General features: G+C 52.8%; 5 protein-coding genes, 1 long non-coding RNA gene and 1 pseudogene across 9 annotated transcripts in view; 4 read left to right on the forward strand and 3 right to left on the reverse strand.

Moving 5' to 3' along the window:
- Positions 1-5,350: 5,350 nt before the first annotated feature.
- On the forward strand, positions 5,351-6,412 carry LOC308609704 (S-geranylgeranyl-glutathione receptor P2RY8-like; the record flags this gene model as incomplete). The annotated part of the gene is made up of 1 exon (XM_081223423.1): positions 5,351-6,412. The coding sequence occupies one exon, from the start codon at positions 5,351-5,353 to the stop codon at positions 6,410-6,412; it is 1,062 nt and encodes a 353-aa protein (XP_081079549.1).
- A 6,079-nt stretch (positions 6,413-12,491) lies between these two features.
- On the forward strand, positions 12,492-39,068 carry LOC308609737 (putative bifunctional dTTP/UTP pyrophosphatase/methyltransferase protein; annotated as a pseudogene). Its single transcript has 15 exons — positions 12,492-12,637; positions 14,158-14,289; positions 15,405-15,452; positions 17,437-17,501; positions 18,242-18,303; positions 19,964-20,072; positions 21,931-22,318; positions 22,826-22,971; positions 24,504-24,584; positions 25,058-25,220; positions 28,283-28,470; positions 29,575-29,692; positions 30,486-30,629; positions 33,859-33,981; positions 37,868-39,068. The product of its transcript is annotated as a putative bifunctional dTTP/UTP pyrophosphatase/methyltransferase protein (transcript).
- A 632-nt stretch (positions 39,069-39,700) lies between these two features.
- On the reverse strand, positions 39,701-42,911 carry LOC308609738. The gene is made up of 3 exons (XR_014014338.1): positions 41,583-42,911; positions 40,997-41,256; positions 39,701-39,957 (listed from the first exon to the last, which is right to left on the reverse strand). It is a non-coding gene; the product is annotated as an uncharacterized lncRNA (long non-coding RNA).
- A 123-nt stretch (positions 42,912-43,034) lies between these two features.
- On the forward strand, positions 43,035-46,020 carry LOC308609736 (ADP/ATP translocase 3). Its single transcript, XM_081223446.1, has 4 exons — positions 43,035-43,271; positions 43,866-44,352; positions 44,905-45,045; positions 45,470-46,020. Exons 1-4 carry the CDS (start codon positions 43,161-43,163, stop codon positions 45,625-45,627), a joined length of 897 nt encoding a protein of 298 aa, XP_081079572.1. The 5' UTR covers positions 43,035-43,160; the 3' UTR covers positions 45,628-46,020.
- A 1,356-nt stretch (positions 46,021-47,376) lies between these two features.
- LOC308609697 (interleukin-3 receptor subunit alpha-like) lies at positions 47,377-77,032 on the reverse strand. Of its 3 annotated transcripts, XM_081223408.1 has the most exons (13): positions 76,445-77,032; positions 71,915-72,031; positions 69,296-69,394; positions 61,009-61,151; positions 58,172-58,286; positions 56,733-56,865; positions 56,467-56,645; positions 54,232-54,350; positions 51,785-51,811; positions 49,965-50,085; positions 49,232-49,328; positions 48,212-48,293; positions 47,377-47,935 (listed from the first exon to the last, which is right to left on the reverse strand). In XM_081223408.1, exons 3-13 carry the CDS (start codon positions 69,357-69,359, stop codon positions 47,861-47,863), a joined length of 1,155 nt encoding a protein of 384 aa, XP_081079534.1. In that variant the 5' UTR covers positions 69,360-69,394; positions 71,915-72,031; positions 76,445-77,032; the 3' UTR covers positions 47,377-47,860. The 3 variants fall into 3 exon arrangements, with proteins under 3 accessions (XP_081079534.1, XP_081079533.1, XP_081079535.1); XM_081223407.1 differs by lacking the exon at positions 76,445-77,032 and having other exon boundaries at positions 71,915-72,201; XM_081223409.1 differs by lacking the exons at positions 71,915-72,031; positions 76,445-77,032 and having other exon boundaries at positions 58,172-58,305; positions 61,009-61,136; positions 69,296-69,321.
- Positions 77,033-95,141: 18,109 nt separating this feature from the next.
- LOC308609691 (granulocyte-macrophage colony-stimulating factor receptor subunit alpha-like) lies at positions 95,142-114,652 on the reverse strand (the record flags this gene model as incomplete). Its single annotated transcript, XM_081223402.1, has 12 exons — positions 95,142-96,420; positions 97,145-97,226; positions 99,032-99,128; positions 100,753-100,888; positions 101,587-101,616; positions 102,121-102,254; positions 104,497-104,669; positions 104,762-104,891; positions 108,165-108,288; positions 109,275-109,417; positions 109,869-109,976; positions 114,616-114,652. 12 exons carry the CDS (start codon positions 114,650-114,652, stop codon positions 96,325-96,327), a joined length of 1,290 nt encoding a protein of 429 aa, XP_081079528.1. The 3' UTR covers positions 95,142-96,324.
- Positions 114,653-134,601: 19,949 nt separating this feature from the next.
- LOC308609719 (cytokine receptor-like factor 2) overlaps positions 134,602-141,202 on the forward strand; it is a gene marked incomplete at its 5' end in the record, with an annotated part of 14,022 nt that continues 7,421 nt past the window's right edge. Inside the window, 2 exons of the mRNA XM_081223429.1 lie at positions 134,602-134,683; positions 140,401-140,534. Coding sequence (XP_081079555.1) covers positions 134,602-134,683; positions 140,401-140,534 — 216 coding nt within the window. The remainder of the gene's footprint in view (positions 134,684-140,400; positions 140,535-141,202) is intronic.

The following is a 141,202-nucleotide window of genomic DNA, read 5'->3' on the forward strand; positions in this document are numbered from 1 at the left end:
ATGGATGGATGGATGGATGGATGGATGGGTGGGTGGATGGATGGATGGATGGATGAGTGGATGGATGGATGTATGGCTACACAGTATGGGTCCATCCACACAGTGGAGTATGACTCAGCCATGAAAAGGAGTGAAGCTCTGACACAGGCTACAGTGTGGATGGACCTTGAACACATCATGCTCAGTGAGGGAAGCCTGACCCAGAAGGACACACAGTATGTGATTCCATTGATCGGAAACGTCCGGAACACGCAAACCCACAGACACAGAAGGCAGATTAAGGGCTGGGGAAGGGAGATAGGGAGTGACTCTTAATGGGGACGGGGTCTCCTTTCGGGATAATGAACACTTGCTAGAAACAGATAGAGGCGATGGTCCCAAAACCTTGTGAATGTGCTCCGTGCCACCGAATGGTCCACTTTAAACATGGTCACTCGTACGACACGTGAAGTCAAACTTAATTTGTAAACATGTAACCATGTGGGCTGGGGCAGGGGAATGTGGGGTGACAGCCGTGGTGTGCAAGGTTTCTTTTCGAGACGATGAAAATGTTCTGGGATCATGTGATGGGGGTGGGTGCATGTCTGCAAATCTATGAAAAACTGCTGCAGTGTGCATTTTAAAAAAATTTGTTTTATTTGCTTATTTTTGGCTGCATTGGGTGTTTGTTGCTCTGCGCAGGCTTTCTCTAGTTGCGGCGAGCAGGGGCTACTCTTTGTTGCAGTGCGCGGGCTTCTCATTGCAGTGACTTCTCTTGTTGCGGAGCACAGGCTCTAGGCGCAAGGGCTCAGTAGCTGTGGCACGCGGGCTCTACAGAGCAGGCTCGGTAGTTGTGGCGCATGGGCTTAGTTGCCCCGCAGCATGTGGGATCTTCCCGGACCAGGGCTCGAACCCATGTTCCCTGCGTTGGTAGGCGGATTCTTAACCACTGCACCACCAGGCAAGTCCTGAAGTGTCCACTGTAAATGGGGGAACTTGATGATATATAACTTACAGCTCAATAAGACTATTAAGAAAAAAGAGACCAAGATGGGGGGTGGGGGACCTGGAGTGGGGGATGCACAGGAGCCCTGGACCCCTGAGACGCAACTGAGTCTGTGTCTCAGAACTGCGCGTGGTTTCCTACAGAGAACAAGCCAGAACTTCCCGCCTGCCGCCTCCAGGCTGCCAGCTTCGGGCAGCCCTGTGTCCAGTGCCTTTTGCAAGAGCCACCTCTGCTCGCCCAGCGCCTGGGGAGCGTCTGGCGGCCACCAGCGGCTGTTTGTTGCTCGTTTCACAAAATTTCCATCCTGCCACCGCCCAGACCTCCTCCAGGTCCAAACCACAAACGCTGTGGGTTTCAGAGAAGCCGGCATCTGTTAAAGGTGATTTCTTTAGTAATCAGCCGTGATCTCTGCAGCTGGCAGCAGGCTGGGGCTCCGGAGCCCCAAGGGGGCTGCCTGCCCTCCCCTGAGACGGTACAGGTGAAAGCACTGGGGGGCCCACGGTGGGGGGAAGGCAGCAGCTCCAGGGCTGCAGAGGGTGGCCGGAGCCTCCCGACACCCACATGGGTTTTCTGCAACCCATGCAGGGCAGCCGCGTGTTATGCAAATTCACACACTTTTGAAGCTCCCACCTGGAGGTTAGGACCGATCAAAACCCCGGGGGGTCGGTGGCATTCATAACCGTTGGAGCAGAAATGGAAAAAGGCCCCCCAAATGCCACCCCGCCCTCGGAATTCCACTCGAGGGGGATGGGTTCTCTCTCTGAAGCTCTGTGCATCGTTGATCTTCTCAGACCACCACCCCCATCCCTCCGGGGACACACAGCAGCCTCCCTGGTCACCCCTCGTCCTCTGTAGATTATCGGTATCTCTCCCTTCCATGGGTCCCGCTGCAGCATCCACGGGGACCCCGAGAAGTACGGTTCCCTTTTCCTCCTGAAGCCGAGGATGGATGGAGGTGGGTGGCTGTGATGAGGGGCCATCTCCCAACCCCCCCAATGACCGTAGGACGGCACCTGGCCGTGAGCCAGCAGAGCAGAAAGCTTCCCACTCAAAGCGAAACTCGGGCCATTTTTAAGTGGGTTTGCGGAAGTTCGCTGTGCACACACTCACCACAGATGGCACGTCTCCTGCAGAGGAAGAAAGACAGGGCAGGAAGGCTTGAAAGGGGAGTCGCAATCAGATCAGAGTCGAAGGCTGGGTCCTGGCCTCGCCGGTGGCTCAAGGACCACGTTTCCCGCTAACAGACACCCAGGGATGGACGCCGCTGTGACCATGTCGGGACAAGTCAAACTGCAGTGGGGATGGGAGCCGCGGGTGTCTTAGGGTCCTGATGCCCGGCTGAGCCCCACGCCCTGATTTCAGGAGCCCTGGCATCGTACACACTCGCGGTCAAATGCAGAAGGGACAGCCTCGGCCAACGGCAAAATAGCAACGCGGTCATCCCCAGCGGGATCTCGAGAAGAGAAGTAAGAGGTACGGTGAGAAACACAGACCTCGAAACCCCAAGCCGATGGCAGAGTTTCCTCTCGTGGGGTGTACGCTGGGCTCCAGGGAAAGACCCCCAGGCTGGCTACGACCTGGCCAACTTTTATATGTACGTGCTGTTTGCACAAGCTTGCAGCTCCGGTTTCCGAGTCCCAAACCCTCGGGGGCAAAGGGCTTCCCCAGGTGAATGCAGCCAGAAGGAAACTCTGGATTCAAGTGGAGGGAGTCAAAACCCAGGTGAATCCATCAGTGAGACCTAAGAGCCAGAGGCAGGGTCCTGTGAGGTGCGGTGCAGGGAATACACACCTGTGACCATCGCCATGTCACCACAACAGCTCACATGGTGCTCAGGTGCCTGCAGCCACGGGCTGAGGCCATCAGTATAATGTCTGTCTGGGTCAGGTCGGGCAGCTATCACAGGCTATTGCAGACGCGGCCGCTTAAACAACAGGCATTTATTCCTCCCAGTCCTGGAGGCTGGATGTCTGGGATCAAGGTGCCAGCAGGGTCACATTCTGGTGAGGACCCTCTTCCTGGCTTGCAGACGACCCCTTACAGGAACGTGGCATCCTGGGAAGATCCTCAGCTCAGCAGCACACCTAACGGTCCCTTATAGCATCCTTAAGCCATGTCCTTGACCCCCACCAGCTGTTCCCACCCTGTGGACGCCAGGTCAGGTGGCCCAACTTGGGTGCCATCTTTGAAAGTGAGAAAATACACACGCCGTGCTTCTCTTTCTTTCTTTTGTGTTTGTTTGTTTGTTTTGTTGGGGTATTTTTGTTGCTGTTTCTCCTACTTTAAGTGTTAAAGCTCTTTTGTCCAGCATTCAAAGAAAGAGAAATCCGGTATCATCCAGGTCGATACGGCAGCAAAGCTGTCACCCAGACTTTGAAAACCAACAGAAGTGAACTGTGAGCTGCTTTTGGTTTGCATTTACATAAGAAATTAGAAAGAAAGTGAAACGGGGATCCACTGTGCCCAGAAGGCGGGGTGTAGGCAGCCCCAGGGATCCCTTGTCCCCGCAGGCCCGGGCCCTCCCTCTCTGCGGGTCTGAGGGGCCGGCAGTCAGGAGTGGGGTGTGCGGACAGCTGGGCAGACTTCTCTGTCACGGGGGCGGGGGTCGGGGCTAGAGACCCAGGCACCAGCTGACCCTGCTGTCTGGACTCAGAATTCCTTCTTCTCCGGGAAACCTCAGCGTCTGCTCTTAAGACCGTGACCTGATGGGCAGTTTCCCCCACGCCTGTAATACATATTCCGATTGCACCCTCCTTTGCCCACAAATAGCCCGTCCAGTGCTTGGGAAAAGCTCTGGGAGCTCACTGAGGGGGTCAAGACAAGAACAAAGATGTCACACACACGCCCATCAGCCGTTCCGTCTTCCCCATGGTTTGCAGCAGGATGGGCTGCCAGCCCCGCGAGGTACCTGGGCCTCTCCGTAGGCTCCTGTATTGCTGTGCACTTCCCAGAGGGCAAGGAGGCAGCTGGGGTTCCAAAACCACATCCTGCGGGGACGGCGGGGACGGCAGAGACGGCGGGGATGGCGGGGACGTGGCACCTGGAAGCAGGTGCTTGCAAGACAAACACTGCTCCCTTCAACCGTGGTCCCCGGCTCCCTCGGCTGGGAGCAGCCTGGGGGAGGCTCCTCTGTTGGATCATTGGGGGAGGACCAGAGGATGCTCTGTGTGGTCTGGGGGGGAACCCCCAGGACCCCCCATCAGGGCCGGAGCCAGGCAGGGGATCCACTCCCCTTTGCAGTTTGGGAACATGTCACCAGCACACCTCCAAGCCTCTTTTCTATCTTCATGTCCTGCTGGTGCTACTGGTGATGTCACAATAAGAGGATTATTGTGACATCACCGGGGAGGGAGGGAGGGAGGGAGGGAAGACATGGGGATGATGTCTCAGGGGCCCCGACATCCCTCCCCCCCACCCCAAAGGAGCAGCCACAATGGGTTCTCTGGGATTGGGGTCCCGAATGTGGAAGGGAGTGAAGCTGCAGTGTTGGGGTGATGAGCTGTTATGGGCCAAAGGCAGGAGGCCAGGCACAGGGTGACAGTTACTATCCTGCTGGGACCACGACGCCAGCAGCACAGCACACCCGTGTGGTCGGGGAGGGCAGCCTGCGATACCCAGCACAGCCCTGGGTTGCGGGGACCCTGACTTCACTGTGTGCCAGCGAAGAAATCGGGGCTCAGAGCATCCGAGGGAAGCTACTTTGCAGGTTGGAAACAGTCATTCCCTTGGTAACTTTGTAACCTTGTACGTTGGCCTCACAGCCCTGCATCCTCATGGCCTCAGCATTGAAGCCTCCGCGCCGTGCCTCACAGCACGCTCCCCATGCTGCCAAGTCACAGGAAGGAAGGAAGTTGCCGGGGGAGGGGCAGGAGTGCAGTGACCCAGGTGCAGCCAGGCTGTGGGCAGTTACAGGAAGAGTCCTGTGTCCTCTGGCCCCAGCAGACTTGATCCCACACCTGTTGCCTGCAGGGACAGGACACGGGGTCTCCATGTCCTGGTGTGGGGTCTCTTCCCCGCCCCCGCACCCGGTGCAGGATGGAGGGGCAGGTTCGTGACCCCAGTGCTGGGTCAGGAGCCGGGCAGCCGGTGGTGGGTGTTTTCAAATGGTTCCTTGTAGCTTGTGTGGGCGATGCAGCCCTTGAGGACTTAGCATCTATTCGGTCTGGGATACAGGTGCAGGGCGGGAAGAGGGACCAGAAGGGAGGGAGCCAGCACAGGGGGAACTGGGAGCTGCCCGCCCGCCCCTCGGGAGCTGGGGACCCTCCCGTCTCTCTGTCCCTGTGCGGGCAGACCCCGTCGTCTGCCCCTCTCACCCCTGGTGCCCCTCTTCTCTTCCAGGTCGGCCCCCACACCCCCAGCTCCAGGATGGACATGAACCTGACGCGTCCGGACAACGCCACCCTCCTGATGCTGCGGGACCCGGCCATCGCGGTGGTCCTGCCGGTGGTGTACTCGCTGGTGGCGCTGATCAGTATCCCCGGCAACTTGTTCTCCCTGTGGGTGCTGTGCCGCCACATCGGACCCAAGACGCCCTCGGTCATCTTCATGATCAACCTGAGCGTCACGGACCTGATGCTGGCCTGCGTGTTGCCCTTCCAGATCTACTACCACTGCAACGGCAACCACTGGGTGTTCGGCGAGCTGCTGTGCAACGTGGTGACCGTGGCCTTCTACGCGAACATGTACTCCTCCATCCTCACCATGACCTGCATCAGCGTGGACCGCTTCCTGGGCGTCGTGTACCCGCTGGCGTCCGCGCGCTGGCGCTGCCGTCGCTACGCCGTGGCCGCCTGCGCCGGCACGTGGCTCCTGCTTCTGGCCGCCCTGTCGCCGCTGGCCCGCACAGACCTCACCTACGCCGTGGAGGTGCTGGGCATCGTCACCTGCTTCGACGTCCTCAAGTCCACCATGCTGCCCAGCGTGGCCATGTGGGCTGTGTTCCTCTTCACCCTGTTCCTCGTGCTCTTCCTTGTTCCCTTTGTGGTCACCGTGGCCTGCTACACGGCCACCATCCTCACGCTGCTGCGCTCGGCCGACAGCCACGGGGAGGCCCGGAGGACGCGCGCCGTGTGCCTGGCGGCCGTGGTGCTCCTGGCCTTCGTCACCTGCTTCGCGCCCAACAACTTCGTGCTGCTGGTCCACGTGGTCAGTCGGCTCTTCTTCGGCCGCAGCTACTACCACGTGTACAAGCTCACGCTCTGCCTCAGCTGCCTCAACAACTGCCTGGACCCCTTCGTCTACTACTTCGCGTCCCGCGAGTTCCAGCTCCACATGCGGCACTACTTGGGCTACAGGCCCCTGCCCACCGGCAGCCCCGAGGGGCACCTCGAGAGCCTCGGCTCCGGACGCACGCTGTCCGTGCGCTCCGTGGAGGGGCTGGACGCCGCCGGCCGGCCCAGCGTCAAGCGCCAGGAGAGCGTGTTCTGAGCCGGGCGCCCCTCGGGGGCTGGGGCGGGGCAGCCGGAGAGGGCGGCGGGGTCCCTCCCCCGCCCTGCGGGCAATCCACCCGCGGTCCCTCCGGGCACTGGGATTTGGCCACGTGCCCGTGGACAGGCCACCTCGGGCCCCGTGCTCTGGGGGCCCATGGGTCCCTGCCACATCACCTGCTCCCCCTGACATCACCTGGTGCCCCCCGCCCCCCAGAGCCAAGCAAACACGGGGGCTTCCCGGAGGGGATCAGGTTCTCCTTAAATATCCCCAAGCCACAGCCCTCAGACCGGAATGTCGTCCGTCCCGGAGGTGTGGACCGAGGGTCTCTGGGCGGATGACAGGTTTCTGAGCGTCTGCAGCTACAACTGCATCTCCCTGACCCGCCTCGGGGTACAGCTTGCCTCGGGCCCCCCCCCCCCGCCCGCCACCGGCCCGTTCTCTGGCTCCGCCTCCGAGCTGAGAACCCCGGGCCACGGCAAGTCGTCCTGGGGTCTGGAGAGGCTCCTGGCCTGACCCATGGGATCCTTTGAGGACCAGGGGAGAGCACTGACCACACGAGCCCGTAGCAGGTCTGCTCAGCACCTGGGACACACCTGTGCCAGCCCCACTACCTGGGCTGCTTTGGGAAGATAAGGGGCCCAGTCCCTGGAGTGCCCAGGATGCTAAACCAGCAGGTTCCCGGGAGGCCGGGATATGCCTGAAAGAACAAACGTTTGGGTGCTTTGCACATCACAAGGAGATGCATCACAAGGGACTGAGCTCAGGGCTCTCTTGGGAAAGGAAAACAGCCCTGCAGCCTATAAGGTGAGACCTTGGAGGGGCTGGCAGGCGGGGGCTCAGGGACCTCCAGGGTGGGTTGGCTGTGGGGCAGGTGACGTCCCCTCCGTGGGTCAGAGTTGCAGATGGGGGTTGTGAGCTGATGTTCTGGAAGCACCTGGTCACATTGGAAGAGAAGCAGACATACGTACACTGGGGTGAACGGTGTCTCCCCGAAGTCCACGTCCACTGGGAACCGCAAAGTGTGACCTATGGGATCAGGGTGGCCGTACATCCAACAACAGGGTCCTTCTAAGAGACAGAAGAGGAGAGACCCAGACACACAGGAGAAGCCCCAGGAAGACAGAGGCAGAGACGGGAGGGAGGCGGCCCCAAGCCCAGGGACGCCTGGAGCCCCCAGAAGCTGGACAAGGCTGGAAGGACCCTCCCCTGGAGCCTCTGGAGGGAGCGTGGCCCTGGGCCACCTTGACCTCAGACGTCTGGTCTCCAGGGCTGGGGGAGGATGCAGGTCTGTCCGGGGTTTTAGCCTCCAGTTTATGGGAATTTGTTATGGCTGCCCCAGGAGACACACGCTCTCCGGAATTCTGAGACTGAGCCTCTGGCACCTGCTTGGGTGACTGCAGGAGGGCCCGGTGCCTGGTGCGGGCTCCCAGGGTGGGACCTGCTTTGTGGAATCCAGTCCCTCGGCTTGGAGGTGCGGCTTGGAGGTGCGGCCTGGAGGGCCCCTTCACCCTCCTCCGCCCCAGGCCACGCAGCTGGGGCATCTCCACAGAGGACAGTGTCCGAGCCAGTGTCTGTGTTTACAGGGAGCTGAGAGCCACCCTCGGGAGCCTCAGAGGGACAGACGGACATGCCCCTGAGGAAGGACTTGAGCCCGTGGGCGGAAGGGACGAGAAAAGGGCAAGTGTCAGGGACCTGGATGGTCCGTGGATGGCGTGCCGTCCCCCGACTCTTCCCGACTGTCCCAAAGCCGAACCCTAGAAAGCCAGGTCGAGGGAGCAACAGTCTGGGGGTGGAAACCCTGAGCCGGAGAGACAGTGCCGCCCACGTCTGGGCATGGGCCTCCAGTGTCTGATGCTACAAAGCTGTGAAAAACCTCAAACCACCCTCACAGGACGTTCTGCTGCTGCTTTGTGCTTAAGCATCACAGCTTGAATTCAGAGGAAGCCAGTCTAGGTAGTAATACCCTCCCCCAGTGGATGTCACGTCCCTCCAGCCTTTGGGTCACAGAGGGCTCTGCCAGCCCTTATTTGGCTGGCGGCCACTCAGCCATCCAGGGCTGTCGACGCCCCCGTGACTTCTGCATTCTAGGGGCCCCCAATTCCACCGCAGTTCAGGAGGTCCGACAGGGTCTTTCGAATTGCTGGGAATTTCCATCCAGAACTTCAGGTGACCGTCAGCCTGTCCGAGAGGCCCGTCAGATCACCTGAAATCCCAGGGCGGGATCTGCCCCTCTTTCAGCCTTTTAATAATGTTGTGTGTGTGTGTGTGTGTGTGTGTGTGTACGTGTGTGTTCTCCCCACACACTCGTTCAATCTGTTGCCCTCTTAAGCCTCCTGTAAAAGGATAACACATTTGCATGTACATAGACATGAGAAAAAAACAAGATGTGATTCTGTGATTCAGCTCTTGGGAGGGTGTGGGAAAAGGAACGCAGGGACCCACATCCCTGACTTCTCCCTGTGTGCTGGGCGGACAGGTTTCTCCCTCTGACTCCTGAGACCCCTGCCTGACCAAGACCCTCCCATCTCACGGCCCAGACGTCCCATTACCCTCCCACCAGGCTCCCTGGAGTTTCAAGGACGGCAGAATCATGCTGTTCTGGGCTCCTGGCATGAACCGGGCCAGAGAACACGAACGGGGCACAGGTGGAATCCAGGATTGGTTGGGTGGGATGATGGGGCTTTGGCTTATGTTAAAAGAGATCCTAAAATGCTGAAGGTGTGAATGAAAATAGTCCTGGGCGGACTGCTACGACGGTTGATGCTTGCCTTAAAATATGAGAGCAAATACAGGCATGCACATACATATGTGCGTGCATACCCATATATGCACACTTCACACACATGTGTACACGTGCATGCGCCCACGTGTTTGTGTGTGCACACGCGTGTGTGCATTTGTGCCTGTGTATTTGCGGACTGGATGAACGAAAACTACCAGAATGCCGATGGCTCGTAATGCTTGAGCCTGGGTGAAGGGAACACAGGGTTTCATTATATCATTCTCTTTACTTGAGCCTGTTTTAAAATATCCATGCTGAAAACAGGTGGTTTGTTGGAAACTCTCGCACGAAGACAATTGATTTATTTTTTCTTCCAGCGTCTGATTTGTCTTTGGAAACCTATACGATCCTGTAATGCCAATGAGATTCCTTAGTGCTGTTAAAATACCTCTAGGGTAGGAGTGGATGTAAATAAACGTGCAGGGCGGGGTCCTAAGGGGGGATGAGATGTGTAGGATTACTGCTGTGAGACTCACAGATAAAGGCCACAACGGTGGCCCGGAGCTGGTGAGTTAGCCAGCAGGGAGTCGAACCCAGCACCTGCCCCAGAGTCCCGTCCCACACCCGTGGGGACCCAGCTTTGGCTGGTAACTCCTGCTGGACGTCCCTGGCTACATCCCTAATTTACAGTGTGTCCTGTGCCAACCACCGTTCCTTTCTTGCCTTCCTCGTCACCTTGTTGAGTTTGTCTGTCACCAAGACTTTCCTACAGCGTAAGTCAAAGCCATCAAGACATCCGTCAGCCTGCTCCCTTCCTTGTCCACAATCCTGAGAAAGATGGAAGCTGGAACATCTAAGGAAAATGAAAGGATCGCAGACTGGATCCCAGAAGAGCACTGGGAAAACGGGCGAGATTCCAACACCGATCCCTCCTTCGAAATGGACCGATGTCGGTTCTTTGTTATGGTGGGAATGTCGGGTGTTAAGATAATGGGGAAGGGTGGGGAAGGTGGCTGAGGAGCCTCTGTACTATGCTGACAACTGCCCTGTACACCTAGAACTTCCTCAGAATAAACCGTCTATTTTTGTAAGCAAGATGTTCGGCTTGTGCATTGAACTGAACAGGAGTCTTCGGGGTTGGTTCTGGAGACTCGGGGGGAATTGACCCCATCGGACAGTGATCCTTCATTAAATGGTTTTCCAGTTTGCCTTTGCAATACCTTCTCTGATGTCTTCATCCAGATAAAACTCAGTGACACCAGCATCGACAGAGGAGAACCAGTAAGGGGGCCTCAAGCTCGGCTGGAGGGTGGGCAGTTTGACACCTTTTCTGCTGTGCAATTTGAAAACAGGTATTTATGCCTCCGTCCTGACCTTTCCAGCTAAATATTCATTGTCACTCTCTGAGGGAAGATGATTCAGTGATAAAGATGCTTCCTGACTGGTTGAACTTTTACATTTCCTTGAAATGCCTAGAATTAGAAAGAAGAAGAAGAAAAAGAAGAATTATTTCTAACTCTAGACATTTGAGGGAAACGTAAAGTTCAACCAATCAGGAAATGACTCCCCCAAGATGGGTAAAGTTTGGGGCAGGGTGAGTCCACATGGAGAATCAGAACTCACTGTGGAGGGCCTTGCTGGTGGGTGGTCAGCCCTCTGATGGGGTTAGGGTGGGGACCTGGGGGGCTTGGTGCACAGGGACCTGGTTTGCACGACCATCCGATGCCTCGTGCGGGATCACCCAGCACAGAAGGTTAAGGGGAAAAAAATAGGACATTACGATGCCATCAAAACATACATTAGGGGCTTCCCTGGTGGCGCAGTGGTTGAGAATCTGCCTGCCAATGCAGGGGACGCGGGTTGGAGCCCCGGTCTGGGAAGATCCCACATGCCGCGGAGCAACTACGCCCGTAAGCCACAACTACTGAGCCTGCGCGTCTGGAGCCTGTGCTCCACAACAAGAGAGGCCGCGATAGAGAGAGGCCGGCGCACCGCGATGAAGAGTGGCCCCCGCTTGCCGCAACTAGAGAAAGCCCTCACACGGAAATGAAGACCCCACACAGCCAAATAAATAAATAAATAAATAAATAAAATTAAAAAAAATATACATTAGGATGTCACGTTGATATATACCACATACCATGATATACCATATATATATATACAGACACATGTACATCTACATACACATAGGTATGTATTAGTTTATATATATGTGCTATGTATTAGTCAGGGGTCATTTTGGTTGTCACCGTGACGGCGAGGGGTCTCCTGGCACCTGGTGGGTGGAGACCAGGGATGCTGCTCCACAGCCCACAGTGCATAGGACGCCCCGTATCAGAGCCCCCAATGTCAGTAGTGGGAGGCTGAGATCTCTGACTAGAATGACTCTATCTGTCATCTATCTATTAATTATCTGTGTATCTATCTATGTATCCATCCATCCATCCACCCATCCATCCGTCATATCTATTTGTCTCTATATTAATAAATAATCTACCTCTATCATTTATCCATCTAGCATTTATCTAACATCTATTTATCTATCTACGATCTATGTATCTGTAGCCATCCGTCCATCTAACTGCCCATCCATCCATTGTATCTATCAATCATCTATTCACCTAATCTATCTATCTATCTATCTATCTATCTATCTATCTATCTATCTACCTATCTATCTATCTATGTATCATCTATCTATCTATAGCCCTGGCACACAACGAGGGGCGATTCGGTCCCCCAGTGGATAGGACATGCGCAGACGGTCGGTTGTCCACAACTTGGAGGGCAGCTACTGCCATCTAGTGGACAGAAACCAGAGATGCTGCTAAATACCCTGCAATCGCCCAGGGCAGCCCCACAAAAATGACCTGCCCCCAAACAGCACTAGCGCTGAGGCTGAGAAGTGCCGCACGCCCACTGCGCCCCGTCGACCCCCATATCCGCCCCCCACCGCGCTCCGGGGACCCCTCATCTCCGTCCCCCACAGCACCCGCGGGGACGCCTCCACCGATTCACACGGACACTCCTTTTTTTTCCCCATCGCCCGCTCAGTGCTCCCAAGGTGCCCCTTGGTCTCCGGGTTCTGGGGACCTGGAGACCGCTCTCGCCCCAGGCCCTCAGCCGGCGTCCAGCTCGCGTCGCCGGCTGCCGGGCGGGGGCGGGGCGAGCGTACGGGCGGGGCTTCGTGGGTGGGGCGGGGCTTCGTTCGGGGCAGCACGGAAGCGATCCGGAGCCGCTTCCTCCGAGGAGGGTCGGGCCCTGGGCGGGGCTTCATGGGGTGGGGTGAGGCCTGGGCGGAGCTCCAGTGGCCGGGGCGGGGCTTGGTTGGGGCGGAGCCGGGGCGGAGCCTGGGCCGCGGTGGCAGGCGCGGAGTCGAGCTTGGGTCGGGTCGCGGCGGCACCATGGTGCTGTGCCCGGTGATCGGGAAGCTGCAGCACAAGCGCGTGGTGTTGGCCAGCGCCTCCCCGCGCCGCCAGGAGATCCTCAGCAACGCGGTGAGCGGCCTGGGCCCGGCCTGGGCCGGGGTCTGCAGGGCCGGGGTCTGGGGCGGGCCTAGTGACCTGGGCCCAGTCACTAGGGGCCTAGTGACCCGGGGGCTAGTGACCAGGACTTAGCTGGGGGCGGGGTGGTGTCTGCAGGGCCGGGGCCTAGTAACCGGGAGTGTCCAGTGTTGGGGGGGGCAGGGTCTGGTGGCTGGAGATGAGTGACCGAGGGTCCTAGTGACCTGGGCTTAGTTGGGGGCGGGGGCACGGGGGTCGGTCGGTCTGCAGGGCCGGGGCCTAGTGACTGGGGCGGCCTAGTGGGGGTGGGGGTGTGCAGGCCGGGGCTTCCTGATGGGGCCTAATGACAGGGTCTAAGGTCCAGGGTCTGCAGGGCTGGGGCCTAGTGACTGGGGGTCTGGGGTCTCTGCAAGGCTGGGGCCTTGAGGGAACAGGGGGCAGGACCCTAGTGACCGTGGTCCAGGCCTGTGGGCCCGGGGGAAGGAGGAGTCTACCTGATCTGGGGGCCAGCGTCTTCCAGCCAGGGCCTGGAGACCTGGTGCCCTGCCGGCCGGGGTCTGTGGGCCTGAGCCGAGTCTGTCCAGGAGCCGAGAGAGGCTCCAGCGGGGGCTTGGTCTCGATGGGGAGGCCCTGCCTGGGTGGGGGGAGTGGGCTGGGGTAGGGGTAGGTGCCGAGTAAGGGGTGCTGCCTGTACCTCCCGGGGGAGGTCGGGCGGGTGCTGTGCTGTGTGGCGTGGGAGGGTAGGGGAGAGGGGAGTGGAGGCGGCCCTGGCTGGACATGGGCGGGGAGAGGAGCCGTAGGTGCAGAGTGAGGGGTGCCGTCCGTACCTCCAGCGGGACGGCTGGGGTAGTACAGAGCCCGAGGGGGGCTCACAGTGTGGTCCCGGGGGACCTGGGGGTGCGGGAGGTCCGTGATGGAGGGGAGAGCGCTGGGATGCAGAGAAAGTAAGAGCCAGCTGGGTGCTCCGCGGGGTTCCCCGTGGGGATGGGAGTTTTACCCTCTGTGGGCAAGACCCGCAATCCCGTCCCCATCCCACTCTGGGTGTCGCTGTGTCCATGACCTGCCTTCCACAGGGGCTGCCTGGTCACACGTGTTAGGGGACCAAGTTAAAGCAGCCGTATTCACCCTCGCGCAGCCCTCGTTAGTGGCATTTTTGTGGCAGTTCCTGCAGGCGGTGTCACTTCAGTAGTTTGACCCCTGTGGAGGCAAAGCCTTTGGGACTCTCTGGGAGCCCTTTGACCCCTCGCGGCTGCAGGCCCCAGCATCCCAATCAATACAGCCCTGCTGGCCTCTGCGTGTGCAGAGGTCTTCCCGCCAACGCCCCCCGGGGCCTCTGCAAGTCCCGCGCCCCCTGCGGCCGGGGCTTGGCGCTTGGTCAGCATCCAGTGCCTAGACCAGATAGTCAGGGGAGGCGGGCTGCGCGGGGAAAGGCCAGTTCCTGCAGAGCCTGCACATCCGTCAGCATCCTCAGGTTCCTCCCATAAACCCTCCTGACCCCTTCTGTCCTGTTTCAGGGCCTCAGGTTCGAGGTGGTCCCTTCCAGGTTCAAGGAGAAGCTGCATAAGGCCTCATTCTCTACCCCGTACGCATACGCCGTGGAAACGGCCAAGCAGAAGGCCCTGGAGGTGGCCGGCAGGATGCACCAGGCGAGCGCTTCTGCTTCGGCTTCTCCCTGGGTCTCCTGCTAGGAGGGCGTCTTCAGGTTTTAAACATACGGGTTATAAATAAGTGCCATTTGCAGCATGCAGTTAGTCTAGCGTCTGTATAGCTGAGGGTCCCTGCGTTGTACACTGCTGTGATTCATGTGATACTATCATTTATAGACCGTAGCTTATCCCTTCCTTTGCTACGACGTAACGTACTATTGCAATTCATATCATAGGACCATTTACGTAAAGAATCGATCTACCTGATCTATTACTAGGTGTTACCACGTCATATGCTATTGTCACTAATATAATAGCATCGTTTATGATATAGAATTAATGTGGTTTATCTGTTACTGTTACTATATAATATATTATGTTTACTATAACAGCATCATTTATGATACAGAAATAACCTAGCTTATCTACTACTGTTACTATATAATATACTATGGTATTTAATATAACAACGTCATTTATGATATAGAAACAATACAGCCTCTGCATTCCTATGAGTGTTACTATGTAATATATCATTGCAATTAACATAACAGTATGGCTGACGATATAGAATTAACTATAGAATTAATGTACCTTATCTATTATTAGGTCTTATTATATAATATACTCTTGTAATTAATGTAACGGTATCATTTATGATATGGAATTAATGTAGCTTATCTATTGCTGTGTGTTACTATATAATATACTAATTAATATAATAGTGTCATTTATGATATAGAATTAAAGTAGCTTACCTGTTACTATGTGTTATAATAATACCTAATCGCAGTTAACATATATGACCCATATATTCAAGTTAATGCTGTAAGAAGTATTGGTATAAATCAATGAACATGGAGGGACTGATTTCCGGCCGTGGAAAGGTTAGAATTTAAGTGCAGCCAGAGCAGAAGGTTGTGTGCAGGTTTCCAATGAGTGTCTTGGAGTCATGTCTTCCTTGCTTGCTGTGTCGAGGACGCTGAAATCTTGCTTTCCAAAGTGAGGCTGGATTCGCAAGTGAGCAGCGATGCTGTGTCATGTGCGTCATGGCATGAAAACGTGTAAGATATGCAGAGTCGTCCTTTCTAAAGCTGAGTCTGGATTTCTTGCAGAAGGACCTGCGGGCCCCTGATGTTGTCATCGGAGCAGACACCATCGTGGTGAGTCTGCTTTCTGGCTCTCCGTGTGGCGGGCGTGTCCTTGGTAACCGAAATCCAGGCCTCGGCAAGGCTGGTTCTTTCTGGAAGACCTAAGGAGGAATCCGTCCCAGGCCTCTCTCTCCTCTCTCTCTCTCTCTCTCTCTCTCTCTCTCTCTCTCTCTCTCTCTCGGCATGTGGCCGCATCTCTCCCATCTCCGCCTCCATCTTCACATGCCTTCTCCTCTGTGTCCCAGTTTCCTTCTTCTTATAAGGACACCAGTCATCATGGATGAGGGCCCACCTACTGCAGTATGACCTCATCTTAAGTTTTCTTACATTTGTAAAGACCCTATTACCAAATAATGCCCTGTTCACAGAGCCGGGCATCAGGACCTCGGCATATGTTTTGGAGGGAAACGGTTCTCGCTAAGATAGGGCTTTTGGCCACTGCGGGTTGGACTTTTTGGTGGGAGGTCACAGTGATCGGTACGGCAGCTCTGCCATGCTGGTGACAACCGTCTGTCTGAGACCCTCGCTGGCCTGATGGCAGGCATCTCCCAGGGATGCTGGGCCTCATGGCTAGGGTACCATCATGGTCTCCAGGCGAGGGACCACCTGTTTGAAAGAGTCTGGAGTTCCTGTGTAGAACAGGGAACTATATTCAATATCTTGTAATAACCTGTAATGGAAAAGGATCTGAAATATATATATATATATATATATATATATATACATATATATATATGTATATGTATAACTGAACCACTTTGCTGTATACCTGAAACTTACACAATATTGTAAATCAACTGTACCTCAATTAAAAGAAAAAAAAAAAGAATCCAGGGTTGGAAAATGCCAGATGGGGTGATCCCAGGGTCTGCCTTGCCCTCACGTGGCATTTGTTTCTGTGCAGCCCAGGTGGATGGGACCTACCTGTGTGCAGGTGAGAATCAGACATCATTTCTGGTTCATGGTTAAGGCTACATGGAAGTAAAAAGTGAACGGTGCAGGTTCTTCAAAATGTTAATCGAAGAATTACTCTATGACCCAGCAGTTGTGTTGTGGGCTGACTTGTGTCCCCCAGCCCGATTCCTATGTTGAAGTTCTAGTGCCCAGGGCCTCACAACATGACTGTATTTGGACACGGGGTCTTTAAAGAGGGGATGAAGGTAAAATGAGGTCATTAGGGTGGGTCCTGATCCCATAGGAATCGGGTCCTTATAAGAAGAGGAGATTAGACACAGACACACACAGAGGGACGACCACGGGAGGACACAGGGAGGAGACGGCCGTCTATACGCCCAGGAGAGAGGCCTCGGGAGGGACCTGGATCTCAGACTCCAGCCTCCAGGACTGGGAGACATAATGTCTGCTGTTTAAGCCGCCCCGTCTGTACTGCTCTCGGGCAGCCCCAGCTAAGACATCTACTCTTAGATATAGGCCCCAAAGAATTGAAAATAGGTGTTCAGACAAAAATGTGTACGTGAATATTCATAGCATTATTCGCAACAGTCAAAAGGTGTGAACAACCCAGATATCCCCCCCTGTGATGGACGGATGGGGTCCATGCACACAGTGGAATATGGCTCCACCATGAAAAGGAGTGAAGTTCTGACACAGGCTACCACGTGGATGGACCTTGAACACAGGATGCTCAGTGAGAGAAGCAGACCCAGAAGGACACACAGTGTGTGATTCCATTTGCAGGGAATGTCCAGAACAGGCAAATCCACAGAGACAGAGAGCGGGTTAGGGGCGTCAGTGGCTGGGGAGCTCATGGGGATCGAGTATTCCAGATGATGAAAAAGTTCTGGGACTCAACAGTGGTCCTCGTCCAACCCTGGAAATGTACCACACAGTTTAGTTCAAAATGGTGAAATTCACGGTATACAAATCTCTCCTGCTTAAAAAAAAAAAAATGTGAATCTAAAAAGTGGACAGCGCAGCTTGCACAGACCAGCCCAGGGAGCAGAAAATGACGCTCTCCCTCCCGTTTCCCTTGCAGGCGGTGGGAGCGATGATCCTGGAGAAGCCTGTGGACAAGCAGGACGCCTACCACATGTTGTCAAGGTGGGTGGGTCTTGGCCGTCCTACGGGGAAGCATCGGATGGAGCCTGGGCCCGGTGGAGGGGCCGCGCTTCCTTGGGGTGGGGTGTGGGTGTCCGTGCATCACCTCCCCCATCTCCCACCGGCAGCCCCTCCAGGTTCAGGTCCGAGGATGGGCCGGTGCCCTCGAACTTACGCTGTGCTGGCTTTGCCCTAATGGGCTCATCCGGGAGCCCCCGTGTCTGCCCCTCCTCTCCTTCCTCATCCCGACTCCCCCTGACTTGTCTCCCCAGGAGCCCAGTGCCCCTGAGCTCCCGCCATGGGAGGCAGACCCTGTCCCTCTCAGCGTCCCAGAACCCTGGCCCTGGGCAGGCGGTGGGGGCCACACCATCACCCACCTTCAGGGTCTCTTCCTGGCTCAGCCCCCCTGTGTGTCCGCGCCCAAGAGAGCGGAGGGACCTGAGAAAGAGCCGCTGAGAGCTGCCAGGACCCGGGTCCTCCTGGCGTGGCCGGCGACTCCTGTCGGGGCCCAGGTGCTCCGTCCTTGCATCCCGTGAGACGGCCCCCCCATCCCCCAGGCCCCGCTCCGAGGGCACCGAGCGCCCTCTCGCCTGGACCTGCGCGGTCGCTGCGGGAAGGTTTCCCCGGAGGCCGCGTGGCCGGGGCCGGCGGGTGGACCCGGGGCTCGCGCCCGGTGGTGGCAGGGATGGCACTGTCTCGGACACCCCACACGGTCGCCCGCTGGGCCCCGTCGTGTCTTGCAGGCTGAACGGGAAGGAGCACAGTGTGTTCACGGGCGTGGCCATCGTCCACTGCTGCAGCAAAGGTACCACGGCCACCTCCGTCCCCGTCCCCACCCCCGGAGTCGGGCGTCGTGAGGGGAGCCGGGGGTCTTCGGGGACCCGGGTCCGCAGGGCGGCTCTGTCTTTGCTCCACGTGACCCTGCCTTCCCGTCCTTCCTGGGAAAGTCAGGGTCCCACATGGAAATCCTGGGGTTCACCCTGAGCACCCGATGGAGACCATGCTGGGGGGCGGGGGCCGTCATAAAAGCCCATCCAACGCGACCGGCCCAGATGCTTTCTTTGAGGTTTTTGGTCTGGAAGGTGTGTTTTCTGTGTGTGTGTGTGTGTGTGTGTGTTGGCCGAGCCATGTGGCTTGTGGGATCTTAGTTCCCCGACCGGAAATGAAACCCGTACCCCCTGCAGTGGAAGCGCAGAGCCCTAACCACTGGACTGCCAGGGAAGTCCCAAAGTGCCTTTTTTTTTTTTTTTTTTTTGCGGTACGCGGGCCTCTCACTGTTGTGGACTCTCCCGTTGCAGAGCACAGGCTCCGGACGTGCAGGCTCAGCGGCCATGGCTCACGGGCCCAGCCGCTCTGCGGCATGTGGGATCTTCCCGGACTGGGACACGAACCCGTGTCCCCTGCAGCGGCAGGCGGGCTCTCAACCACTGCGCCACCAGGGAAGCCCTTTTTTTTTTTTTTAATGCACAATTTTTAAAGCTGCTTAAAAGACATTTTAGGTCCAAGAAGGACCCTGAGGCTGAGTGTGAGTCCTTGGGCTCCCCGAGCACATCCCATAGGTGGGTGACCGCGCGTCTGTCTGCTAATTAGCGATTGGGTTACTCTTACCCTCTTGGTCCGTCCTGGACTTTAACCTGTGCTCTTTGGGGAGAAAGCACTTGCTGGACAGTGCGGTTCCTTTACCTGGGGCTTGAGACCACAGGCATCCATCCTTCCCCATCCTGGGGACCACATGTCTGAGGTCAAGGTGTCCCAGGGCTGTGGTCCCTCCAGAGGCTCCAGGGGAGGGTCCTTCCCGCCTCTTCCAGCTTCTGGGGGCTCCAGGCATCCCTGGGCTCGTGGCCGCATCCCTCCCGTCTCTGCCTCCGTCTTCCCAGGGCTTCTCCTCTGTGTCTGTATCTCTCCTCTTCTGTGTCTTAGAAGAACCCTGTCATTGGATGTAGGGCCACCCTCCTCCAGGAGGACCTCATCTCAGACCCTTCACTTCATCACATCTGCAGAGACCCTGTTTCCTAATAAGGTCCGGTTCTGAGGTTTTCAGAGGGCATGACGTTTGGGGGGCACCATTCACGCCAGGACGGCTGGTGTGGAGAGCCCTCACGATTGGCCGCCACGCATAGCCACCGTACTGTGTGCCTGGGGCATTTCCAGCCCCACAGCCGAAAGCCTCGTGTAGACTGCAGCATGACCCTGTGGTAACTCTCCTCCATGAATTAGCACAGAAACCAGAGGCCCGTGCCATCCGGCTCTGCGGGCGGCAGCTTTTTCTCCTGCTTGCCCATTCTGTTGCCCTCTTTTCTGTTTTATTCTTTCTCTTTGCCCTTGTCTAAAAGGAACCGTTAACGACCGTGTGTGAATTCCACGCAAAGCTCAGGCCAGCTCCCCCCAAGGGCAGCGGCTAGAACCTGGGGACGCGGGGGCCTGGTGCTGGCCACGTACCCTCACTGCGGGGCCCTTCCTTGCAGACGGCCGGCTGGACACGGAGGTCTCGGAGTTCTACGAGGAGACCACGGTGAAGTTCTCAGAGCTGTCCGAGGAGCTGCTGTGGGAGTATATCCACAGCGGGGAGCCCATGTGAGTCTCTTGGGAGCCGTGGTGCCGAGTCCCCGCTGTGGGCGGCAGGCATGCCGGGCGCGTGGCTCAGCCTGTGTTGGGGGCCAGTGCTCCTGATGAGCCCGGTGCCCCGGAGCCTGGAAGGTGCTGGAAGGATGCCTTCCTAGGGGTCCCCGTCCCGTGGATGCAGCCCTCCCAGGACACCATGCCCGCTCCCATGATGGTGGGGCAGCCAGTGCCGGTCCCTGGAGGGCAGAGGTCACCATGACCCCAATGTCACACTGACCGCCCCAAAGCGCGCCGGGTCCAGGCAGCAATCTTCTCAAGGTCACGGAGGCTCAGCTTGTTCTGAAACCTCGCTGGCTTCACTCCCCACCCCCGCTGGGGCTGGGCTCGGCGCCAACTGGTGGCTGGTGGCCTCGCCACGGGTCTGACGGTGCCCCGGGGACCAGCCTCCCCATGTACCTTCAGGAAGCGGCTCAGGGTGCTCGCGAGGGGCCGGGCACCGACAGCCGTGGGGAGGTGAGCGCAGAAGCCCCGGGCTCTTGAGACCGAGGGTCCGAGCACGTGTTCTGCTGGTTAAAGCCGGTCTCAGGCCTGTTCAAGGTAAAAGCAGGGGAGAAGAGTCTCCCTGGGGTATTGATCTTGTGGAAGCAGCCACAGCAAAGGAACTCCCCGACCGGCTTGTCCTTCTGGTGGGCGTGGGGGCCCCCGTTGCAGGGTAGTGAGGGGTGTGCTGTGCGCCCGGCCCTCTTCTCACCATCTTCTGTGATGATGAGTCCTCACAGGAGCCTCCGATCTGTGGCATCCTAGTCTGCTTGGCGTCCTAAGAAAGCACCACAGGCAGGGAGCTTGTAAACAAGAGACATTTATTTCTCACTGTCCTGGAGGCTGGAGGTCTGAGATCCTGGCGGGGCCAGATTTAGCGTCTGGTGAGGCTGCTTCCTGGTTCATAGATGGTGACTCCTGGCTGTGTCCTCGCCTGGAGGAAGGGGCCAGGGAGCTCCCTGGGGTCTCTTTTAGAAGGACACTAATCCCATCCATGGGGCTGCACCCTCATGACCTCATCACCTCCCTGAGGTCCCACCTCCTGACACCATTGCGTTGTGAGTTAGGATTCCGCAGGGCACCGGGCTCTGGGTGGTGCCGGCTGTCCAGAGCGGAGCTGCTGGGTATCGGCGTGTCTGATCAGGACAACACACCAAAACGAGAGGCAGGGTCAGACCGTTCACTGCTGCAGCTGCAGCAGGACCAAGTGGCCGAACCAGAGGGCATGCCAGCTCCCCCGTCCCCTTTCCCCCAGGAAAGGGCCCGGGCGAGGGTTGGGGGGTGGGCGCAGGCGTGGGGACCATGGGGGTGGGTTCACTGCCGGAGGGGCCCCAGATCACTGCCCCTGTTGCTGGCACAGCGGGAGAGGCAGGGGGGTCAGGGCGGAGGGAGGGGCTTCACAGGCCCCTCTTCCCCCGTAAGGAGGTCTCAGCAGTGGCGCCCGGGGAAGACCTGGGCCGAGGACCCACATGAATGGACATCTGAGGGACGGGGATGCAGGTGGCAGGAGAGCACAGCCAGGGGCCTGGGTCCTTGACAGCAATCCCCCTCCCCTCAGAGAGCCTGCTGGTGGCCATGCGCCAGGCCTGGGGTGAGGGGCAGCTTCCTGAGTGGCCGCCAGGTGCCCCTCATCACGTCCCAGGGGCGGGACCGAGGGGTCACTTGGGATCTGCGCCCGGACGCCCCAGTGCACAGCCACCCCGGTCCAAGGTTGGCGGGTTCCCCTGCAGGGGTCCTGGCTGCAGGTCTGCTGAACCCAGGAAGGTCAACATCGCTGCCATCTTCTCTACTCTTCTTCCCTCCCCCTGTGGTTTCCCACCCTCCGCCCCAGGGACAAGGCTGGCGGCTACGGGATCCAGGCGCTGGGCGGGATGCTGGTGGAGTACGTGCACGGGGACTTCCTCAATGTCGTGGGCTTCCCCCTGAACCACTTCTGCAAGGAGCTGGCACGGCTGTACTACCCGCCCCGCCCCGAGGACCTGCGGCAGGTCAGGCACGACTCCATCCCCACCGTCGACACCTTTGAGAACCTGAGTGACATGGAGGCAGGTGGCTCGGACCCAGGTCAGAGCGCCAAGGGCGGCCTTGGTGGCGAGCAGGCGGACGCAGACTGGTCACAGACTCCAGGCGCACTGGATGCAGCCCTTAACAGGGCGGACAGCCGGCCCCCGTTCCCCACGGGCCTCCTGGAGCTGATGGACGGCTTCAAAGCATCCAAGGTACTTGTGTGATTCATGACCACATGACCCCAACACGGGATTCTAAAACCGCAGGCATCCGTCCTCCCCCATCCCGGGGACCACAGCTCAAGGTGTCCCAGGCCCGCGCTCCCTCCAGAGGGCCCCAGGGAGGGTCCTTCCCGCCTCTTCCAGCTTCTGGGGGCCCCAGGTGTCCCTGGGCTTGTAGCCACATCCCTCCCATCTCTACCTCTGTCTTCCCAGGGCTTCTCCTCTGTGTCTGGGTCTCTCCTCTGTCTCTTAGAAGGACCCTGTCATTGGGTGTAGGGCCACCCTCATCCAAGGGAACCTCGTCTCAGACCTTTCACTTCCTCACCTCTGCAGAGACCCTCTTTCCACATAAGGCCTCATGCCCATATTTTGGGGGTCAGGGCATGCACATATCCTTTTGGGGCCACCACTGAGCCCATAACTGTGGTCTGTGCCTGGAGGGGGCAGGGCGGGGTCTGTGTGGGTGTTTGAAAGTAAGCAGGGCCCACGTGACCCCAGCGAGGGGCCCATACTATGTCCCCAGCCCAGGGAGGTGGGGCTGTAATGCTGGCCGTGCGGCCGCCTCTGGGACCCTGCAGCCCTGCTGGCCGGGCAGCAGGTGGATTGTGGCCCCCAGGACACCAGCTGCCTGCAGGGCAGACCAGGTCAGTGTGTGTGTCGTCATCGTCCTGTGGCCTCGGGATCCCGGGCAGCTGTCCCAGCCAGAGGGTGTCCTGGGCAGGGGAGGGTGCAGCACTGGGCCAGCTCGATGCTTCCTGGAACCAGCAGGTACCTTTGACCACAGGTTGCCCACGTGCAAGGCAGCTGTGTGCAGGTGTTTCAGGGAAGCCCCAGGCCTGGGGCCCGACGGGAAGTGGGTTGGGCAGCGGCCCATCCAGCCGGCCTCCACCATCTCTGTGGCTCTTGCGGACGCACTTGTGCACCCGCCCAGCTGTCACACATGGCCCGGCCCTCCCCCTTCCCCAGCAGACCCTCTCCTGCAGCTCTGGGCTCCTGGGGGTTGGAGCAGGGGGCGGCCTTGCTAGTGCTGGGGCCCTGCAGGGGCAGCGTCAGTGGCTCGTGGAGAGACAGGACACTGGCTGGGGAAGGACTGGGGGCCTGACCTTCCCCCCTCCACCTTCCTGTCACCTCCTCCTCAGGAGAGGGGACCTGTGTGCCTAGGACAGAGGGTGGTTATGCTGCGTTGTAGGTCAGGTTCTCTGATCCACCTGGAAATGCTGGTGCAGACAGCGCTGCTGCAGCCCGTCAGGCTGGCAGTCGGTGGAGTTGTGCTGTGCTTCCACGGTCTGTCGATCTAGCATCTCTCCATCCATCCGTCCATCCATCTCATTTGTCTGTCATCTATAGCATCAATCTATATATACTGTCACTGTCGTCTGTCTATGTCCCTATCATCTGTCCATCCATCCACTGATCTAGGTGTAATCTATGTCCGTCGTCTATGTGTGTCTACTATTTACCTATATCTATTGTTATTATCATCTATCTACCTTCTGTCCATCCGTTCATCCATCCGTCTCCCTACCTATCACTTATCTGTCCACCAATCTCTCAATCATCTGTCCATCTATGTATCATCTATGTCTATCTATATCTATCATCTATCTATACGTATCATTATATATATATATATATCATTATCTCTCTTCTCTGTATCCACCATTAATCTAGCTACCATTTACCCATCTATACCTATCTGTTATCTATATTTATCTACCTACATCATCAGTGTATGTATACCTATGGTTATCTATCTGTATAACTATCATCTGTCTGTCCATCCCTCTACTTATCTGTGTATACTTTACATTTATTATCTCTCTATATGTGTTGTTATCATCTATCTTCTCTCCATTGTTCATCCATCCACGTTCCTATCATTTGTCCGTATCTATCTCTGTTTATCTACCATCTGTCTATCCACCTGCTTATCTGTCATGTCTATCTGTATCTATCGTCTGTGTCTATTATTATTCCTATCTCTGTATCCACCCATTTATTTATCATCTCCATCTATCTGTACAGATCATCTACGTGTCTATTATTATCACCTGCCTACCTGTCTATCCCTCCATCCACCCATTCACCTATCTATCACCTGTCTGTATCTGTCACCTATCTACATACCTCCCCATCTGTCCATCCACCCTCGTGTGACACGGGTCTCCTTACAAAGGTCTCCCAATGGCTGACCACGCCGACCAAGCCGGGCTCTGTCGGGGGTCTTGGAGTGAGTGTCACCCACACCCCGCCCCAGGTCAATCGCGGTAGTTCTGGACGCAGCTCAGGTGGGGCCCTTTCCCGAGGTGCCCCTTTACTTGCCCCTGGAGGTGTCTGCGTCACAATGAGGTGAGAGCTCCAGGGAGGTTTACGGTGTCACGTGAGGGTGTGTCCTGCGCAGAGGCCCCGTCCCCACATGGTCTCATCCTGAGGTCCTGAGACTTGGGGTGTCGACATAGGAACCTTGCGGGGACGCCACACAGCCCCTGACAGCAGTGCTTTGGTCTTTCTCCGCTGGGACAGTTTCTCTGCTTGGTGTTCATCGACTTGGTCTTACCTGGAGCAAATCTTGTACCACCTGGAGCCTAAACCCACTCTCCTCTGCAGAAGTTTCCCTTGACGAGCTCGATGTTTCTGACCGTCCTGCCCTCCCTGTTTGGAGTCCCTGGGAATAAAGAGGAATTGATAAGTCACGTTGTGCGTCTAACGGTAACTGTTCTTCACGGACAGGTCCTGTTCACGGCCTGCAAGCTCAAACTGTTTGATGTGTTAAAAGACCAAGGCCCCCTGAAGGCCGTGGATGTCGCCCGCAAACTCAACGCCTGCGCGGGCAGGACTGAGCAGCTGCTGGATGTCTGCGCGGCCCTGGGTTTACTGGAGAAGACGCACAGAGGTGAGGGGCTTCCTGGGTGTCTTCCCAGCACCTTTGCCTGCGAGACCAAGTCACCAAGTGACAGTGGCTTCTGAGCCGAGGCGGGGAGGACAGACCATCCATCTTCCCTCTGCCTCAAGAATGCCCCAGAGGCTCAGGAGCAGGGGATGGATGGACGGAGGAAACGCGTGTGTGCATGTGCGTGTGTGTGTGTGTGTGGTGTGTTAGGAGACAGACTTCTTTATGTGCTCAGAGGGCCTGTATCAGCCAGGGTTCTCGAGAGAAACAGCCCATAGGGTATGTATGTGTGCATAGCATATAGATAGCTGTTTATTCTTACTCATTTGTTTAGATAGGCAGACAGATGAGATGGATGGATGGATAGATAGATATCGATTGATAATAGAGATGATAGATAGGTACATGGATGGATAGATAGATGATAGATAAACAGACGATACGTGGATGGTGAATGGACAAATAGGTAATAGATGGGTGGATGGATAAATAATAGATGAATAGACATGATAAAAAGTTAATAGATATGATAGATACATAGATACATACACAAATGCTAGATGATACGTAAATAAATAGATACATACATGGATACATGATGATGAAGATAGACGATTACTAGATGAGACACATACATGTAGATGACTGATAGGTAATACATGGGTAGGTAGATGCATAGATAGAAAGACAGATAAAACGAAGTAGACGGCAGACGTGGTAAATGGACGGATGAAGGGTGACAGTGTGGGTTTGCTAGGTGCACAGAGCTCTCGAGGGTGTTCTCAGAGCAGAGGGTGCTACGGATGGTCCTTGAGCAGATGGAGAGAGGCAGGGGCTCAGAAGACCCCAGAGCAGGAGACACAGCATCCTTTCTGTGGTGAGCAGGGACGCAGGGTGCTGGCGGAAGCCCCCCAGAGCCGCCCCTCATATGAGAGGTGGACAAGTACACGCTAAAGATTTGGGTCGCAGGATGCAGAACTTCCCCCCAGCCAGAGCATCTTAGTAACGTTCTCCTCCATTTTTAAAAAAATATATTTATTTATTATGTTTGGTTGCGTTGGGTCTTTGTTGCTGCGTGCGGGCTTTCTCTAGTTGTGGTGAGCGGGGGCTACTCTTCACTGTGGTGCATGGGCTTCACATCGCGGTGGCTTCTCTTGTTGCAGAGCACGGGCTCTAGGCGCGCGGGCTTCAGTAGTTGTGGCTCGCGGGCTGTAGAGCGCAGGCTCAGTAGTTGTGGCGCACGGGCTTAGTTGCTCCGCGGCATGTGGGATCTTCCCAGACCAGGGCTCGAACCCGTGTCCCCTGCATTGGCCGGCAGATTCTTAACCACTACGCCACCAGGGAAGTCCCTCTCCTCAACTGAAAATAATGACCAAACATGGAGAAAGGGTCCGAGGTCCGCACTTTCAATCCCTGCTACCTGAGGAGCGTCTTAGAAGTCTTGCTGGCAGACGCCCTGCAGGGTCCTCACCTGAGCCCTATAAGCCACTCCTGTGTGTCTGCACGGGGCCTGGGGTGGGGCGGGCGCGGGTGGGTACTGCCCTTCTGAGGACCCCAGGCCTCAGAACTAAGAACACTCAATCATTAAGGAACTCTGCTCAGTATTCTGTAACAACCTAAATGGGAAAAGAATTTGAAAAAGCACAGATACATGTCTACGTACAACTGACTCACTCTGAGTGCGCCTCAAACCAGCACAGCATTGCTCACCAACTATACTCCAATATAAAATAAAAAGGGTTTTAAAAATGTATGTTTATATAATTAAAGATAATAGTCTTTAAAAAAACGTGTGAGGACTTCCCTGGCGGTTCAGTGGTTAAGGCTCCACGCTTCCACTGCAGGGGGCCTCGGTTCCACCGCTAGGATCCCGCGTGCCGTGCCGTGCCGCCACAAAAAAGAAAAAAAGAAAATTAAGCAACAGTAAAAATTCAGTTTCTAAAACAAAAAAACAAAACAAAGACAACATGTAAAGTGCCAAATAGGGCTTCCCTGGTGGTGCAGTGGCTAAGAATCTGCCTGCCGATGCAGGGGACACAGGTTTGAGCCCTGGTCTGGGAAGATCCCACATGCCCTGGAGCAACTAAGCCCGTGTGCCACAACTACTGAGCCCGCTCTCTAGAGCCCGTGAGCCACAACTACTGAGCCCGTGAACGACAACTACTGAAGCCCGTGTGCCTAGAGCCCGCGCTCCGCAACAAGAGAAGCCACTGCAATGAGAAGCCCACGCACCGCAATGAAGAGTAGCCCCCGCTCGCCGCAACTAGAGAAAGCCCGCATACCGTAATGAAGACCCAACGCAGCCAAAAATAAACATAATTAATTAATTAAAAAATAAAGTGCCGAATAGACAGTTGGTTTCAATAAACTTTTTAAAAGTTCAGAAAAGGAGAACCGTAGACACCGTGCCGTTCTGTCTGTCCGATGACCGGTGTTACGTGGGGCTGTGGGGGTACAGGGGGTCTCAGCCACCGTCCCCTCTGCCTGCAGCCTCCAGTTCTGCAGGTAGGGGTGTCCCGGAAGGGCCCTTGGGGGCCGGGCCGGATGGACAGCCCGCCAGGAAGTGGGAGGAGAGCGGGCCGCCCCCTACCCCTCAGGGCTCCGGAGAGGCAGACCCCGCGGGATACGGACAGACGGGCTGCGAGCAGTCGCTGTCCGTGCCTTTGGGCTCCGGCGCGTCTGAACCCCTGCGGCTGCCCGCTCGGTGCTTCTCTGCTCTCAGGGCCGTCAGCTGATGGGATGAGACCCACCCACGTTACCTACCGTCACCTCCTTTACCCAAAGTCCGCTGACTTGCAGGTGCCAAGCACGTGACCAAACCACGCCCTCTCCCCGACGGGGACGTCTCACTGGGGACTGTAGCCTGGCCAAGTGACCGTCTCAGGGGCTTGGAGGGTCACCTCGAGGAAGGGCAGCATCCTTGTGTCGTTCTCTGGGCCGCCTGTGGGCGTCCGTGCGCTTGGCACTTAGTCAGATAGACGATGCTTGTGCTGACATCCCGATGACGCTGGCGGTGGCTCGCCCCGTGGTCAGCTGAGCTGTCACACGACGCCCTGTCCTTTCAGGTTACAGCAACACGGAGGTGGCGACCCTGCACCTGGTGTCAGACGGCGAACACTCTCTCCAGGGCCTGGCCGAGTACAATGACGCCCACGTCTGGGGCGTCTTCACACGTCTGGACCTGGCCGTGCGGGAGGGGGCAGACCAGACCCGCGGGGCTCTGGGGGCGATGGAGGGGGAATGCCTGTCCCAGGTACTGTAACCCCCGTGTTCCTTTTCACGCCCCATCTGTGCTGCGAAAGGACCAGTGGGCACGGAAACATCTCAGACTCTGGCTGTCGCGGGAATCCCAGTGGGAGGCTGCAGATGGGGAACAGCGGGGACGCCGTGGCGGGGAGGGTGCGGCTGGCTGGTCACAGCTCCTGAAAAGAGGGCTTTTCTAGGAAGGGGCTGCCTTGAATCAAGGCACCGTGTTTCCTGCGTGGCGTTGCATTGCACAGACTCCTGGTTCTCAGCGCAGCGCAGGGTGTGCAAAGGGCTTCCCGGCCCTTCCCCCGCCCCCTGGCACCCACGACTCCTGTTCACTGTTGTGTGGGAGGGTAGGGGTCTCAGAGGGTCTTGGCTGACCTTGGAGGGTCTCGGAGGGTCTTGGGTGGTCTCAGAGGGTCTTGGAGGGTCTTGGGTGATATCTGAGGGTCTTGGGTGGTCTTGGAGGGTCTCGAGGGGTCATAGGGGACAGTGTCCCGGGAGATGCCGAGGTCCCCAGGCCCCAAATCTGGGTGAAATGGCAGCAGCCCCCTCGGGCCCCGGCCTGCAGCCCCCGCCCCTTGGGATTTCGGCTGACTCCCTGCCCATCCCTCGCCTCCTGCCCACCCTCAGGAGCCCTAAGAGTGTCCGGCCCAGGCGGGTCCCCTGCACGCTGTCCTGCCGGCCTCCTTCTCTGCCCCAGGGACTCATTCCCTCCCGCCCGGGTGGGGCCTGAGCACACATGGACCCCACGGGGGAGCTGGGCAGGGAGCCCTGGTCTCGGTAAACGATCGGATCAGCTCATCCTCAGTGAGACGACAGCTGAGGGGGCACGGGGTGCCCTACCCAGGACCCCTCCCCACCCTCCTCTACCACAGACCCCTCCCCACCCTCCTCTACCACAGACCCCTCCCACCCTGCCCTACCCAGGACCCCTCCCCACCCTCCTCTACCCCAGGCCCCTCCCCGCCCTGCCCTGCTCCACCCCAGACCCCTCTCCATGATCCCTGCTGAGCTCCCCACCCACACAAGTGCCGGGTGGAACCTCATCCCGGGTGCAGGACGGCCTGGGCTCCGGGTGGGTCTCCTCAGACCCTGCTTCCACCACCAGAGCAGGGAGATGACGCTGCAGTTCATGAGGGCCATGCACAGCCTCAGCAAGCTGACTGCCCACCACGTGGCCACGGCCTTTGACCTGTCCCGATTCACCTCTGCCTGCGACCTGGGAGGTACATTCACCCCCTCCAGGAGTCGGGTACAAAGGGCTACATGCTTTCTTCTCTTGTATTAAATCTAGGGCACCTTACCTGCTAATAAGACTTGCAGAATGGGTTTATCTCTACAAACCATCTGAGGACCTAAATATATCCAGGGTGGGTGCGGGGGCTTGGGCTGATATTCCCAAGTGCTAGGAGGTCCCAGGGATGGCCCAGGACCCCCGTAGAGGTTATGGGACCCTTCCTGGTGGCTGCCAAGTAGAGGAGGGGCTGTGGAGCCCTCTGCTGCCATTGCATCAGGTCTAATTATGCCACACACACCCTCCACCCCATCCCAGCCAATCCTTTCCCCAGGACAGTGGGCGGAGGAGGATTAGTTGCCCTGCCCAAGGGGTGTAGTGGGGTGGGTGTCCAGGAGGGCTCCTGAGATGCCACCTTGCGTTTCCCCACCCTCTGCCCACCTGTCCTCCTGGTGGCCCAGAGTGGCTGCTGTGGCACCAGCCATTGTGTCTGCATTCCCGCAGCAGAAAGGGGCGGGGAAGAGTACAACTCCCTAGAGCTTTGCTGCCAGGATTCCCCACGAGTCTGTGCCCACCCCACTCACCTGCTCTGGGCCAGCACCTGCCCACGAGGCCCCGACTTTGAGACACCAGTGATCTCCCCACTGGCTGACCTCATTTCAGGGCACAAGCCTCAGGCCACATCTGAGAGCATTGTTTTGGTTTTGCCAGAGCTGAACTCTGGAGACACTCCAAGGGTTTCATACATGCCAGGAGGGTCCAGAGTCTGCCTTTGCTTCTCGCAGGCTGCACGGGCATCCTGGCCCACGAGCTCACCCAGGAGTACCCGCGTCTGCAGGTGACTGTGTTTGACCTCCCAGAGGTCATTGAGCTCTCTGGGGGCTTTCAGCGTGGCGGACGACAGGCAGAGCGGATCCGCTTTGTGCCAGGTTAGTGTGGCTTCATGTCCTCTGGGTGTCAGCATTTGGGTGACCTTATTTATGTCATATACAGAGCGGATGTGTGTGTGTGTTTGTATGTGTCGGTATATGTGAGTGTGTCTGTGTCCGTGTGTGTAGCCATCTTTCTCTGTGTTTCTGTCTGTATGTCTGTGTATGTTTCTGTTTGTGTGTTTCTGTGTCTCTGGGTATCTATCTGGGTCTGTGTGTATGTATGTGTATATATGCATGTTTCTGTGTGTTTCTGTCTATATGTGTGTATCTGTGTTTCTGTGTGTCTATGTACATACATATGTATGTATCCGTGTGTCTGTGTGTAGCTCTGTCTTTGTGTGTCTGTGTGTGTATGTATCCATGTTCCTGTGTCTGAATATGTTTGTATCTGTGTATCTGTATATCTGTGCGTATTCTCTGTGTGTCTGTATGTGTCTTATATCCATGTTTCTGTGTGTTTCTGTGTCTGTGTGTGCATATATACTGGTGTATCTGTGTGTCTCTATACATGTATGTATCTGTGTGTCGATGTGTCTATATGCGTATGTGTCTGTGTGTGTGCGTGTATCTTGGTGCGTGTGTGCACATCTGCACACAGGGGCGCATCTGCAAACCCCGAGGACAGGAGTTTGAAGTTCTCAGCGAGGGGAGTAGCCGGGTGGGAGGGCAGATGGGGATGGGCATGGGCCAAGATCGGCGTCTGCAGATGTCGACCAGCGACCCAGGCCTCACAGGGAAGTGACACGGGGGGGCTACAGCAGGAAGGCCTTGGGGTGGATGTGAGGAAGGACTTCCTGGTGGGACCGGATTGAAAGGAAACTCTTGGCATCTGGTGACTCATCCACACTGTGGCCCAGCCTGAGGGTGTATGTGCTAGACGGACCTGTGCCCCACGACCGCCTGATACTTTCCTACTTAAAAAAATAGAGCCAGTCACATTGCTGTGGACTGAATTGTGTCCCCAAGTGCCTATGTTGAAGCCCCACCCCCAGTGTGACTCTTATCTGGAGGTAATTAAGGTGAAGGAGGTCACAAGGGTGGAGTCCTAATCCAGCAAGACTGCGTCCTTAGGAGAAGGGACACCAGGAACATCTATCTATGTATCTATCGTTTATCCATCATCTATCTATCTATGTATGTACCGTTTATCTATCATCTATCCATCCATCATCTATGTATGTATCATTTATCTATCTCTTTATCATCTATCCATCCATCCACTTATTTGTCTATCAGTGTATCTATCTGTCCATCCATACCTATCTATTTATCCATCTATCCATCCAATTATCATCTATCTATGTATGTATCATTTGTCCATCCATCTATCTGTGTATCGTTTATCTATCTATCATCTATCCATCCTTCCACTTATTCATCTATCAGTGTATCTGTCCATCCATACCTATCTATTTATCCATCTATCCATCCAACTATCATCTATGTTTGTATCATTTGTCTATCCATCCATCATCTATCTGTGTATCGTTTATCTATCTCTCTATCATCTATCCATCCATCCACCTATTCATCTATCAGTGTATCTATCTGTCCATCCATACCTATCTATCCATCCATCTATCATCTATCTGTCTGTCCATGCATTATATCTACCATCTAGCTATACATCCATTCATCCATTTATTCATCTATCATTTATGTAACTATCAATGTAGCTATCTATCCATCTACCATATCTATCTTTTATCTACCTGTCTTTATATCAGTCATCTATCATTTATCTGTATATCATCTATTATTTATCATCTATGCATCCATCCACCTATCATTTATCTGTCCTATCCTATCTATTTATCTATCTAATATCTATTATCTGTTTATGTCATCTATGTATCCATCCATCATATCTATTCTATTATCATCTATTTATCTATCACATGTCTATATCTATCTGTCTCTCCATCCATCATATCTATTATCAATTTATGTATCATCTATGTATCTATCATTTATCTATTATCTGTATCTATCTATTCAATATTTATCAATTTATCAATCATTTGTCTACCTCTCTGTCTTTATATCATATATCTATCATCTGTCTACCTATCTCTCTATTATTTATCATCTATCTCTCCATCCATGCATTCACCTATCATTTATCTGTTCTTTCTATGTAGTATGTATGTATGTATCTATCATCTATCTCTCTCCACTGTGAGGACACAGCGAGTAGGCCACTACCTACAAGCCAAGCAGAGGGTCCTCCCCAGGAACTGACCCTGCCAACACCTTGATCTCGGATGTGCAGCCTCCAGACCATGAGAAATCAACGTGTATTGCTGAAGCCCCTATCTGTGGGACTTTGTTGCCTCTGCCTGAGCTGACAGAGACACACCCTAAAGCTTCAAGTCTAGGAGCAGCACGATGGAAGCTGTGCTACTGATTTACCATGTATAGGAAAGAGAACCATGAAAGCAAAAAAAAAAAAGAAGTGCATATTGTCCATCTCTGTGCAGCTGTCTGGGGCCACCCCGTGCAGACTTGTCTGCACCCCCGTGTTTACTCTCTCTTCATGCCAATTCGAAATGTTTTCTTTCTTTCTTGTTTTGTTTTGTTTTGTGTGTGTAAATGTGAGCTACATCTAATCCTTTGTGGAACAAGGCAGGGTTAGGAGTAACCAGTAGAAAAGGTGTCTGTGTCCACAGTTACAGATACACATTTGGTAGATGCAGGGACAAATGACCCCAAACTGGGGGCTTAAAATGACCCGAATCCATCCTCCCCCAGTTCTGGAGACCAGACGTCTGAGATCAAGGTGTCCCAGGGCAGTACTTCCTCCAGAGGCTCCAGGGGAGGGTCCTTCCCGCCTCTTCCAGCTTCTGGGGGCTCCGGGCGTCCCTGGGCTTGTGGCTGCCTGGCTCCCGTCTCTGCCTCTGTCTTCCCGGGGCTTCTCCTCTGTGTCTGGGTCTCCCCTCTTCTGTCTCTTAGAAGGACCCTGTCATTGGATGTAGGGCCACCGTCCTCCAGGGGGACCTCACCTCAGACCCTTGCCTTCATTTCATCCGCAGAGACCCTGTTTCCAGAGGGCACGTCCCCAGGTCAGCCCTTGAACGTCTCTTCTTTGGAGAACACAGATCTCCCCACTGCAGGCGGCGTCTCTTTCGGTTTCATCCCTTGTAGAACGTGGTGCAACTCCTTTCCGTCGGGTGCAGGACCAGTTCCTGTGGCCCTAACGGTTCAATCCCATTTGTTTCTAAACCAGGCGACATTTTCAAAGACAGCCTCCCGGAAGCAGATCTGTACGTTCTTTCCAGAATTCTGCAGGACTGGCCGGATGACAAACTCCACAAGCTACTGAGCCGGATCTCAAGCAGCTGCAAACCAGGTGAGACCACATCATGTACTTGCCTTTTTTTTTTGGCTGTATGTGGGCCTCTCACTGTTGTGGCCTCTCCCCTTGTGGAGCACAGGCTCCGGACGCCAGGCTCAGCGGCCATGGCTCACGGGCCCAGCCGCTCCACAGCATGTGGGATCTTCCCGAACCGGGGCACGAACCCGTGTCCCCTGCATCGGCAGGCGGACTCTCAACCACTGCGCCACCAGGGAAGCCCGTACTTGCCTTTTTTAACACATAAAGACAGTTTCCAATTTTAAAAAAAAGAGTACATTTTATAGAGGAAGCTCCCCCGTTCTCCAGCCCGCCGTCTGGGGCTCAGTTTACCGGCTCCCTGAGGATGTACCTGATTGTCGGGTGTCAGTGATGCGTTTCTGAACTTTATGGTGCCAGCGTCTGGGGTCTCGGGCTCGTGGATGCCCCCCCCGCCCCGCGGCCGTGTCCCTCCCCAGGCCCCGCCGGGCTCAGGGTCTCCCTCCTCCGATGATGATGATTTTCCGGGCTGCTCTGTGGTACCCAGCCTCTCCCCATGGCGCTCGGGGCCAACGTGGGTCATCGGGCTCGTGGAGTCGAGGGCACCAAGCCGCCCGGGCCCCTCCCTGGGTCCCCACGTCCAGCGGCGCAAGACGAGCTCTCTTTCCACGTCCTGCGACACCGGCGTCTCCCGGGGCACCTCCACTGCCTCTTCTCTGCGGTTATGAAACAAAATATTCAACAATCCGGGGTCATTTTCAACACCCAAATGCCCCTCCTGTTCTCCACCTCTCAGGAAAACGACCCCCATTCCCGACCTCTTATTTTGGACAAAAACCAGAGCGAGGGTCGAGTCCATGCAGGTGGTGTTTGCAGGAAGTAACCATGTGGCAGCCGTCCTGGGGCCCCGTGTCCTATAGCCGTGACCTGTTCCCAGGACCTGTGTGGTTCAGTACGACTGCAGCCCCTGCCCTGGGGTCTGAGCCCTGCAAGCTGCGACAAGCACCTCCATCTGGGGTACCCAAAGGGCCTTTTTTTTTTTTAGTTAAATTTATTTATTCTTTCTTTAGAGTATAGTTGCTTTACAATGTTGTGTTAGTTTCTGCTGTACAGCAAAGTGAATCAGTTGTATGTATACATATATCCCCTTTTATTTTATTTTATTTTTATATATATTTTTTGGCTGCATCACGCGGCACGCGGGATCCTAGTTCCCCATCCAGGGATCAAACCTGCACCCCCTGCATTGGAAGCGTGGAGTCCTAACCACTGGACCACCAGGGAAATGCCTAGGAAAATATTAATAAAAGCATGGAAGGTTAAGTAAATTTTTTAAATGAGCCAGTTTTAGTCCCCCGAGCAACAACGTAGTTAAGGCATTCTTGTTGGTCCCTGTAGCACGATGAAGAGGGTCCCCCCAAAATTCACGTCCACCTAGAATCTTATTTGGAAGCAGGGTCTTTGCAGATGTGACGCAGGGAAGGGTCTGAGATGAGGTCCTCCTGGATGAGGGTGACCCTACATCCAATGACAGGGTTCTTCTAAGACACAGAAGAGGAGAGACACAGAGGAGAAGCCCTGGGGAGACAGAGGCAGAGACGGGAGGGACGCGGCCACGAGCCCAGGGACGCCTGGAGCCCCCAGAAGCTGGACGAGGCTGGAAGGACCCTCCCCTGGAGCCTCCGGAGGGAGCTTAGCCCGGGGACACCCTGACCTCAGACGTCTGGTCTCCAGGACTGGGGGAGGAGGGAGGTCTGTGGTTTTAAGTATTTTGTTCCAGCCTCCCCAGGACACCCACGCAGCCTGTGAGATGCAGGTTTTCATGTGGTCACAGGAGCATCACACGGACATTCGGGGTACCCTCCCCAAGAATGTGGCCCCAGGAGGGCCGGTTCCTGTTTGCTCCCTGCTGTGCCCCAGCCCGAGAACAGAGTCCCCACATAATGGATGGAACACAATTGAGAAGGAAGGAATCACAAAACAGGTGTGCCCCCGGGGGCGAGGCCGGGCCGGGAGATGTGAGAGCTGGATTCTCACCCGCCTCAGAGACAGGCCCTGAACCTGGGGACAGTCAGTTCCAAGTTGCCTTTATACTGCGAAGGGTTTTGGAGGGCGGTGGGGGGCATGGGTGTGTTGCAGCTTAGACCTGCTGGCTAGAACCGCTTGTTAAATGTTCAGCAGTCCTGCCAGCCAGCTCATCCCAAGCTGTCAGCGTGAAATTGGCAGTGGAGGAAATACTTAGAGCTCAGAAATTGGCAGGCACTGGCAACCAGGGCTTCCCTCCACCCCCGTGGCTGGGATTGCAAAGGTTCCCTGCACCCTGGGGACAGTGGGGGTCACAGATAAGAACTGAGCATGACCTCCTGGGAATTCCCTGGCGGTCCAGTGGTTAGGAGTCTGCGCTTTCAGTGCCGAGGGCGCGGGTTCAACCCCTGGTCAGGGAACTAACATCCTGCCAGCTGCACGGCAAGGCCAAAAAAAAAAAAAAAAAAAAAAAGACCTCCTTTAATATAGGGCTTTTGGAGCCTGCTGAGTTACTAAACCCGTGTATCCATGAGTCTGAAAAACATAAAAACTGACAGAAAACAGAGTGAGCACACCATATGATCCCAATTCTTTTTTGTTTTCTTTTTTGTGGTACGCAGGCCTCTCACTGTTGTGGCCTCTCCCATTGCGGAGCACAGGCTCCGGACGCATAGGCTCAGCGGCCATGGCTCATGGGCCCAGCCGCTCCGCAGCATGTGGGATCCTCCCTGACCGGGGCACGAACCCACGTGCCCTGCATCGGCAGGCGGACTCTCAACCACTGCGCCACCAGGGAAGCCCGATCCCAATTCTTTTTATTGAAGTATAGTTGCTGTACAATGTTATATACGTTACAGGTGTACCGTATAGTAATTCACCATGTTTAAAGGTTACACTCCATTTTTAGTTATTATAAAATATGGGCTCTATCCCCTGTGCTGTACCATATATCCTTGCAGCTGATTTTATACCTAATAGTGTGGAGCTATGATCCCAATTTTGTTAACTTCATGTTTACTTAAATGCTTAGAACCCAAATGAGATTTTGCACTAAAATTTTCCCAGTTACCGTCACCGACGTGCAGAGCTGGGGCTCCTGTGCCCCCACCTGCTTTGTGCCTTTTCTGGGGGTCTCCCCCGGTAACCCAAAAAGAAGGAAGAAGCAAGCGTAAGCTGCCTCCTGCCTCCTGCTTTCTGTCCCAAGGCTTATCTTCTCCCGGCTTGGTTCCCCCTTCGTCACAAGCACTTCTGAAAACACATATACAGAGAGGTGGACAGATACAGGTGTGTGTGCACACTCACACGCATACTTTCTACTTCTCAAGGCTCTCATGTAGGTTGTTCGCACCAGCAGTGCAGCTCCACATATAAACACCACTCTGTATGAAACAGAGAACCAACAAGGACCTACTGTACAGCACAGGGAGCTCTGCTCAGTATGTTGGAATAACCTATAATTGAAGAGACTATAAAAAAGAATATATATATATTTATATACATACATGTATAACGGAATCACTTGCCTGTACACCTAAAACTAACACAACATTGCAAATCAAGTATAATTCAAAAAAAAAAAAGATAATCTCGCTGAACCAATTAAAAGTCAGAAAAAAAAAAAATCGTGCTCCTGGCGCCCTCGTGGCCGGTGCCATCGCCGTGCCACGCAGGTCCGCCCGGATGCTGCTGCAGGGAAGTCCCGGTGCGGTTCCTTATGGCATCAGGGAGGCTGCAGCTGTGTCCCTGCATTCAGAATCCCTGCCGTCCGTGTCTTCCTGCAGCGAGTCCCTTCAGTGGGGAGCCCGGGGCACCCGCAGCCTGGGTCCTGAGCCTCTTCCCCCACCCCGTCTCTCTCTGTCTCTGTGTCTCTGGCTCCCAGGCGGTGGCCTCCTGGTGGCGGAAGCGGCGGCGGAGGAGGAGGGGGCGTCGCGGAGCCCCCGACTGCGGACCCTGAGCGCGGGGCAGCCCCGGAGCCCCGACGAGCACCGGCGCCTCCTGCAGCGACACGGCTTCCGGGATGTGCGGGTGGCGCGCGCGGGGGCCCTGCTGTGCGTGGCCCTGGGCACCCGAGCTGCGCCCTGAGGGGCACCGGGAACCCGGCGGGGCCCAGCGCCCGGGAGTGAGGGGCTTCTGCAGGGCAGGTGTCACCGGACAGATTAAAGGAGGCGGAAAGCACGGCTGTCTCCGCGCCTCTGTGGCGCTTTGGACGCGGGGGACGCGCCCGGGGGGACCCCGGGGCCGGCGAGGGATGCGCGCGCCAGGCCAGGTCCCCAGGTGATGTCAGCATCTCCCTCGCTCCCTCTTAGCTGGTGACTAGATCTCGGCGCATCTAGACCCTATTCCCCAGGGCTTCACTCGTATTTTCAGTGCGTTTGTCCTCTGCCCTCCCGGCCGTGTGGACCTTCTCTGACCCGCAGGGCGGCGGAACCCACCTCTGCCCCCGTCCCTGGTGAAACCGCGTCCGGGAGCTCACGCGGGGGGAACTTTCTGGGGTCAAGATGCTTGTTTACTGCAAACGTCCTCCAGGTACCGGTGTGAGGCTAAGTGTCTCTTCTCTTAATGACTAGGCGAGTACAGCGGTGACTGCGTAGCAATGTATACGTTGTCTGTTACGTGTACACCGTTAGAAAAAAATGCCCCGAATGTCAGATGGGGTCCTTTCAAACAGGCCCCCTGTGAGTGGTGACAGTTCACCTGTCAGCTTTCCAGCTAAAACCACCGCAGACTGTTAGATACATAACTTCCAAGAATAGAGACTATATATAATTTTCTAGGTGTAAGGATATATTTTAGGGAGTTCCCTGGTGGCGCAGTGGTTAAGAATCCGCCTGCCAACACGGGGGACACAGGTTCGAGCCCTGGTCTGGGAAGATCCCACATGCCGCGGAGCCACTAAGCCCGTGCGCCGCAGATACTGAGCCTGCGCTCTAGAGCCCGTGTGCCACAAGTACTGAAGCCCATGCGCCTGGAGTCTGTGCTCCACGAGAAGCCACCACAGCGAGAAGCCCGTGCACCGCAATGAAGAGTAGCCCCCGCCCACCGCAACTAGAGAAAGCCTACGCTCAGCAGCGAAGACCCAACACAGCCAAAAATAAATAATTTTTTAAAAATCCTTTAAAAAATATATTTTATATATTTAGAGCATAGAAACTATGTATGTCATATATAAATGGATAAGTATATATTTATAACATATACACACACACACGAGTATATAATTTTGGATGGACTCCAATTTAAAAAAAATCACAAATTGTGTCTCCATGTGAGGCAAAGACAGAGGAGGGAGGAAATGAAACACTGGTTGTAAAGGGCGCTGTGCCATCGCGATGGGGTGCCGGCAGCTCTCCTGAGAGGGACAGAGGAGAGGGGCCCCGGTGTGGACCTGCAGCTAGGGTCGCAGGAGCGCAGAGCAGCGCGCTCCGCCCACCCGGGGCCCCTCTGCCCGCCCCGTCCCTTCACCTGGGCAGGGCGGTGCTCGGCTGCTGGCAGGGCCACATCCGCTGCGCGGTGGACCTGGGGTGACGCCCACCCTGTTCACCGTCCCCTTCCCATCCCGGGAGGAGAGGTGAATCCCTGCAGGTGACCCTGCCTCAGCCAAGGGCACCGTGCTGCAGCAGGGCTGGTACAGGGCACGTGGGACGCCCGCGCTCCGGCCGGTCAGGGAGCCGCCAGCCGTCTGGACCCTGGGTTTGCTCGAAGCAACTGCACTTGTAACCAGAGGTGTCAGAGCGCCTGCCTCGGCCGGGGGGAGGGGGTGGTACCCGACCCCCCCTTAGTCCTGGCTACTGGGAGCCCTGCGGGCTGCGGGCAGGGGGGCTGCTACAGACAGGGCTCTGACCCACCACTGTGCCCGTAAACCAAGGATGCGCCCGAGGGACACGCCCAGTCGGAAGAGTAACGGGCAGATGACGTTTGTGGAAGCAATGAAGGGCCCATGGCTTCCTTGTACTGCTCACTCTCCTTGTGCTGGAATAGTTTTCAGTAAGAAAAAAAAAAAAAGATAAGACATTAAAAGGTGAGAAAAGAAAGCGTGACTTACACACAACCTGTCTCTTCATTTCTTAGAAATACATGGAAAAGTAGGACTTTTAGGGACGCTGGCCTAAAACAGTGTACGGGTGTGGCTGCCAGCACATGCCTGTGTCTTTTAATAACAGGGATTTCTAGGTTGGAACTGCCCTGGACCTGACCCCCGCCCTCCGGGTCACATTCATCCATCCATCCATTCACTCACTCAGGAGATGTCCGAGTGCCCACTGCAGACCGGGCCTGTCTGGACGCATCACTGGTGACATCTCTGTCCTCTCCACTTGTCTGGGGTGGACGGGCAGTGGGCGGAGGGGACGATAAGGATGACACCCGAGACAGCAGCGTGTGGTCCCCCCCAGGTCCCCCCACCAGGCAGGCGCCTTCCCTGAGCAGCCCCCGGCCCCTCACCAGACCAGGTCACTTAAAGGCCACCCCCCCCCGGAATGCCACCCTCACCCCTTCTGTGGCTCACTCTGAGCCGCCAGTGGAAACCCCATCATCTTTAAGTACGTCGTCCATTGCTTTTCGTTAGGCCACCCGTTTTGCAGATACTCAGCTTCTAATACTGTTCAGCTCGTAGTAAGACCTTGGGGCAGCGTGAGGAAGGGGGCGTCCCACGCCCTCCCCACCCCTGCCCCTGGGGATCCCAGAACATAACCCCTTCCTCTCCCCGCCGCAACCCCACCTCTCAGCCTCCTTTCTCCCTTTCCAATCCCCGGTGCGCTTCCCCAGGTACACGGTATTCTTGGGCGTGGTCCTGCCGCCCTCCCGGGTCAGCTCCCCTGAAGCACGAGGGCTGGGTCACCCCCGCTCAGCCCCACCCCGACAGATGCACATATGCACTGGGCAGACAGATGGGTCTGCGTCTAAGGCCCACATGAGATGCTTTTTAAAGAAAAACGCGTTCTGAACCCCAGTTAGCAATGAGGGAGGAGAGGTCACACCCATTCTTTCCTCCCAACAGCGAGGTGCTGACCTGCGCGGGGGGCGGGCGCTGGGAATGCAGGTGGGGCACAGGGAGGGGTGTCCCTTGCCTGGGGGAGGGGAGCGGATCGCTCAGAGGTTAACCGCTCCCCCCGGGGCTGGAGAGGCTCTCCAACAGAAGCGCCTCCTTCCAGGGCCTCAGAGCCGGAGCCTGCAGGACCAGCTTCGTCTGGTTGGCCCCGGTCGGCCCCTGTCGGCCCAGCGGGCAGTGATAACCATCACAGGGTACCTCCACGCCCAGTCAGGTGGCTCCTGCGTACAAATGCAGACAGGAGAGATGCTTTCTTCACCTGGGAGTGCCCAGACGGAGCCAGCGCCCTGTCGCTGCCCAGAACCCACGGCCGCCCTGTCCTCTACCCCAGAGCCCTGCGGCTGCTGCCAGCGGGAGCCGGGCAGGGCCCCCCAGCTCTGTTCTGTCCCCCAGTCCCGTGAAGCCTCAGAAAGCGCCAGAACATCAAGCCCGCCCCCCCCCACAAACACCCACACACACACACCCACACACAGCAATCCTCGCCCAGTGCGTGCCCTGAGCCGCCCCACCCTCTGCAGCGGCACCGGCCTCAGGCCCCGCCTCTTACCTGCTTCTCCACGGAGGTCAGCAGAGGGCACAGCAAGGCCCTGCAAGGACATAGGGGGCCGGGAAAACGAATGGCAGGCTCCGGGTGCCCTGGGCTCTGGTGGGCCCGCCCCTGGCATCCATCCACCCAGCGTCACCGGCTGGAGGGGATGCAGGAAAACCCCTCATGAAAATGTGGGGGGTGGAGCAAAGAGAAAAAAGAGGGAGAGAGAAGAAACAGGCCGGGAGGGAAATAAGAAATGAAAGGACGCATCCTTGCACCAAGAAACGGATCCTTTCTTGACCTGGGTGCTGAGACACCATTGCACTCACTTTGTGAAAATTCACAGAACGATACACTTACGACTTGTGCCATTTAGTTATAATTCAATAAAAAGTTCACAGCATTTCAAAACACCTAGGTCTCAGAAGCCTTCCTGGTGGGGGAGGGGGGCAGATGTGCTCCTGCGGGTAGCATGTGTGCCTGTCTGCGTGTGCGTGCAGGTGTGCGTGGGCATGTGTGGACACATGTCTAGGAATGGGCACGTGGGTGCATGCGTGAGTGAGCGTGTGCGGGCAGCACACATACCCCTGTCGCTCTGGGAGCCGCCACGTCGCAGCGCGCGGCCTGGCATGGGGACCCGAGTCTGAGGCCCACTGGGCCCCGGGAGGGCAGGGCCCAGGGAAAGCGGCCGGGTGGGTGGAGAGGGACCCCAGGGACCCCCCAGTGCCCGGCGCGCCCAGTGCGCCCGAAGTCTCGGGGTCAGGGTCGGGGGACCCCACGGCAGGGTGGGGTCCTCCGGGGTCGCTCCTACGGGCGGACCCGGGGTCTACCGGGCAGGGGACAGGCAAGCCGTCGAGAAACCGGGCCTGGGGGGCTCGGGGCGGCCTCCTACTCCGGTCCTGACCCCGCGAACTGTCGCTCCTCCCGCGGGGCGATCCCTGGGGTCGCGCCCGGGACTCGGGAGTCTACAGGGGTCATTAAGGCGAGTCCAGGGTCGCAGCCGGTCCTCAATGGTCAGCGGAGATAGACTGGGGGTCGCGGACGGGACTCGGGAATCACCGGGACGAGCCCAGGAGTCCGAGCGTCAGATGCCGGGGCCGGGGCAGGATGAACATCCGGCGTGGGACTCTGCGACCCTCGGCCTTCCCCTTACGCAACCGCCGTCGGTCGCATCCCCCTGGCCCGGCGTGACCTTCATAAGGTCAAGGCGGCCGCCGCGCCCCCCAGTCCGCAAGGCGCATGGGCGGGGTCCGACTCCCTACATGCTCCGGGGCGCGGAGAGCGGGAAGGGGAGGGACGTCGGCGGCGGCGCAGCCAATGGGCGCGGCGCTCGAGGGCGAGGGGCGGGGCGCAGAGCTGCTCCCGGCAGCCCGTGGGGGCGAGGCGAGAGGGAAGGGGCGGGGATTGGGCCGCGGCGCAGCCAATGGGCGCGGCGCGCGGGGGGAGCGGGGCGGGGCGTGGGCGCCTTAGCGGCTGCGCGCTGGCCGCGCCGTCTTTTCGGTCCCGGCGGCGGCAGCGCAGACCAGCGGTGCCCACCCTCCGGCTCTCCGCGCCTCCCCTCCGCTCTCTTCCCGCTGCGTTGCCCGCCACGCCACCATGACGGAACAGGCCATCTCATTCGCCAAGGACTTCCTGGCCGGAGGCATCGCCGCCGCCATCTCCAAGACGGCCGTGGCCCCGATCGAGCGGGTCAAGCTGCTGCTACAGGTGGGAGCCGGCTGCGCACACGCGGACGCCGGGCGAGGTGCGAGGGTCCGGGGCGCGGGGACAGCGGGCCGGGCAGGCCGCGTGCACCGGAAGCGGGAGGCTGCGCCGCTTTGTCCGCCCGCCGCCGGCTTCCGGGGATTGCCCGGGCGCGCGTCACGCGGGCGCTATCGCATGCGCAGAAGTGGGGCCACGGGCGCGCATGCGCATGCGGCAGCCGCGTGGACGGGCCCCGCGGCGCGAAGGCCGTGACCTTGGGCGTTGCGCGGGTCACGAGGGCAGTCCTCGTGCCCTTCGTTGGACTTCGGTTCTTTTCCCCTTTTTGTACCCCTTTTTGCGGCTCTGAGCCGGAATAAGCTGTTTTCGTGCGGGGCTGTCAGAAATGTAGCGCTAATGGAAACATCTTTGCCAGTTTCTTGTTTGTAACGCTTGCAGGGACCCGTAGTGACCAAAAGATGGTTTTCTCCCGGTAGGACGTTTGGGCAGCTTAAAGGCCCCATGCACATGTTGTCTTACGAAGACAGCGCCTTTCGTTGGGGGTCTTTGGGGGCGTCTGACTTAGGCCCTCGTGTAAAACCCCCGTCTCTCTACCCCCAGGTACAGCACGCCAGCAAGCAGATCGCGGCTGACAAACAGTACAAGGGTATCGTGGATTGCATCGTGCGCATCCCCAAGGAGCAGGGTGTGCTGTCCTTCTGGAGGGGCAACCTGGCCAATGTCATCCGCTACTTCCCCACACAAGCCCTCAACTTCGCCTTTAAGGATAAGTATAAGCAGATCTTCCTGGGGGGCGTGGACAAGCACACGCAGTTCTGGAAGTACTTCGCCGGCAACTTGGCCTCCGGCGGGGCGGCCGGAGCCACCTCCCTCTGCTTCGTCTACCCCCTGGATTTCGCCAGAACCCGGCTGGCGGCTGACGTCGGCAAATCCGGCACGGAGCGGGAGTTCAAAGGCCTGGGAGACTGTCTGGTGAAGATCACCAAGTCTGACGGCATCCGGGGGCTGTACCAGGGCTTCAACGTCTCTGTGCAGGGCATCATCATCTACCGGGCCGCGTACTTCGGCGTGTATGACACAGCCAAAGGTGAGTGCGCTCTGCTGTCGGGGCTGATTGTCAAGGTGCTGGGCCGGCTGGAATCTGAGATCCAGGTGTGGGCAGGGCTGGTTCCTCCCGAGGCCTCTGTCCTGGGCGTGTAGACGGCAGTCTCCTCCTTGTGTCCTCACAGGGTTGTTCCTCTGTGTGTGTCTGTGCTCCAATCTCTTCTTAGAAGGACACCATTCCTATGTGATCAGGTCCCACCCTGATGACCTAATTTTTACTTTAATTATCTCTGTAAAAGATTTTATTTCTTAGTACAGTTATACTCTGAGGTCCTGGGCCTTGGGGCTTTAGCATATTTTGGGGGGAGGACACAGTTCACGGCCCATCTGTTTCCCTCTAGAGAGGCCCCTGCCGCCGGGTACCAGGTTGGTCTCTGGGGCCGTCCTCCCAGCCTGCAGGTGGCTTCCCCGTCTCTGGCTGGTGTGCTGACCCCAGTCTGACCGGTCTAGTGTCAGCTGGTGCTGGGACCCAGCATGGAGCTGGGGGCGGCCACGTGTGCGGCCCCGGGGCCTGACGCTCACGGTGACCCTGCAGGCATGCTCCCCGACCCTAAGAACACGCACATCGTGGTGAGCTGGATGATCGCGCAGACGGTGACGGCCGTGGCGGGCGTGGTCTCCTACCCCTTCGACACCGTAAGGCGGAGGATGATGATGCAGTCGGGGCGCAAAGGAGGTACCGTCTCTGCCTTGCTCCCGGCATCCCGTGCTCTGGGGGTGGGGCATCGCTGAGTGGCCCGGCGTTCGGCCCTTCGGAGGTGCATAGCCAGCACGTGAGGTGCTTCGTGCCGAGGCGGGGGGGCGGGGGGGGCAGCATTTCGTCCCAGAGGGAAGTAGCCGGGCTTCGTGGGGAGGCCTGGGCCGGGTGCCTGCCACCTCTGCCCTTGACTCTCGAGTGTGCTGGGCCCTAGGGAGGCTGGGGCTCGAGTTTGCGTTTGATCCCCACCCAAACGGTGGGTGTCCAGAGCTTCCTTTTCCTGCGGTCGAAACGCCTAGCCACCTGGATGGCGGCAGCTGGGGCTCAGCATCTGTACCGTGTCTCCGGGGTCTGCTTCGCGCCGTGTGTGACCCTCTCCATGACCCCCGCCCTCTCCCCGCAGCCGACATCATGTACAGGGGCACCTTGGACTGCTGGCGAAAGATCTTCAAGGACGAGGGCGGCAGAGCCTTTTTTAAGGGCGCCTGGTCCAACGTGCTCCGCGGCATGGGCGGCGCCTTCGTGCTGGTCCTGTACGACGAGCTGAAGAAGGTCATCTAGGCGCCCTGCCCGCCCGCCACAGCGACCAACACCTCCACATAGAGGAGTACCTGTTACGGACCGTCGACCTTCGAGAAATTCCAGTGTCCTCGCGGAGGGCTGGGGCGGCCCCCGCAGAGGGCTCCTTGAGACCATCGGCCCTGGGTCCATGTATTGGTTACGGGGGGAGGGGAATCGTGATGTCTTCGTGGGTCCACTGGGCGGTGAGGCGCCTCTACCCGCCAGACCTAGACTCCAGGTGCTTGTAGGACCGACTCGTGTTTAAGTATTTATTTAAGAAAACCTTGTCTCCATTTGTACTTAAGCACTATTCTCTTTTGCACAGCCGAATATTTGCAATTATGTTTTACGTCGGGCATTCTGCTGCGAAACAATAAAAGTAGGACACACGGACGCTGGTTTTGTTTATGAATCGAGCGGCCTTGTGGGGTGGGAGCAGGAAACAGCAGGGTCTCAAGCTGGGGAGGGGGAGGCCCTGGCTGCCCACCTGTGGCCTGGCCTGTCCCAGGGCTGCCCTCGGGTGCTGAGGGGAGCACGCGGATGCGGGGACCCTGGGGCTTCCTAACCTGAAGTTCCCTTCCCCCAGCGCCCGCCCTTCCAGGCTTGTCCCTGGGGTTTAACCACAGAGGAGCCCCCCAGGGTGGCAGCAGCCGTGTGTCCCGCGGGCCACCCCTGCCCTGGGCTCGCGGGGGAATCCCTTGCAAGGTGGGCACGTGCTCCCTCTCAGGTGTGCCCGACCCCCAGCCCCAGGCAGGCAAGCATCCTTCCCCCCTTGGAGCCGTATCTGCGGGAAGCCTGATGTCTACTGCACGGAGAGAACTTGCTTTGAGCGTCTCTCCCGGGCTGACCCCAGGGTCCTGGTACGTTAGCGTGGGGGGAACGGGATGTATTCTGGGGCCTGCTCTGGGTGTTCTCAGGGTCCGGGACTGCCTGCGGGGTCATCACCAGTCTGAGGCCTCAGGGTCGCACATAGAGCCGCCCAAGAACAGAACTGTCCCCTGGGTCCACGTGGAGCTTCCAGCACCAAGTGACCTTGCAGAGGTCAGACGGGTCCACTGCAGGGGCTGGAGAGGGGAAGCCAGCTGCAGGCCACAGCAGGACTGCCCCGAGGCTGGCTGAGTTCATCAGAAAGCAGAGCTTCCATCTCCAGCCCAGGGTGAGGTCGGTCAGAGAAGACAAGCTGGAGCTGGCTTTCCTCAAGGTTACCTTGCTGGTGCTGGGTGAGGAACAGGACAGGACCAGCCACCACACACCCACGTGGGTCCCACAGAGGAGTCCCGAGGAGCCGCCTGGGCTTCTGACCCGCCTGGGCCCCAGCCCTTGGGGTGGAGTCACTTGGAAGGGGACGTCATCTCTCTACCCAGACCTGTGCTGACTGCCAGGGTCAGAACTGGGACACGGTTCCACCCGTGTGCATTTCGGGCCATCGACTGTGCGCCATCCTGCAGACTCGGCAGGGGTGCCTTCCGCAAAGCTTAGCAAGTGTGCATCTGACATTTGGGGTGAATTCTTCCCTAAAGAACTTGACGTGTTAAGTGTGTAAACAAGGGAACGAAATTAGAGGTCCTCCAGGGAAGCCTTGCCTCTTGGAGACTCGGGTTCCCGTGGGCCAGGCTGTGCACGTGGGCGTCCTCTTCCGTGGGTGTCTTCACTGCCCACCACGACCATGTCTCGACGCAGGGCCGCTCCTTGGCACCTGTGGGCCCCCAAGGCCCACAGGCCACGCTGCCCTGACACCCCCTTTCCTGCCTCCTTGACGCCTGTCTCCCGTGTGCCTTCCTGGGGTCGCACACGTAGCCAGGGGAGGGATGTAGACACTGCCCCCTGGCCCCGCGTTGTCACGCAAGTGAATTAAGGGGCTTACAAAGGGGAAATGCAGCAAGAAAACAAAGTTCAGTTAAAGACAGAGAAACCAGGCAGGCAGGGCCCCTTAACGGACTTGGGAAGGAGCAAACGCAGTGGACATGTGAGCACCAGCCAAGTCCAGGAGGCTGGAAAGTGGGTCTCAGCGGCGTTGGGGGGTGACCCCCACTTCCGGGGGCCACGGATGAGGAAAACAGCCCTGTATTCGAGACATGAGCCCAACCCGTGTTTTGTCCTTTCTTCCTGGAGGCGACCCCGTGTCAATTGCACCAGGCTTGCGCATCCCTGACCCCGCTTGAAACGTCCACGACCCGCCATGACCAGGCTGTGCGCCCTCTGCCTGGCGGAAAACCGGGCCTCTGCATCAGCTTCATGTTTCCCCCGGAACATGCACCTCGACCACTGGACACTCCTCCTGGCTGTCTTGGTCGGGGTCCCAGGTCATCTGCGGGGTGAGGGAGGCGAGGTGAGTGGCAGAGCCACAGGGGGGGGCAAGTGCACCCTGGAAAGCCACGGGGGCTGGGCCAGCACACAACACACCTCGCGGGAGGCTCCCGGACCCGCACCTCGGGGTGACCGCCCGTGTCACAGGACCGGAGCCGGCTCCTCCCCTGCCCATCGCGTCCCAGGCCACCCTCCAGGGCCAGCAGTGCCCTGCTCCCTGGGCGGGGCTGCGGGCACCTGGCCCCAGATGTGTCCCACGGCGGGAGCCACCACGTACCGTCCTTCCGTTCTGAAGTTTGCCATTGATATGGTCTTTGATGTGAGGGATGGGAGGGAACAGCTTCTGCATCACCGAGAACCTCGGAGGAGAGAGAGAGACACCGGTTCTGAAACCCGCACCCACCAGCGCAGGGGAGACGCCGCGTCCACTAGAGGACCCCAGCGAGGCCCCGATGGAGCAGGACTCCAGCCTCCTTTGGGAGGGGTCCCTGCAGGAGACGTGCGGGAATGCGAAAGCGGAGCCCTAGCAGAGCTGCATCTGCTCGGTCAGCTGCACCGCACCCACCACGTCGCCTCTCCCGAGACCCCATCCTATCACCATGGCAACCTCCCCCTCCCCACAGCCTCCGCGAGGAGCCGGTGGTCCCCTCCCTGGGGCGGTATCCCATCCGCTCCCAAACCAAGCCCCTGGGCGGGGCGGCTCAGCCTGAAGCGGCTGGGTGGGGTGGGCGTGAAGCCAGCAGACAGACGAGGCGGGAGCCGGCGCTCGGGGCTGGGGGGTGAGGCGGGGCGGGGGGGGGCGCAGGTTTGGGCGGGGCCTGTGCCGGGCACACCCTTTCGGCTCAGCGCGCAGGTCCCAGTGGAAGGGACCGCAACCGGCCTGGTTGACGCTGCCGCGCGCCTGCTGCCTGCCGGGCTGGGGAGGGGTCCCGGAGCCCCGTCCTGGGGGCGCGGGTGGAGGGGGATGCGTCGGGATGAGGTGTGAGGGAGCGAACAGCGCGGGCATGTGGGGACCAGCAGGGCAGTCTGACTGCAGACCCCGCACAGGTGCTGGGGAGGGAGGGGCCCGCAGGGTGCTGCACGGGGGACCCGACTCCTTGGGTTCCGCGGGCGGCAGGGACCAGATGGCAGAAACCAGGGTCTGGTTGGGAAAAGACCGCTGGGGCGACGAGAGGCGGTGGCCTGCGACCGGCGGGCGCGCCGGGCGGGGGCAGCGGAGAGTGGGCAGCGCGGGCTGCGTGGCCTGCGGATCGCGCTCCAGAAAACGACCGCGCAAACCAGGGGCCCGCGGGCTCACCTGCAAAACCGGAGCACGAGCCCCATAGCCAGCAGCGTCCCCAGCGCGATCAGCAAAGACGTCAGCCAGACGGGGAGGCGCGCGCCCTCCTCACACACTAGGGAAGAGGGGCGGGACGCGTCGGGCAGGTCCCGGGAGGGCCGGGGTCGGCACCTCCCCGGGGGCTCGGGGAGGAGGTGGCCGGCACTGGGGGCGGGGGGCGCGTCCAGGAGCGCCGTCCACCTGGGGACAGCGGCCACCTGCGCACCGGGCCGGGCCCCGCGGGAATCCCTCCCAAGTCGCCAGAATCCCGATACTCCCCGACCACCGACCGACACTTGGAGTTGGGGGCTGGTAGCCCCGACCCCTCGGATCAATTCGGGTCGCGGGCGGGGGGAACGGGGTGTCAGCCTCGCCTATTGGGAGGGGCCGGGCCGAGGTTGGTCTGTTCCCCACCTCCCTCCCTCCCTGCCGCGCTGCGTCCTGGGTGCTCGCTGCCTTAGTTCTTGAATTTAATATATGGATTAAACATCACGGATTTTTCGCCTCAATTTCGATTTTTTTTTAACTGCATTAAAAGGTTTTTCTTGTAACTCAGAGTGTTGGCGATAGCCGTCTCCGCGCGCCCAGCGCAGCTCCATGGAACAGCTTGGACACACAGAGTCCATCAGAGACGGGAGGGAGGCGGTCACAAGCCCAGGGACGTCTGGAGCCCCCAGAAGCTGGAAGAGACAGGAGGGACCCTCCCACTCACCGAAGTGTTGGGGGACACTCCACGGGCCCCAAGGTTTGTAATGGGAGAAGGTGGCATCCCTGGCCCTTACTTGCACCGTGTAGGTCCCAGGACTGTTCAGCTCCAAGAAGGCTTTATAGGTCTGCAGTTTAAAAGAAAGTAGAGGGGAAAGTCCATTCCTGGTCCGTGGCGGAAGAACGGGGCCTTCACGGGGTTGAGTGGGTCCTCCCCACATTCACGTGTTGGGGTCCTAACACTCAGCGTCTCAGAAGGCGACTTTATTTGGAAATAGGGTTGATGCGGATGTGATGAGTTAAGAGGAGGTCGGATAGGGTACAGTGGACCCCTAGCCACTATGACTGGTGTCCTTATAAAGAGGGGAAACTCGGAGACAGACACATGCATACACACAAGGAGACGCCTTGTGGATATGGAAGGGATACGGCCACAAGCCCGGGGATGCCTGGAGCCCCCAGAAGCTGGAAGAGGCAGGAAGGACCCTCCCCTGGAGCCTCTGGAGGGAGCGCGGCCCTGGGACACCTTGACCTCAGGCTTCTGGTCTGCAGAACTGGGGGAGGGTGAATGTCTGTGGTTCTCAGTCACCCAGTCTAGGGTCGTTTTTACGGCTGCCCCAGGGAACTAAGACAGCCGCCCAAGAGAGAGCCCGGCCAGCCCCCCTTGGGAGACAGGAAGGTGCCTGGTGCTCAGAGGGGCCTGGAACCTCAAGCTCCCTTTGCGTCTCAGCCCAGGCTCTTGGCATCCAAACAAAAATATTCTTTCTAATCACTAGAAGGTCAGCATCCGTGGTGGCCACCGCCGGTGAGGTCAAGAAGAGTGGTGGCATCTCGGGTGTCAGGCAGTGAATGGAGCCCATAGAACATTCAGTGGGGTCCCCCCAAGAAGATTCGTCCCCCCAGAACCTGGGAACTTATTTGGAAACAGGGTCTTTGCAGATGTAATGCAGTGGTCCTCCTCAATGAGGGTAGCCCTACATCCAATGACAGGGTCCTTCTAAAAGACAGAAGAGGAGAGACACAGATGCAGAGGAGAAGCCCTGGGAAGACAGAGGCAGAGATGGGAGGAAAAGGCAGAGACGGGAGGGACGCGGCCACAAGCCCAGAGAAGCTGGAAGAGGCCGGAAGGACCCTCTCTGGAGCCTCCAGAGGGAACTCAGCCCTGGGACACTTTTATCTCACTCAGACGTCTGGTCCCCAGGACTGGGGGAGAATGAAGTTCTGTTGCCCACACTGTGTGGTCCTCTGTATGTACACACACACAATATCTAGTGTTGATTTGAATCGTCTCCCCTAAAACAATAGATAAGTTCATATTCTAACAGCTGGTACCCGTGAATGGGATCTCACACGGACAAAGGGTCTTTGCAGACATGATGCAGGGAAGGGTCTGAGATGAGGTCCTCCTGGAGGAGGGTGGCCCTACATCCGGTGAGAGGGTCCTTCTAAGACACAGAAGAGGAGAGACCCAGACACAGAGGAGAAGCCCAGGAAGACAGAGGCAGAGACGGGAGGAAGAGGCAGAGACAGAGACAGAGAGACAAAGGAGAGACGGGGTCATGGGGTCTGTGGCTGGTAGTTACGGTACGGAAGCAGCTGCCTCTGCACATTAGAGGCGGTTAGTTAGTGAATTAGGGCATGGTGACACTCCCACCGCATCCTGAGGGATTTGGGGGCCGGGGGGTGGACCTTTAGGGCAGCACCAGGCAGGTGATGGCATCTGGTCTATGGACTGGGGAGCTTCATCTCAGAGTCACTGGACAGTAACAGACATAAGGAACCTGCGCTTGGGATGTCAGATTGGGGCGGGGGTGGGGGGACACCCACCTCCTGTTTGTAGGCGAGCTCCATACCCTGTAAGAGAAAAGCAGAGCATGGGTGCCTGACCCCATCCCCAAGAAGGGCCCTCATTTGTCAGAGCATCTTCAGGTTTACAGAAAAATCGAGGATAAAATAATCAGTCATTGAGTAGAAATCATAAATAGAATAATACTTCTTTACACAAAAATAATAAATAGAGGTAACTGAGTATAACATATCGATGAACTAAAAAGTACCAGGGGGAGGGATAAATTAGGAGTTTGGGATTAATGGACACACACTACTATATATATAAAATAGATAAATAACAAGGACCTACTGTAGAACACAGGGAACTCTACTCACTATCTTGTAACAACTTATAATGGAAAAGAATCTGGAATATATATATATACAGTTAATATGTGTATATAACTGAATCACTTTGCTGTGACCTGAAACTAACACAACATTGTAAATCAACTATGTTTCAATTTTTTAAAAAATCTTTTAAGTACCTGGTCTTTTATTAAAAAAATAAAATTGATAGACTTGATTTTTTTGAGCCGTTTTGGTTAACAGAAAAATTGACCATACGCTAGTTGAGCCTAAATAATAAATATAATACATACATCAGTAGAGAACAATAGTAAATGTAAGTAAATCGTAGAGTATAAAATACCAACTACCTCAAAAATATTTGGTCTTTTTAATCAATAGATTTGACTTTATTTGAGTGGTTTTGGGTTTATAGAAAACTTGAATATAAGCAGTAATTGAGTATAAGTAATAAGTATATAAATACATTGACATAATGAATAAATATAAGTAAATAATTGAGTATAAAAATACCAATGAGCTCAAAAATACTCATTTTCTTTTAGTTTATGGACTAGTTTTTTGAGCAGTTTTAGGTTTATAGAAGAGTTGAGTATGAAATAATCAGAACATGAATATAAATAATAAATATACACAAACAGGTACATGCACATAAAAGATAAATATAAGTAAATAATTGAGTATAAAATGCTGATTAATGCAAAAATATTTGGTCTTTTAAATTAATAGATTTTTTGAGTAGTTTTAAGGTTGTGGAAAAATTGAGTATAAGCAGTAATTGAACATAGATAATAAATAAATGTAATAAATATAAGTAAATAATTGAGTATAAAATACTGATTGACTCAAAGTGCTCCGTCTTTTTTTAACTAATAGATTTGTTTGAATAATTTTGGGTTTATAGAAAAATTGAGTAAACAGCAAGGTCCTACTGTGTAGCACAGGGAACTATATTCAATATCCCGTGATAAACCATCATGGAAAATAATATGAAAAAGAATGTATATATGGGTATAACTGAATCACTTTGCTGTGTAGCAGAAATTAACACAACAGAGTAAATCAACTATACTTCAATAAAATAAAAAAAGAAGAAATGAGTACAAGCAGTTTTTGAGTATAAATAAATACAGAAATAAATAAACAATAAATAATTACAAGTAGACAATTAAGTACAAAATACCACCTAGCTCAAAAATAGCTGGTCCTTTTTTTTTAATCTATTGACTCCATTTTTTTGAGCAGTCTTAGGCTTATGAAAAAGTTGAGTATAAAGTATAAATAAATGTAACACGCACAGAAAAATAAACATAGTCACTAACTATGTCAGCCGTTGAGTATAGAATACCGGTGATCTCCAGCATATTTTTTTAATAGTAGCTTTATTCAGGTATGATTTGCATACAGCAAAGCACACCAGCAGAGCATATAATCTGCTGACTTTGGCAAACGTGTGCACGAAACCGGCACAATACAGGAAACGTGTCCATCACCCCCAAATCCCCTCCAGCTTCTCCTCCATGCCCTCCTCCCTGCACCCCTGACCCAGCCCTCAGATCTGTCGCTACAGAGCATTCTGAATTTTCCTGTGTAAATCGTTTCTTTCATAACACTTTTAAACATACACACAGGACCCTCCAGTTCTTGGCGGATAGGATTCCACCGTGTGGCTATATTTTGCTCATCCCTTCCCTAGGGTCGCGTCCTGTTTAGGGACCACTATACACGTAGGTGCTACAAACACTTAGGTCCCATCTTTGGGGGCTACTGGTTTCATTTCTCGCAGGGGAATTGCAGGCTCTGTGACATACGGTCAGAGAGAGTTTCGCCAAGTGGCTGTTTCAACCTTTTGCTCTTTTTCTGTAGGGTTGTGTATCTTCTGAGTGTTGACAGGTAAACATCCCTCCTCTACCCCAACCCTGACGGAACATATGCAAGCATTTCCTTCCATATCCTGACTTCCTTTCCAATGTCAGCGGTGTCATTCAAACGGCCAAACACTTAGAGTTTTGCTAAAGCTCATTTATTTTACAGTTCCTCTTTTTTTTTTTTTGAATGTTTCACCTACCCCCAAGGCCCCAGAATCCAGGGGGGGTGTAAGAGTATAAGAGATGCCCACCCAGGAAGCCGTTTACCTTCTGTATCTGCAGTTCATACTTGAAGTCATCATTAAGGTGACTCCTCACTTCCCACTGCATGAACAAGTAGCTTTGGTTACACCACCTGCTAGTGATGTTGGGAGCAGCTAATACCTCTAGGGGAGAAAAAAACACTTTTATGAGTAAAGCACATCAAAAAAGAATCACCCCGCCCCCCGGAGATACCTTTAAAACAGGCCTCCTACAAACTCAGGGGGGGAAAAGAGAGGAAAATGTCATTCCAAGGTTAAAAAGTATCAAGAGACAGAGACAGGGAGAGAAAACTGTTGGGATGGTTAGGGTCACTGAGCCTGTGGACCAGCTCTCAGACACTGGCCCGGGGGGACCCCTCACCCACTCGGAGGCCCTCGCAAAGCTTTCTTCTTGTCTGTGCAGGGACACCCCTCAGAGCAGCCCTGTTCTTTTCCCTCTCGGCGATTCAAGTCCCTGGGGCTACGCTTCTCCAGCAGGGGGAGCAAAGCGCGGTCCAGCTGCAAGCTCCCTCCCTCCTGCCCACTGGACCAATGGGCTCTGCTCAGACCCCACCTCCAGGGCAGCCTGGCCCCCTCCCCGAGCTGCCCGGGGCCAGTCCTACCCCCATGACCTTGGCCGCCAATTCCACTCCCAAAAGTTCACCCGGAATCTTCTGCCCCAGACTTGGACTCTGACCGGGTCCCATCCCCTGCTTTCTTCTCACCTGCCCCCCCCCCGCCCCAGCGTGGGACCCAGCTCCTCCAGGACCCTCAGGCCCCCCTCTGTGGGCTGTCCCAGGGCTCCGCCCTTTGCCCTCCCTGGGGTGCTCTAAATCCCTGATTCCAGCTCCATCAGTTTCCTGAGGGACCTCGTCTAGGTCTACAGGTCTGACCCCCCACCAGGACCCCAATGGTGTCTGCTCAGCATCCCACCTGGACCCCTGGCAGGAAACCCAGGCTCACCATGGGGTGGTCCCCAGTCCCGGGTCCCCCCACTGATGTGCACTCAAACCTCCGGCCACCTCCACTCCCACTGTCACAGGGGCTGGCATCACCCCACCACCCCTGCTGGGAACCAGGCTGTGGACACCCCACGTGGACAGCAGGGCTGGAGCGGGAGCACAGGTGCGGAGTCGCGGGCAGGGCTACACGTGTAGGGCTGCACTCTCCCAGGGGCGCTTGGTGTGTGAGGGACGCGGCATCAGAGTGAGGTTGGCTCCGGGCCGGGGGGACACCACAGACAAAGGCAGGAGCCCCATCCAGGCTTCTGAACCGGAGGCCCCCATCGTCTCCCCTTTTGCACCCACCTCTCTGCTCATATGCTTCCCGGCTACACGTGGACCAGCCAGGGTGGCGAGGGGCCAGGTTTCATGGGGCTTGAAGCTGTCCTAATGTGGGGGGCGGGGGGGGGTCTAATTTAATGTAAAAAGTATTGACAGAGCTTTGCTAAGATGGGTTTGGTGTTCTGAAAACCTGCAGTCGATAGATTCAAACAAAAAGAACAACTATTTTTGAGCTATTTTTGAACACAGGGCCTGGAGAGGGGCGACCCGTGTGAGACCCCCAGCCTCAAGGTGCGGCTGTCCTCGGTGGATGGGGTGTACAGAGCCGCCTGCTAGGTGCGTTCTGGAGATGCTTCCTTAGGTCCAGGGAACAGAGCGGCTGCTGTGAGCTAGGTGTCTGTGACTCCCCAGATTCATGTGCGGAAGCCCTGACGCCCAGTGGGACAGCTTCGGAGGCAGGGCCTTGGGGACATACTCGGGGCTAGATGAGGTCCTGAAGGTGAGGCCCCCACGATGGGATCAGTACCCTTATAATCAGAGCAAGGGGGTGTGGGATGAATTGGGAGATTGGGACGGACATACGTACACTAAGGTGTGTAACATAGATACCGAATGAGAGCCCGCCGTACAGCACAGGGAACTCTACTTCGCGGTACAGCAGAAACTAACACAACATTGTAAAACAACTCTACCCCAGTAAGAAATAAGAATAAGAAAGAAGCGGGGGGAAGAGGCACCAGAGCTTGCTCTCCACTGTGTGAGGACACAGCAAACGTGGAGCCACCCGCAAGCCAGGAAGAGGGCCTCGCCAGGAACTGACGTGCCCACGCCGCGAGCTCCGACTCCCAGCCCGCAGGACTGTGGGAGAGAAGTGTGTAATCTAAGCCCCCAGCCTGGGGTATTCGGTTGCAGGACAGCACGCAGCATCTCCCAGCCAAGTGCGGCACACGAAGAAGGTGTCACATCGTCTTACTCACCGATTTTGGCTAATCTATCGCTTGTTTCAGAGCAGGGGATTTTGGAGCCACTGCTGGTGCCGTTCACCAGGAAACGCGTTTGATCCTTGGACAACACAGAGATGTTGTGAAAACGGCACTGGACGTTCGTCCCTTGCTCATCTGTTGTGTACTGGGAGCACGGCCACTTCTCATAGGAGCTGTGAGGGGTGGGGCTGCGTCATGACCGGCCCTGGAGCCCCCGCTCCAGCCCGGGGGAGCCCCGGCGAGCCCCAGGTCACACCTACTCCAGGTTCTCCAGGTACAGACTGTACTGCACGTCCCCCGGGGCCTCCCGGCCCACCGCCCAGCTGCACGTCAGGAAATCCACGTCGTGAACCCAGCAGGTCAGGTTTTCTGCAGCCGCCCTGGGATTCCCTTCTGGGCTTGCAAAGAAGAGGGGAAAAAAAAAAAACAAAAAAACTGAGTCCCGGATAAACACCAAGGTCCTACTGTAGAGCCCAGGGAACTATATTCAATCTCCTGGGATAAACCATCATGGAAAAGAATATGAAAGAAAATTTATGTATAACTGAGTCACTTTGCTGGACAGCAGAAATTAACACAACGTTGTAAATCAACTATACGTCAATAAAATTTAAAAAAAATTTTTTTAAGTGAGTCCCTTTTTAGCGATCCTTATGAATTCTCACGCGGTTCTAAGAAATAATAGAGGGGCTTCTCAGGTGGCGCAGTGGTTGAGAGTCCGCCTGCCGATGCAGGGGACACGGGTTTGTGCCCCGGTCCGGGAAGATCCCACGTGCCGCGGAGCGGCTGGGCCCGTGAGCCATGGCCGCTGAGCCTGCGCGTCCGGAGCCTGTGCTCCGCAACGGGAGAGGCCACAACAGTGAGAGGCCCGCGTACCGCAAAAAAAAAAAAAAAAAAAGAAATAATAGAGACATCCATGTAGCGCTTACCGTTTCTACAATGGTAACAACTCCCGTCCCTGCAAGGCTCCCCGCCCATGGCCCGCCCCACCATGACCCTATATACCCTCACCGGACCCCTCCTGCCCCCAACCCTGCCCACCTAACCCTAAGCCTAAGAAACGCCCAACAGCCTTTTAGGAACTATCTTTCTCTTTGCCTACTCCTCAGCTAAAGTCCGTTGCCATCAGAACCCTAAGAAGTAACATATTTTGGATGAAACCTGGATCAGCTAGAGTCACGAAAGACACTTTTTTTTTTTAATGAAAGGGGAAAAGAAAAATCCAACAACGTAAACTGCATTTGCAACAATTTGGAGCCAGAGTTTATCTTCCTCGTTTTCCCATTCTCAGAAGAGCACAGTTTTGTGATATTACAACTTCCTGACAAAGAGCACAAGAAGTGTTCAGACTTGCTATTGGTGTTCTCTTTGTCCAAACTGTATATGGGATCAGACAATTTGTTTGCTTGGCATGAGGAAAATGATAAGACTCTGTTCTCAAACTAAAAAGACAGAACAAAACAAAAAAGCAAAAACACAAAAACAACAACAGCAACAAAAACTGCTCTATGTTTCTACAGCTCTGTTCATTCAGGCAGGTGCCATGCATGAAATTGCAGGAGACCCTCCGAGATGGTCTTTTTTCCACGAAGCTATGTCCCTGGATACCCATCCAAGGTAAAAGCCATTATTTTGGTATTCAGAGCACTAACGGATGATTGAAAGCAAAGGAAACCCTGAAAGAGCATCTTCCCCTCACCTTGACTAGGATACTGAATCCACGTGGAGAATGGCTGACCTTTGGTCACCTTGATGCTGTAGTTTGTAGCTTGGCATGACAAGTCAGGAAAACTGCAATACGTGCTTTTCCGTGCCTGAGAGAGACAGAACAATCTATTCATAATTAGGGGAGAACTAATAAGACACTGAGACTTTAGATTAAAAAAAGAAAGAAAGAAAGAAAGAAAGAAAGAAAAAGAAAGAAAGAAAGAAAACTATAGGTTTTCTTTAGTTTTCCTCAACATCCAAAGCCAGAGGCTTGGTATTCATGCAGAGAGAGAGAGAGAGGGAGATGAAAATGAAGAAATCACTCACCAAAAGGAAAAAACATCCTAGAAGGTTCTAAGACAGAGTTGGCAGAATGCCTTGATATTTTTAGATGATATTTAGCCATTTGGCCAAGAATGTGATGGTAAAGTAGTGATGGACAAACTGGGCAAACAGATAAAAACTTAAGGAAACGGAAATTATTAAATTTAGGAGAAACGAACATTTGTATAAGAAAGGAAAGAAAAATCCCCATTAACCACATGGCTCAGGTGTGAACAGTGTTTATATGGTTATAATAAACTGAATATTTGTCGAGAGAGGAGAGAGTGTGAGCTGAGGATGGCAACTGCTGGGGAGGTGAGTTGGGGATCACTTAGGAGAAAAATCAACACATTTTGGCTAAACTGAATGAATCAAGAATGTGTGTTATAGAGAGATGCAGAGGTCTAGAACAACAGCATCAGGTGTAAAAAGGGAAAAAGTGATGTCTCACTGAAAAGTTGCTATTTTGTCATAACGAACCCCGTACGACTATTTTCCTCTTTAAACTCTGTGCAGGTATTGCTTTGATTTGAGAACAAAAAAACAAAAAACAGGAAAAGAGGCAGGAAAATTTGAGAAGCAAAAAGAAGGTTTGAGAATTGAGTGGTCCTTGTCCTCAAGGGAGCAAACTGTGGTCACCGCTGCCCAAGGATGCAGATACAGCATACGAGGGAATCTCAAGAGGGTCCCATATTTTGAAATTGTCCGCTATATTGGCTTCTACTTCAGCCGTTAGAAAAATAGCTAGATATTTTATATATTTAATATACGTACCTTTAAATATGTATTTAATATATTTGATTTCTATTGATGTCATGTGTGAAGGAATCATCCAACTTAACTTTAGTCCTATTTATTTATTTATTCTGGCTGCGCCGGGTCTTAGCTGAGGCACGTGGGATCTTCGTTGCGGTGTGAGGGATCTTTAGTTGCGGCACGTGGGATCTAGTTCCCCGACCAAGGATAAAACCCGGGCCGCCGGCATTGAAAGCATGGAGCTTTACCCACTGGACCACCAGGGAAGTCCTCAATTTTAGTCCCTCTGGAAACTGGGCAAGTACCGTTTCTTCTATAGACTGTCATTTCTCCACTGATCAGAACTATTTTCTTAATGATGTAGAAAATTCCCCCAAATGCCTGTTTCTGTTTTTGGATTGTTGTGTTCCTTTAATCCACACCACCCCTTTCAAGCCAATACCTCTCTTTGGACGATGGTAGCTTCTTAGTACATTTTGATACTTGGGAGGGCAAGTTCTTAATCGCTAGCCTTCCTTATCAAAATTTCTTGGTTCTGGGCTTCCCTGTTGGCTCAGTGGTTAAGAATCCGCCTGCCAATTCAGGGGACACGGGTTCGAGCCCTGGTCCGGGAAGATCCCACATGCTGCGAGCAACTAAGCCCGTGCGCCACAACTACTGAAGCCCGTGTGCCTAGAGCCCGTGCTTTGCAAGAAGAGAAGCCACCGCAATGAGAAGCCCATGCACTGCAATGAAGAGTAGCCCCCGCTCGTCGCAACTAGAGAAAGCCCACGCGCAGCAACGAAGACTGAATGCAGCCAAAAGTAAATAAATAAATCAATAAAAAAAAATTTATTGGTTCTTCTGCAACATTTGTTCTTGCAGATAGAGTTTAGGGTCAACTGGCCAAGCTCCATTAAAATCCCATAGGGGTTTGTCATGAACTGGATTGTGCCCTAACCACCACCCCCCCCTCCGCAAAAAACCTCATGTATTGAAATCCAAACCCTTAATGGAAATGTATTTGGAGTTGGGGGTCTTTAAAGAGGGAATGAAGGTAAAATGAGGTCACTAGGGTGGGTCCTGATCCCATAGGACTGCTGTCCTTGTAAGAAGAGGAGATCAGGATCCAGACACACACAGAGGGACGACCACGTGAGGACACAGGGAGGAGACGGCCGTCTACAGGCCCAGGAGAGAGGCCTCGGGAGGGACTAGCCCTGCCCACACCTGGATTTCAGATTCCAGCCTCCAGGACTGGGAGAGATCCATGTCTGTTGTTTAAGCCGCCCTGTGTGTGGTGCTGTGTTACGGCAACAGCCCAAGCAGACTAACATGGGGTGTGATTTGGATGGTACTCAGTTGGGAGTAATTTGAGGGAACCAAGGTTCTTCCCAAGGACGCTGATAGGTGTGTCCTTCTCATGAAACTGCTCAACGGTTGGAATTCTCACCACGGCCTTCCCGTGAGATGTGTCACAGTTCTCATGCCCTCCGAACCCTCTGATACAGGAGGGGATTTGAGTGGGGGGCAGGGGATGGTGGAGGGGGACAGTGTTTCCCGAGGTCTCACTTTCAACTGGGCTCAGTTCTCTACCTGCAGTATCTCAGCCCATTTCCACACCAACCCTCTCCAGTGGGTACCATTCTGGATGTCTTACAGATCAGGAGCCCCAAGCCGCAGTGCCCGTAAAGGACCCCACATTCCACAGCTGAGCCCAGGAGTAGAACCCGTGTCTCTGTGATGCTAAGTGCAGAGAAGACGGTTTACCTTAGTGAAAACTTTTGAATTGATGAAGCACATAATTTCGGAAATGTTTCCATGGAGGTCCCAGGTCAATCTTTTTCTTTCTGGCTCCATCCTTAGGTTCTTAACTGGTGGGTCTGGATCTGAAATGTCTATAGCGTAAGAGTCTGGGGAGAGGCACACAACGCTTAAACTTTGTCCTACCCACTTACCCCTTGGGAAGTTGAGTTCCACATGGAGAAGTGGTTGCCTGAAGCAGGCAGAGGCCCCGAATCTGTAGGACCTTAGTGAGCTCACCAGCTCACCCTCCCAACAATGGGGGAAGAAAGTCAGAAAAGCAAATCACTTCTGCCATCCACGTTGATGTGAAATGTACCTTTCTTAACCATGTAGGTCAAAGAAGGTCGTTTTCACTGAAAACCAATTCAGGCTTAGAGAGTTGGCTCAGTGTCTGCTCTACAGACTGAGATTTCAGAATGCTTTGCAAGTTGCAATAGAAATTTTAATGTAGGGACTTCCCTGGCTGTCCCGTGGTTAAGACTTCGCCTTCCAATGTAGGGGGTGCGGGTTCGATCCCTGGTTGGGGAGCTGAGATGCCACATGCCTCGGGGCCAAAAAAACAAAACATAAAACAGAAGAAGTATTGTAACAAATTCAATAAAGACTTTAAAAGTGGTCCACTTTTTTTTCCATCAGAAAATCTTTAAAAAAAAAAGAAATTTTAATGTGATATATTAAAAATATATAAATTTTAATGTAATGTATTTCTAAATGTAATATATACCATGCATATATGAGATGTAATATATAAAAATATATAAACGTATATACAAGTATATATAATGGAATATATATTTTCATAAAGTAGGAGACCTGATCATTACACAATGATATTTATGTTCTTATACAGAGTGCCAGAGGAATTCTCATCTTCTTGGAAAACCACCCAAAATGCATACATCTTCGTATGATGCTGTCAGTGGGGACGGAGGTCAGAGTTTGCAGACCAAATAATTCCACGTGTTTTATCAGTGACTTGCTTCATGAAGCAATCACATAGGGCCAACAACTCAGAGCTATAAAGGTCCATCAGACATTTCTTTAGCTGTTATCTGTGACCCCTCATTTAGAGGATTTCGCAGAAATGACTGTTTATAAACCGCAAGCAGTGTGATCAGTTATCAGGATCAAAAACCTTAGTTTGAGGGCTTCCCTGGTGGCGCAGTGGTTGAGAGTCCGCCTGCCAATGCAGGGGACACGGGTTCGTGCCCCGGTCTGGGAGGATCCCACATGCCGCGGAGCTGCTGGGCCCGTGAGCCATGGCCGCTGAGCCTGCGCATCCGGAGCCTGTGCTCCGCAATGGCAGAGGCCACAGCAGTGAGAGGCCCGCATACCACAGAAAAACAAAACAAAACAAAAAAAACCTTAGTTTGACAAGTAAGACCAAACCCTATGAATATCCTGGTTTCTGGTATTATGGTCTCCCAAACTATAAGGATAATTTATTCCTTAAAAAACAACTTCCCTAGGGAAATTTCTTACAAGTGAAAATGTAATTTTTAATGGATTCTTACGCCTCAGAACTTATATTCACTTCTTCCAAAACAACAGTAAATATCATTAAAACAGCTATGACTGATGCAGTAGAAAATATGAGTTTTAGTGTATTTTTATTACATTTCAGTTTGTTTTTAATTTTTATAACTTTACAACTTTAACTATTTTAAAATTAAAAATTTTAAATAATCTTCATAATCTAATATGAAATATACATATATAAAATTATATATATTTATATAAATACGCCCATATATATTTAAATAATGTAACAAGGGATTTTTCTGTCACTATGTTTTCCATAAAATCTACCTATGCTCCTTTAGAGTGGTTATTATCCACCCAATTACAGTTGTGCTCGCAAATAAAAAAGAACTTTAATGCAAAAAGAAGAAAGTAAAAGCAAATCTGTAAAGACAAAATGAAACAAAATCAATGCAAATACACATAAGAGTGTTTACTGCAATATACTCGTGACCGTCCAGTACTCTGAAAGAAAAGGGACATAGTGTTCTCAACCCTAGAGCTTCTGAAAAACTATAGTTGGTGGGAAATACTCTTCCAGTCATGATAAAGTAGTCTCAGATGTATCTGTCACCATAAGCCCCTAGAAAACTGGGCCAAATATATAAATCAACTATTTTTAGGCTTTCTGAAAACTAAGACGAACAATTCTGAGAGTGTATTTTGGGGTGGGAGACATTCGCAATCCAACGGGACAAGGTAGAGATTCCTTGCTGAACACTGAGAAGTCAGTAAAGACCCCAGAAGAGTCATGCCTTTGTTGTCGGAGAGAAAAAACTAAAGGTGACTCACCTTGAAAAAGCTTCAAAACAAGGTGACCCACCAATAAAGGAATGGCCTGTTGAAACAAAACTCACCATCTTTAAAGAAGGCAACCAAAGCAGACCCTCACCAACCCATCCTTCACAATATCCAGCACCCAATAATTACTAGACACGCAGAGAAGCAGAAATGTGTTCGCTGTGACCAGAAGAAATATCAGGTCATAGAAATCGTCCCCTAAGTGGCCGACGATGAAATTAACAGAGAAGTCCATTAAAACAGCCACTATAAATATGTTAGAGGACTTGAAGGAAAACAGGAACACTATGCAGTGAGGAATGGAAGATATAAAGGAAGAACCAAACAGAATTTTTAAAGGTATAACATATAGCATCTGAGATGAAAAAAGTCACTTGGATGAACTGGAAGACAATGGAAATGATCTACACTGAAGCCCCCAAAGAAAAATATTTGAAGAAGTTATGGCCAAACATTTTCCTAACTTAATGTAAATTATAAACCTACAGGCCCAGGAAGCTCAAAAACCCTACCTAGGATACACAGACACACACGTACCAACAAACACAAACGCTAAGACACATCTTCCTCAAATGCCTTTTTAAAAAGTGGTATCAAGAAAATCTTAAGAAACCAACGGAAAAAAGACACAGCACCTATGAGAGAACAAAGATAAGAATTTCTGCTGATTTCTGTTTAGAAACAATGGGAGACAGAAGATAACAGAATAACTTCTCCAAATGCTGCAAGAAAACAGTACAAATCCTGGTCAACCTAGAATTTATATCTTAGCGATAAATGGAAGGTGAAATATAAAGGCTTTTTATAGTAACAAAAAGTGAAAGGTTTTTTTTTGTATTTTTTAATTTGTTTGTTTTTTTGCCAGAAGAGCAGGTCTGTAAGAAATGTTTTCAAAAAAGGCTTTTCTGGCTGAAGGAGAAATCACCAGATGGAAACTCACGAAGGAATGTGGAAACAAGATGAGCAGAGATGCAACAAAAGCATACCAGAAATAGTAAAAATGTAGGCAAACATGGAAAGCTTTCCCATTTTTTAATGTTTTAAAAAGATAATTCTTTAAAAGAAAAATATTGTCTTGTGTATTGTGGGCTTATAGAGATGTAGAAGTACATGTGCGACAGGGCATAACGGATGAGGCAGGAAGTAAAAGTATACTGTTTTGAGATTCCTATGTTCTATGTGAAGTAGAATAACATTATTTGAAGAGAGTATGTACTGAACGAATCATCCCAGAGGAGCCACACAAGCCACGGAACAAAGAGGGCTAGCCCCAAAGCCAATGGTAGAGAAAAACACAAAAACAAAAAAAGCACTAAAAAAGTAACTGAAAAGAAGTCAGGAAAGGAGGGGGCGAACAAAAAAGAAAAACTGAAAGAAAAAAAAAAACAACCAGCAAACAAATAGCAAAATGGTAGAATTACATTCCATCATATTAATAAGTTCATTGCATGCAAAGGGTGTAAACACTCCAGTGAGAAGGAAAGTTTGTCAGCCTAGATGTTAAAAGTACCCCACAGTATGCTGTCTGCAAGAAAGGTACTTTCAATATAGTTTAAATGGCAATAATAGGAAAGCATATGTTATGCAAACTCCAGTTGTAGAAAACCTAGGATTTTATCCCAGGATTTTATTTCCGGGGGTAAGAAGGGACCATTTCAAGTGATTAAGTGGCCAATTCATCCTCACATATGTGCTCTCAATACTCATTTTCAAAATACATAAAGGATAAGCACCACCTCCCTGTCTAATAGAACAGACAGAAAACGGAAGGGATATACAGGACTTGAACAAAATATCAACAATATGACCTAATTGACATTGTTGGGACATTCTAACCAATGACGGCAGGGTGCACATTTTTTTGGGTTTTTTTGGGGGGGTGTGGCGAGCCGCACGGCTTGCGGGATCTTAGTTCCCTGACCAGGGCTGGAACCCGCGTCCCCTGCAGTGGAAGTGCAGAGTCCTAACCACTGGACCACCAGGGAAATCCCAGGATGCACATTTTTATCAACTACAAACAGAAGATTCATCAAAGTAGACCTCGTACGGGCATGGGGAGTGTCAGTCCTTTTAAAAAGGTTTAAATCATTCACTGTGTATATATTCTCTGACTACAGTTCTCTCTTCATTAAATTCAAGATCAGTCTTTTAAAATCTGGAACACACCAGATATTTGCAAACAAAACGACATACTGATAAATTACCATGTGCATCCTAGAAGAAATCACAGGAAATGTAGAAAATATTTTGAACTGAATGAAAATGAAAGCAAAAAAAAAAAAAAGAAAAGAAAAAAGTGTGATGCAGCTACAGCAATGCTTACAGGGAAATTTTTAACATTAAATGTTTATGTTAGGAATACAGTTTAAATTCAAGAATCAGTTTCCATATGAAGATGATAGAGAAAGAAGAACAAATTAAACTGAAAAGAAATTAAACCTAAAGCAAAATCCCTAAAAAAAATAAAGGGAACAAAAAAAATCAGTGAAAAAGAAAATGGAAAAACTATATAGATTGTCAAGGAAACCAAAAGCTGGTTCTATACAAGAGACAATATAATTGAACAGCCTCTCTCTCGCTATACCGATCAAGAAAAAAACAAAAAAAAGACCAATTTTAGGAATGAAAGAGGGGACACTGATACACATCCTGAAAGACATTGAAAGAAGAATTGGGGGTAATCTGAACAAAAGTTATGCCAATACCTTCAACAATGTATGACATGAACCAACTTCTTGAAAGACACACATTAGCAGTACTGACATAAGTAGCAAACCTGAATAATCCTGTTAAGTATTAAAGGAATAGAATATATAATGAAAAAGCGTCCCCAAAAGAAAGCATCAGGCACAGATGGCTTTGCGGCTGAATTCCACCAGCAATTTAAAAAAGAAATAGTAACAATGTGCACAAACTTTCCAAAAACAGAGGAAAGGCGGGAAACATGTTCTGACTCACTTTATGAGGGCAGCTTTATCCCGATACCAAAATCAAAACATTAAAAGTAAACTGAAGCCCAATACGCCTTATACTCCTAGACACAAAATTCCTTCACAGAATACTAGCACATAAAATCAGGTAAAGTATAAAAGTGGTAACACCTCCTGACTCAAGAGATTTACTCCAGGAATGCAAGGTTATTTTAACCATCACTATAATTTGCCCCTTTAACAGAAAACTGGTGACCTTCTCAACAGAAGCAGGAAAACATTTTGACAATGTTTAACACCCCTTTGGGATTAAAAACTCTCAGCAAACTAGACATGGACGAAAATATCCTTCCCCTGATAAATCTATGAAAATCCTGGCGCTAATTCAGACTCAGTAGGGAAAGACTAACCACTTCTTCGTATGATTCGAACAAGACAAGGTGTCTGGTTTCAACGCTTCTATTCCATGGTGTCCTGTACCCACGGCCCCTCTAATGCACTTTGACCAACGTTGTAGTTTTAGGGCGCTTTGGGGGGAGATATTAGAACTGTACAACATGCTGACTGCTTCCTTCAGCTTTTGGCTCCTAGAAAGCTACTCACTTCCTGCCTGTGGTCAGTGACCCCAGAATACCCATGGGCCTGAAGTCACCACAAAGGTGGCAGCGGCCTCAGCCCAGAACAAGAGGGGCAGACAAAGAGAGGAGGCGGGGGTGGGAGCCTCAGATGTGGAGAAAGCCCCCTCCCCTCTCAGACCTCCCACATCTCCCGGCCCCTCTGGTCACCAGGTGCGGCCACGTGACTGACTTGGAGTCCAGGAAATGGACAGAAGCAATGTGTGGTCCTTTTAGCTCAGACCTCTAAAAACTCCCGTGTGATCCTTCTACAAACTCCTCCAAGGAGATGATGGAGCTTCCCGGGTCCATCCGTATGTAAGGATCCCGGGTCTGTACATGGAACAGAGCCACCTGGGATGGACTGAGCTGTGTCCTTTCCCCAGCCCTCCCCAAATCATGCTGCAGTCCTAACCTCAGAATGGGACCTTAGTTAGAAATAGGGTGAGTGCAGATGTAATTAATTAAGATGAGGTCCCACTGCCATACTGTGGCCCTAACCCAATCCAACTGGTGTCCTTATGAAGAGGGGAAATTTGGGTACAGGGACACACCCGGGGAGAACCCCCTGTGAAGACAGGAGGGAGGCGGCCACAAGCCCAGGGACGCCTGAGCCCCCAGAAGCTGGAAGAGGCAGGAAGGACCCTCCCCGGGAGCCTCTGGAGGGAGCGCGGCCCTGGGACAGCTTGACCTCAGACGTCTGGTCTCCAGGACTGGGGTAAATAAATGTATGTCACTTAAGTCCTCCCGACTATGGTATTTTGTTAAGGCAGCCTGAGCTGAGTAAGCCAGCAGTCCCCAGAAGAATGATACCTATGCCCCAACACACACACACACACACACACGCACGCACACACACTCACACCATCTGAACTCCACGACTCTTTGAGGAAGGAACGAACTTCTCGTGCTTAGGCAATGCTATGGCCGTCACAGCAGCGCAGGGCACCGTGCCTGATGCAAGCACCCAGCATCCATGGTGGGGGGGGGGTACCAGCTCCGCTCCACATGTGCGCGTTGTGCGAGCTGGACAGGAGGCTTGGTCACTGTCCCGGGTCCACTGGTCACTCAGCGAAGCCCTGATGGGAGGGGCTTCTCTGCAGACCCTCTCCAAGGCAGCATGCCCGCCTGGAGGACACCATATCTCTTGTTCTCCTGTAAGCATCCCGGTCTTTGCACCCCGAGTTGGGTGCCCTCACTACTGGGCGCCCAGGAAACGTAGACTCTCCGTACCCCGGGGCCGAGGGCGTGGCTTCCCTTGGGGGTTCTGATGCCTGGTCGTGGGTGCTCTCCACCAGCAGCAGACTGGCTCTGCACCCCACCCCACCTGGGATATTCTCTCCCAGCCACACCTGTCACCCGAAGTCAGCCGGACACTGGCAGTCAGAGGCGGGCACGGCAGCTTCAGAATCTATATCACTGTCTTTTCGCCTCCTTAACGCGTGTCACGGTCGAACTTCACTATCACGTCGTGAATTGTTTCCTATCCATCACCATCGTGCTTGAAGATGGTGGGAACTTCCTGGACGCCACGGACACCCTGGTTTGCACCCTATCCCCCATAAATCTCCCTTACGAACGCGAGAAAAACAGGATGGAGTTGCCCCAAACGCATCTTACGTGTTGCTCATCTGCCTGTCCAAGCTCCAGACGACGCATCTCTTATGACACCTGGATTTATATCTCCCAGTCCCGGAGGCCAGGATGCTATAGGATTGGTTCCTCCCAGAGGCTCAGGGGGAGAATCCCTTCCAGCTGGAGAACCTCTGCAGCTTCTGGGGGCTGCGCCACCCCAGTCCTAGGCGTTCCTGCACTTGTTCCTGCACCCCAATCTCTCCTCTGTCGCCACCTGGCTTCTCCCTGTGTCCATGCCTGGGTCCAAATCTCCCCTCCTGATAAGGACACGCATTGTTCTGGACGGGGATCCACCCACATGACCTCATCTGAACTCAGGGACGTCTGTAAAGACCCTATTTCCAAGTAACTCCCATTGACAGGTTCTGTTCGTTAGGACTTGAGCGCATGAATCTGGGAAGGACAGAGCTCAGCCCATTGCCCTAATGTCTGCTCGGGGTTCTTCTGACCCAGAGAGAGGGTGACGATAAATCCAGGAAAACTGATGGGTCCCAGCGCCCTAGCTACACCAAGAGCTCTGGATGTAGTGTCTTGACCGTATCAGGATGAACATCCTGTCTGTGAGGTACCAGTTTTGCAAGATGAACCCGCCGGGGTGACTGAGGGGAAGGCTACATGGGAGGTGTCTGCACTATTTCTTATGGCAGCCGAGTGGCTCGACCGTGACCCCAACGTAAACAGTTTCACTGAAAAACAACACAGCCCCAGGGACCCACAGACCATACGTGGTTTTCCTCCGGCTTTTCCTACCGTGGTCCGGTGGCAGCAGGCTGGAGACGGGCACCAGGAACACCGCCAGCCAGACGAAAGCCATGGCCAAGGCAGCTCCCACAGGAGGGTGGGCGCCAGCTGGAGGAGAAGAGACAGTGGCCACATGGGGTGGCTGCAGGGAGGGAGCTGAGTCCCCCAGGGGGTGTCTTGCTCAGAGGGCAGGGAGCTGCTTCTGGGAGGAGAGCCTCCCGTGCGTGTGCACGTGTGTGTGCATGTGTGCATATGCGTGTGTGCACGTGTGTATGCATCCGTGTATACTGAATGCCTGTGTGCATGTGTATGCATGTGTCTGCACATATTACTTGTGTTTATGTGTCTGTGCACTATGTATGCATATGTGTGCACGTGTGTATCTGTGTATATCTCTGCGTCTTGTATACGCATCTGTGTGCACTGCATGTCTCTATATGCATATGCATGCGTGTCTGCACACATTACATGTGTTTGTGCGTCTCTGTGTGTGCTGTGTATGCATACGTGTGTCTCTCTGTGTGTGCACACATTACACAGGTCTTTGTGTGTATGTGTGTGCATGCATGTCTGTGTGCATGCATGTGTGCACTCATGTGTGCGTGTGTGTATCTGCGTGTATTGTGTGCACACATTACACAGGTCTTTGTGTGTGTGCATACATGTGTGTGTGCATGTATCTGTGTGTATTGTGTGCACACACTACACAGGTCTGTGTGTGCATGTGTACATGCATGCCTGCGTGTATGCAGGTCTGCACATATGGGTCTGCATGCCTGCATGCCTCTGTGTGTGTGTGTGTGTTTGTATGTGTGCTCCCGCCCTGGGGTCTGAGCTCACCCTTGGCTCCCGTCCCATCCCGGAACCCAGAAAGCACCCTCTACGCAGCACCAGGAAACGCTGGGCTCACAAAACAGTGGAAGGAAGTTTAGTTAAGAGCATGAAGTGCAACGTGGAGTTTCCTGAACAGACGAGTTACGGTCAGTAAATCCCACGCTGTCTCCTCGCTCCTGCCAGAGTTTTTCCCCAGGTCCCCATGAAGCCCCCCTCTGCAGGCCGGCTCTCCTGGACCCTCCCCCGGGGGTCCACCTCCTGCACCTTCCGGGCCCCAGCGGCAGGGTCTCCCGACGGACCCCACCCATTCCCCCCCAACCCGAGTCACTCATGCAAATGCCCTTGGCGCCTAGAGGCCGGCCCCGGGCTGCCACCCAAGCAGAGCCTTGGACCGTCAGCTGCCTCGGGGGCCACACCCTCAGCAGGGCCGCAGGCTCTCTGTGCCGGTCAGGGTCGCCCAAAGACCTGACCGCCACTCCCCGCCATCCCACCTGGAGCATCTTGGCTGGGATTGAGGAGGGGGCCCAGGACGCACCCTACCTCATTTAGGGCCTGTCCAGCACCCCCATCATGAGACCCAACCCGGACTCCGTCCATCTGGGGTCTCACCTGCTCCCCCATCCAGGGCTGGGGCTCCCACCAGATCCCCCAGGACTGACCTGGTCCCCCAAAAGAGCCAACTTTCACACAAATTTGACACCAGAAGCCGACACCCAGCGTCCTTCTTGCTAAACTGGGCGGAGGGAAGCCCGAGAGACCCCTTTCCAGGACAAGGCAACGGGTCAGGTCCAGAACTGTCCATCACGGGGAGGCATCCCGGGACAGATGCCACGCAATCCATTTGTAATACAGGGATTAGGGTGAGGAGGGCAAGGCGTCGGGCACAAAGCTTCAGAGGAGGGTGCCTCCAAGCCGAGCCCCACGATCCAGAGCAGTTTAATGCCGTGCTTACAAAAGGCCCAAGCAACAGATCCACGGGCAGGAAAAGATCAGAACTGTGACCAAGTATCAGATGAGCACAGCCTCGGGCTCCTCTTTAATGGATGGAGACAGGCCCCCGTGGGTGTCGAGGCAGGGGTGGGTGTCTGTTCCTGGCGTCTGCTCAGGTGAGCCAAGCCCCACAGGTACAGACGGCTCCAGCCTCGAGACACTGCGCACCACCCGCAGGCATCTCTCCCCGCCGCTCGGAGAAGCTCACGTCCTTTAAAGACCCACACTGCATGAGGGTCATCGTCGTATCCTGCTGCCCCCAGATCGCGACGGGAAGGGGCGTGCCTGGGCAGAGCCACGCCCCCAGAGGCCGGGGATGGGGCGGGGCTCAGCAGGGGAGGGGCGAGATAAGGGGCCTTGGGGTTCTGCTCCCCGGCAGCTCGCCTGCCTGCGTCTGGGGGCAAATGTGAGCCTGCAAGAGTCGGGGGCACTGTGATGAGGGGGAAGCCTCTCGTCCGGGGAAAACCACTGCGTACCGTTCATGCATTCGGCCAACGCATAAGACCCGGCGCGAGACACAGAGGTGGTCAAGACGCCCCGGGCATCCAGCCTGGTACCGGGTGACACCAATGTCGGATCCCGTAACCGGGGTCAGCGAGACACTCAGCGTCCTCCTCGGGCATAAAGGCTTTGAATCCGTTGTGTGGTGCCCCGGATGACACATCTCAGCTGCCATGAGCTGTGTTCAAATCCTGGGGGTCCCCTCCCCCGCCCCCGGCGCTGGCGGTCAGTACTGAGTCTCGAGGGACAGCAGTCGATGACGCTGCCTGCTTTCTGCCCCCCAGCCCGGCTCCGGGGTCTCACCTGGGATGCAGAGCACGGTCTGGCCGGAGAGAGGCAGCCTCTCCTGGTGCTGGTCCAGCTGGCCTGGGGGTGCCGGGCCCCGAGCTCTCCTCGCTTCTCGGCTGTGCTGCAGGCAGTCTCCCGAAAGAGAAAGAACCTTGTCTCTTCTCTCACCAGTATTTTTGTAGCCTCCGGGGTCAGCCCCACCCCTAAAAACTAAGCCCCAGTGAGCCCGGGAGGAGGGCAGACTGTGTGGGGGGTGTGACCCGGTCCAGGAGCCCTCTCCACCCCTCAACTCAGAGTGACGGTCTGGGGTCAGGAGCATGACTGCAGCTCTGTGATCTCCTGGGCGCAACACACTCTCTTCAAAGTCTTCTTTTCCTGTTCTCACTTCTGTTTGTAGGTTCCTCTTTGTCACAATCCTAATGGCTTCCCGCCATTCACCCCCGCTTGGGCAGTTTCCTGGAGCGGTGTCGTGGGTAAAGCCGGTCAGCATGAATGGCCGGGGCCCTGGCCCCCTTCCTTCGAGGTCCCATTGGAATGACCGCTCGTGCCCAAGGGGACAGGGAGGTGACCCCGGGCCCCCGATGCGCTGGCTGCACGGGACTCACGCAGCCCTCAGCCTGGCCCCTACCAACCTGCTCCCAGGTGGCCTCCCCTCACCCGGGCCCTCCTGGGCATCCCTTGCCCTCGCCCTACACCTGTCATCCGCCTGTCACCGCTCCCAAGCTCCAGCCCCATGTGACCGTCCCTCCACCCCCTCCCTTGAGGCAGGTCTTCTTGTCTCCTCCAGTGTTGCCTGTCTATGCCACAGCCCCAAGGCACATCCACCTGGACTCTCAGAGCGCGACTTATTTAGAAACAGGGCTGTCACAGGTGTAACGGATTAAGGTAACACAGACTCCCACTGGAACAGGCTGGTCCCTATGTCCCACGGGACTGCTGTCCTTATGAGAAGGTGGCCCCCGGGAGACAGGGACACAGGGAGGACACAGCCACATGAGGACGGAGGTGGGAGGGGGGCGGCCATGAGCCCAGGGACGCCTGGAGCCCCCAGAAGCTGGAAGAGGCAGGAAGGACCCTCGCCTGGAGCCTCTGGAGGGAGCGCGGCCCTGGGACACCTTGACCTCAGACGTCTGGTCCCCAGGATGGGGGAGGATGCAGGTCTGTGGATTTAAGCCGAGCAGCTTGGGGTCCTTCGTGACGGCCGCCCACTTCCCACAGAGCATGAGTCTTGGTGGCTGACCAGCCCCTTTGAGAGACAAAAGCCGTGTCTCCACAAGGGAAGGACCAGACGCCCATCCCCTCAGCCCTCTTCAGGGCTGATGTGCATCCTGCTAAGAACTGAGGCAATTCTGAGATGCATGCTAGGCAGTGACCACTCTTGGTGGACACCTCTTGTCTGCCCAGGGTCCCTCTTCGTCTGGGACTGAAGCACAGTGATGCCGGGGCAGGGGGTGTCTAGGCAGACGCGGTGCGGGGCAGGGGCGGGCATGGATGACAAAGCTGAGGAACGACAGTCAGTCCAGAGTGGACTTCACCCACGGGGCTGAGCCCAGGCTGGACCCCTTTCCTGGCAGTGCGCCCCCAGTTGCTGAGGGGGTGATGTTCAGATGTGGATTCTGACCCCTGGGTCTGGGGGGGATGCCCCACGACCCTTCTTTCTTTCTTTCTTTCTCTTTCTCTCTCTCTCTCTCTCTTTCTTTCTTCCATTTCTTTCTTCCCTCCCTCCCTCCCTTCCTCCTCTCCTTCCTTCCCTTTTAGTTTTCCCCTAAAAGCCCAAAACCCCAGTAAAAAAGGAAGACACAACAGAAAAGCACCGCAGGGCCTCCAGGCCACAGGACAGGTGCTCATTGGCTCCGCCGATCCAAAAAAGCTGAGCCCTGACTGTCCGTGGGGAGATCCAGCCCCAAGGCAGCCCAAACGTGCGGGCACAGCACAAACCCGGGAACCTTGCCAACGGGAGGCCCTGGGTGTGTGTACGTGGGGTGAGAAGGGGACAAACAGGGGCCACTGGTGACAGGTCTGTTTCATGAAGGCCACGCCCCCATATCAGCCCGCAGCCCCGGCAGTGTCCCTATAACCCGGGGGAAGACTTGAGGTTCAGTGTTTTGGGGGGGTGTCTCTGGATGGGGGGTGGGACCGGGCGAGGCGGAGGATGGCGCTACCCAGAGGAGGCGACAGAGGCCCAGGGGCGCATGCGTGCTGAGCCGTCTCCCTCAGTGGGACCGCAGACCCCTCGGCCGCCCACTCCGGGGACCCCGGCTCCGTCCCCATCAGCGATTTAGTGCCGTCAGACAAGCAATGACTAATTTCAGAAAAGCCCACACACACCCGGGGGCTGGCGGCGCGGGGAGCGTGCGTTGTGTGCCTGGAATCCAGCCTCCATGTGGGGAAGGAGCTACGGGGAACAGAAACGGGGAACCGGGAAAGGGGCTGGGCGAGGCCAGGGCACGCAGCAGCTGGGCCGGGAGAGACCAGAATAGCAGCCTGTCCGGCCAGCGCCTGGCACCTGCCACGCGGCCCCGGGGGCATGGCCGGCTCGGCGAGGAGGGCGGGGCCGGAGCGCCTCCGCCCAAGGAAACCCGTGGCCCCTGGACGGCAGACGACAACCCAAGGCCGCATGCCCGTCGGGCGCCCGACGGGGCTCCTAGGGACCTGCCGAGGGGCTGGACGCCCCCCGCGGAATGCAGTGGATCAGTTCCCTGGGGGCTGCCTCCCTGTGGCCACGGTCACTGCCCAGAAACGCAGCCCCTAAACCCCTTCCCACGTGGCCTCCGGCTGGACCCGTGTAACCAGAACGCAGGCCTCGGCACAGAGCTTCGACCTGCCCGTGGACATAAAAGTGATGGGCTCCCATCCTTATCATCCAGGCGCCCAGGCTTCCCATCCTCCCAACAACGTTTGTGGGGCAGGGTTTGGCCATGAGATGATGCTTTTTTGCTTCATGTCCTCCAAACACCACAGTAAAATGCTGAAAATACTAGTGACTGATTCTATGATGAAACAGTTGCAGGACCACCGTGTATCCAAGTAGGCTCACGTATTTAAGGGAATATATGTACACAGTGCTATATATAGGATGGATAACCAACAAGGACCTACCGTGTAGCACATTGAACGTGTATTGAATGCTATTCAATATCTTATAATAACTAGTAATTGGAAAAGAATCTGGAAAAGATTATATATAGGTAACTGAATCACTTTGCTGCACACCTGAAACTAACACAACACTGGTAATCAACTATACTCCAATATAAAATAAAAAGTTTAAAAGTGGGCTTCCCTGGTGGCGCAGTGGTTGACAGTCCACCTGCCAATGCAGGGGACATGGGTTCAAGCCCTGGTCCAGGAAGATCCCACATGCCACGGAGCAACTAAGCCCGTGCGCCACAACTACTGAGCCTGAGTGCCACAACTACTGAAGCCCGCGCGCCTAGAGCCCGAGCTCTGCAACAAGGGAAGCCACCGCAATGAGAAGCCACCACAATGAGAAGCCCGCGCACCGCAAAGAAGAGCAGCCCCCACTCTCTGCAACTAGAGAAAGCCTGCGTGCAGCAATGAAGACCCAACGCAGCCAAAAATTAATTAATTAATTAATTTTAAAAAAAGGTAAATAATAACTAAATTAAAAAGAGACTACATGTATATAGTATATTATTATAATCATGCAGGTCCATTAATGTATGACTTACATGGTGTACATTAATTAATGTTTGCATCAATGTTATATAGCACTAATGCCTATTGATTAACCCTGGTGTATAAGGACATTCATATACATTAAATATTAAATGTGTGTTTATTTATTTAAGGGCAAACGTTCCATCTGTCTGTCGCTACAGACACACGCGTGTTTCTGGCGGGGTTCAGCCCGTCACCCTGTGGCCTGCGTCTCACACACCCTGTTGTGTCCAGCGGGTCCATCCAGAGGGCAGAACCTGACCTTCCTGGGGCCACCATCCCCACCCCCTGGGGGGCCCCGGACCCACTTCAAATCCACTCTGGTTTAGACGCCAACACCCACCCCTGCTCTGAAGCGTTTCAGGAACCTCTCTCTCACGGGCAGACTTGTATCCAGTTTTCCGTCCAGAAAAACGTGCAGAGAGAAATTCATGTCTCCGGGAAGTACCCCCACCCCCGCCTTCCCCCTCCCCCCACGCCTCTAAACCGGAAGTCCCTCGATCTTGCACGTGTTCTCCATACGTAGGTGGTCATCACCTGGTCCGAGAGCAGGACCTTCGGGGAAGCCAGGGTCGGGATGCGAGGGGGCCCCCTCTCCGGGGAGGGAGAACACAGCTCTGGGCGGGGAGTTGGGGGGAGAGGGGTGTGTGTCTCAGGCAGGAGGCTCCGAACCGCAGCTCATGACCTGGGGCGGGGGCCCACCCCGCACCCCTGAGCTGCGCCGCACCTACCTCGCTGGCCGATGCCCAGCTCTGCAAAGCTGCAGATGGGAGGGCTGGGGTGCACGCCGGGACCTGCAGTCCTGCCAGTCTGAGAGCCCAGGGCAAGAGCGAGAAGTGAACATCACAGGCTGAGGGGACTTACCTGGCCGTCCAGTGGCTAAGACTCCACGCTCTCCATGCAGGGGGCCCGGGGTCGATCCCTGGTCAGGAAACTAAGATCCCACACGCGTGCCGCAACTAAGACCCGACGTAGCCAAATAAATAAATAAATATTTTTAAAAACATGAAAGAAAAATTGGGCTTCCCTGGTGGCGCAGTGGTTGAGAGTCTGCCTGCTGATGCAGGGGACATGGGTTCGTGCCCCGGTCCGGGAAGATCCCACGTGCCGCGGAGCGGCTGGGCCCGTGAGCCATGGTCGCTGAGCCTGCGCGTCCGGAGCCTGTGCTCCGCAACGGGAGAGACCACAACAGTGAGAGGCCCGCGTACCGCAAAAAATAAAAAATAAAGAAATAAATTAAATAAATTAAAAAAATAAAAAAAGAAAGAAAAATAAAGAAATTCGCAGGCTGAGATACAGGGTACCCCGTGCGGTCTGAGGTCCCCAGAGACCCTCCAGGGCCACTTCCCGGCACAAGGCTGGCCGTGCCCTTGGGGTCGGGCCAGCCTGGTCTCCGTGACTCCGACCGCTTCCTGGATTCTCCCGAGAGGAGAGGCTGCCCTCATGACCTTTCCCAGCAAAAGCACTTCCGGCCGTGGTGGCGGAGCGTTTTCCTGGAGGAGGGGACACGCCTTGCTCTAAGATTCCTGGCCTGGTGCTCCGGACACGGCTCAGGTGAGCTGCGCCCTCTGCATCCTTGGGGAGCCTGCAGACCTGTCCTCCCAGCTGCTGCTTCTGGGGGCCCCGGCACTTAGGGGTCACCAGCTCCCTGTCCGCTGGGGGTGTGGATCTTCGCTGCACTTTTTAATAACTGTACTCAGTGAATGGTACTCTCCAAATTCACATCCCTTAGAGCCTCAGAATGGGACCTTATTAGGAAACAGGGTCTTTGCCGATGTGATAAAGTCAAGGATCTGAGATGAGGACTCCCTGGTGGAGGGTGGCCCTACATCCAGTGACAGGGTCCTTCTGAGGAGAGACACAGACACAGAGGAGAAGCCCCGGGAAGACAGAGGCAGAGACGGGAGGGACGCGGCCACAAGCCCAGGGACGCCTGGAGCCCCCAGAAGCTGGACAAGGCGGGAAGGACCCTCCCCTGGAGCCTCCGGAGGGAGCGTGGCCCTGGGACACCTTGACCTCAGGCTTCTGGTCTCCAGGACTGGGGGGAGGATGGATGCCTGTGGTTTTAGGCCCTCAGTCTGTGGTTGTTAGAGCCGCCCTGGACTCTGCTATAAAAAATAACACTCTTCTCCTGACACTAACCAGGCACCCCTACCCCCTCCCTCGGGCCTCCTGAAACCTGCCCGGGTCCCCGGCCCCATGCCGGGGAGCAAACTCACCCTTCCCATAGGGTCCCTGTCCCACTGGTGCACAGGTACGCTCTGGAACCTGCCGGTAGCCAACCCAGGCTTGGGCTGACTTGCCAGGTTCTGATTTTTATTGTAAACCCATCCGTGTAAATAAGAGTCTGACGGGGCCAAGCCCATCTGTAGCCAGAGCTGATGCTCCCACGAGAAGCCCATCTTTCCAGGTCCAGGTTGTCTCCGGTGGCGCCTTGGCCAGAGGCTCTCTGGGGTGATGACTCAGGGTATCTTGGGGTCACGGGTTCTTCGGCCACAGCGATAGCGTGCGTTTCCTCAACTTAGATCTCATCTTTTCTATTTTCTCTGAAGCACCACACGTCTTTCGAAAGAGGTGGCTTCTTAGCTCTGGTCCAACCACAAACATGGAAGTTTCTAAATGAAATCTTCCTTATCAGTGGCCGCGGCCTTTCGTGAAACGCCTGTTTCTTCGTAGTGTTGACTTCGGTTGGGCTCAGGTCATCGCAGGAAATCAGAGTGGGCATCTCCCTCTGTGTCTAGGGCACGACTCTGCTGTTTGCTTCCCTGGCCAGCAGCCTGAGCGAGCCCCGCCTGGGAGATGGGTCTCTTCTGGGTGTGGACGGAACCCAGCCCGGATATTTAATGTGGGGTTGTAGAGACGTGCCACCGAAGAGAACTGTCCGCAGCTGGGCGTTTTCCATCCTCATCCTGTCTATGCTCCCTTTTTCCTTTTTCCCTCCGTGGCTGGAACATGGGCAGGGAGATAGGTGTCTTTGTTGTTCATATAGAGTTTTGGGGGTGCCCCGTGTTGGCCACCTTGGGGGGCAGCTTGTGATTATTTTCCTCAATGACTTCGCTCATTCTTTCTTTTTTAAAAAAATAACTTTATTTATTTATTTTTGTCTGCATTGGGTCTTCGTTGCTGCGCGTGGGCTTTCTCTAGTTGCGGCGAGCGGGGGCTACTCTTCGTTGCAGTGCGCGGGCTTCTCATTGCGGTGGCTTCTCTTGTTGCGGAGCACGGGCTCTAGGCTCGCAGGCTTCAGTAGTTGTGGCGCGTGAGCTCAGTAGTTGTGGCGCATGGGCTTAGTAGCTCCGCGGTATGTGGGATCTTCCCAGACCAGGGCTCGAACCCGTGCCCCCTTCATTGGCAGGTGGATGCTTAACCACTGCGCCACCAGGGAAGTCCTGTCACTTTTTAATTTTACTAAAAATACACCACGAATATCCTTCCTTAGGCGCAGAAATGAATCTACGTCTCCTTACAATTTCTACAGAGCCCACACCATTGCATTCATACAAATCCGTGAATAAACATCCAGGCAATTTTTCGTTTTCTTTACTTATTATAAACGGTTTTCCCTGAAAGGGAAAGAGGTCACACCCTGACAGGGGAGGGTCAGGGCGGAGCACAGATGCCAGCTCCAAAGTCTGCACATGGTTGTGTGACGGCAAGGATGGGGCCATCTGTCGTAAGTCGGAGGCTGTCAGTCTGTCTGCCCTCCAAGAGACGGCGAAAACCCATCCCTCCACCTGGTTTGCAGGCATCTCGGAGATGAAGATGCCCATGATGTGTTCGTTCTTCTCTTTTTTAAAAACAGCTTTATTGACGTTTAACTCACAAGCTGCAGAATTCATGCTAAGTGCACAGTCTGAGGGCATTTAGCACATTCACAATGTTGTGCAGCCATCACCTCTGTCTGGTTCCAAAGCACTCTCATCCCCCCAGACGGAGACCCTGGGGACCCTACACATTCCCAAGCCCCCCCAGGACTCCCCAGGTCTCTCCAGATGTCCCCCAGGGCTGCATGCTGTAGGATAACCCCAAGTCGCTCCATCAATGATTTTGGTCCTTGTGTATGCAGTGGTCCACAGACGTCCGCAGCGGGCATGGGATGCCCCCCACCTTCCTCCACACGCCCACAGCCCCCTGCCTGGGTGGTCTCCTAGGGATGCCCACGCTCCAGGCCCTCCAGGTGGTCACCTGGCATTCAACACATCCTGCACAGGTGTGGCGAGCCAGCCGGCCAAGGGGACCGAGCCTGCATCTGCAGCCAGGGCTGATGCCACCACCCTGAGTCGACCCCTCGGGCCAGAGACCACCGCCCTCTGGGCCTGGGAAGCTGAGAAACTGGGGCCGGGAAATGGGCGGGTCGCTCACCGCTGCCCCCGTGTGGTGGCTGTGACTATAGCCGGCCTCCATCGCCTGTGCCTGGACGGTCATCCAGCAGGTGGTTCTGAATTGTGACACCAGGGACAGCCCCTAACCGGTACTGAGCTCACAGTCACTTTGTCCGGTGGCGTCCTCAGGACCCGTCTTCCAGACACACGTGTGCTCTCTGCAGAGACCCCTGGCTTTGCCTCTTTCTTGAAAGCCTCTTCTTTTTAATCAATACACTAATTTATTCATTTTTTATTGGCATATAATTGCTTTACCATGGTGTGTTAGTTTCTCCTGTACAATGAAGTGATTCAGCTATATGTATACATACATCCCCTCCCTCTTGGACCTTTCTTCCATCCCCCTCCCCCATCTCACCCACCTTGGTCATCACAGAGCACCGAGCTGAGCACTATGTGCTATACCGCAGGTTCCCACTGGCTATCTGTTACCCATGGTAGCGTGTTTATGTCAATCCTAATCTCTTTTTAAAGTTTATTCTTTCAGGCACAAAATAATGACTGCCTTTTTCAGGAAGCGTCAAGCCCACAAGCACACGGGAAAGTCAAACTCCCCCCTGACCCGGCCATCAGGAGAGAACCAGTGCGGGTATTGGGCCACGTATGGGGCTCAGGCAGCAGACGGGCCATCCCATTAGCAGCCGCCCCCCACCCTCATTCCCCTCCCTCCGCCCTAAGCAACCTCAAATCTGCTTTTTGAATCTGGGTTTCTGGCCATTCTGCGTGCACGGGGTGACAGGCGTGGGCCCTTTTGTGTGTGGCCTCCGTCATGCTGTTCTCGAGTTTCTTTTTTCTGGCGGGGGGCGGGTGTTCCCTTTTACAGAGGAACTTCAGGCCCATGCTGGGCAAAAACGCTGCCCTCACCAGCAGCCTGATCCGGACCACAAGGAAGTTCTCTGGGAAACCTGCTGCGGCAGAGGCGCAGAGGGTCAGGAGTGACCTGGTGGTCAGGTTTGCACACATCGGCTGCCAACCCGTTATCAGACTATGGGGTGGGGGAAGCAGGGCTGAGCAGGGGAGGAGAGAACTTCCACACACAGGGGGCCTGAGGAAGGTGGGAATCTTGGCAGTGAAGAATCGATTCTTCTGGGATCCTGTCCCACCCCACCCCACCCCTTTTCACTGTCCCTATCTTTCCCACCCTGCTGCTCACAAGAGAGGACCCACCAATTACATTTCCACGAGGACACAGCTAATACCACACAATGCCTTCCTTCTCAGTGGATATTAACTTCCAATACTGCACTGCATAGCCAAAGGAATGAATGTGTAATTGTGATATGTCAAGGATGAGAGAAAGATATGTGTGTGTGTGTGTTGTTTTCATTTTAATTGCAAATGAGGCTTTTCTGGGGGAACTCTGACTTGACTCGTGTAGCCTGGACCCCTTCTGCAAGCCATGAACCCACTGCCTATGGGGAAGGAGGCTCAAACATGGATTTGGTAGCTGCTCTCTGGGGAAGGGTGGGCAGCCTGTATGTCTTTTAGGCATTCAGCAGGTGCATACTTAGAGCTCATGCCCTGTTGGCTCCCAGTGAATCCCGAGGGAGTCCTGCAGGGAGGGACTGGGTGGATCCCGACCTTGTGGGGTTTCTGCTGGTCCTACAGGGCAGGCATGAGGCTGCATGAGGTGCCCAGTGGGTCTGCCAACCTTGAGCTTACGGGGCCAACCCTTGGCATTTCCTGCCCGGAGCCAAGCCAGCCGTGCTGACAGACGGCAGCTGTCAGATTTTCAGGCAACTCACTTTGTGATACCCCTCCCGGCCCCCTGAGGGAGGGAGGCACTCTGGAGGTCAGAGCCCCCTCATGTGGGGAGAGAAGTGGGGACACCCTGGCTGACCCCACGAGGGTGACATCCCTGGGGTGGGGGGTGACCGGCAGCCAGAGCCTCAGAGACATCCCAGTGAGACTGAGGCAGGAGTGACCCAGAGCAGCTTGTGTCCTTGTGCTTGCAGCTGAGAGGGGCCCTCCCCATAGGGTGACCCCAGAAACATGGGAGGGGGCGTAGGGCCGCAGGACAGGCTGCAGATAATGTGTTTAATCAGAGAGCTTGCGGGACCCACCCTGGGGCCCCTCTGCTGGGAGGGGCCCTGCAGTTGGCTCAGTGGACCCCCGTAAAGATGTGTCCCCATCCTATACCCTGGGAACGGGACCTTATTTGGAAACAGAGTCTCTGCAGACGTGATGCAGTGAAGGGTCTGTGATGAGGTCCTCCTGGATGAGGGTGGCCCTACATCCAATGACAGGGTCCTTCTAAGACACAGAAGATTCTTTCCTACCAACCAACCTCTGTACTGTGACCATTCCATAGGAGGATGGTGTCCAGGAACACATAATCTTTTAACAGTTCAATTATTAATGTGCAAGTTTTTAATTTATAGAACAAACATTAAAATTGCACTTACAGTTACCTCCTCGCAAAATGGAGATTAAATGAGATAATGCATATACCCGACCGTTTTGTAAGCTCTTAATGAAGGTGAAACTATTTGAAATAAAAGAGAAACTGCCCCCCCACCCCCGCCAAAAAAAGGAGGGTCAAGCAGTAGGATTCAAAGGAAGGCCCCTGCTTCCTTCCCTCCTGGCCAGGCATTGGTGGCCTCGGGCGTTCCCGGGAGACTCACCGAAATGCTGCGTGGAGCTCCATTCTCTCCAGATTTTATAGAACACGCGCTTCACCTACATGCGGACGGTGTGCTCTACCGTCACGGCAGAATCGGGCATTCGGTGCTCATTTTTGTCTCCTCCTCTTTGGAAAACCTTTAAAAGAAAAGAGGATCTTGTGATGGACTTTGGTGACAAACGCCGGGCTGGGAACAGGGAGAAGGTAGAGGATGTGCGCCTCGCAGGAGAGCATCCTGACACCGGGCGGACACAGGGGACCCGCTTCCTCGGTCCATATGCCCCCACCCTTCCCCGCAGTGGCGGGGCCCTAAGGGGCTTTGCCGTCTTGCACCTGGGTCTCACAGCTGTCCGTCTGTGCCCACATCTCGGGCAGGGTCCCCATGCCCTTGGGAAGGGAGGTTGGGGTTATTTCGACTCTTTCTACACAGAAGACAGACCCTTCACTTCATCACATCTGCAAAGACCCTGCTTCAAATAAAGTCCCATTCTGTGGTTCTGGGTGGAATGACTTTTAGGGGGACGCTTTTAGGTCACTACACTGTGTACTGAGAAGGTGTCCGAAGCTCCATTAGGAAGAAGGATGTTGCCCTCTCCTCGGGGCGGGTGCCAACCGGCTCCTTGAGCTGAGTCAGAGGCATTTGGGAAATCGCAGCTTCACCATCAGAGACAAAGCCCGGTGACCCCTAAAGGGGCTCAGTGGGACCCGGGGCTGAGCTGAGCCTGCTGCCCGCTGAGGGCTCAACTTTGAGCATCTATGACCCAAGCAGGGAGGCTGCAGAGAAAGGAAGCGGTACTTACGGGGTCTCTCTCAGAGAGGCCGCCCTGTAAAGGCAGAACAAAGGGAAGATGGTAAGTGGCTCTCTTCTCAGCACTGTCTGCAAATGTGGGAACCCCCTCGGAACCCCAGGATGGGTATGAAATTATTTTAAGCGGAAGATATTTGGGGTTCAACAGATGCAGGAAAACAAAGGCTTCTCGGAGTTTCTCTTATCAAACTGAAAGCAAAAACTTCTGGGAGTGACGCATGCCATCAATTCCCTCTGGGGACACTTCACTCCCAGGAAAGAGTTGAAACCATCATAAATTCTGTCTCCAGGGAAGTTTTATGGCCTCGAAGAAAGTACCACTCGTACTGGCATAAACAAACATTATCACAGATTTTCTTTTGCACCATTTGTTCTCCTAGAAACCCATCTGTCTTTCCTAAAGATACCCATCTGTAGGAAATTCCCTGGCGGGCGCTTTCTCTGCCATAGACCCGGGTTTGAAAGAAACCCATTTTTTTTTTTTCCCCATTGAAGCCTCTTCTTCTTTCTTTCCTTTCCCCTGTTCATTTAGGAAGAAAAGTCCCTAAGTTCAGCTATTTAAAAGTGACTTCTTGGGGCTTCCCTGGTGGCGCAGTGGTTGAGAGTCCGCCTACCGACGCAGGGGACACGGGTTCGTGCCCCGGTCCGGGAAGATCCCACGTGCCGCGGAGCGGCTAGGCCCGTGAGCCATGGCCGCTGAGCCTGTGCGTCCGGAGCCTGTGCTCCGCAACGGGAGAGGCCACAATGGTGAGAGGCCCGTGTACCGCAAAAAAAATAATAAAAATAAATATGGCACCCGCTCCCTCCAGACACCTGGGAGTTAGGGAGTAAGACCTCCACCCAGATGGTGACCAAGCTCCATCAGATGTCAGGAGCCAGAGCGGGCAGGAAGGGATGCATCGGTCGGCATTTTAATTTATAAATTCCACAGATATGCACTGCAGATCTGTGCCGGAGCTGGTGCTGTCCAAGGCGCTGGGGATAAAGGAAAAAAGAAGAAGAGATGGACAAAGCTCTTGTTCTGACTGAGTTTACATTCGCACATGAAGGGTGACAAAAATGGAGAAAACCGTCACGTAAGGTGGTGATGCTTAACCAAGACAAGTAAGGCAGGAACGAGGTGGGGTAAGTAGGAACGGGGCTTCGTGGTGATGCCACATAAGGATGCTCTGAGACGGACCTGCGGAGGCGGGGACCATGTGACCAGCAGATTTTCCAGTCATTCTGAAGACAGAAACCCTCACTATCTTCATGATTAGTTACACAACTTGTGACACAAGAGAAAATGACTCAAATAACGGCCAAAAATAAAAAAGTTTTTGTTCTGACAAGGATAGATGTGGAACCTATAATTTTTGGTCAATGAAGTGCCACTTTAACAATGCTCAGGTGGCCTGGGGATGGGGGACACGGTAGGGAAGTGTCTGTGGGCTACAAAGGGGCACCCAGAAATTGATGCGGTGATGCAGATGCTCACCATAGGGGCTGTGGTGATGATTTCACAGGTGTCTACCTAAGTCAAAACTGACTGCATTTCACATTATAATCATGTGTAATTCACTGTATGTCTAGTGATCCTCCATGACAAGATAAGAAAACAAAACCCCTTTGGGGGTCACAAGAACTCTTGTCAAACCTGCACCTTCATCAGAGAGCTCGAACGACGTTCGTTACGGGGTACCATCTGCTATAGGTTTTAGACGCACTTGATGAGCACACTGAATATACGGCAAGATGATTTTGCGGGGTAGGGGATGTTTAGGGTGTTATGAAAATTTAACTTCACACACAGGTATGGTATAGGATTCAAAAAGGTTTTTTATAAATTAAACCAGCAAAGTTGTAACCAAATTCCCAGGGAGGGCAGAGCCCATAAGACGGTATCACTGAGCAGAGAAATCATTCTTTCTTTTCAGCTAAAAGCTACTGACAGGGACTTCCCTGGCGGTCCAGTGGCTAGGACTCTGCGCTTCCACTGCAGGGGGCGTAGGTTCCATACCTGGTCAGGGAACTAAGATCCTGCAAGCTGCAGTGCGGCCTAAATAAATAACTAAATAAAGCTACTTTTTGGAATCACTATTTTAGGCAGGCAGACGTTTTGATATCTAAGGGTAGGCATTCTATCAAAGCTCATAAATATATAGAAACAAGCAGCGGGAAGGTTATGAAAAAGATCATAACAAGAGCTGGTAAGGATGCTGACGACCCAGAACCCTCAAGCGCTGTTTGTGGGGATCTAAAATAGTGCAGCTGCCTTGGAGAACAGTCTGGCATTAATCTGCTCGAGCTGCCATAGCAAATACCATTAGTCGAGTGGTTTAAACCACCGACACTATTTCCCACAGTTATGGGGCTGAATGTCTAAGATCAGGGCGCTGGCATAGCTGGCCACCTTCTCACTGTGACCTCACGTGATGGAGAGAGGGGCTCTGGTGCATCTTCCTCTCTTTTAAGGACACTAATCTCATCATGGGGGTCCCACTCTCATGACCTCATGTAACCCTAATTAATCACCTCCTAAAAGCCTCACCTCCTAACACCATCCCATTGGGGGTCAGAGCTTTGGCATATAAATCTTGGGGAGGACACAGCAAAAAGCAGGCAGGTCTTAGACCTTATAAAGTCAGACATACAATTCCTATGCAGCTCGGGAATTTCACTCTCAGGTATTTACCCCAAATAAAGGAAGATTCCCTTCCACAGAAAGACTTGTACCCAAATGTCATACAGCGGCTTGATTTTTTTGTCACCCCAAACTGGGAATGACCAAAACGCCCATCAGTGGGAAAATGCACCTAGCAACTGTGACATAGCCATGCGCTGTGGTAGAGTGAGACTCATCCATGAAAAGCACTGAGCTACCCGGATACTCAAGGACGTGGACCAATCTCAAAAACACGCTGAGCTGAAAGAAAGCCAGACAACAGAATTCATACCGTGGGCTTCCCTCTCTAGGAAACTTGGGAGATGGTGCGTCTCATCTACAGGGGCCGGGGTGTCCCCTGGCTGAGGGAGGCACAGGGAATCCAGAGGGAAGCGTTCCACATCGTGCTTGTGACACGGGTTTGTCCACGTGCTAAACCTCGCGAGACTGCAGTTAGGAAGTTCAAGTCATCCCCCCGTCCGGCAGGTTTTCCAGAAGACCTTAGAGCTGTTACCTAGGAGAGGTTGAATTAGGAGAGATGTGACTGCCCCTCCTCACTCACCGCCCTCCGCCCCAGGATTAGAAAAGGAGATCCCAGCCCTGGTAGATGTTTGTGCCGCCCTCAGCCATGGGGTCCCCGGCTGCCCCGAACTTTTAGGACTGCACAGGGTCATGCGGGCTGGGAAAGACCCCGTGCGCAGTGTCACCACGCAGAGTACTAACCCCACGGGCTGGCTGGTCCCCGGGACCCTGAGGGCTGCATCGCCCTGAAAGCTCAAGGGTGGGACGCCTTGAGGGCACCCTGGGGGAGAGACAGGCCCTCCCCCTGCAGGATGGCGCCCTCCCCCTGCAGGGTGGCCTGTGGGTCAGGGAGCGAGTCAACGAGTCCACGTGCCGTTTCCCCCTCTGACCTGGCCGCCCACGATGGACCGGGGTCCCTGGCGTGGACCCCAGAGGCGGCAGACTCCACCCACGGCCGGGGTCTGTCCCCTGTGTCTCAATGAGAGGGGGGGCCTCCCCGGGACCCTCAGGTCCTGCAGGTCAGCCACTGCCCGCTGGGGACTCCACTGAGAAAGACAGAGACAGAGAGACAGCTCCGGAAACAGTGCGAGTTGGCGGTGACTCAGTTTGTACTGCGGTCTGTCCGCAAATGACATTTCCTGAACTGTCACTATTCTGTGTTCCTTCTGTGTTTCATCACCTAAAAGAGAGAGTCTGCTGAGACACGGTTTTCCTTCCAAAGACCCTAATACACTTTGGAGATATTCGCCTTTTGTTTTTCTGCTGTTCCCCTAGCCTCTCCCCCTTGGGCCTTTAATATTATTATTCGCCTCATTTTACTAACAGACAAGTTTTTCAGCAGTTTCGCTTTTCGGAGACGCTCAGCGCAAGGCACGGAGGTCCCATGGACCCCTCTCCCACCCTCTCCCAGTTTCCCCTGTTACCCTCCTCTTATGGGATATCCTGCATTGGGTGGTGCATCTGTTACCATGGATAGGTTAATACTGATAACATTGGTCTTAGCCAACAAGTAGTGTAGCCACGCAGAACCGGTTCCCTGTCTGAACCAGGGCTTCCAAAGCCCCAGAGCCCACTTTTCAATTTCTTTTTTTCCGCATATAAGACAGAGAAGTTGCAGTTGCCATGGGGAGAGGATTGGGCTCCAGACTCTACCCTCATCCCCGCTTTCCTTACCCTCCTTCCTGCACCCCCAACCCATCTATGAATTTCTTTTTCTGTTTCAGCAAGAAGTGGGACCCTTTATTAATGAACTCAGCCGTGTTCCTTCCTTAGGGGATTTTACAGCCATCTGGTGTTTTGTGGTTTGTGGGCAGTGACTGTGCTGGTCACAGAGCACGGTCCATCTGTCTGGTCTGGGCGGCCGGGCTGGACTTCAGAATTTGAGCTGGCGGTGGGGGGGAAAGGGCTTCTGGATTTGCTCCCTGAGTCCAGGTGGGTGGTCATGGGTCCCTGGTCCTGGACACCCTCCCACCGTGTGAGATGCCCTGGCAGGTCTTGTCTTGTAGGGCTGGACCCCTGCGTCCCTGTGGGGGGGTGATGTCTGGCCCCTCCTCCTGTGGGTGGTCTTCCTGTAGCACCCCAGCGTCTCCATCCCAGGGAGGCATCAGCCCCCAGAGCACTGGGGTCCCCGGTACAGCCCTGAGGTGCAATCAGTGTGCTGGGGTGAGGCAGGAAAGTGCATCCTCAGGGCTCTGAGAAAGTCAGGAAAATGCTGGTTTTATTCCGGGCTCTTCCCTCCCCACCCCATCCTGGCCCCTCCAGACCCAGTACAGACAAAACTCTCTGCTCAAGCCCCTCCCCTTCCACCCCTCCCCTCCCCAAGCCTCGGGGCTCTGTTCAGGGACTTTGTGGGCCTCCCTGGAATTCCCACAACCCAATGGAGCAAGCACTGTCTTCAATCCCATTTCACAGATGCGGCCCAGAGAGGGCAAGCAGGCTGCCCAAAGTCACACAGCCGTGATGGCATATCCCCTGTGCGCACCTGGGGACTGTTGCCTGGAGTTCCGAGTCTGCACGCAGCGAAACAAAGGAAGCATTGCTCTGTGAGCAGGTATGGCAAACACGCAAAGACCCTGCAGGGCGGGTATGGCCCAGTCACTCAGTGCCTGTGGGGATGTGCAGAGGGGTCCCTAGAACGGGGTGGAGGTCATTTATGACATTGGGGGATCCACATAGCGTGATGCCATAGTGAGCAGATTCTCAGCCTCACGCTGTTGGGGAAATATAATTAACCCCAAGCGTCCTGTGAACCCAGAAAACCTTCCCACAATGACTGGAGGGGAAGAACACATTTTTATCACTGGAGGAGCCCAGCACCAGGAAGGGACGCCCATCACAGGCTGAGACCCGGCAGGGACCGGAAGAGTCCCACCCTCTCGCACAGCCCGGAGGGGACGACCAGCCCCAGCCTTGTTCTCGGGATAAACGATCTCTATTTCCTGAACCAGCAGGTCTTGACAGCCCCGTGGGCCGCGCAGGGTTTGTCCTAAACCCCCCGGTTTATCGGGGCCCCATCTACGTTAACCAGTTGCCTCTCTCCGGAGGAAAAAACCACGCGTCTCCCAGCTTTCTGCCAGTAGGTACGCTTGCAGCTTGGAGCGAGGTTGTACTTGACCTAACGTCGCAGAAGAGAGAGTTTAAACGATCTTTCTTGGCCTCTCACCTTCTGAGGTGGCCCACACTCTGTCTGTGGTGTGTGTTTCTCTCTAAATAGAGAAAAACAAATATCATATAATATCACTTATATGTGGGATCTAGAAAAATGGTACAGATGAACTTATTTGCAAAGTAAAAACAGAGTCACAAGATGTAGAGAACAAACGTATGGTTACCAAGGCGGGGTGTGGGGGGGCGGGATGAACTGGGTGATTGGGATGGACATCTATACACACTACTATGTATAGAATAGGTAACTAGGGGCTTCCCTGGTGGCGCAGTGGTTGAGAGTCCGCCTGCCGATGCAGGGTACATGGGTTCGTGCCCCGGTCCGGGAAGATCCCACATGCTGCGGAGCGGCTGGGCCCGTGAGCCATGGCCGCTGAGCCTGCGCGTCCGGAGCCTGTGCTCCGCAACGGGAGAGGCCACAGCAGTGAGAGGCCCGCGTACCGCAAAAAAAAAGGTAACTAAGGAGAACCTGCTGTACAGGCACAGGGAACTCTACTCAGTGCTCTGGGGTGACCCGAATGGGAAGGACATCCAAACAAGAGGGGACAGGTGTATAGGTATAACTGATACACTTGGCTGCACAGTAGAAACTCACACAACAATGTAAAGCAACTCTAGTCCAGTAAAAATTAATTTTAAAGATAAATAAAATTCTTTTCCTTAATGTTAATTTGTGTTTTTCCTTACAATTCTCAGTTACCTGGCCTTCACCTCAAAGAGGACATGCACTGGGGTTACTGGACAAACGCTGGCCTGTGTTTGGAGGGCCTGTGAGCTAAGAATAAATTGTTACATTTTTAAAGGGTTGTTAACAACAAAAAAAGAGAGACCGGATCTGGTTGACAGATGCGCGTGGCCTGCGGAGGCTTAAGTGTCTGGTTTTCACAGGAGCGAACGTTTGCGGACGCTTGGGGGAAGTGGATGGAGGTAGGGCTGTGGGTGCAGGTTGGGGGCACTTTAGGGCAGGGCTGGGGGTTGGGGGTGCACAGTCGGAAAGGAGCCTCTTTAGAGGGGCGAGTGGGAAGATCTCTGTTCCTTCCAAAGCGGTAAGTCCACCTTCTGACCCCCCAGAACCTCAGAATGTGACTTAATTTGGAAACAGGGACTCTGCAGAGGTGATGCAGGGAAGGGTCTGAGATGAGGTCCTCCTGGAGGAGGGTGGCCCTACATCCAATGACAGGGTCCTTCTAAGACACAGAAGAGGAGAGACACAGAGGAGAAGCCATGTGAAGATAGAGGCAGAAACGGGAGGGACGCGGCCACGAGCCCAGGGACGCCCGGAGCCCCCAGAAGCTGGAAGGGGCGGGAAGGACCCTCCCCTGGAGCCTCTGGAGGGACCGCGGCCCTGGGACACCTTGACCTCAGACGTCTGGTCCCCAGGACTGGGGGAGGATGGACGCCTGTGGTGTTTCGCCCCCAGGTCTGCGGTCATTTGCCGCTGCCAACCCAGGACACTGTCCATGCTTCCCCCCACCCCGGCCCTCCCGCCTGTACATCCAGACTCAGATTCTCCTCCAAAGGTCCCCATTTCCCCCCCACCCAGCCATCACTGCCCTTGCTCCCTGATCCCTGGCAGCATCTGGAGACCCCTTGCCCTGCCTGTGCACGTGAAGACACCCGGAATCCCCTCTCCGGCCTCCACGAGAGTCAGCGCTTGCCCAACTTTAGTTTTTCCTGGGAGAACCCTTTCCCCCCAGCACGGGGCTGAGAGCTCACCCTCAACTACAAGGTGTTTCTGAGTCCAAGCGCGCTCTGCCTGAAAACGAGGTACGACTTTATTTGTAAAGCCGGCAGCCTGAAAAGATGGCAGACGAGTGTCTCAAAAAGACCATCTTATCGGGGTTTGGATGCCAGTTTCTTTTATAGCACAGAGAGGGGGAGGAGATGAGGAAGTAAAGTAAAAAGGCCGTAAGCTTTGCAAATATCCCCTGGAATGGCCAGCCTCGGGGAGGGGGTGCGTTCATTTCTTCTTTCTTGCAGCCAGCCGCAGGTGGGCAGGGTCCGGATGCTTCCCTGAACAAAGACACTTCGGTTTAACATCCAGGCAGAGCGGCAGGGTTCCCCGAGGCAGACCACTGTGTATAGACAGTATCCTTTTCGTGAACAAAAGCAGCGGGAAGCAAGGGTTAAAGTGAAAGAAACAGATCCAACGTGGAGTCAGAATTGGCTCGTCCCTGTTACACCTTCACAAGACTTCGTCGACCACGTGACTGCACAGGAGCCACCTGGGCGCGTGAGCTGGATGCTGATAGACACCTCAGCCCAGGTGTGTGATGGATGCTTCTCCCCAGAAGCAGGTGGAGGTAGGGCCCCTGTTGTCAAGGTAAAGAAGCTCCAAGGAGCATGGGCTGCAAAGACAATCATGGCAACCATGACTGGGGCCCAGTCCCCGCCATCCCCAGTGGCACATCCCATGGCCTCTGCCGTGGTCCCCAGCCCCTGCCGTGGCCCCCAGCCCAGGTGGAGCAGAAGGAGGGTCAGGATGGACAGAGGGGAGGTGGGCCTTGGGCACTGCAGCCCATAGGGAAGGCTGCCCTGTGATTAAAATACAGCATCATTGCCAAAAAAAAAAAAAGACTTTCCTGAAAGTCCAGTGCAGGGGGCATGGGTTTGATCTCTGGTTGGGGAAGATCCCACATGCCATGCAGTATGGCCAATAAAATTTTAAAAAATAAAATAAAATAAAATGCGGCATCATCACCAGATGATTGGTTGAAGGAGATGTGGTGTATACATACAGGGGAATATACTGGGAAACCAAAAAATTCAAGTGACTCACTTTATGGAACTACTCGATTTATTGCGATGGTCTGGAACCAAATCCACAGCACCTCCAAGGTCTGCCTGTTTACCTGTATGGACAGGTATTCTCTATTTTAAATAAGTTGAAATCTGGGTGTTCACAGCAACACACTTCTCACATGGCCCCAGCATCTTCACCTTGACTAAGTTTGTGTGGCCTTGGTGAAAATGATTTCTAGCTTGAAGTCCCCATAAGAGGGCAGAGCTGGACCAGTCTCCCAGGAGCCCTTGACAATCAGGGCGCTTCGTGTGCATGACCCAGGGAGGGGGCTTTGCAGAGACCAATCAATCAGAGAGAGAGAAGTTTGTGAGGGTTCCTGATCTTCCAGATGACGATTTCACCAACTCTTTCTCATGGTGTTATTTCGGGGCCACTGAAAACATCTCCTGAACAACAACAAAAAATGTGTCCAGCCCCTCATCCCCCTGAATTTAAATTCCTTTAACAGGGACTTAGAATAAAATGCGCCTGTCTGGGAGGCGTTTTGCAAATTCATACTAAAGTGGTAATGACTGATATGGATCTGCTCATAAATGCAGGAAGTCAAGATGTTAAGAAAGAATGGAGAAGAAGAGTGGAATAGAAAGAATCCTAAAAATAAAATGTCTCTAGTTCACCATGTCCTCTGCATGGCCCTGTACCCACTGTTTGCTGTTGGATAGCTGTTACCAGAAGTTGTTTTTTTTCTGTTCATAGAATTTTTTTTCCCCATCTGGACCACTCTAGGGCAAAATTTCAAAGCGGAAGGAAATTTCGAGTTCCTTTGTCCCCTCTCAACCCGGTGTGTGCCCTGATGCTGTTGCTACACTCCCACTGCACAGATATCCCCTCCTCTACCCTGGCCCTCGGATGGGCAGACGGACGTCTGGTCATTGGGGAGGGCAGTCTAGTCTCTCAGGCTTCTGGGCGCACTTCCTTTCTGATGACAGGTCTTGACCTGAAGGAATGGCCCATAGGATGGGACCTGGGGCACTTGGGAGTGAGGGGGTGATGCACTGGAGAAATAAAGGAGAGGTGAGTTTCCCGGCTCACGTGCTTGATCTTACAGGCGGGTAGGTGGATGGGAACATCAGCAGTGCTTCTCCTCGTGAAGTGGGGGTGAGCTGCAGCCCCCTGGTACCGGATCTGAGGTCACCTTGACCATCCAGGAGATTTGGGAGCTGCTGTCAAGCCCTTGGTAGCTGCACTGGGAACCTTTACTCCACAAGAATCTGCGAATGCTTGAAATCAGGACTTTTTTTTCCCTCGGTGAACCAATTTAGGGGGACTCCATGCCTCTGAAGTCATGTGCAGGAGCTGGGAGGTCGCTTCAGGACGTGGACATGCAATTTTTTTCCCTGGGGTTTTGTCAGGAGCAAATGCCGTGGGAGGGGACAGGTGCTGGGGGTACAGTTGTTGGGGGCAGGTGTCCATCTTCCTGGTGGGCAGTCTCCAGGAAGAGCACAGGGACCCACCGGAGCCTGGACGGCCCCATGTGAGGACATGTCGCAGTGTCCACTTGCTGTAAATATTCCTGTGGTGGTCAGTTCGTGTGTCCGGATGTCCAGGTGACAGCCCCACTCATTCAAACACTTACCTGGGGGTGGCTGGGAAGGTGTTTGCTAAGTGTGACTCAAGTCCACAACCAGCTGACTTGAAGTAAAGAGAAGATGCGCCATATGGTGGCGGGCCTCATCTAATCAGGTGACGGTCTTAACAGCAAACGCCGCGGTTTCCCAGAGAAGAAGGAATTCTGACTCATGATGGCAGCGTCAGCTCCTGTCTGAAATTCCAGCCCAAAAGAAGGACTAAAGTCCTTCTTTTAGAACCCCGTGGAGAGGGTTCATGCCAAAGTGAGATCATCCCTGGGACATGCTTCAGAGTTCCCCATCAGGCCATGGCTCTCCTTGGATACCACATTTCCTAGGATCCTTCCCTGGCAGCCCCTCCAAGGCCACACACGGCCCTGTCTCCCCTCTGCCCCCGGAACATGTCACTCACACGCTGTCCACGGCTTTCCCTGCTGTCCAGTGGTCGGCTGCCTCAGCAGGAGGGGAGCTCCATCGGGGCGTGAGTTTTCTTCAGTCTCCCCCTTCCAGTGCCCCTTGGTACCCCGTGATCCTAGGACAGAGCCCGGCGTGTGAACCTGTGCCAGGTCAGTCTCTGCTGACCGAGTGCCTCAACTGTCTATTTAAGGCTGCAACTTAGGCAGCTGCACAGCTGCCCCGAGAGGGGTCCCCAGGAAGCACATGCTCGCCCTCTGCCCTCCCACGGGGAGAGGATGCCGGGGAGGCGGCTGGTGTCACTGGGACCAGTCCCACCACCCCAGCTGTGCCAACCTCACACATCCTGTTGGGCAATGCTCTGGCCTGCAAGTTCCTGAAAGTCTGCCTCTGCAGCCGCTGACCCCTCGTGTGAGCACAGGGGCACCACTGTGCAAACCACACAGTCACCAGGAGGGTCCAGGCTGGGCCTCCTGGGTGGCAGAGACGGGCAGGCACCTGCAGCCTGAGCCTATCACCACCGGGGCCACAGAAAGATACAGGGGCGTTAGGTGCTGAGTGCCTGGGGCATCAGTCCAAGAACTCGTTTTTTTCCATTAGAATGACCTTAGTTTCTTTTTTAATGTTTATTTTATATGGGAGTCTAGTTGATTTACAATGTTGTGTTGGTTTCAGGTGTACAACAAAGTGATTCAATTATATATATATATATATTTTCAGATTATTTTCCACTCTATTACAAGATATTGAATATTGTTCCCTGTGTTACAAAGTAAATCATTGCTTATCAATTTTATGTATAGTAGTTTGTATCTCTTAATCCTAAACTCAATTTATCCCCTCCCCCACTTCCTTTCTCCTTTGGTAATCATCACTTTGGAATCTAAAAAATAAATGAATTTATATACAAAGCAGAAACAGACTCACAGACATAAATAACTCATTTCTCTTGAGATGTGACATCTGTGCCGTAAAATGCTCAGCTGCTGTGTCTTTCATGTGGGTGTGTGCATTCTTCTGGGCCATTTTCCAACACCTACAACCGGCCCCTCAAGACTCCAGACCTTACTCCCTTCAGACCCCCAGTTGGGAGTCCCGGGCAGCCCGGACTTCCGACCGACTGGCTATAAATCAGGGCTTCCCATGACCCGCCTCCGCAGGGTTGATAATTTGCTAAAACTGCTCACGGGACTCAGGCAAAGACTGGAATTGAAAACAGACTTTGCTGGTTTATGATAAAGCATGTAACTCAGCTGGTTTTGACTTAGGATCCAATCAGATCGGAGGGATGCACAGGCCAGGTATGGGGAGGGGACACAGAGCCCAGGGTGTCAGGTGCGAATTCGGGGGAGTGAGGGCGGCTCTGAGCTCGCCCATCACAGCCGCTCAACCAAGCTTCCCTCCTTGGGCTCTGTGTGGTGCACAGAATCATGTCCCCAAAGAGGTCCACATCCTAATACCTGGACCCTATAAAAATGTTGCCTTCTGACAGAAGGGACTTTACAGATGTGACTAAGTCCTAGATCTCGAGATGGGGACTTGGTCCTGGATTACCCAGGTGGGTGTGACATAATCCACAAGCATCCCTTATAAGAAGCAGGCAGGAGGGCTTACAGGCTATAACAAGTAGGCACCCTCTGTGTCGACTCAGTAATTGTGGTCCTGTTAGAGCAGCCACTGGACAGTTATTCCTTTCTAAACTGCAGCCAGTAGAGAAAAAAAGAGGATGTAAATCTTCTGCCAGTGGAAGCGGGCGGCGGCACAGACCCTCATCCCAGCCCCAGCAGCCAGCAGCAGCTCGGACCCCTCCCTGTGAGGAAGGGATGGTGTTTCCCTGGAGGAGCTGGAAGGCGCATCACGTGGTCAGGATCGACGGGCCTCGAAACATCCCTCCAACTACAAAGCATCTTTGCAAAACATCACATTATTTTTTAGAGTAAAAAAACGAAACAAAACAGAAAGGTAGAAAAATGCTCAAAACAATTTTTAAAAGCTACATTCAGGGCTTCTCTGGTGGTGCAGTGGTTGGGAGTCCGCCTGCCGATGCAGGGGACACGGGTTCGTGCCCCAGTCCGGGAAGATCCCACATGCTGCGGAGCGGCTGGGCCCGTGAGCCATGGCCACTGAGCCTGCGCGTCCGGAGCCTGTGCTCCGCAACGGGAGAGGCCACAGCAGTGAGAGGCCCACATACCGCAAACAAACAAACAAACAAAAGAAAACCTACATTCAAAAAAATTAAGCAAAACATTGAAAAAACATTAAAAGAAACTGTAAAAAAACCAACTTCCAGAAAGCCCCGGGGATATAGACATCTGGAATTCACGCATTCGCTGGGGCTTCTGTGACTTCTTCCACGGCTAAGACCTCTTCCTTGTCACCTTTTCCCACATCATGTGTAAACTTCTCCCAGAGGATCTGATGGGGAGAAGGATGGGGGTGTCAGGAGCCCCGTGAGCAGTGGCCACGGGGGGTTTAGCTAGAAATCGGAGACGGCTCTCTGTGTCAGATCTTGTAGCTGGCAGATGAGCTTGTGGGAGGGACATCTGAGCCTAGGGTACCACACACGCTAGGGCCACCCGGAGCTCAGGGGGAGGGGGACGTGGCTCATCTTGGCCCCCTGGGGTGGGCGGGACCCTGGAGGTCCCAGGGGCCCGGAGAGGGTGTGGATCGGTGCTCCTGAGAGGAGAGATGCCCAGCTCAAGAAAGGGGGTGAGCAAGCTGAGAGCTGGGGGATATGATGCCAGACAGCGGAGTCGGTAGACGTAGCCCCCGCCCCACGGAGAGGCAGACGTGATGGGTGCACCCAAGGGCAGTCTCACGTATGGGGGTGTCCCTTGTCCCTTGTCCTTTTTCATCCTGTCTGGATCTGTCCCCTCCCGGAGGTCTGGTCAGAACCCTTTCAGTCTGCCTCCACCTCTCTCTTTCTCTTTCCCCATCTTCCGTCTCTCCTCTCCCCCCACCCAATTTCCCCAGACACAGCTCGCAGGTAAAACCCCCGTCCCTGACTCCTGAGAAGGCCAGGGAGCAGGACACGGGATGGCAGCCACTTCCTGTGGACCCCTTTGGGTGGACACAGTTGAGATTCTGGGGTCACTGTTCCCTCTTCTCCATCCTGGTTTGCCCCCCACCCCATATGTACCTCGTGGTCGATTTGATGGTTATCGTTCAATTTATCTTTGATCTGTGGAATTGGCGGGAATAACCTGTGCGTCCCTAGGAACCTGGTGAGACAAGAAATGTGTGAAGAGAAGATCTAGACGTCCAATTTCCTTCCTGCACCCAAAGGGGACATGTTGTCATGTCATGTGCAAACACGCCATCCAGGCTCATTTCTTCAGAACAATTTCCTTTCAGAATCACAGAAGGACCAACTCCAGGCTTAGACCATGGAGAAAATGATAGACTCTGTGAGGGTCTTTCTAGAACCTTCACTCACTCCCTTGGGCCCAGGGATGGGAGTGGGGAACATGTCCAGTCTCCAGCAGCTTGGAGGAGTCTGGGGTCTCTGGTGTTTAAAGACCAGGAGGCTTATCCAACCTTGAAACCCACGGGTTCCAGATTGGGCCGCCTTCTGTGGATGTCACGTATTTTCAATGCTATCTTTTAACCAGCATATTCCATGGTCCCGCAGCACCCTAGTCCTGCTGCATGTTCACAGGGGCGTTTATTTTCTTTCTCACCACACGAATGGTACCTCCAGTCCTGTGACATCATCAGGAGAGGTTGTACTGAGTTGAAAGGTAGCCTCCAAAGATATATTCAACTCCTGACCCCTGAAACCTGGGAGTGGGAATTTATGTGGAAACGGGGTCTTTGTAGGTGTGATGCAGTGAAGGGTCTGAGATGAGGTCCCCCTGGAGGAGGGTGGCCCCACATCCAATGACAGGGTCCTTCTAAGACACAGAAGAGGAGAGACACAGACACAGAGGAGAAGCCCCGTGAAGACAGAGTCAGAGACGGGAGGGATGCGGCCACAAGCCCAGGGATGCCTGGAGCCCCCAGAAGCTGGAAGAGGCGGGAAGGACCCTCCCCTGGAGCCCCTGGAGGGACCGTGACCCTGGGACACCTTGACCTCAGAGGTCTGGTCTCCAGGACTGGAGGAGGATGGATGCCTGTGGTTTTAAGCCTCTGGCTTGTGGTCACTGGTTCCGGCAGCTACAGGAAACTCACACAGCTTTCCTTTAAGATAAGTCTTCCGTGTAAAACATGAGATCTGTCCCTGTTACCACAGCCAGTGACCGGGCTGCCCAAACGCCTCTTTGCTCCCAGGTCCAGTGTCCCTGGGAACAGGGGTGCCTCTCAGTTGCTTTCACAAGGCAGACCAGTGTCTCGCCTGGTCCTGGGGGACATTTAGCACAGGACGCCCAACCAAGACAGGGGCATCAGGACAGGGGCCGCAGGTGGACTCCCACAGCATCCCCACATCCTGCAGGAGGGTCTCCAGGTGCAAAATCTCCCCATGCTTTGCAGAGTGCATCATGCCATATGCATGCAACTTTAGTCTACATGTTCATTGCAAAGCATTTGCCCGGTGGTCACAGACCCTGCATGATGCCAGGGTCACACAACAGGAAAGATGTCTGCAGAGGTGCCCGTGGACAGGCTGATTGCAGTGGTCTGGGAGCCAGGGCTGAATAACTTGTGCTGGGGGAAATGAAAGTCAGAGGAGGAGAGACATTCTGAGAACCCCAGAAGCTCCAGGGGCTGAAGGCAGGCAGAACTCGGAGCACAAAAGAGCTGTGAGGGGTGCCCGGCAGGAGTCTGGGGGCAGGAAAGACCCTTGCTGGTTGCCAGCCCGCCTGCCACTGATGGATGGAGCATCAGAGCTCTTTCTCTCCTGTGTGTTTTTCCATCTCTCCAACTTCCTTCCCTTTTTCCAGACAAGTTTTCCTCCAGAAAACTCACACCCTGGGATGTTTGCAGGCTGCCCTCTCTTTTTTGCCAGCCGATTGGGGCTGCCTTTGGAATAAACACCGGCCCCCTCCGCTGACCACCGGGATGCCCACCTAGGACGACCTGGGGTTACCTTTTGAAAAGGCAGCTGACGATCAAGCCACAGACAAGGGTCCCCAGGACCACCAGCAGGTAGACATGCAGCAGGCTGGATTCTGGTTCCGCAGAGCCTGGGGAGTGAGAGGGGAACACGCCAAGTACGCCGGGGGCCGGGGCATGAGCGGTCACCACTCAGCCAGCTTATGTCCTCACTAGCTCACGGAGGAGGAAACATGCCCAGAGCAGGACGGACATCTAAAGAAAGGACCCAGTCCTGCAACTTTCACAAAAAGATGTTCGTGAGACAACACGACCCCGGGATCACGTCCAAAACACATAAAGTGATTTTAAGACACAGCAACCCAAAGACCGAGAATTCAATTTAAAAACGGACCAAAAAAGGATGAATACACATTTCCAGGTGTGCGGTTTTAAACAAAATTGCGTCCCATCTATTCTTAAGCTTTAATTTCGCATGTCATTTAGAATAAGTGCTCTTTACGGTACATTATTTTTTTTTAAAGCAATATGTTAATTGTCAAAAGTGCATATTCTGGAGGGGAAATGAAACCAAAAAAAGTCACATGGATGTCAGCCAAGTCTGTTTAGAGCTCTATTCCGGGAAAGGTCTATTCTTTTTGTCTATTCTTATTTTGTTGGTGGTGCGGGGGGCATATTTTAAACCCATTTTTAAAGTGGGTTGTCAGTGTTTTTGTTCTTGGTTTCTCAGAATACTTTTTATGCTTTGGAGGCTTGGCCCTACTCAAATGATTTGAAATATTTTCTCCCCTTTCATGGGTTGTTTTTTCACTGTCTTGAGCGTGTCCTTTGATGCACAAGAGTTTTCATTTTTGATGAAGTCCGGTTTACCTATTTTTTTCTTTTATCTTTCCTGCTTTTGGTGTCACGGCTAAGAACCCACTGACAAATGCAAGATGGCAAATCAATTCCGTATTGCACTCAGCTGTCCCTTCCAGCTTATGAAATATTGCTGAATCCTTATTTCATTTCATAAATTCTACACCGGCATGTATCAAAGGCATTGATCTTGGATCAGAAAAAAAAAACAACAACGTATGCATGCTATGCTTGCTAAAACACTGAAGGTGTTTGAGACTGCATATAAGGGAAGGTAGACTCTTAAGTATCAGATTGGCTTTAGGGCCAAACCATTATATTCTTGCCAACTAATCAAAGTTAGAAGGAGGAAGGCAGTAAAATCTGTCAGGCTAGGGCTTCCCTGGTGGCACAGTGGTTGGGAGTCTGCCTGCCGATGCAGGGGACACGGGTTCGTGCCCCGGTCCGGGAAGATCCCACATGCCGTGGAGTGGCTGGGCCCGTGAGCCATGGCCGCTGAGCCTGCGCGTCCGGAGCCTGTGCTCCACAACGGGAGAGGCCACGACAGTGAGAGGCCCGCGTACCGCAAAAAAAAAAAAAAAAAAAAAAAAAAAAAATCTGTCACGCTAGCCCTCCCCCGATTAGAAAGAAACAGAGCCAGTTTGGATGTGAGCTGTATCCTGACCAGAGGTGGACCGTGATGGCTGTCTGGCGTGACCAGGAGGGATGGGTCATTTCCTGGTGGGGCGGAGGCTTAGGAAGGCTCTTAGTTATTCTTAAAGGGTCCCTCTCATGAGCCCTTGCTGTTGCCAGGGGAACAGTGTTGCAGGGGCCGGTGGACAGGAACCCCTCCCAGAATGGCTCAGAGATGAATTCAGGATGCCAGGATCTGTCCAGTGATGATCTTTGGACACGTACCAAACTCAGCTGGCTGACTCCAGGCACCCCAGTGGGCTTTCCGGGCATCTGCCGTCCTGATCTTCACGGTATGTTTGGCTCTGAACCCTGGTCTCGGAAAGCTGTATTTATTCCCCGAGTCACCGGACACCACAATCTTTGGAGAAAACAGAAAGTTAGACAGAGTTGTTGCCTGTGTTGAGAAACAGAGTGAGGGTGTCTTTTCAGTTGCCCAACTGAAGTGAAAGATTCAAAGCCACACCCTCCCAATCTGGACATGAATGTGGTACTTTACGTCCTGAGAACTTGGGAGGAATGCTTAAGGGAATAATGACAATGAGTGATTCTGCCATTTTCCGAGTAACCACTCCTGGGGTTGCTAGGATCATAAGTATAGAAGCAGAAATGATTCAAGAGCTACAGTGGATATGAACGAACCCATGGATGGCTAATGTCCCTGTAAAGGATGTTAAGAGGGCGAAGTTCAACTTCCTCATCGGACAGAGGAGGATACTGAGGTCAGAGTGGTGGTGAAACTTAGAAAAGATCAACGAAAAGTACTGTGATGATCAACCTCGAGCGGAATTTTGGAAGAAGATATCATCTCCTTGACACTCCAAGGAATATTTCCTTGATGAACATGGATAGAAGAGGGAGACCCCATCCAGGGGGCTACTGGGGGGTGCCCCTATATCACTGACTGGACGGTACTCTAGGGAACCTCCATCCTCTGGTTTTTACCCCGTCCCCATCCTGGCCACCACTGGACCAAGTTTGCAGTTGGCATGTGTACATTGCCCAACATTGTACACTTAAGCTACAAGGGTGATATTTTGGGTCAGAGTTGTAACTCACCAGTTGATTTCTACCGCTTCCGGTATTACTCTAGAAAAAAAAAAACCCAAACCAAAATAGAATGTTTATTTCTCTCCATTTTGAAGGTTTTTCATAGTTATCATCCAATCTCTCCCTTTGAGTGCAGTCAGGAAAAACCGTAACAGTCAGGGCCCAACAAAGGGTTGAGCTCCTTTTGTCCCCCCTAACCTACAGTGGACTCCACATAGAAGGATGGAACATGTCCACAGGAGGGAGGGTGCCCCTGTTCATGGCTCCTTCTAGAACCTCAGCTGGAAATGGATACTAATAAGAATTCAGGTGGGCTTGGAGCAGAGGTTCCTCCTTGTCTGCACTGGGTGCAGGTGGACATAGGGAGAGGGTTCCTCCTTGTCTACACTGGGTGCAGGTGGGCTTGGAGCAGACCCTGAATTTTCCCAGATGTTCACCCATTCTGAGCCCACCTCATGTGCCCCACATTCTCACGGTGGGTCATGGGGGTGGCTGCCAAGCTTCTTGAGGCATGGTGCCCTGCTTGGAGCAGTGTCCACTCACCTGTCTCTGGATGTCCAGCTGGTACTGGAACTCCCTGATGGACAGTGTTTTTCGGGTCCTGGGCTTTTCCCACCGGATGAAGCAGTGTGATTCGTTGCAGTGCACGGTGATATTGGTGGGGGGGTTGTATTGCTCTGTAATGAGAACCCAGCAGACACCTCTAACCCAGAATGCTTCCCCTGGACCACAGAGAGGAGACCCAGTTCTGCCTTCCCAACATTGATGGTAGCTCACCAAGGTCACCGGGAGGCAAGGGTGGGTCTGAGTGTTGGCTCTTGGGGAAGATGATGAATCATCAGGCCACCATGTGCAGAAGGGAGGAAGTTTGGGTTCAAGAAGACCTGGGGAGACTTCCTTGGTGGTGCAGTGGTTAAGAATCCACCTGCTGATGCAGGGGACACGGGTTCGAGCCCTGGTCTGGGAAGATCCCACATGCCGCAGAGCAACTAAGCCCATGAGCCACAATTACTGAGCCTGTGCTCTAAAGCCTGTGAGCCACAACTACTGAAGCCCACGCGCCACAACTACTGAAGACCGCGCGCATGGAGCACGTGCTCCACGACAAGAGAAGCCACCGCAATGAGAAGCCTGTGCGCCATAACAAAGAGTAACCCCCGCAACTAGAGAAAGCCCACGTGCAGCCATGAAGACCCAACACAGCCAAAAATAAATAAAAAGTTTAAAACAGAGGACCTGAGGAGGTAGGTGGTGATGGGTCTGGAGGGCAGGAGAGAGGCTGGTTTGAGATGTTTTTAGCCTTAAGAGGCCTGGACTATCTTATGGGGTCAGGGAGCCTGCAGGTAGAAGGAGGGGGCTGGCGTTCAAGAGAAGACATTGTTTGGCATAGGGGAGTATCTTCCAGAGACCAGCCTGCAGCAGAGCGGTAGAAAGAAGAGAAAGAAGACGAAGCCGTGACTTCACAGTGGTCCAGGATGGGTGGAGGGGCTTGGAATGTCAGATCCTACGGAGAGAAAGAGGGGGTGGCATCTGGGCAGATGCACCTGGGTGTACACTTGTCCTTGTAGCAGGTTACCCAAAGGGAGGGAAGGAGGGAAAGATGGGGGCTTGGAGGAATCGGGTCCACGTGGAGCTAGCAAAGTTATGGTTTCCAAATGGGGGAGTTGATGCATGTTTGAAAAGGTCAAGGAACTTTAGTGGCCTTCATCGTTGAACAGATATCCAAAGAGTGACCCCATGACGGTGCATGCCAGCAATCAACAGGATGGAAGTTCTGTATCTGACTGCATTCTGATGGGCGTCTGTTCCATTCTAAAAGCTGAGACTCAATTCGGTTGTTGGAACCTTTGAAGGTCTGTTTGGACAGCTTGGCTGTGTGAAGCTTCTCTTGTGACTGTGAATCTCATGGACTCCACATCCACCTCGAGTAGATCTGATCGTCTTTAACTTTAGAGGTGAGATGCTCTATCCCTAAGATACTTACACTGGATTTTCCAGCTCAGAACAAAGTAAGGGATATAACTCTTCGGGCCCATCATTGTGATCTGGACTGAGGATTCTGCACCCACTTCTGATGTGTGGGACTTCCCTCTGACCCCCAACACCACCAAGCAATTCTCTGACACCAGCTTGGTGTCCTACAATTCAACTCAATTCTGGCACTATCTACCTGGAGGTAGCGTCAGATTCCACAGGTGAAGGGCTCAGTCCTCCCACTTCAGATGTCAATCCCAAATCCAGGTCATCACCTGTGCTTCCAACTGACCTGCTATAGATCAAAGGTTCCCCTGACCTCCTCCGTGGGTTTGATTAATTTGCAAGAGAAGCTCACAGAACTCAGGAAACATTTTACTTACTAGATCACTGTTTTACGATAAAAGGACATAACTCAGGAGCAGACAGACAGAAGAGATGCATAGGGCAAGGCATGGGCAAAGGGTCTGGAGCTACCATGCCTGCTCTTCTCGGGTGGTTGTCTCTCTAATTTGTGGACATGTTTGATTGAGTAATTAAGGATCTTGAGATGAGGTCATTCTGAATAAGGTGAGCTCTAAATCCAATGACTGGTGTCTGTATAAAAGGAAGGAAGGGAGATTCGTGATATACCAGGAAGATGGACATGTGGACAGAGATTAAAATGATGCATCCATAAGCCAAGGACTCCTGGCCATCACCAGAAGCTAGGAAAGAGGCATGGGAGCAGAAGTTCTTTCAGACAGTCCAGAAGGAACTAACCCTGTCAATGCCTTGATTTTGGATTTCTGGCCTCCAGAACTGCAAGAGAATACATTTCCATTGTTTTAAGCCTCCCAGTTTGTAGTCATTTGTTACAGCATCTCCAGGAAACTTACGCAGATTTCAACGCAAATTCTGTCGGACCTACTAGGCAGTGGTTAAATCACAGGTGGTTGCTCTCACCTATTTCTTTTAACAACAAAACCGAATCGAAGAACTGGATTCCTGTTTCTTGGCTGGTACCGTTAACCAGGAAGTAACTGTACGAAGTTAATCCCGAGAGGTCTTGGAGGTGACATCCCACATGGGTTCCCGAGTCTTTTAGGTAACAAGGACATTCTCTTTCGATTTTTTTCCTGTAAGATTCCAAAGTGTTCAGAGGATAATCAGGGCATATTTCTTTCTTCACTGTATTTCTCAGGGTTGTCTACATGAGGTCAACACTTACTTTGAGCCTCTTATATACAAAAAATATTGAACGTCATTGGGCGCTGCTTGGCCCTTGGCCCAGGTGCAGTTCATGAAATCCGCATTGTAGATAAGACAGGAGAAGTTTTGGGCAGCTGTGCCCTCCGCACCTGGGAAGAGACAGAAACAAAATAATTTGTATGTGGAGTTTAAAGGGGGATGGACCGGATGGCTTCATGGTTCAAAGAAGAATCAATACCAATTCTTCTCAAACTCTTCCCAAGAAGAGAAGAAGAGGGAACACCTCTAAACTCATTTTCTGAGGTCAGCATCACTCATCACTCTGATACCAAAGCCAGAAAAAGACACAAGAAAAGAAAATTACAGGCCAATATCCCTAATAAGCATAGATGTAAAAATCCCCAACAAAATGTTAGCAAACCATATCCAACAGCATGTTAAAAGTCAAATTTATCCCTGGGATGTAAGAATGATTCAACATACGCAAATCAATCAATGTGATGAACCACATTAACAGAGTGAAAGTGATAAACCACATAATCATCTCAATAGATGCAGAAAAAGTGTTTGACAAAATTCAACATCCATTCAGGATAAAAACTCTCAACAAAATAGGTATAAAAAGGATCTACTTCAGCACAATGAAGGCCAAATATGAAAATCCCACAGCTAATGTCATACTCAATTGAGAAAAACTGAAAGCGTTTCCTCTAAGATACTGTACAAGGATGCCCACTCTCAACACTCCTATTTAACATAGTACCTGAAGTCCTAGCCAGAGCAATTAGACAAGAAAAAGAAATAAAGTTATTCAAATCAGAAAGAAAGAAGTAAGATGATCTCTGTTTGCAGATGATATGATCATATACGTAGAAAACCCTAAGACTAAACAAAAAAAATTATTGAAACTAATACATTTAGTAAAGTTGCAGGATACAATATCAACATACACAAATCAGTGGCATTTCCACACAGTAACAATGACATAGCTGAAACAGAAATTAAGAAAAAAAAATCTCATTTACAATAGCAACAAAAAGAGTAATGTACCTAGGAATACACTTAACCAAGGAGGTGAAAGGCTTGTAAGTTCTATGTTACAAGACATTGATGAGGGAAATGAAAAAAGACACAGATAAATGGAAAGACACCCTGTGTTAATGGACTGAAAGAATTAATAGTGTTAAAATGTCCATACTACCCAAAGTGATCTATAGATCAATGTGACCCCTATCAAAACCCTAATGATAGGCTTCACTGGTGGTGCAGTGGTTGAGAGTCCGCCTGCCGGTGCAGGGGATGTGGGTTCGTGTCCTGGTCTGGGAAGATCCCACATGCTGCAGAGCGGCTGGGCCCATGAGCCATGGTCGCTGGGCCTGCGCGTCCGGAGCCTGTGCTCCGCAGCGGGAGAGGCCACAGCAGTGAGAGGCCCACGTACCGCAAAAAACAAACAAAGAAACAAACAAACAAAAACCCAATGACATTCTTTAAAGGAAAAGAAAAAGCAGTCCTAAAATTCGTATGGAACCACAAGACTCCAAATAGCGAAAACCATGTTGAGCAAGAAGAACAAAGCTGGAAGCCTCATGTTGCCTGATCCCAAGATATATTACAAAGGTACAGTAATTAAAACTGTACTATGATGGCATAAATGTAGACATAGAGATAACTGAAACAGATTAGAGAGCCCAGAAATAAATCCCCACACTTATGGTGTACTGATATTTGATAAACCTGCCAAGAACACACCAGGGAGAAAGGATTAGTGTCTTTACTAAATGATGATGGGACAACTGCATATCCACATGCAGAAGAATGAAATTGGTTCCTTATCCCACACCACATACAGAAATCAAGTCAAAATGGATTAAAGACTTAAATATAAGATCTGAACCGGTAAAACTCCTAGAAGAAAACATAGGGAAAGAACATCTTGACATTGGTCCTGGCAATGATTTTTTGGATTTAACACCAAAAGCACAGGCAACAAAAACAAAAGTAGAAAACTAGAATTGGATCAAACTAAACACTTCTGCACAGCAAAGGAAACAATCAACACAGCAGAAAGCCAACCTATACAATGGGAGAAAATATTTGCAAACCATATGTATCTGATAAGGAGTTAATATCCAAAATATATAAAGAGTTCAAGCAACCCAATAGCAAAAACCAAATTTTTAAAAAACAAATAATCTGATTAAAAAACAGTCAAAGGATCTGAATAGACGTTTTTCCAAAGAAGACATCCAAATGTACAACAGGTACCTAAAAAGATGCTCAACATCACTAATTGTCAGGGAAATGCAAATTAAAACCACAGTGAGGTATCACCTCACACCTGTCAGAATAGCTCTCATCAAAAAGACAAGAAATAACAAGTGTTGGCAAGGATGTGGAGAAAAGGGAACCCTCGTGCCCTGTTGGTGGGGATGTAAATTGGTGCAGCCACTATGGGAAACAGTGTGGCGATTCCCCCCAAAATTAAAAGTGGGATTACCATATGATCCAGCGATCCTTTTTATGAGTGTATATTCCATGGAAATAAAATCTGGATCTCAAAGAGATATCTGCACCCCCATGTTCACTGCAGAATTATTCACAGAAGCCAAGATATGGAAATAAACTAAGTGTTTGTGTGGACAGATGAATGAATAAAGAAGATGTGATACACACACACACACACACACACAGGAATATTATTCAGCCATGAAAAGGAGGAAATTCTGCCATTTGCAACAACATGGATGGACCTGGGGGGTATTATGCTAAGTGAAATAAGTCAGACAGAGAGAGACAAATACTATATGATTCACTTATATGTGGAATCTAAAGAAAACTCATAGAAACACAGAATAGAATGGGGGTTCCAGGCGCTGGGGAGGGTGGGGAAAATGGGGAGATGTTCGTCAAAAGGTACAAATATCCAGCTATAAGATGAGTAAGTTCCAGGGATCTAACGTACAACATAGTGACTATAGTTAAAATACTGGATTGTTCACTTGAAATTCACTAAGAGAGTAGATCTCCAGGGTTCTCACCACAAAAAAAAAAAACAAAGAAACAAACAAAAAAACCTACATGACAGGATGGATACGTTAATAGCTCAATTGTGGTAATCATTTCACAAAGTATACATACATCAAAACACCAAATGTGGGACTTCCCTGGGGGTCCAGTGGTTAGGACTGTGCACTCTCACTGCTGAGGGCCCACGTTCAATCCCTGGTTTGGGAACTAAGATCCCACAAGCTGTGCAGCATGGCCAAAAAGATTTAACAAAACAAAACAAAACACCAAATGTACATCTTAAATATATGCAATTCCTATGTGTCAATTCTATCTCCATAGAGCAGAAAAAAGTGGGGGAATGTACCCTGATGCTCATGTGGGGAGGAGAAGAATCACCACCATGTTTTCCCTACCTGGGTTCAGGTAGACCAGTGTTTCTGAAATTCGTCTTTGGTTGATATTTACTTCGACAGTGAGCGTGACTCCCCCATGGAGAGAACAGTCCTGAAAGGTGCACTGACATTCGTTGTCTTTGACCTGAAAAGATGTCATCCGTCAGTGAATTAAGAACCAGCCTTCTTTCGTTACATCCTGATGTTGTTTGCTCCTACCCTGACCCTGTGATGACATCCACCTCCCTCTGTGACATCTCCCCCAGGTACCTTCTTTGGGAAGACACCACCTAGCAGCGTTCAGAAGGTCAGAATAGAGCTCACCTTTTTTTTAAAAATAAATTTATTTATTTTATTTATTTATGTTTGGCCGCGTTGGGTGTTCGTTGCTGCGCGCAGGCTTTTCTCTAGTTGTGGTGAGTGGGGGCTCCTCTTTGTTGCGGTGTGCAGGCTTCTCATGGTGGTGGCTTCTCTTGTTGTGGAGCACAGGCCCTAGATGCGAGGGCTTCAGCAGTTGTGGCATGCAGGCTCAGTAGTTGTGGTGCATGGGCTTAGTTGCTCTGCGGCATGTGGGATCTTCCTGGACCAGGGATCGAACCCGTGTCTCCTGCATTGGCAGGCGGATTCTTAACCGCTGTGCCACCAGGGAAGTCCCAGAGCTCACCTTTTAATATGAGAGCCCTCATCCCTTTAAACTGTATGGGAACTTCACACTCTCTTTTATGGGATTGACTTTTCTTGTCCTATCTCATACCCACCGTTCTCTCACAGGTGTCATGTTTACCTTGTATCCAAGTCAGTCTGTTTACTGTATTTCCATTGAACAGGCAGAGCTAATGCTATTTCTCTCTCAGGATTAAGTCTTGCAGATGGACCAACTGAGCAAAAGGCTGCCATTGCAAGCAGCCAGGAGCCCCCAGGTTAATTGGAATAGGGATGCCTGAGGGAGGAATGGGGTTCTCTCAGGGAATCAGCCCTCTGGACACATGTTGGACACGAGCAACACTTTGCTGGTGCACTTGGAACCGTGAGTCTGTGATGTGTCCCAATGTCACACGTATGTTTCTTATTTGTCCTGCTTGATGAGAGCTCTACAAAGACCAGTGACTGAGCACACCCAATCCATCTTACCTTTTTTTTAATCTGTCCTTTCTCCTTGTGAATCAACACACATTCCCCATAGGTAGCGTTTTCCTGGCAGTCCCAAGTTAATTTTGTCATCTTTGGGTCAAACTTCACATTTAGACTGGAGTTCTGTTCCACGGTTGGAAGATCTGAAACATACAGCCTCAGGAGTCAGAAACTACTCTTCTCCGGTCTCCATTCTCCCTTAACCAAGGCGTCTCCCATCTTGTGAGCAGAGATCAGGTCTGGGAATCACTGTCCCCCTACCCCTCTCACATCCTCATCACCCCCTACCCCTTTCCCACCTCTCCTTCCTGCCCTTTCTACAAGGGGAGATGTCAACAAAGCAGGAAGCAGCAAAGGCTATTTATTCAGATCCTGCCATAGTAAAGGGAGTCGGCCACCATCACCTGTGTCTGCAGAATGGGTGGGGGAGAATTCACATCCCCAGAAGGGGGGGGAACACAACAGGAGGCGTGATGCTGGTTGACCGTTGCATATGAGGATAAAATGAAATTAGATGCAGGCATTGGGATGTGTCCCCCAGAACCCAGGGTCGTGGGAATGGGAGCAACAGGAAGAGGTCAAGCACATTCATACGTTTATCCCAGTGCTCCTGGGTCAGGAGGAGTGAGGGGACCAGCAGCGTGGAGAGCAGAATGGCCATCGCCAGGGCACACATGGGGCTGCCCGAAGGACATGGAAGTGCTGGGGGAAGAGAAAATCAGCTTTCATGGAGGTCTGGACATGGAGACCAGTGATGTTTCCCTGGGGGGATGTCCAGGGAAAAAACACAGGACTCTCTCCAGGGTGATGGTCAGCATGGTGACCTGGCCATCCTGGGTCACTGTTGGCGACAGAGGGTCCTCAGGCTTCAGTAAACCTCAGAGATGGCCCCAGAACCAAGAACCTGTCCTCAAGCCTGAGCACCAGGTCCAGTCTTCCCAGTTACCCTCCGAATCACTTTGAGCAAGCTGCCCACCTGCCTGGTCTGTAACCTGGTGGCAGGGGTGGGGGGGTGGGGGGATAACTCCCAAGTCAAAGGCAATGAAAAGCCATGTACCACGCCCGAGGATGGGGCTCCTTCATGCAGTGGGAGACCCTTGGGAGACCCTCCACCTGAGCCTTCAGCATCCTTTCTCCAGAGCCTGAGGATGAGGGTCGCTCCATGCAGTGCATTTGGGGAAACCCAAACCCTGAGTCTCCAGCGTGGTTATCAGAGTCTGTGGATGGGAACCCCTCTGTGCTGTGTCTTTCTCTCTGACCTGAGAGACTGTAAGCCCCCAGCCATAGCTGTTTCTCTATCCCCAGAAATGTGTCCCCAGCATATGGGTATCAGGGCGCTGGATACACATTTTACAAATTGAGTGGATTATTTCTCCAGAGCAGACTGTGCTAAAAGCAGGTATAGCCCCTGGAGCAGCTGCTGAAGTTGGGAACAGAATAGCAGGGATGGTCTATGTAAAGAAAATATGAGCCATTTATATACATATATACATTATTATATAATTCCCCTATGTATTAATTATAAAATCTATCTCTTCATTTATACTATATATCTTCATATAAAATTGTATATATAATGTGAATTATAGAGAAATAAGTCATGTTTGTATGAATATGAACAATTTTATAAATAATATTGATACTTAAGGACATTCTGACCCTTATTTATATTATCTTTATGCTAGGAGACTCTCTCTCTGACACACTTTGATCCCTTCATTATTCACACCCGATGAGGGAAGTTGATAAATGAGCAGAAAGACAGACACAAAATCAGACAGATGTCATGAGTTTGTAGGGGCTGAGCCTGACGTGGATGTACAGCTCCCCACGGAGCGTGGAAACCGGGGAGATTTTCCTGCCCCCCAAGAAAACTGTGGCCTGTGTTACTTTCCTTGTGCTCCTGTAGCAAATTCCCACAAACTTGGCATTTTATTTTTTAATTTTTTGATAAATTTATTTTTATTTATATTATTTATTTTTGGCTACTTTGGGTCTTCGTTGCTGCGTGCGGGCTTTCTCTGGTTGCAGCGAGCAGGGACTACTCTTCATTGTGGTGCGCGGGCTTCTCACTGCGGTGGCTTCTCTTGTGGCGGAGCTCGGGCTCTAGGTATGTGGGCTTCAGGAGTTGTGGCGCATGGGCTGCTTAGTTGCTCCGCGGCATGTGGGATCTTCCCGGACCAGGGCTCGAACCCGCGTCCCCTGCATTGGCGGCTGGATTCTTAACCACTGCGCCGCCAGGGAAGCCCCGGACTTGGCATTTTAAAAACTCCGCACTTAATCTCTTGCAGTGCTGGAGATCAGAAGTCTGACAGGGTCCCTTTGGGGTAAAATCAAGGAATTGGCAGAGAGCTGCTTCCCTGTGAAAACTCCACAGGGGAACGTGTTGCCTTGCCTTTTCCAGCTTCCGGAAGCCACCTCCTTCCTGGGTGCATGGTCCCCCTCCATCTTCAAAGTGCATTAGTCCAGCCTCTTCATCATCACAGCACTGCCTCTCTCTTATAAGGACACTTGTGATGACACTGAGCTCAACCAGATAATCCAGAATAATCCCCCATCTCAATACTTTGCACTTAGTCCTGTCTGTCATGTAAGGTAACATAGCCAAAGTTTCTAGGGATTAGGACATAGGTGTTTTGGGGGACGTTTTCTGTCAACCATACGGGGATCAGGACGTGGAATTCGTGGCTCAGGTGACCCATGAAGCCACGGCTACCACATCACAGTGATTATAAGATGCTTTGGGGGGCTTCCCTGGTGGCGCAGTGGTTAAGAATCCGCCCGCCAATGCGGGGGACATGGGTTCGAGCCCTGGTCCAGGAAGATCCCACATGCCGCGGAGCAACTAAGCGGCCTGTGTGCCAAAGAGTGGCATTGCACTCTTTGCCTGTGTCACCCTGGGTGACTTTGGCATCTATTGTACAAGGGGGGCCTCCCGACTTCCGTGAGCCATCTCCACCAGCAAAGACCCTCCCCTGCACCCCAGCTGCCTTCATACGCGCAGTCTCCCTGGCCTGTGATCACCTGGACACCCCCTCTCGGAGACGTGTTCATGAGTGTCCCAAGCCTGCTGATGCTCCACAAGCACCGGACACCCTCTCCTCACACCCCAGCTGCCTCTGCTAAGAAGCCGCCAGCACCTCCTACGTTTAATTCGCTGTTTCCATGAACGCGCCTCCTATCCCACCTCCTCTGTCGAAGGCTGGACTGGCTCATCTATTGGAGCCGGGAAGGGAGGAGGGAGGGAGGGAGGGAGAAAGGAAATAGATTCCCTGAACCTTCACCATCTCCTCCTGGCTGGATCCCAACAGTGGAGGACCCCACCCACTCCCTTTTTCAGGTGTGCACACCTGGGCCACCGCACACCCGGAGACAAGCACCCAGCCTCAGATTCCTGCCCCCAACTCCCCCCACCCCGCCCCCTGGGACCTCACTTGCTATCAAAGAGGAAATAAAAGCCACAGACCAGACCTGTTCCAACTTCCCCACCTGACTGACATCTCCTGCCCTCCTCCCACGGTGGGAAAGCACCCAGCTTCCTCCACCTGCGAACGGGACCGTGGACCACCCAGCTTTCCTCTGGGTCTTGTCCCCGATCCTCTGTGCTGGGGCCGGGGCACCCTCCAGCTGCACCCCAGAGGCTCTGGGTGAGGACCTTCCTGGGTCAGTGCACGCCCACAGCGACTCTTGCCTTGCCTTGATTTTCACATCCGCAATTTGTGCAATGCCCTTGCAGTCTGAGCTGAGCTTCACTTAACAGGACGGGGGATGGGCCGCAGAAGGGCCACAGTCCAAACATCTTAGTCCTCAGTGGTTACAGCACCTGCGTTCATCACCGGACCCTCCGTCCCGTCAGCTTCCTGGGTGCACTTTTCTCCTCCTCAGTGTCTCGCTTCGTCCCTGCCTTGGGGAGGGGGGTGGACACGCAGCGGGCACCCAAGGATACACACTATCTTAGACTGATCGACAGCCTACAGCCTGGTTCCCCATTCAGCTTCCTCTCAGCTGAAACTCCCTTGGCTTCTTGCTCATTATGATGGGGCAAAACGAGAAACTTCTGTAAACTTGACTTAAAAAAAAAAACAACCGAGTTCTCGCACACCACAAAGGGACACAGAAACCCACCCAAAGGTTGCTGCTTGCAATCATCAGTTCATCGCAGCCCCCGGCTCTTGGTCGAGGATGCTGAGAAACCTCCAGAGGACAATTCTTGCAGAGCGTGAGATAATCAGTGCTATGATATATCATGTTCAGACATAACCTGGTTTAATTCTCGCCCCCGTCCTATGAGGCGGCTCCTGGTACCCGCACAGAAGTGGCTGGAAGACCAAAGCAGCCCAGTGAAATCTCATTCTTTTACTTTATTTGTTGCCTTGATTTTTTTTAAAGTCGAGGCAAAATTCACATGGTATAAAATTTGCCCTTTGAAAGCGTACAGCTCAGCAGCACTTAACACATTCGCAATGTTGTATATCCCACCACCTCTATCTGGTTCCAGAACCTTCTCATCCCTCCAAGAGGAGACCCCAACCCCATGAGCTGTCACTCCCCATCCCCCTCCCCCAGCCCCCGGACACCATGAACCCACTTTCTGTCTCTGTGGATTTGCCCATTCTGGTTGTTTCCTATAAATGGAATCATGCCATATTTTGCCTTTTGTACCCACTTTCCCTCTTCTTTTGGTTTTCACCAGGCTGGGTTTTCTTTCCTCTTTTAAAGATTTCAGCTTTCCACAGATGTCAGCTGGAAAGACCTTGTCTCAGAACAACCTCTCTCACATTCGAGGCACACAGGAAACACCTTACAGGGGCGTGGGTCCATGGGTGACCCCTGCACAAGCTGGCGTTTTGATCTCGCTGTGGTTCTGGGGATACCACGCACCACTGTGATCGGGCAACACACAGACACAGAATGCAACGCCACCCTCTTCAACAGCACCTGTAACCTGGCCAGGCTACCCGCTCCGCAGGACACACAGCTTCACGAAGGCGTCCCACCCGAGCCTTTGGACTAAATCCAAGCCGCGTCCCAGGCACAGGCTTGTGCGGCGAACTCCACAAACTCCCACTGCAAGCTGGCTCACTCCCCGGGACTCATTCAGATCTTAAAATGCAGCTTCACGTGCTACGAGACGTACCCATCACCGGTAACCATCTTCACCTGGGTGCCATTCACCCAGAAGCTTTTATTGCCCACCCTCAAGTTCTCACCCACCTGAAGCGCCAGCTGCCCGGAGCAGCAACAGAAGCAGGAAAAGGTCCCCTAGTGACTTGACACTTTGGAGGACCCCAGGATCAAGGGGACCGGACTACCCCACCGTACCACGCTCGCCCCTGCCAACCTGTGTTCCTCCATGCTGCTGCCTGAAGCTCCCACATCTGGCCGATCTGATAACTCAGTCTCTTCCTCGTCCGAAAGCAAGTGCCCAGATTGCACGACGAGAACGTTTCAGCTCAATATCTTCCTTTTTTTTTTTCCTCCTTGATTTCCTCCCCCGTCTGTGGTGTTTCTCATTACAAGGAATTGGGAAACCTTCGTGGTGGAGTTGCCCCCTTCACCGTAGATACAGAGAAGGTCACCTTCCCTAAAGTCCAAGCAGGTGGCCCATGAGGTTGCCCAGACCAGCTACCAGGTGGGCCTCTCGTGTCACTGCCCATTTTCATCATTGACGTGGAGAAGGTCATCCTCCTAAGAGTTGGACCAGATAGTTCACCAGGTCTTCACAGAGTGGCCACCATGGTGGGGCTTCATGTCTTTGGTGGAGGACACCCCCTTGCTCACATTCACAACCAACCCAGTTCCATTCAATTCAATTCATCAGAACGTTCCTGAGTATCCCAGGGATTTAAAACCAGCCAGAGTGGGTAGGAAGTGGCTTTCCAGCTCATGATGGGACAAGGCTGAACAGAAGGGTCATGGGGGCTGGGGACACCAACGCAGCACTGGGTGTCCCCAAGGAGGGTCCATCACATGAGGGGTTGGACAAGAGCGGGGGTGGGGTTTCATGGGGAGTACATCCTGGCTGTGAGGGAGAGATGATGTCTCCCAAGCTAACGGGGGCTTCGGGGCTTCAGAAATGCAGGAATGCTGGTACAGATCAGAGTTAGGGAAAGAGGAGGTACTGGCAAAGGGGATGGAGCTGGGGGAAGGCTCAGTCCTGCCATGTTTAAGTGGCTTCCCTGATGAGCCACGAAAGGGAGGCGTCCATCAGGGAGTTGGATGTAGGGCTCAGCCTCAAGGGAGACATCTGAAAATCTGAGCAGTGGACGTTCTCCTGAGCTTTCCTTCCGGGCAGGACTCCTGTTCCTGATTCTTACAGGATTTGAGTGGCTGCAGAATGAACACACTTGGGTAGTAAAGAGTTACCTCAGCAGCCCTGGGTGGTCCACACCCTGCCCACTGCAAAGAAAGGTCTGACCCTTGACCAGCTCCTAGGAGGTCACCTATGAAACCTTGGAACATCCTGCCTTGTTTGCCTAGAGCCTTGGGTCGTGCCCAGTGGTCTGTGTTCCAATGTGAGTTATGATGGGACTGCGTGTCACGCCATATCCAGACCTCGGGAGGGGCTGAGTAACTCAGGTCAGCCATGTGGACGCTCCGTGCTATGTGACCGACCCCAATAAAAAGGCTAGACGCCAAGGCTGGCTGAACTTTCCCGTTGACAAATACCCCATGCCTGTCAGCAGACATCATGGCTGGGAGAAGTAAGCCCTGTCCAGACAAGCCTACAGGGAGATGACACTGAGAAGCCTAGTCCCTCCTGGACCCTGCTCCTTGCATCTTTTGCCTTTGATGATTTCAGTCTGTATCCCTTTGCCGTATGAAACCAGAACTGTGAATATAACGGTCTTGCTGATTTCCGCAGGTCCTTGTAGTGAATCATAGAACCCGAGGGTGGTCTTAGGGACCCCGACACACTACCTGTTTACCGTCGTGCAGGCCGCTATGTCTGGTCAAGCATGACACACACGAGAGAAGGTGAATAACTAAAGGTCTGGACAAGCGACAGCGTGATGTTTCTCGGGACCCCCTGGTGCTCATCTTTTTTTTTTTTTAACTAATTTTTATTGGAGTATAGTTGCTTTACACTGTTGTGTTAGTTTGTACTGTACAGCAAAGTGAATCAACTGTATGTATACATATATCCCCTCTTTTTTGGATTTCCTTCCCATGTAGGTCACCACAGAGCACCGAGTAGAGTTCTCTGTGCTAGGCAGTAGGTTCTCATTGGTTATCTAGTTTATACATAGTAGTGTATAGATGTCCATCCCAATCTCCCAATTCATCCCACCACCCACCTTTCCCCCTTGGCCTGCATACATCTGTTCTCTACGTCTGTGTCTCTATTTCTGCTTTGCCAGTAAGTTCAGCTGTATCATCTTTCTAGACTCCACATATCTGCGTTTCTCTTTCTGACTTAGTTCACTCTGTATGACCCTCTCTCAGTCTGGTTTTCATCTTCTGTGCTTTTCCCTGGCTTTTTCAGATTCGCTCAGAGTTCCCACCAGGGTGTAGACAAGGGGAAGGAGAGTAAAGGAGATGCTGCCTGGTCTTGGGTGTCTTGTAAGGGTCCTTCTGGGACAGCCTGGGGAGAGCATGCAGGGTGGGGTGGGGGCATGGGCGCCAGAGTCCTCTCTAGCCACCACCAACTTCACAGGGCTTCTCACCATTAGACTGTCACTTTGGCACAATGCACTGTGTGTTCTCATTTTCACTTTCCCTGTTTGGGGCTTGGGTATTTTGTTTTGTTTTTTTCTGACCCAATACATTTTACCCTTTATTAAAGGGTAAGTGTAACCTTTGTCATAGGTCACATTCTGAGAACTGAATGTGGACCTGGATGGGCACACTCCAGCCTTCCAGGAACTCACAAAGGAGGAGGAAATGTTAAACTATTCCCAACAGCTCCATCCCTCCGGTCCAGTGCTGCTCCGGGCATCAGGATGGGGTGGGTTGGAAGCACCTCAGGGCCCGGGGACAGGCCACCAAGGCTGGGGACTCAGCAGCCATCACGTGCTCCAAGGAAGCATGAGCCCTCACTCCTTCTTTTTTGTCGAGAATATTTTGACTCTTCTGGATCCCTTGCATTTCTGTGTGAATTTTAGGATCAGCTTGTCAATTTCTGCAAAAAAAGGCAACTGGGCTTTTTTAAGGGATTGCATTGAATCTGAAGACCACGCGGAAGATTTCAGAGGTGTCGGTGTCTTAAGATTAAGGCTTCTGATCGAACACAGGATATCTTTCTATTTATTTGGGTCTTCTCATCCCTTTCAGCAAAGCTTTGTAGGTTTCAGTGTATAAATCTTGCACTCTTTGGTTAAACTGATATTATTTATTTATTTATGGGTAAAATTACTCATCAGTAAAAACGGATGTATTTTGTTCTTTTGGATGCTATTGTAAACGGGCTTGTTTTCTTAATTTCATTTTTGGATGGCCCACTGCACATGTGTGTTTACGTGTGCATCTCATATCCTGCAGCCAAGCTGAATCTGTTTATTAGTTCGAAGAATTTTTTAGTGGACTCCTTAAGATGTTCATAGCCATCTGCAAATACATATAGTTTTACTTCTCTTTTCTGATCTGCATGTTTTAAAAAGATTTTTTTTTTATTGAAGTATAGTTGGTTTACAATGTTGTGTTAGTTTTGGGTGTACAGCAAAGTGATTTGGTTATTATATACATATATATTCTTTGTCAGGTTCTTTTCCCTTACCGGTTACTACAAAATATTGAGTATAGTTCCCTGCGCCGTACAGTAGGTCCTTGTTGGTTATCTATTTCATAGATAGTAGTGTGTGTGTGTTAATCCCAAACTCCTAATTTATCCCTCTCCCACCCTTTCCCCTTTGCTAACCATGAGTTTGTTTTCCATGTCTGTGGATCTATTTGTTTTGTAAATAAATTCATTCATATTATAGCTTAGATTCCACCTGTAAGTGGTATCCTATGATATTGATCTTTCTCTGTCTGACTTACTTCTCTTAAGTGTGATCATCTCCAGGTCCATCCACGTTGCTGCAAATGGCAATATCCTCCTTGTCTTGCTCTCGATCTTGGGGACAAAGCTTTCACTCTCTCCTCACTGAGTAGAATGCGGGCTGTGGGTAGACGCCCTGTATCAGGTGGAGAACACACCCTTCGACATCCCGCGTTTGTTGACTGTTTTTATCCTGCAGGGGTGCTGGTTTAGCCCTGGCTGTCCCCTCTGCCCACAGAGCCCGCTGTCACCTTCTTGCTCACTCAAGACACTGGATAATTTACAAACCCATCCCTGTCCTGAGGCCCTACACCTGCTGCTTTTCTCCACAGCGATTAAAACTTACATCTTCTATATAATTTGCTTTGGAAAACTTAGTTGCATTGCTGATTGTCTGGTTGCCCGGCTTGGGGTAGGGAATCTTGGCTGTAGGCACAACCCCTGCAAGGTGGCTGGAATATCATCGTGAGTGTCTATTTGCGGAAAGAATGAAGGAAAAGAAAGAGTGGATTAATGAATGAGTAAAAGAAAGAAACAGTGCAGCTGATTAACATTTGTGGAATCCGCGCACGGTTGTCCCATGACTGTCATATGATTTTCCTCATCGTTCCTTTTCAAAATATTCCAAATGTTGATGAGAAACAATAAAACATTCTCTTCTTAATCTTTTTTTCCTGATGAGAAACAGGTTATGTCTTTCTTTTTCTTTCTTTTATACTAAATTAAGACTTTATTGAATAAAGAACACTCTCCAGAACACACGATCAGATGGACTAGGTCTACCTTACATGCAATGAAGCTGAACGTCACAGCAGTTTAACATGGAAAGTCACACAAATGAGTATTTCTCATTGCACAAAACTGCTTCTGTAGTTGACGTGCAAGAAGAAAAGTATGATGCTCTGCATTTTCACTAATCATCTGTGGTGAATTGTAAAAAGACATTTGAAGAAACTGCTAGATTTCTTTAGGATAGATTTCAAATAAATTAGTTACATGTGTACTATTGAAACATCTTTCAACCTCTCTTGCATTCCAAGGAAAATCTTAGTGCAAACATCGAAGTTGCTGCTTACTCCAAAAGACTGTCAAACTCAGGTTATGTCTTTCTGTGCGTGTCATGTTGAAAAAATTGCAAGATGCTCATTCCTTTTATTTATTTATTTATTTATTTATTTATTTATTTATTTATTCTCGGCTGCGTTGGGTCTTCGTTGTTGTGCACGGGCTTTCTGTAGTTGCAGCGAGTGGGGGCTACTCTTTGTTGCGGTGCTCGGGCTTCTCATTGTGGTGGCTTCTCTTGTCGCGGATCACGGGCTCTAGGTGCACGGGCTTCAGTAGTTGTGGCACGTGGGCTCAGTAGTTGTGGCTCAAGGGCTCTAGAGGGCAGACTCAGTAGTTGTGGTGCACGGGCTTCGTTGCTCCGCGGCCTGTGGGATCTTCACGGACCAGGGCTCGAACCCGTGTCTCCTGAATTGGCAGGCGGATTCTTAACCACTGAGCTACCAGGGAAGTCCCGCGCATTCGTTTTCAAAGCATTCCTGATTGGGGCAGTGGGGTGAGGCTCTCTACGTGCGCAAGATTAAATGATATTCAGGGAAGTTGGCCGGAGCGTTTTTGACATGTCCACCTCCCTGAGGCTAGAAAAATGGGAATGCAGTTCAGTGCAGACTGAATTGTTTTCAAAAGGTGGTTTTTCGAAGTAACTCAGACAAAGCAAATATCATATGCTATCACTTATACCTGGAATCTAAAAAAAAAGGGTACTAATGAACCTATTTACAAAACAGAAATAGAGTTGCAGATGTAGAAAACAAACTTGTGGTTACCAAAGAGGAAAGGGGTGGGGGAGGGATAAACTGGGGGATTGGGACTGACACATACACACGACTATATACAAAATAGATAACTAATAAGGACCTACTGTAGAGCACAGGGAACTCAATACTCTGTAATGACCTATATTTGTGAAAAGAATCTAAAAAAGGAGTGGAGATATATATATATACATATCTATCTATCAATCAATCAATATATGTATGTATAACTGATTCACTTTGCTGTACAGCAGAAACTAAAACAACACTGTAAATCAACTCTACCCCAATAAAAATTTAAAAAATAAAAGGATTAAACCATATTAAAAGATAAAAATAAATAAAATTTTAAAAAATTCAAAGAAAACACCCCCCTCTGCAAAGCGGCTTTTTCTAAAGCACGTTTGGGACAGCCAGTCTGAAAGTCACAGCTGTAACAGAAACGACGAGGCGCTGCGTGTCTACGTTGGGATGGTTTTTACTGACGTCACCCCCTGTAGCAGTTCCCCTGACACTGGTTGATCAACAGGGCCGCGGCGATGACTCATGGGCCTGCAGCCAGGTCTGCCCACAGCCTGGCGCTGAGATGCCCACACCCACTGAAGCCCGACGTCCCCCCCCATAAGAACGTTGATGTGTCAGGCACTGGTGGGGAACCTGTGTCCATCGCATCACCTGGCAACAGGATCCCACGGTATGCCTTCAACAGGGACGGGCGCTGGGGGTGTATTTACCACCCAGTGTGGACGCTTCTCTTCCCCACCCCGACATCGGGGAGCTTCATGGGGCCCCCAGCTTGCGAAGAGCTTCCGCGTCTAAAGCCCAGTTGCTGATACACAGAGCCGGAGATCACAGTCGTGACACCAGACGGGTGAGGACCCGTCTTCCGCCTTCCTTTCCCACGTCAAACCCGCCTTCCTGCAGGATTAAATTCTGCTTTACGCTATTTCACACCAGACCTGCCCTCACGCCCCACCTCCCGTGGAACGTGTTCTTTAGACAGGTTTGCTGACGCTCCCAATGGGGGGGGGATTTTGCTTTCTTACCCCCAGGGGACACTTGGTGATGTCCGGGGACATTCCTGGTTGTCACAGCTGGGATAGGGGGTGCTCCTGGCACATGGTGGTTGGAGACCAGGATGCTGCCCCACACCCCACAGGGCCCAGGATGCCCCATGTGAGAGAGTCATCCAGCCCCAGATGTCAGCAGTGCTGAGGCTGAGAAACCCTGACCGAGCATTAGAGACTATCGATCACCTATCATCTCTCTACCTATCTATCCATCTATCCATCTATCCATATTCTCTACCATCTATCTACCTACCTATGTATCTGTCTCTTGTCAATCTCTCTGTGTATCTATGTATCATCTATCTCTGTGTATCTCTTAATACGTACCTGACTATCCATCATCTACCCGTCATTCATCTATCATGTATGTCGATCATGCATCTGTCTATCCATCCATCTATCACCTCTCTATCTGTCTGTCAGTCTCTGGCAGTGGTTCAAAATCAGACATGACTTTGCCCCCAGGGGACACCTGGCAACAACTGGAGACATTTTGGCTGTGAGACTGGGGACGCTGCTCTGCCCCACACAGGGCACAGGACGCCTCACATCAGAGAGTCACCCAGCCCCAAATGTCAGTAGTGCTGAGGCTGAGAAACCTTGACCTAGCATGAGAGACTATCTGTCCATCTATCTATGTATCTGTGCATCCCTCTATCCGTCATCTATCCATCATCCATCTATCATCTCCACCGGTCATGCATCTGTCCATTTATCAGGCTGTCACTCCTCTGTCTGTCTGTCTGTGGCAGTGGTTCCAAACCAGAGGTGACTTTGCCCCCAGGGGACAAATAACAATGTCCAGAGACGTTTTCGGTGTCACACTGCGGGGAGAGATGCTCCTGGCACATGGTGGGTGGAGACCAGGGATGCTGCTGCACACCCCACAGGGCTCAGGACACCCCGCATCCGAGAGTCCTCCCTCCCCAGATGCCCGTGGGGTGAGGCTGAGAAGCCCGCCCCAGGTGCTGGGTGAGCCTAACCGTTTGCCGACACCTGCCCCCGCCCCCTCAGAGTCACACTTTTCCTGCTTCCCCAGACTCTCCTCCTGGGCAGAGAAAGGGGGTGGGAGAAGCAAGTCAGTCACTCTTCCAGAGAAAAACAGACGTGAGAGCAGCAGCTACTTAGAAGCAGGACCTCTGTGAGTGAACGTTCTGGAGAGGGTGTAGCCCGGCAAGTTGTACCATAGCTCCACTTCGTCCCAGCTTCCAGAAGGAGCGTCTTCAGGGCACAGGAAGGCTGGGCTGGGCTGCTCTTTTTTTTTTTTTTTTTTTTTTTCGGTACGCGGGCCTCTCACTGTTGTGGCCTCTCCCGTGGCAGAGCACAGGCTCCGGACGCGCAGGCTCAGCGGCCATGGCTCACGGGCCCAGCCGCTCTGCGGCATGTAGAATCCTCCCAGACCGGGGCACGAACCTGCGTCCCTTGCATCAGCAGGCAGACTCTCAACCACTGCGCCACCAGGGAAGCCCTCTTCTCTTCTTATAATGACACCGGTTATACTGGATTAAAGACCCACCCTTAGAAGCAACCTCAATGTCCATCGACAGACAAATGGATAAAAAACATGTGGCATGTACATACAAGGGAATATTACTCAGCCATGAAAAAGAATGCAATTATGCCATTGGCAGCCACATGGATGGACCTAGAGATGATCATACTAAGTGAAGTCAGACACAGACAAATATCATATGATATCACTTATATGCGGAATCTAAAAAAAAATGATACAAAGGAACTTATTTACAAAACAGAAACACACTCCCAGACATAGAAAACAAACTTATGGGTACCAAAGGGGAAAGGGAGGGGAGGGTTAAATTAGGAGTTTGGGATTAACAGATACACACCACTGTACATAAAATAGATAAACAACAGGACCTACTGTATAGCACGGGGAACTCTACTCACTATCTTATATAAAGTATATAAAAACAAGGAATTACCATACAGCACAGGGAACTATTCATATCTTGCAGTAACCTATAATGGAAAATAATCTGAAAAAAAAAAATATATATATAAAGTTTAAGGTCGGTAGACATAAGCAAGACCCATTCTTAAAAACTTTAAGACTCTTCATCCCAGCCTTCTGCCTTAGTTTACAGAAAGAACTGAAAAGCCTCAGCAGAGATGAAAAGAACAAGAAAATACATCGACCAACATGGCAAGACAGAGTCAAAATCACGTAGTGCATAGTTTGGACCGAAGAAAGACAGGGCAGGACCCAGAGGACAGCATCCTCTGCCCAGACCGTTAGGAGAACGTGCTGGACACACAGTCAGAAATCCCCAAACAAAACCAACTGGGACCCACACCCTCCAGGATGCCTGATGGAAAATGTGACCTCCTTACTTTCAGGTCCTGCCTTTGAGCTACACTTCTCTCCAACTTCCTGAGAGGCAGGACTTAGTCTGGTGCTGGCCCATTACTCTGGGTCCCCTGGAGGGGTCGCTCCTGGGGGACGGCTCGGACAGTGTGCAGTGCTCCTGGGTCACCTCTGAGCTGCCCTCATGAGATATTCCGGGGCTCCAGACGTCCCTCCCCACCCTGGGGGCTCCCAGGTGTTGGACTGTGCCCCCCAGGCTCACAGCTCGGCCTCCCTCACCACTCCCACCCCCGACCACGGTGCCCAATTCAAGCTTCAGTTTCACTTTTGAGCCCAGCGCTCCTGCACCGGGCTTGCAGAGAGCGCTACTGGCCCCTAGTGACCAAAACTTCCCAATGAAAGCACAAACCCCAGGACACGATGCTAGCCAGCCGGGCTCCTAGCCCAGCAAGGCAAAGAGCTTTCAGCACAGACCGACCCTCCCAAGTTCCGCCCAGCAGGACCTGAGTGCAAAGGCCTTCCTTGTAGCTCAGGATTTGCTGAGTCAGAAGGTGCAGGAAGCCCCTGGATGCTTTGGTGGCTGGGTGGGTGGTCATAGCTGCTCTGGCCAATGTCCCCTGGTGTGGGTTTAATTGTCCCCCCAAAGATATACTGAAATCTGACTCCCTGGTACCTGTGACTTTGACAGCAGTGGGAAATAGGGTTTTTGCAGAAGTAATGAGTTGCGATGAGGTCCCTAGGGTGGGTCCTTTATCTGACTGGACCAGCGTCCTTAAAAGAAGAGACAAATTCCGGTACGGATGCGTCTCAGAATTCCAGTGGAAGGACCCTGCTGACCTTTACGTCCGGGGTTCCCTCTGCACCCCTCCGTGCAAGGGTGGACAGCTCAGGGCGACCCCCCTGAATCTTTCTTGCCCAACTGTCTTGTTCCTGAAAGGTCTCTCTCGTTTGGGGATCCGTGAAAATATAGGGTGTTTTTTGGGGGGTTGCATCTTCTGAAATACTTACATGTCACCCCTTAATTATTCAACCCCAAAGTCTTCAAGGGGACGCTGAGAACTGGGTTTCTATTGGGAATCGGTCTGTTTCTTATGATGCTCACACCGCCATGGGTAGACCCTGGTCCCTGTGGACGGAAGGCTCAGGGGCTCAGGGTGAAGCTTGGGGGCAGGCGCTCTGGGCAACACCTTCAGGCGGGGCATCATATTTAGGGTGCTCTTGGCCCCCAAGGAATGGTAAATGTTGTTAAGCTGCCCGCCAGGGAGCAGGGCGGCATCCTGTCCTGGGGCTTGTGCCTTGATTGGGAAGTTTTGGTCACTAGGGGTCAGTACCGCTCTAGGCAAACCGGGTCCAGGCGAGCTGGGGTCTGAAGAGCTGCGGCCAGTGAAGGGGGCCTCCCTCGTCGCAGGACTTTGGCAAAGCAGGGCTGGTGCCCCATCGTGGATGGCTCGCTGTAAGCAGTGGGGGATTGGGATGTGCCCCTCCCTCGTGGGAGAGGTACCACTGGGCACAGGGGTCGTTCTGGGCCGGTGGGCTTCTCAGAAGCCCCAGATTGATTCTCTTTCGAATGCAGAAACTATTCTTCCCGGGGACGCCCTGGGATGCAACCCAGGAGAGAAATCGTTGGCCGTTCCGTTTTCGGGTTTCCAACCTCAGCCAGACACCGCGCCGCCAGGGGCTGGTACGAAGCCCTCGCCCAAATTTGGAGCCCGGGAGAGGCCACCGGGCCCAACGAAGGAGGCCTCCTTCTCCCATTTGCACTTTTTCTTCCACACCAGGCACTCCCTCACCTGCAGGGGGAGCTGCAGAACAGGCTCGGTAACAGTTTTGGGTTTTTTTGTTTTTTTAATTTAAATAGGAGAAGGGCATGCTTATCTCCCGGGTTTATCTCCTTTGCTGCTGCAGTTTCGGAAACTCCCTCCCAGCCCCCGGGGCTGTGTCTGAGCGGAGCTTCTGTTCCTGGAAAAGCAGGTAACCCGTGGGCAGAGGTCAGATGCACGAGAGATTGCGGGGTGACGGGGGAGGGGTTCACAGTGGAGACAGCGCCCCGCACCCCTCAAGAGTGCGAATCTCTGATAGGCGCTGTGACGGTCACCCCAGGGGTTCCCCCATTCACCCCAATTTCCATCCCTCACCCCAGAGACCCCCATCCACCCTACATTTCCATTCCTCATCCCTCAAGACCCCGAAAATCACCCCACATTTTTATCACTCAGCTCAGAGACCCCCCCCAGGATCATCCCAAATTTCTATCAATCACCCCAGAGACCCCAGAATCACCCCAAATTTCCATCCCTTATCCACAGTCCCTGAGGCTTGCTGACAACTTCCAGGATGGGAGGAATGGAGCTTTTCTACGGGGAGAGGGCTGCGTGTCAGCAACTCAGCGTTAGTCTCTGCTTGAAAAATCTCCTCGGTCTAGAGCCTCGGGGGCCCTGGGGTAGGGATGCTGCCGACACCCCCTGTGGGTGGGAAATAAAACTGTATTCTCCACACGGTGCTGAGGTCTAAGCGGAATTTAGAGACCACCACTCACTTTGCCCTCAATCCTTCTTTCTCTCCATCCCATAAACCTTTTATGACCTCGCTTTTCCAGGGGACGAGCAGAGCGGGGATGGAGGGGTCCCGGGACCAGGAGCATCAGCATCCCACGGGGCAGGTTAAAAACGCAGAGCCTCAGGTCCCAGCCAGATCCACCACTCGGAACCTGCATTTTCCCCAGACCTCCCCTCCGCGTGGTTCAGACGCACCTCACTGTTGGAGAATCTCTGCTTATCCCAAATTAGCTTTCGCCTCTCCTGAATTCTGTATTTCCTGCCCAGCTTCTTTGCAGAGTTTCTCTTTCTGTGAAACCAAAGCGGAGGATAGATTCCTGTGTCCTAGACGTGGTTGCAGAGACGCACTCTGTTGTTTCATGATCCCGGGTGGTGGATTACTAACCACTTGCTGTGTTCCCTGAGAGGGCTGCTCTGTGGGATTTCAAGGTCCTTCGTGGGGGACAGTGAAACGCTTCTGAGATGCGGACAAAGCATTGACAGAGAATGTCAGGGACTGCTTTGTTTGCCCACTAAAAAAGAAAAATAATAATCGGAGGAGACAAAACCAGAAAAATCCATGTCTCTCTTTGCCAGACACACATATTAGGTTCTTTGGATGAACCCAGCTAAGCAGTGTACACAACCTTAATTGCGTTTTCCACCCAGGGTGCTTCCATGTAAATGAAATGGACAAGATAACTGGCAACCCAAGTACCCGAAGCCACAGGGATGTGGGTACCAGGGCTGCAGGCGTTTTGGGTAAGGGGCAGAAATACATCAGCAGCAAGTTCAGTGTAATTGCCCCGTTTTCCACCTGCCATCCTATCTAAGGCACAATCTGGAAATGCAAAGGTCACGTTTTCTCCCCCAGACTCGGGGCATCATTGCACGGCCCCCGGAGGTTTTAGAATCCCGCGTTAAGGAAGCAAGGGATCACTTGATCCCAAGGTAATTTCTGCAGCTTTTCTAGGTGCTTAACTCTGGTTAATAACCGTGGCGTTTCATGGTTCATACCTGCTTAGGTGCACCTGGGTCGTCGGCTCCAAGGAGCTCGAAGGAGACAGCCCCAGGACCAAGCTGGGGAGGTCTGTGTGTGTGTGTTGGGGGGGTGGCGGGGGGAGTAGGGACACAGCCTCCCAAGTTTTCCAAACCAGGAGAGCAAAAGTTTGCAGGGCTGCCCCGGGATTCCAGAAAGCCCTCTCTGAGCCGGTCGATTAAGTTCTCCGTGTGCTTCCAAAGGTTACAAAAGCTGGTTTCACTAAGTCAGCCTCCGGGGACGATCCCCTGGAGGGCTGTTGCTTGGGGTAAAATATCCATTTTCAGGGTAAAGAATTTCGGTGTCAGGAGGCCTACGCTTATTTTACAGTTACTTCATCTTGGGCTGTAATTTCAATCACTTCTATACACGAAAGTTGCAATGTATTCCGAAGTGTGTCTCCTGATTTTTTGGAGGAAGGGCTTATAGGTTTTATTTTTTTTCACGCCCACTTATACTGCTAATAAAGTCTCTGTAGCCGCTCGGAGGAACCTGCTTAATGATGAGAGAGGAATATTATGGGTGTTGGCTGCCACGACAGGGAGAAGGAAAGACCCACATAACGATCAAAACAACAGCGAAGAAAAGATGTGATTTTCTGGGGAAAGGAATGTTAGTTTTCCTGCATTTTAGAGCATCAAACTGCTCACTTGCGGGGGGCAGGTCCAAGCAGTGAACATGCGACAGGAAAGCAGACGTGAATTTGGAGCAGAGTGAGGGAGCACAAGCAGGGGCACATTTCGAAACGCTGACAGATTCCCAAATATCCCAGCGTCCGGGAACCAGGTCTGAAACTCTGACAGACAGGCTGCTGGGTACGGCTCTGGTGCCTCTTTCCACACACCGGCTTTGGGCTCGGTGTTCCGCATCTTCACACGTGCTCCTGGTGCATGTGCCCTGACACAGAGATGCGTGTGCCCTGACACAGAGATGCGTGTGCCCTGACAGAGATGCGTGTGCCCTGACACAGATGTGTGTGCCCTGACAGAGATGCGTGTGCCCTGACACAGAGACGCGTGACTACCACTGACCCCTGGCCCCTCCCATCATGGGCCGGTGAGTCAGGACCGTGGGTGGTAGGGATATTCACAGATGACACCCCACTGGGCTGGCTAGCGACCACAGAGTTAGACACGGCTGTGACACATCCCACAAACACCCACAAAGGCAGCCCCGCCCAGCTCCCTGCGGCCAATCCCAAAAGACACTTGCCACAAAAGGGAAGCAGGAGCCATGAAAAGTGCGAGGGGAAAGATACCACGGCTGAATGTGGCTTCATGTCACACAAAGCTCAGCGCCAAATAAGGGCCAGTGGTACCTAAGGCGCGACCTATAACGTCACTTTTCGGCTGTTTTACAAACGTCAGAGACTTTAGGGTTTTGCCGGCTTTGCCTACTGTTGGCCCTGCCTTCCAACGTTGGGTCCTTCCTCTAAAAGAAAACTCTTTTTATACTTCAGAGGCAGAACGTACACTTGTAAAAATTTATTTTTAATTGTGATAAAAACACACAACATAAAATTTCCCATCTTAACCATTTTTAGGTGCACAGTTCAGGGGCACCTTGTGCAACCCTCCCCACCGTCCGTCTCCAGAACTTGTTCATCTTCCCAAACTGGGACTCTCCCCATGAAACACTCACTCCCCATCACCCTCCCCCAGCTCCTGGACCCACCATCTACTTTCTTTTTTAATAAATTTATTTATTTATGTTTGGCTGCGTTGGGTCTTCGTTGCTGCATGGGCTTTCTCTAGCTGCGGCGAGCGGGGACTACTCTTCCTTGCGGTGCGTGGGCTTCTCACTGCGGTGGCTTCTCTTGTTGCAGAGCATGGGCTCTAGGTGTATGGGCTTCAGTAGTTGTGGCACGCGGGCTTCAGTAGTTGTGGCACGCGGGCTTCAGTAGTTGTGGCGCACGGGGGCTTAGTTGCTGGGATCTTCCCGGATCAGGGCTCAAACCCGTGTCCCCTGCATTGGCAGGCGGATTCTTAACCAGTGCGCCACCAGGGAAGCCCAGAAAAAAGGATTAAGACTTTATTTATTTATTTATTATTATTATTTTTTTTTGCGGTACACGGGCCTCTCACTGTTGTGGCCTCTCCCGTTGCGGAGCACAGGCTCCAGACGTGCAGGCTCAGCGGCCATGGCTCACAGGCCCAGCCGCTCCGCGGCATGTGGGATCTTCCCGGACCGGGGCATGAACCCGCGCCCCCCACATCGGCAGGCGGACTCTCAACCACTGCGCCACCAGGGAAGCCCCTAAGACATTTTTAAGAAGAAAAAAATGGAGAGATAGAGGAGTACCCTCCTGAATATTGAGATTAGGGTTATGAATAGGCAAACACACTAACAGAACAGAAACACATTCTTATATAAACGGAAACTCTGTTTATGGCAGAGAGGGCCACACGGTGGGGAAAGGGTGGGTGCATCAGTAGAAGGTAGTAGACAATGGGCCATCCATAAAGAAAAAATAAATAAAATTAAATCTCTGTGATCATGAGCACGCAGCCCCCAGACCCACTAGCACCTGAGGACTGATGACCTTAACCCCTGTGACCGTATCCTGGTACCTCACCATCAACCAGAGAATTGTGCAGGAGCTGATCACACCTCCTGGGACACGCCTACTGCACTTTGCCTTTAAAAAGGCTTTGCTGAAGCCCTTCGGGGAGTTTGGGGTTTTTGAGCACCAGCCGTGTTCTCCTTGCTGGGCCCTGCAATAAAGCTGCACGTTCCTTCGCCACAGGGGTGAAGGAGATTGGCTTTACTGCACACAGGACCCGAGTTTGGTTCCGGTACAGAGTTAGACCAAGAACCTGGGAAAGGAGAAATCAAAGAAAAAGCCAAAACACCATATTTTTAGGTTTTTATTCGTGTAAAATGCACACAACATAAAACTGACCATGTTAACCATTTCAAGTGAACAGCTCAGAAGCATTTAGGACTTTCACAGTGTTGTGCAAACATCACCTCTATCAAACCTTCTCATCCCCCCAAGGAGACCCCGTCCCCATGAAAAGTCACTCCCACTCCCCCTCCCCCTCCCCCAGCCCCTGACAACCATAAATCTCCTTTCTTGTGTCTAGGGATTTGCCTGTTCTGGACGTTTCCTACCAACGGAATCACACACTGTGTGTCCTGGGTCTACTTCTCTCACTGAGCATCGTGTGTTCAAGGTCCATCCACGTGGTAGCCTTGTGTCAGGGCTTCAGTCCTTTTCACGGACAAAGTTATCCTGTTTAGAGGCATCCACACCTGAGAAGGTAGAGATCCCTTTCTGAGCACCCAGGCTGGGTTCTGGTCCTCTCAGAATGTTTAGTTCATCCAATATTGTCCTATAAAGGATCCATTCCTTTAGGAACACAGGAAAGGTCCTACACAGATGGACCATGTGGTCAGTGGTGCCCAGGACATGAAGTGCTGGCCTTGCCCCGTCCTTGGAACAACTGCATCAGCACAGGGGTATTTGGTGCCCTAGGAAGAGCCTTCAAGGGCTCCCGAGGCCAGGCACGGCCCCGATGACACCCTTGTGCTCAGGACACCCTTTTGGGCCCACAGGTCAGAGACGTAGTGTGGTCTCTGAGCCTGTGGCTGAGGGGTGAAAGGACTAAGAAGGAAATTGTGACCCCAGATTGCAGAGCCCTGGACGTTAACCCCTCAGGCTCTGGCAAACTGGGGGCGATGCGTTACTATCCCTGGAGAATTACTCCACATCCTAGGCAAGGCTTAGAACCCTAAATCTAGGCAGCATCCCAGAGAAAAGGTCCTGGACTTTGTCAGTCACCCCTCCACACCTGCAGCCCCTCTTTCTCTTTGCCAGTTCTCCTGGCTAACCCAGAACTCTAAAGGTTATGCCTATACAGGGGCTTCCCTGGTGGCACAGTGTGCTGTAAAAATGCCGCTGTGCTATGTTCATGGCTCCCAGGTCTCTGCTCTCTGCTGGGGCAGGGAAATCTGCCTGTTACGTAACAGTTCTCAGTACACAGTAAACCCTGACACGCGTTCGCTGAGGTGAATCTGATAGCAAAGCGCGCAGCTCATGGCGTTCGGCTGCGCCCCCTGTGCCTTTTTGACGTTACATCCAGCAGCGCTGGGCAGATTCAGAAATAGACTGGTGCCGGAGTAGAGGTGAGAGGTCGTGTCACGCTGCACATTCTGACACAATTCGGTACGGCAGAATCTTGACATTAAGCCTGGTGGAACCAACACTGTGGTTCATTATCATTGCTGTGAACACATCTTATCTTGACTTCATGTAAGAATGAACTTTTTTTGGAAATCACGTGGAACCTGATCAAACAGAGATCGCTATTGTGGAGAAATCTGGATGGGTGTGAATTCTTTATAGCTCCTCCAAGGGGGTTCATTGTCGCTTGAGTCTGGGCTGGCCCGTGGCTTGCTTTGGCCAATCAAAGATAGCGGAAGTGGGCTTCCCTGGTGGTGCAGTGGTTGAGAGTCCGCCTGCCGATGCAGGGGACACGGGTTCGTGCCCCGGTCCGGGAAGATCCCACATGCCGCGGAGCGGCTGGGTCCGTGAGCCATGGCCACTGAGCCTGCGCATCCGGAGCCTGTGCTCCGCAACGGGAGAGGCCACAACAGTGAGAGGCCCGCGACCCACAAAAAAAAAAAAAAAGATAGAGGAAGTGACCAGACCTTGTGGAACATTCCATGCAGTCAAGTCTTCCGGTCAGGGAAGGGACCAGTCAAACACCAGTCCAGAGGCCAGGTGTGTGAGTGAAGCTTCTAGAACATTCCCACTCAATCAATCCTCCCATTGACAATGGATCCAGCCAGCACCGAATGGAACATCTGAGTCCCATCCAGCCTCTGAATCAGGAGACACGACAAGCTGCTATTCATGGATGCCTCTAAGCTTTGGGGTGTTTTGTGCCACATCCATAGATCACCAAAATCATTCCCACATGCAGGGGTAGTGGGCAGAATAGAAGAACTAACAGAAGCACTGGCGTTTTCAGCTCCATTCACACCCACGTTTTATAACCTCCCTCCCCTTTGCTTTTCTCGCTTGCTGACTCACCCTGCACATCTGATACGGAGAAAAACGCACAGCACAGCATCCGCTTGTGGCTTTGAGCGCAGAGGGCGGACAGTGGTGGCCCGTGGGCTGATGGGTCATCTCCACGAGAGATGACCGTGCCTCCGGGATTCACGTGCAGTTTGTTTCCATTCTGGAATGCAGAAGGGAGGGGAGGGCTCGCCTGCTCGTTTTCTCCCCCCGCCCAGGTTTATGCGCCCGTGAAGGCAGGACCAGAGAACATAACACCTTCCCGCGCAGTTCACCGGGGTAGCACAACCCCGGCCGTCATGCTTTTCCCACCGGGTCACCCTTCTCGGAGCGGTCCAGCGTCTCAGAGCCGTCAAAACATGGGGGGACAGCCTGTCACAGTTTTCCAGGAATTGCTAGAGAGCACCGCGGACTCCGCACCTCTCTTTGTGCCTCTCTGGTCCTCCCAAAGGGCAAACTCCCTTTCACGTCATTGACCCAGGGAGCTGTGAGAGCCCATCTTCGGGGACCACCCGTCTCTGTTCCCATAAAATCCTAATCTCACAGGATCCCCATCCCTGCTGCAGAAGCGCCACGGTGAGGCTTGGCTTTCTTCTCTGACCTCAGAGTGGCCTCCCAGGCCTTTTCTCCCCGTGTGGTCTGCCTGAGTATTTCCTTTTTTAGGTAAAATTTCTGAAACGAACAGTTCCTGCAGGGCAAGGTCCGCTCTGGAAAAGAGCTAGAAGCTGTAGCTGCCCGGGATGGCGGGAAGCAGGGAGCAGTGGGGGGAGATGAAGGGATAAGAGTTCCCCCCAACAAAGGGAAGCTTGGGGATGCCTGGAGCCCTTTGGCTGTCCTGGCTGGGGGCGGGGGGATGGGGAGAGGGGAGCTCCTGGCACCTGGTGCGGGGAGACCAGGGATGCTGCACACCCCACAGGGCCCAGCACGCCCCACATCAGAGAGTCCTCCAGCCCCAGATGCCCGTCGTGCTGAGGCTGAGAAGCCCTGACCTAGCATCAGAGACTTTCTATCAATTATCTATCTATCTATCTATCTATCTATCTATCTATCTATCTATCTACCTACCATCTATTGCACTATCATCTATCATCAATCTGTCATCAATGTACAGGAGTATATATGCATGCCTGTGTCTCTCAATCTATCATCTGTCACACTAAGGTGTCCACGTTGTAATCCCTGGGTAGTAGACAGACTAATGTCCCCAAAGATGTCCACGTCCTAATCCCTGGCAACTGCAAATATGTCACCTTGCAGGACAAAAGACCTTTTGCAGATGTGATTAAGAATCTGGAGATGGGGCCTTCCCCAGCGGTCCAGTGGTTAAGACTCCGTGCTTTCACTGCAGGGGGCCTGGGTTCAATCCCTGGTCAGGGAACTAAGATCCTGCAAACCGCCACGGCATGGCCAAAAAAAGAATCTGGAAACGGAGTGTCCTGAGTTATCCAGGTGGGCACAAGGGCCCTTACTTGCAAGAAGGAAGCAGAAGGTTCAGAGTCAGAGAAGAAGAGGTTGGTGTCACGTGGGGACATGAGCTGAGGAATGTGATTGCCTCTAGAAGCTGGAAAGGCAAGAAGACAGATTCTCCCCTAGAGCCTCCGGAAGGAGCCAGCCCTGCTCACACCTGGACTTCAGCCCAGGGACAGCAGTGTTGGACCTCTGACCTCCAGAAGGATGCCCACGGTGGAAGCACCCCTGATCTGGGGCCAGGAAGACCCGAGTCTCAGCCTGCCTTGCAATACGCAACTGGAAGTCAATCGGCCACTGTCCGCTTCTGGGAAACTGAGTTTTTAACTCTACAATGGAGCAATTCGTGTTTATTCCGCCCATCTTCCGCTGCCCACAGATTCTGTCAGTGGATATCTGTGAAAGGGCTTTGTAGTTTTGACATGATTTGACAAGCATAGTTATCACGGTGGGTGTTATGTTTCCTTAGAGTCACCCACTCCCGGGGGCACATTTGGGGGCAGACATGGGGGCCATAAACCGGCCGCTGAGGATCAATCCAGGCTTTGCTTCTGTGGGAAAAAGCCCGTCTACAAATCTCCCTGGTAACATCTGGGAAACGATTCTCCTTGGGATTCTGCAAGTCCCCAAACTTTGTCCTTTATAGATACCATGCTGTCCCCTGCTTGGCTTGAGGCCGTTGGGAGGGGGACCAAGTCTCCCTGCTTCTGGGTGAGCAGCCAGGAAACCTCAGCAAGATGAGGGCTGCAGGACGGCGCTTGGACCTCGACCTCCAAACACAGGATTCTCACAACCCACCATAGTGTGAGAATCCTGGGTGTAGATCATATCTGATAATGTTTCAAGTGAGATGTATCCGTCGGGGCTGCAAAAGTGCTCGGCGGGGCTGAAAAAATGATCCTGCACTTTTTTTTTTTTTTGACGAGAGTCATCTTTTAAAATAAAGCATGGCTGTTTCCTGTAGTCATTTCCCTAGTTTCTTTTCCACATTTTAAAGACGGCATGACCTCAGTACGATGAACCGACGCGCTGACCTTCTGCTCTCTGCTTTCTCCTCCTTCAAGCATGAGGCGTATCTTTCTGCCCTGGGCAGCCTCAGCTCTCTTCCTGCTGGGACATTTGAAGGCTTCAGAAGAAATGGAGCTAGGTAAGTCAACGCTGGCAAATGTAGCCATTTGTCTGCCTGAAATGCCCTTTCTTTGAACATCTCTGCTCTTTACTTTTTATGGTATCTTTTGCAACTGCACTGTTTTCTTTGTGAGAGTGACAAGGGCTTACACAGGTTTCTGAGTCTCCGGCAAAGCTACATTTGCCTGTTGCAAAGGACCCACTCTTTCTTTTTTCTTTTTTTTTTAAAATTTATTTATGGCTGTGTTGGGTCTTCGTTTCTGTGCGAGGGCTTTCTCTAGTTGTGGCAAGCGGGGGCCACTCTTCATCGTGGTGTGTGGGCCTCTCACTATCGCAGCCTCTCTTGTTGAGGAGCACAGGCTCCAGATGCGCAGGCTCAGTAGCTGTGGCTCACGGGCCCAGTTGCTCCGCGGCATGTGGGATCCTCCCAGACCAGGGCTCGAACTTGTGTCCCCTGCATTGGCAGGCAGATTCTCAACCACTGTGCCACCAGGGAAGCCCCAGGACCCACTCTTGACTGAGCTCAGGATTAGGTTTGAATGGAAAAAAATCAATAGAAGAGCCCTTGTCTGCAGAACTGAGAATCTGGGCTGCTTTGCTGTTCTGTCTGCCTCCAAAGAGGTGAAAGGCTTTTGTTTAAATTAATATTTACCCTCCCGTGATGAGATCATGCCGCCACAGTGCCCCCGAGAAAGACAAGGGCTTCCCCAGTCACCCGTCGGCCCGCGGGGTCATCCTTGAATCCCATGGCTGGCCGTGCCTTCTGAGAATGATTATCAGCATCACCTTGCCCTCTGTCCTCAGAGCCTGGCTCCTGGGGCTTTTCCAGAGAATTCTTTCCAGGCTGCATGATCACCTTACAAGCTTTGTCAAAAGGCAGCAACGGGAGGGGGTGGGCGGGAGGTATCTGGTCCCGTCTTGCACTAGACAGCTTCGATTTGCTTTCCAGCTCAAGGGAGGCCCGGATGGGAGCTGGTGGTGGCACGTTCGTGACATGTAGCTTCTGAACTGTCCCCAGGCATCACCCCATGCTTGACCGTCCACGTCCGAGCTGGCCTCTCGCCTACCTGGTTTGGAAGGGTCCCTAGGGGCCTTCTTTGCTGCAGCCCTGGGCTTGCAAACTGGGTATCAAGTGGACATGGTGAGGAGGGTGAGAGAGCCTGGATGTGGGGTGTCCCCAGGGCTGGCACCCACGTAATTCCCTGGCTCTGTGCAATGCCTCGTGCTCTGTTTTCACGTGGCCGAATCCAGGACTCCATCTGCCAGCGACAGAAGGCAGAGGGAGTAGAGATTTGGCTGTGACTGGAGCTCCCCATGGCCACAGATTCCTTGAGATCCATAGCTTCCTTCTGACAGCCCCCCTATACCTGCCACCACTGCGCACGTGGAGTTTGAGTGAAGAAAGAACCCTTTAGACCAGTTCTGGATTCTGACCCACTTGAAGCACATCCGTGCGCAGAAGTAGGGGTTAAGGTTGCGGTCTTTTTGATGATGGCCATTCTGACAGGTGTGGAGCCTAAGTAACATCTAAAGCAAACATTGAAGGGATCACTTGACCTTGAGCTTTTCCTCGACTCATCATATGTGGTGTTCTGAGTAAGACAGTGACTTTGGTGCATGGGGGACAGTGTCCAGTTCCTCTCTGTGTGCCCACAAAGCATGGTGCCGCTGGACACACAGTCGGCACTCACTGTTTAGTCTTCACACTAACCAATGATCATTACCTCTTGCCAACGAGAGAAGAAAGTCAGCTGTAATCTTGCACTGACTGTTATCTCTCAGAGTGATTGAGTTTTCTCACCGACACTCATAGATCCTGCAGTTCTTACTGACATAAGTCATGACTGGTTTGTTGGTGAGAATCTTGGTTTTCTCTGCCCCTTTAAAGCACTCTATCATTCTTGTATTATAAGTATGAAACACATAACAGACTCTGGACACATAGTAAGAATATAAAATATCTTGTTGATAATTACAGATAGATGACATAGGTAACAGATAGATGATGATAAGATACATGATAGGTAGGTAGATAGATGATATAGATGGTAGATACATAAATAGATAGTAGATAAATAATAGCTAGATGATGATGATGATAGATACATAGATAGATAATAGAGATAGATAGATAGATAATAGAGGTAGATAGATGGATAGATAGATATAGATATCATGTTGAAATGATAATATTCTGGATGTATAGGGTTAAATAAAATATATCATCAATTTTTTTTAAAAAGGCGCTATATCGTTCTTATAACATGAGTGCTGACATCATTTTATGAATTTCAAACTCTTTCCAGCATTGCCTCAAAGTCTACTCTATTTGTCTCTTTTTATCCAGGAGAAGCATTGCAGCTTCAACTCATCAACTTTAATTTCGAAACTGTGAAGGTTACATGGAATGCAAATGAATACTCTGGGACTAATTTGACATTCCTCCACAGGTACGTGCCCTGAGGAAGGGAAAACCATGCCTATGGCTAAAATATTTCCTCTTCTAAGATGTCAACAGCTAGGAGGCCCAGGACGTGAACGTGTGAAGTATCAGAATGTGCAAGTGTGAATGTGTGTGCCCTCTTCAGCTCCCAGACCTCACCACAGCTGCAGCCACAGCTCCCAGACCTTCTAACGGAGTGATGACTGACTCATGCTTGAAACCACCTAGATTCTTTTTTTTTAATAGATATTTGATTCTATCTTTTTTCTTTTTTTAAATTACTTAATTAAGTTATTTTTGGCTGTGTTGGGTCTTCCTTGCTGTGCATAGGCTTTCTCTAGTTGCGGCGAGCAGGCGCTACTCTTTGTTGCGGTGCGCGGGCTTCTCATTGCGGTGGCTTCTCTTGTTGTGGAGCACGGGCTCTAGGGGTGTGGGCTTCAGTAGTTGTGGCTCGCGGGCTCTAGAGCACAGGCTCAGTAGTTGTGGCGCACGGGCTTAGTTGCTCCAGGGCCTGTGGGATCTTCCTGGACCAGGGCTCGAACCCGTGTCCCCTGCATTGGCAGGCAGATTCTTAACCACGAGGGAAGTCCCGCATCTGTTTCTTTAATCATAAAGGAGATAATTCTTGGTCTCGTCACTGCTTGGGTTTGAGATCTTAAGGATGAAGTATAAGCTGGTCACACACTGGGTCCTATAGGCTTCTTCTTAATATTGCAGGGAAGCCTCAAAGATATACCCAATCTTGGGACATCCCTATTAAAAGTGTCTCCTGGAAGGGATAGTTAGGGAGTTTGGGATTGACACGTACACACTGCTACCTTTAAAAAGGATAACCAGGGACTTCCCTGGTGGCACAATGGTTAAGAATCCGCCTGCCAATGCACGGGACACGGGTTCGAGCCCGGGTCCGGGAAGATCCCACATGCCACAGAGCAACTAAGCCCGTGCACCACAACTACTGAGCCTGCGCTCTAGAACCTGTGAGCCACAATTACTGAGCTCGTGAGCCACAACTACTGAAGCCCATGCGCCTGGAGCCCATGCTCCACAACAAGAGAAGCCACCGCAATGAGCAGCCCACGCACCACAACGAAGAGTAGCCCCCGCTCGCCGCAACTAGAGAAAAGCCTGCGTGCAGCAACAAAGACCCAATGCAGTCAAAAATAAATAAATAAATTTTATCTTTAAAAAAAAGGATAACCAACAAGGACCTACTGTATAGTACAGGGAACTCTGCTCAATGTTATGTGGCAGCCTGGATGGGAGGGGAGACTGGATACATGTCTATGGACGGCTGACTCACTTTGCTGTGCACCTGAAGCTATCACAACATTGTTAATCAGTTCTGCTCCAATATAACATAAAAATTCCTCCTTGAGTCAAGGGCTGGGTTACTCTGCAGGTCAGTTACTTTCCTAGGGTGGCCACAACAAAGTACCCAAGACTGGGCAGCTTAAAACAAGGAAAATTCATCCTCTCCAGTCCTGGAGACCAGACATCTGAGGTCAAGGTGTCCGAGGGCCACACTCCCTCCTGAGGCTCCAGGGGAGGGTCCTTCCCTCCTCATCCAGCTTCTGGGGGCTCCAGGCATTCCTGGGCTTGTGGCCGCGTCTCTCCCGTCTCTGCCTCTGTCTTCCTGGGGCTTCTCCTCTGTGTCTGGGTCTCTCCTCTTCTGTCTCATAGAAGGACCCTGTCATTGGATGTAGGGCCACCCTCCTCCAGGAGGACCTCATCTCAGACCCCTCACTTCATCACATCTGCAAAGATCCTATTTCCTAATGAGGTCCTGTTCCCACGTTCTGGGGTTAGTATTGATCCATAGACATGCCATTTGGAGGGCCACAATTCAAGCCCTACATTCAAGGAGTGTAAACATTTGTAAACATTTGAGAGAGGGCTACTCTTCTGTTCCGACAGGTCTTGCTGTAGTTGTAAGGGGAGGGGGTCATTGAAGCAAGTGACGTGGTACCAAATCTGAGTCAGTGACAGAGTCATAGAGCAAAGGAACGGCCCTTAAGATGTTATTTTTAAGATGCTACATAGCTGAATTTTTCTCTTTTTAAATCACAGGTTAAACAGCAATGAGGCATACAGACCATGCTCCAAGTATACCCTTCAACAAGGTTACACTGCTGGGTGCCTCTTGGAAGTAGAAAAAGATGAAGTTCTACAGTTTTCCATCAGGAATGGAACACACACTCTTCTCAGCAAGAGTCTATGGATTAGCAGTTACTGTACGTGCTTTAGTACCTTGAGGGTTGACTGTCCATTTTGGATTAGGATACATCATACAAAGGTAGTGAAACCCTCTCTCCAAAGATTCATGTTTTGGTCTGGATTTCTGTGAGGCAGTGTTTCTTTTTTTCCCTCCCTTTTTTGAGGGATGGGATGTCACAGGTGCATCTCAGAATCCCATGAGAGAAAAAAAAATTCTTCTCTCTCTGTATAAAAGAGAGATATTAAACTAATTAGGTTTATTGGATACCTTAATTTACATGGGAGGTATTATCAAATAAAAACGAATACTAAACTTAAAAAAAAAAAAGAATCCCATGAGAGCTACGGACCCCCTACTGAAAACAATCCCTCATAGACATTGTATAAGTCTCCTCGGGCTGCCATAAAAAACTATCAGAAATTGGGTAGCTTAAAATAAACATTATCTCCCAGTTCTGGACACCAGAAGTTCCACAGTCGAGATGTGGGTAGGCTTGGTTCCTTCTGGAAGTTCTGAGGGAGAATCTGCTCCAAGCCTCTCCCTGAACTCCTGGGAGCTGCTCGTAACCCTGGGCATCCCTGGGCTTGGGGCCGCCTCCCTCCCGTCTCTGCATCCATCTTCTTGTGGCTTCTCCTCTGTGTCTGTGTCTCTTCTCTTCGGATAAGCACATCCCATATTGGATTAGGGCTCACGCTACTCCAGGGCGACCTCATCTTATCTTAAACAATTACACCTGTAATGATCCTCTTTCCAAAGATTCTGAGGTGCTAGGGTCCAGGACTTCAAAGTATCTTTTCCTGGTGGGACACAATTCATCCCATAACAGATACAGAAAAGTTTTTCAAGCAATTTCAGAGAGCTCTTTCCACGAGACACCTAAGGGTCCTTGGAGAGCTGGCTAAAAGTTCTATTGTCAATGTACTAAAGACAAGGAAGCCCCAAATCTCATAAGGTATTAGAGGAAGGATTGGAACAGAGGAAAGTGAATCCAAGCCCAGTTACCACTGTAATTTTAGACATGTGGAATGTTTATCTTTGTAGAGGTGTTAGTCATTGTGCTCTTTCTCCTTCTTAGTGAAACCCAGATCCCTGAGTGATCTGAGCTTCCAGTGGCATCAGGGAGCAGTGACAGTGACTTGCTCTGACCTGTGGTACAAAGATCTCGTGTATGAAATCCAGCACAAGAGCACCTTTGACACTGAGTGGCAGGTGAGGGCAGGGACGTCTTCTCAGGCCAGGTGTATGTAAGTATCCCCAAGATGCGAACGGTGGAGAAAGATGGAGAGACACAGAGAAAAAGATATTGAGATTTATTTTAAGGACTTGGTCATGTGATTGTGGAGCCCGGTGTATGTGACAGAAGCAGGGGGCACTCATCCAAAAAGGGAAAAGACGGACAAATGGCTGGAATCAGTAGAATAGAATCACGGCTCATCAAAGAAATATACATTAAAATAGAGGGATACTCGGCTTCCCTGGTGGCACAGTGGTTAAGAATCTGCCTGCCAATGCAGGGGACACGGGATCGAGCCCTGGTCAGGGAAGATCCCACATGCTGCAGAGCAACTAAGCCCGGGAGCCACAACTACTGAGCCCACATGCCACAACTACTGAAGCCCGCGTGCCTAGAGCCCGTGCTCTGCAACAAGAGAAGCCACCGCAATGAGAAGCCCGCCCACCGCAACAAAGAGTAGCCCCCGCTCACCGCAACTAGAGAAAGCCCGTGCGCAGCAACGAAGACCCAACACAGCCAAAAATAAATAATATAAATAAATTAAAATTTAAAAAAAAATAGAGGGATACTGGAGTTCTCCTAAATAGCTGGTCATAAAATGTGATCATTCTTAATGATGTTGAACATCAGGAAACTTTAAGAC

This window comes from Mesoplodon bidens, assembly GCF_964165515.1.
Source record: "Mesoplodon bidens genome assembly, chromosome: Y".
NCBI lineage: Eukaryota > Metazoa > Chordata > Mammalia > Artiodactyla > Ziphiidae > Mesoplodon > Mesoplodon bidens.

Bases quoted from the DNA above. Each gene is read 5' to 3' on its own strand.
- LOC308609736 (XM_081223446.1), top strand. From the start codon at position 43,161: ATGACGGAACAGGCCATCTCATTCGCCAAGGACTTCCTGGCCGGAGGC. The intron at 44,353-44,904 runs GTGAGTGCGCTC...GTGACCCTGCAG, and splicing joins CGTGTATGACACAGCCAAAG to GCATGCTCCCCGACCCTAAG. The intron at 45,046-45,469 runs GTACCGTCTCTG...CTCTCCCCGCAG, and splicing joins GCAGTCGGGGCGCAAAGGAG to CCGACATCATGTACAGGGGC.
- LOC308609697 (XM_081223408.1), bottom strand. From the start codon at position 69,359: ATGGCTTTCGTCTGGCTGGCGGTGTTCCTGGTGCCCGTCTCCAGCCTG. The intron at 51,812-54,231 runs GTAAACGGCTTC...TTTCTCTTACAG, and splicing joins ATGAACTGCAGATACAGAAG to GGTATGGAGCTCGCCTACAA. The intron at 49,329-49,964 runs GTGAGTGGGAGG...CCTCTTCCCTAG, and splicing joins GAGTGTCCCCCAACACTTCG to TGTGTGAGGAGGGCGCGCGC.